This window comes from Toxoplasma gondii, chromosome IX, assembly GCF_000006565.2.
Source record: "Toxoplasma gondii ME49 chromosome IX, whole genome shotgun sequence".
NCBI classification, from domain to species: domain Eukaryota; phylum Apicomplexa; class Conoidasida; order Eucoccidiorida; family Sarcocystidae; genus Toxoplasma; species Toxoplasma gondii.
The window spans coordinates 5,703,336-5,838,025 of NC_031477.1; the positions used below are offsets into that span (position 1 = coordinate 5,703,336).

The 134,690-nt window shown below is 54.6% G+C and overlaps 17 protein-coding genes across 17 annotated transcripts in view; 13 read left to right on the forward strand and 4 right to left on the reverse strand.

Annotated features, from left to right (window-relative positions):
* The first annotated feature begins 1,710 nt into the window (after positions 1–1,710).
* Positions 1,711–7,599, forward strand: PDHE3I (pyruvate dehydrogenase complex subunit PDH-E3I). The gene is made up of 5 exons (XM_018782465.1): positions 1,711–3,118; positions 3,406–3,595; positions 4,121–4,533; positions 4,916–5,198; positions 5,738–7,599. Exons 1-5 carry the CDS (start codon positions 2,417–2,419, stop codon positions 6,064–6,066), a joined length of 1,917 nt encoding a protein of 638 aa, XP_018636155.1. The 5' UTR covers positions 1,711–2,416; the 3' UTR covers positions 6,067–7,599.
* A 47-nt stretch (positions 7,600–7,646) lies between these two features.
* On the forward strand, positions 7,647–10,712 carry TGME49_305990 (hypothetical protein; the record flags this gene model as incomplete). The annotated part of the gene is made up of 3 exons (XM_018782466.1): positions 7,647–8,136; positions 9,145–10,382; positions 10,646–10,712. 2 exons carry the CDS (start codon positions 7,647–7,649, stop codon positions 9,156–9,158), a joined length of 504 nt encoding a protein of 167 aa, XP_018636156.1. The 3' UTR covers positions 9,159–10,382; positions 10,646–10,712.
* Positions 10,713–10,740: 28 nt separating this feature from the next.
* Positions 10,741–16,833, forward strand: AP2IX8 (AP2 domain transcription factor AP2IX-8; the record flags this gene model as incomplete). Its single annotated transcript, XM_002370331.1, has 2 exons — positions 10,741–14,016; positions 14,297–16,833. The coding sequence occupies 2 exons, from the start codon at positions 10,741–10,743 to the stop codon at positions 16,280–16,282; spliced, it is 5,262 nt and encodes a 1,753-aa protein (XP_002370372.1). The 3' UTR covers positions 16,283–16,833.
* Positions 16,834–19,939: 3,106 nt separating this feature from the next.
* On the forward strand, positions 19,940–20,629 carry TGME49_306010 (hypothetical protein; the record flags this gene model as incomplete). Its single annotated transcript, XM_002370332.1, has 1 exon — positions 19,940–20,629. The coding sequence occupies one exon, from the start codon at positions 19,940–19,942 to the stop codon at positions 20,627–20,629; it is 690 nt and encodes a 229-aa protein (XP_002370373.1).
* Positions 20,630–21,760: 1,131 nt separating this feature from the next.
* TGME49_306020 (hypothetical protein) lies at positions 21,761–51,933 on the forward strand (the record flags this gene model as incomplete). The annotated part of the gene is made up of 8 exons (XM_002370333.1): positions 21,761–26,196; positions 27,043–27,967; positions 28,194–28,453; positions 28,955–29,600; positions 30,144–39,606; positions 40,269–43,252; positions 43,577–49,957; positions 50,485–51,933. The coding sequence occupies 8 exons, from the start codon at positions 21,761–21,763 to the stop codon at positions 51,931–51,933; spliced, it is 26,544 nt and encodes an 8,847-aa protein (XP_002370374.1).
* A 1,113-nt stretch (positions 51,934–53,046) lies between these two features.
* Positions 53,047–60,568, reverse strand: TGME49_306030 (glutathione s-transferase, n-terminal domain containing protein). Its single transcript, XM_002370334.2, has 10 exons — positions 60,199–60,568; positions 59,086–59,268; positions 58,431–58,467; positions 57,873–57,958; positions 57,366–57,424; positions 56,911–57,060; positions 55,785–55,837; positions 55,335–55,402; positions 54,578–54,785; positions 53,047–54,252 (listed from the first exon to the last, which is right to left on the reverse strand). Exons 1-10 carry the CDS (start codon positions 60,282–60,284, stop codon positions 54,181–54,183), a joined length of 1,002 nt encoding a protein of 333 aa, XP_002370375.1. The 5' UTR covers positions 60,285–60,568; the 3' UTR covers positions 53,047–54,180.
* Positions 60,569–61,213: 645 nt separating this feature from the next.
* Positions 61,214–62,863, forward strand: TGME49_306035 (hypothetical protein; the record flags this gene model as incomplete). Its single annotated transcript, XM_018782467.1, has 3 exons — positions 61,214–61,300; positions 61,502–61,617; positions 62,680–62,863. The coding sequence occupies 3 exons, from the start codon at positions 61,214–61,216 to the stop codon at positions 62,861–62,863; spliced, it is 387 nt and encodes a 128-aa protein (XP_018636157.1).
* TGME49_306040 (CHY zinc finger protein) lies at positions 62,591–72,738 on the reverse strand. Its single transcript, XM_002370335.2, has 8 exons — positions 69,024–72,738; positions 68,071–68,218; positions 67,310–67,661; positions 66,817–67,011; positions 66,150–66,246; positions 65,478–65,643; positions 64,478–64,639; positions 62,591–63,938 (listed from the first exon to the last, which is right to left on the reverse strand). The coding sequence occupies exons 1-8, from the start codon at positions 70,862–70,864 to the stop codon at positions 63,825–63,827; spliced, it is 3,075 nt and encodes a 1,024-aa protein (XP_002370376.1). The 5' UTR covers positions 70,865–72,738; the 3' UTR covers positions 62,591–63,824.
* Positions 72,739–73,463: 725 nt separating this feature from the next.
* TGME49_306050 (hypothetical protein) lies at positions 73,464–74,908 on the forward strand. The gene is made up of 3 exons (XM_002370336.2): positions 73,464–73,830; positions 74,040–74,165; positions 74,528–74,908. The coding sequence occupies exons 1-3, from the start codon at positions 73,534–73,536 to the stop codon at positions 74,693–74,695; spliced, it is 591 nt and encodes a 196-aa protein (XP_002370377.1). The 5' UTR covers positions 73,464–73,533; the 3' UTR covers positions 74,696–74,908.
* A 935-nt stretch (positions 74,909–75,843) lies between these two features.
* Positions 75,844–92,212, reverse strand: RON8 (rhoptry neck protein RON8). The gene is made up of 15 exons (XM_018782468.1): positions 85,071–92,212; positions 84,609–84,863; positions 84,299–84,319; positions 83,484–83,738; positions 83,119–83,151; positions 82,492–82,821; positions 82,249–82,275; positions 81,626–81,889; positions 81,040–81,090; positions 79,971–80,681; positions 79,439–79,771; positions 78,708–78,737; positions 78,050–78,217; positions 77,276–77,590; positions 75,844–76,933 (listed from the first exon to the last, which is right to left on the reverse strand). Exons 1-15 carry the CDS (start codon positions 90,828–90,830, stop codon positions 76,544–76,546), a joined length of 8,943 nt encoding a protein of 2,980 aa, XP_018636158.1. The 5' UTR covers positions 90,831–92,212; the 3' UTR covers positions 75,844–76,543.
* A 4,032-nt stretch (positions 92,213–96,244) lies between these two features.
* Positions 96,245–100,230, forward strand: TGME49_306070 (hypothetical protein). The gene is made up of 4 exons (XM_018782469.1): positions 96,245–97,050; positions 97,804–97,975; positions 99,021–99,162; positions 99,734–100,230. The coding sequence occupies exons 1-4, from the start codon at positions 96,849–96,851 to the stop codon at positions 99,779–99,781; spliced, it is 564 nt and encodes a 187-aa protein (XP_018636159.1). The 5' UTR covers positions 96,245–96,848; the 3' UTR covers positions 99,782–100,230.
* A 1,011-nt stretch (positions 100,231–101,241) lies between these two features.
* On the forward strand, positions 101,242–112,326 carry TGME49_306080 (ATP-dependent DNA helicase, RecQ family protein). Its single transcript, XM_002370339.2, has 12 exons — positions 101,242–103,922; positions 104,678–104,768; positions 105,185–105,345; positions 105,683–105,835; positions 106,057–106,176; positions 106,543–106,821; positions 107,570–107,694; positions 108,145–108,580; positions 109,445–109,596; positions 109,901–109,969; positions 110,220–110,297; positions 110,907–112,326. The coding sequence occupies exons 1-12, from the start codon at positions 102,009–102,011 to the stop codon at positions 112,207–112,209; spliced, it is 4,881 nt and encodes a 1,626-aa protein (XP_002370380.1). The 5' UTR covers positions 101,242–102,008; the 3' UTR covers positions 112,210–112,326.
* Positions 112,327–114,255: 1,929 nt separating this feature from the next.
* Positions 114,256–121,154, forward strand: TGME49_306190 (hypothetical protein). The gene is made up of 4 exons (XM_002370340.2): positions 114,256–114,957; positions 115,830–116,320; positions 117,074–117,201; positions 118,135–121,154. Exons 2-4 carry the CDS (start codon positions 115,867–115,869, stop codon positions 118,960–118,962), a joined length of 1,410 nt encoding a protein of 469 aa, XP_002370381.1. The 5' UTR covers positions 114,256–114,957; positions 115,830–115,866; the 3' UTR covers positions 118,963–121,154.
* A 653-nt stretch (positions 121,155–121,807) lies between these two features.
* On the reverse strand, positions 121,808–123,938 carry TGME49_306195 (hypothetical protein). Its single transcript, XM_018782470.1, has 2 exons — positions 122,717–123,938; positions 121,808–122,192 (listed from the first exon to the last, which is right to left on the reverse strand). Exons 1-2 carry the CDS (start codon positions 123,372–123,374, stop codon positions 122,140–122,142), a joined length of 711 nt encoding a protein of 236 aa, XP_018636160.1. The 5' UTR covers positions 123,375–123,938; the 3' UTR covers positions 121,808–122,139.
* A 271-nt stretch (positions 123,939–124,209) lies between these two features.
* On the forward strand, positions 124,210–124,760 carry TGME49_306200 (hypothetical protein). The gene has a single exon (XM_002370341.1). The coding sequence runs from the start codon at positions 124,318–124,320 to the stop codon at positions 124,687–124,689; it is 372 nt and encodes a 123-aa protein (XP_002370382.1). The 5' UTR covers positions 124,210–124,317; the 3' UTR covers positions 124,690–124,760.
* Positions 124,761–124,981: 221 nt separating this feature from the next.
* CDC73 (RNA polymerase II accessory factor CDC73) lies at positions 124,982–129,326 on the forward strand (the record flags this gene model as incomplete). Its single annotated transcript, XM_002370342.1, has 5 exons — positions 124,982–126,263; positions 126,797–126,982; positions 127,518–127,743; positions 128,386–128,449; positions 128,922–129,326. 5 exons carry the CDS (start codon positions 124,982–124,984, stop codon positions 129,324–129,326), a joined length of 2,163 nt encoding a protein of 720 aa, XP_002370383.1.
* A 1,724-nt stretch (positions 129,327–131,050) lies between these two features.
* Positions 131,051–134,690, forward strand: part of TGME49_306220 (hypothetical protein) — a 9,808-nt gene continuing 6,168 nt past the window's right edge. Inside the window, exons 1-2 of the mRNA XM_018782471.1 lie at positions 131,051–133,260; positions 134,313–134,489. Of these exons, the coding sequence (XP_018636161.1) occupies positions 132,937–133,260; positions 134,313–134,489 (501 nt within the window). The 5' untranslated portion in view covers positions 131,051–132,936. The remainder of the gene's footprint in view (positions 133,261–134,312; positions 134,490–134,690) is intronic.

The following is a 134,690-nucleotide window of genomic DNA, read 5'->3' on the forward strand; positions in this document are numbered from 1 at the left end:
TGTGCCAAGACTTCAGACGCTCGCCGTTTTTGCTTGCCGGATTGACCGCGACAAAAACACTTTCCACTAACAGGATGAACACAGGTGTGAGAGCCACTGCACCAAACTGCGCGGCAGACGTACCCTAGTCGTGTAACCACCAGGAAATTCGTTTTAAACACTGTCAGGATGTCTTTGGCACGAGAGAAACCCCGCAGTTGAGGCAACGTATGCATCTGCAGCAGCTCGGCCGCCGTTAGCTGACAGCGTCCCCCCTTACTGCAGATGGACCTTGTGTCATCAACGGGAGGTTGAACCCTCGAAAGCAATTTTCGAATAAGGCAGGGATAAGGGGTGGCCAAAAAGCTTAACACCTCCATACGAAACGAAGAAAACATTTTCCTTCGAGAAACCCTTGTTACCAGTACCTGCCTGGCACTGGCATTCTTCCACCGTGTTTTTTCGGCGGGCGGACTGACAGCGACAGAGTGGCCATAACTATTGGAATTCGATTCCGATGGTCATTCTTCAGATGGCTTGTCTTTTCAGGTACAGTTTCCACAAAATGCTAAGCGTTTCGACAAGCTTGTTGCTGTACGAGGACTCCGCGATCCATACCTGCAAAAGTCGACTAACCAGTGCTTTTCAGAGGAAAACGCTCGCTCTCCCGGCACAAGCCGCTTCCTGCTCCATGTTACACGGCAAACGATTTAACGGTAGCATTCTAGAAACATTGGACGCGAAGATCAGCGAATGGACGAAGTCCGCCACACGCATCCGCACTCAGTCTCACATGTTTCCTTTATAAGTCCTGCCTGGCTAAATAGCTTTTCAAAGACGTCTGGTATAAACAGAGGCTGACCACACGCGTCATCCACCGACAACGATAGAAGACGCTTTCCGTGGGGGGCAGTGCCAAGCAGGATCTCAGATTACCTTCTTTGTTGTCTTGACAGGTGACGCTCATGTGGCTCATCAAAAATCGTTATCTCGAAGAAACACGCATTTTGAACATCCGGTGTTGCTCCGCTTTCAACCATTGCTTTTCTCGTGAAAAGAACACGAGGCTCGAAGTACAATACGACTTGTGTCAGGCAAACGATGCTTGTCACGATCTAGCTCTGGAGTCCAACTCGTAACACAGGTACATTCCAGAAAATCTTGTAGACAATCTTGTCTCAGAGACATCTCGAGCCTACCAGTGCCTAAGAGAGAGTGCGACTATTCTCGGATTTTTTTAGTCGCTGCACAGAGTCGGTTTTTGACAGAAGTTCCGTCAGCTGGGTTTGCCCAGACGACTGCCTTTTCATGGTGCATCTTCCCTCTTTATAGTTTTCAAACGAATGAGGTTCGCTTCGCTACAAAGTGGGCAAGAAGGCGTTCGCGCCTATTTTCTGTCTTCAACTCCTTTCACAAACACTTCAAGACCAGTTCTCGCACGGCGCTGTTCCAGGAGCATTACTACCGGTTTAAAAGTTGCCTGGATGCCCGAGGAACTCCCAAGACCATCGAAAAGATGAGCGAAATTCGGAATCAGCGCAGCAATTTCAGATTCTTCGTTACTTCAAATGCATCAGAACCGGTCCGACTCACTGATGCTCTTTACCTTTGTTGAGAAGCAGGTGTACGTGGAAGGACCGTCTCTCGTTTTAGGCGTGTTTAGACCGGCAAACGTGCATGAGACTGTGTTTTTCGCGGCGCCTTAAGAACTAATTCTTTTTTCTCTTCTCAGACAGATCCGCTTCTGCCCACTTTCGCTCTTTACCCGTGGTTCACACACACGGTCTGCTGCCCTAATGACGTTTCTACCGTCTCCGTCTCCCTGAAACGCGTCATCTTTTTGTCTCGCGAAGCAGCCCTTTTATGCAGTGTGTTTCTCGCGATTTTTGTCTGAGTATCTGCGTCTTAGTTTATCCGCAAAGAAGGGATCTTTCAACACATTTTGTACACATCTTCCGCCTTTTTGCTACTCGAGAAAACCGAGAGAAGTCGTCGTGTGTGGCCGTGTGCGCGCGCTCTGTTGAACCGCGGACAGTAGTGTCCCGGGGACAGCAGACCCGGGGTTCGGGTGCATCGGCGTTTTCCCAATGTTTGCGTGCTCGTTGTCCTACACACAAGTGCTCTTTCGTGAAGTTTTCTTCCGCTTTTTTGTGTCCGAACGTGCGGCGAAGGGGGGTCGCACGCGCACGCGCCGTTTTAGACAATCCTAGAGCCGGAGACACGAGCGGAAGACACTCACTGCAAATACATGTCCGTCTCGTGGCTGCGATCTAGCCCGTCTGTCTGTCTCATTCCAAAAGTACACAAGCGGTGCTTTTGCACATCGCCTGGTGGCTGGCTCTGTCTCAGACGCGCCGCAAAGTGGAGCCGGATACGGCGGACCTGGTAACTGAGTGGTTTTGACTCACACGTGTTCTGTCCTGAAGGTGACCCCGAGATGTTTTTCGCCTTGTGTCTCGGCCGCGCTGTCGGCAGAGGCTTCCTTGGCGTTTCGCCGCCTGCATGGCGAGGCCTTTTCGCAGGGGAAACTTTCGGTCCTTGTCTCCGGCTGACGGCCCTTCTGTGCATTCTGACGACGGGGGTCATAACTCTCAGCGCTGCGTTCTCAGTGCAGCGGTCCGCCGTTGTCTCGCAGACTTTTCCAGTTCCGCTGTCTGTCTCGACTGCCTCAACTCAGCCACATGTCGCTTTTGTGCCCTCTCCAGCTTCACCCTTCTCCCTCCGGGCCTCCCTGCAAGAGTCCCCCGGTGTACTTACACCCCCGCCGCACTACGCGTCCCTGTCGAGTCCCCAGCCGCGGTCCGAGGGAGTTTCCCGACTTTTCGCCACTTCCTCATCTACAAATTTCTCAGATGAACCGTTCGACGTCACAATCATTGGCCTGGGAGTGGGCGGCCACGCCGCCGCTCTGCATGCCGCTGCACTCGGACTGAAGACCGCCGTCGTAAGCGGAGGTGACCCTGGCGGCACATGCGTGAATCGCGGATGTGTGCCGAGCAAGGCTCTGCTTGCTGCCGCGCGAAGAGTGAAGATGCTGCGAAATAAACACCACCTCTCGGCCATGGGCCTTCAGGTCGAGGGCGAAATCAAGGTGGACCCCACCGGCGTAGGCAACCACGCCAGAGGCGTTGTGGACAAGGTGTGTGTAAATATTCGCGTACGCGTTGAGGTGTACGTACACGGAAACGCATCTACATGCAGAGGAATCTGTCGCGGGTCGCGGCTGTGGCAGTGGTGGAGGGCCGCAGGTGTCTGACTCTCTCCATCTCCTGTGAGTGTCCTAGGGAGGCCGCAGGTACGATGCACAGGGGAGGCGAGAGCGAAGACCTGTTTTTTTCAGCCAGAAAACCCTGCAGACGCAGACTAGCGTTGGGGCGCGATTTCGAGACTCCTCACAGGCACTCTCATGTCTTTCAACGTTTTCAGGTCCGTTCCGGCTTGGTCAGCTCTCTGGCGTCTCACGGCATTGCCCTCTTCGACGCGCGAGGCGTGATGGATGGAGAACCGGGTCGCGTTGTTCTAGAGCGAACTGCGGGGTCTCCTGCCTCTCTGCCGCCCTTTCTCCGGACCAAAAACGTTATCCTTGCCCCCGGATCCCTTCCGTTTATCCCAGCAGGTACGAAGGAGGAGCAGTTCAGTGTCAGACGTCTGTCACCTACACTGTTGTGATCTCTCCGCCATCGAGTGGTAGGCCTAACGCAGGGAGCACAATTTGCGCTTCACTTGCTGGCCACGGAAAGCTGCTGGTTTCCCGAATAGACGTTGGATCGGAATACGAATGAAAGAAAAGGCGTGTGAATACACGTTTCACAAGAGAGTCAAGGCACGAGCTAGGTCAGATTTCCCTCTCTGTTGCTTCGCGATACCCGCCAAGCAGAGCCGGTCTCTCCGCTGTCCTTTTCTCTTGGTTGTGTGGATATACGGAGCAGTGAGGAATGTTTCCGTGCAACAGATGAGTAAGGAAGGCGCCACTGAATGACTCTTCGCATGCACTTCTGCTGCTTCAAAAGGTCTTCAGACTTCCTCGTGCGCTTTGCTTCTTCCAGCGCCCTGACTGGACTTTGTACGCGCATGGAACACTGGTCTCATATGAGCTTTTTCTCTCAACTCTTTGCTTCTCTGCTGCGTGGTTTTTCTACAGGAGTCACGTTCGATGATGCGCAACACCAGGTGATGACGAGCGACACATGCGTCTCTCTCCCCTGGTTGCCGTCTGAGATCTGCATTGTCGGAAGTGGGTACATCGGCCTCGAGTTCATGGATGTCTTCACCTCACTCGGTTCAGAGGTTGTGATGGTGGAGGCGGGGCCCCGGCTTCTCCCTGGAGTGGATAAAGAAGTGGCGAAACTTGCAGAGCGTCTCCTTCTCCAGCAGTTCAAAGAGCGACCCGTCAAGTTGTACACAAACACTCTGGCAAGCCAGGTGCGCCCTCTGGGGCCGAAGGGCGAGGCGCCAGTTGAGGTCCAATTGACAGACGCACAGACGAAGGAAAGCAAGGGAAAGATCTACCCAGACGCGTGCCTCATCGCCACCGGCAGACGACCCAACACGGAGGTACAGATGCACTCGCAGTGTTCCCATGTGTGTTGCGATAACATGCAGTCGCGGCATGCTTCTGGCGGTCATCATCTGAGACAAGATGATTTATGTGCTTTTTCTGAGGAGGGCATACTACGCGTTGGACTTCTGGGGGAGGGTGAGGAGGGTGTTGTTTTTGTAACTGTGCCGCCTAGAGTTGATTATACGTAGTGGATGGCATGCATGTGGGCCTAAGTTGTAAATTCCGTGGAAGGTTTGGTTCTGCTTGATTACCGGTTTTGCGCAGACATCACTTTTGCAACAGAAGCCGTTTCCAAAGGCTCGTACACGTCGCGGTAGGTGAACAGAAGCAGCCTTATGAGTGCGTGTTTGTGTGCTTTTCTCGCTGTGCATGCAGGGTCTAGGGTTAGATTCTTTGGGCGTCACTCTCAAGCGCGGTGGCTTCATCCCTGTAGATGCATGCATGCGCGTCCTGAAGCACGCTCCTGAAGGCGACGAAAAGCCAGAGGTCATCCGGGGAGTGTACTGCGTCGGAGATGCCAATGGCCAGATGATGTTGGCTCACGCCGCTTCGGCGCAGGCGGTTGCGGCAGTTGAGACGATCGCGGGTCGGCCGCGAACTGTGAACGTGAAGCACATTCCCGCGGCGTGTTTCACGTCGCCTGAAATAGCTTTCATAGGTAAAGTCAATAATGTGACGGTAAATTCGAAGGACTCACCGCTTGTTTCCACGCCAGGTCCGGTGTGGCCGCTCTCTTGTCTTTTTATGGCGTTCGTTTTTCATGCTTCGACGGTTTACACCCGTCGACGAGGGTGTACTTGGGTGTATGTACACCGGAGGTAAAGCTCCAGGACACAGAGCGTGGTTCAACCCAAAATGGCAGATGCACTGAGGATTGCAGATATGCGGGGCAGGCAGTGTCAGGGAAGTATTGCCAACTCGATGCATGTCGAGAAGATTGGGTCCATTTTGAAGGAAAGTGCCATGCTTTCCACCACGGGCGTAGATTACCGCGAAAGTGCAACTCACGGGGATGCGTGACTGTGGCAGACTTGTGGCTGGTTATCCCCGGCGTGCCGTATGATTGTTATGTTCTGTATTGAAACTAGGTGGAATTAGAATACATACTTTCTGGGTCCGCAAGTTCCTGAGAAAGCGCGATCTTGTATTTTCTAGTGCCCCCCCTCTGGAGTGGGTGTTTTTTGTGCTGTGTCACAGGCGACACTGAAGAAGCGGCGATGGAGCTAGGTGCCAAGGATGGCTTTGAGGTCGGCAAGAGTGTGAGCCATTTCCGCGCAAACACGAAGGCGATCGCGGAAGGAGAAGGCGAAGGTATATTGAAGGTTTTGTACCGTAAAGACACGGGAAAGATTCTCGGTTGTCACATGATCGGAATCCACGCAAGTGACTTGATCCAGGAATGTGCAACGGCCATAACGAACGACATTTCAGTGAAAGACCTCGCCTTTACGGTCCACACACACCCAACTCTAAGCGAAGTAGTGGACGCAGCGTGGAAGAAAGCTGTGGGCATGAATGCACACTAAAGAACAGGGGTAACAGGGACTCTTATGAATTATTAGGCTTTCTTGAAACCGTTTCGCTCAATTGAACGGTCACCGAAGGTAGGAGCAGAAAATTGACCACATTCAAACGACCAGATCGGCCGGAAAAGTTCACATGACGGCAAACTTGGCTGGTCTGTGCACACAAAATATCTTTCCGATGAATACCGAGCAACGTGTGTGTCTGATTTATAAATATATATTTGTGGCCAACATATATATATATATATATATATATATATATATTCGGGCCTAGAGAATAGAGGGGGCGCCAGCGTTCTGCGTCTTGGCAATTGTATGAATTCTCAGGGCCTGGTGTTTCGAGCACCCGTTTGTTGATGTTTTGTTGTATCTACAACCGGAAGTCCGGTGAATCGAAGGGAAACTGTGTCCCTTCACTTGAAATCTAACTCTTTGTCCTGACATTCTCCTGGAAATCCAGGTCCCTTCAACCGTTCACCTCCTTTCCGCTGGTGCTGATTTAGACTGAACGCATGAAAACGAGAACGTAACGCAAAGTACGAGAAAAGACAATAATGTTGCTACCGTTTTAGATCGTGCGGACGTTGACTGTGTGCGATCGCGTGCACTTGATTCTCAGGGAGAGTTGCATTGTGGTGGATATTCATGGGAATAGCGGTTGAGTACGGGGAAGAATAACACATTCGGCAGGTTCCAGGGAAACCTGGACGAACTCGCGAAACTCCGGAGTCTCAATTCTACTTCAGCGATATCGATGCAAAATCCGTTTGCTGTTACGCCCTAGAAAACGTCATCTGGCAATCATGTTTCCAGCCGTTTCAATGAATCCACTATCACCTGCGACGCAACAACTGACGGGCGATTTCTTTTGAAGTTGGTTCATTGCTCTCAACTGAAATCTTGTCTGTCCCGTGCTGGCACCCCAGTCCCGAGAAAACATTCGCTGGAGCGCAGAATCTCTGGGTGCCACTCATGCTTCAGCAGTGGTGAACACCCTTCTCTGCCGTGTCTGTTAGAAACGACGGACTCAACATCTCAAGAAATCCTGCGCCTACTTTCTAGACACGTACCAACACTCTGATCTCGTACTTCACATGATTACCTTCGTCTGGTATCTTGCACTGCACAATTCCCAACGCCGTGTTCGTTTCTACTTGTCCCTCTGTGCCGCCTTTCTTCCCGGCAGTTGTGGCGCGGCCTGCATATCCCCCTTCTGTACATTCATTCCGCCTTCAGTCCGTGGGGTGTGCACGTGGAGTTATCCGCCTTTACAAAAACGCCACGTAACCATTTTCGTGGTCTATGTCCTTACGAGTGTTTCCGCAGGCACGCCGAAACCACACTCCCGCTCAACCATCTTACGGCTGGACTGCCACTACTTGTCCGCTCGGAATTTTCAATCGCTAACTTTCTAGCTTTCTGCGTCCCTCGCTTGTCCGCATTTTTCCCGCCAACTTTATGCAAACACCTGAGCCTTGCACGCTGGTTCTTTTCGCTGGCTGACAAGAGCGCTGCGTGTGTCGTAAACTCCGCTTTTCACGCTGTGTGCAGGAGCGCAAATCAGTTGGCATATTTTGAAAATGCGAGACGCTCGCTGGCATCTGCTCTCCCGCAAGAGAGCCACCACGCGTGCGATCGCTCCTAGGTACTCCGGGGCGGGGGTGTTTGCACCGCGCAGACTCTGGTTTTTGGCCGAGAGAGTAAAAGTGTGTGGAAAAAACCGCGGATGGTCTGATTTTCTTTCACGGAAAGGAAGTTCAGCTGCGGCGTGCTGTCGTAAGTGGGTTGTCTCGAAGAAGTATCGCAAAAAAAGCTGCAAAAGCTCGAGGAGGAACGGAGACGCGCGACTTCATCCGGGGGTGCTTTCTCGGTCGCATGTTCTGGTCGGTGGCGACCAGACGAGTGGATTTCTGCGAGGAGGGGTGGTAGTGTTTTTGTGTCAAGCAGAAGAAGTTTCACGATATTCGGAAAAAACCGCTTTCTTCTCCCAGGTCTTTCGCGGAAGACTCGGTTCGCTGTTGCGCAACCGACGCTCGCGGTTTTCCTCGACGCTCTTGTCCCCCAAAAAAGGTACGTGAAAAGCTTCTGTTCGCGGGGCCTCGCTAGATTCTATTTCTGGTTTGCAAACGATTTGTTTGTGGTCCCGCGGCTGACTCGACGCTTATCTTCGATTCTGCTGCGTTCGGTCGCGGCCGGGAAAACCTCGTTTCGTGTGCGCGTTTCTGCGAATCGGTTTTCTACGGCATCTTGCGCTCCTCCGCCCCGCATTCTAGAACCTTTCCGGCCCTTTCTGCCATAACTGCGACGGTTTCTCAATGCGATTGTGTGCCGCTTTTTGCGTGTCTGTTCCCTTGACTGAATGTCTCGCGGCATCCCGCGAGATGAGGTCACGTGTTTCTTGAGTTTTTTGCCCTTCAAAGGTTCAGGCTGAATCTGAATCGCACAACCCGTGTGCTCGTAATGTTTGAGAATGTCGAAGATTCCAAATGTCTGTTCCCCAAGAGTGACTGTAGAAACCCAAGGAACCAAGCAGCGCATGTTCACCAGAGATTCGCGGGAACGACCCTCCGACTCCAGCTTAGCAGCGCTTCCGCTTTAGGTCGACAGGGTGTAGAGAGGCGCCGTCTCAAGACAGGCACTCTGATCTTGTGTCGGAGGTCCGTACCTTCGCCGCTTGTGTCTCGATTGTTTTTGCTCTGGTACGCCCAGGAATCGATCGTGGACGCAAGTTCAGAATGGCAGGGGCGGAACTTAGAAAGGCTTCTTGTGTCGACGCGTTTAACGTGTAATACGAACTCTTCGTTGACTTTTTAGACGGGTTCAGGCATGGGTGTCTCCATTCCTATTTCACATCTTCTTCCGTGCACCTTTCCAGCATCTTACATGTCGAAATCTTTCGTTGCCCACCGTTCCTTCTTCAAATGCTTCAAGCATGTTCGATGCCGCTTTCCCTGCACGGCAGGTAAATTTTGCGTTTTTCTCTGCAGGCTCCGCGGCTTGTGCCCTTTAGTTGTAATCTCGTTTGGACTTATTCCGTAAGTACCTTCTGGTATTCCTTTCCTTTATTTGTGTCTGCAGGTTTTTGTTGGTGACAGGCGTCGTTTGAATCCCCTGTCTCGCGCCCGTGCCTCGGCTCTCGAATCCTCGGTTTTTCATCCACGGTTTCATTTCTCGGGAGACTGTGAAGCAGATGTGAGGTCGTCGATTCAGTTGTTTTTTGACTCCGAAAAGGCGGACATGTCGCAACAGTTTCGTCTTTTACACACGACGTTCCGTAATTCGTAAAGAAGACATTCAAGGTCTGAATCAGTCGTCCAACTCGCAGTCTCAAATCCGCGGCGGAGAAAGCGTCTACACACTCTGGGAGAGTTAATCCTGAGACGCCGCCGGCGCTTCCATGTCGGCGCACCTCTCTTTTATCACTGAACAAGACGGTCGCCTCTCCGGACAAACTGACGTCACTGTCACAGTTTCCACTCGTCGCTCCGTCTTTCTCTGACTTCGTCTCTTTGGTCTTTCCGGGTTGGAAGATGATTATGCAAATCGCCTTTTCGCCAATCTCTTCCTTTCCGGCTGTCCATTTCTGGATTTGCAACAAGTATTGTATGCAGATGCGTCCCGAGAGAAACTCTCCGTCGACGTCCGCGCCTCGGCAACCCCTTCTCTGACGGAGCTGTGGTCTCTCTGCTGTCCTGTTCTCCGAGCGGCGGGTGTCTTCGCTTCCGCGTTTTGCGTCAGGAAATCCTCTCGTTTTCGTTTCTTCACCTTGTCTTCTTCTGTCTGATGTTCCCAGAGTTCCCCTGTACTGTCTTTTCTTGGCAGGTCGTACGCCTTTGCAGACCCTGAATACCCGCTTGCGTCCTTCTGTCTCTCAAATCCTCGATTCTGGTGTATGCCTGCTTTCTAGAACTCCGAGGCCTTCATTACTTTTCTTCGTTTACAAGCCGTTTGTTTCTCTTTTCTGTGTGGAGCTCTGGGGGTCGCGTAAATGCGGGCGTGTGCACATTTCCCGCGATGCCTCTGCTCTTGGGCGTCTCCCGAGCGACCGTCGGTTGCGCCTCGCAGTGGCGTGGCAGTCCTTGGTCTTCGTCGTTGATTTCGGTGTTTCTCGATTCTCACGCTTTTCTTTTACGGTCTGAGGGAATAAGTGAACCCAAATAAACACTCGTGTCGGACAGAAGTCTAAAACAAGCCCCAGCGCGCAAGCAACGGAGACAAAGCTTTCGACGTTCCGAGGTGCTCTCTACGCCGTCGACCTCGACTTCGATCCAGGTCTTCACGTGCGGTTCTTCCGGGCGCTCGGCACAGCGCTTCGGGTAAGGCAAGAGAGAAAAAAACATTCCGAGGAAACGGTTCTCAGCGAATAAAGTTCGGTGTTTCCGTCTCGCTGGTCGTCGATCTGCACGCGGGGCATGCGTAGCGGTGTTAGGGAACATGAACTGCCTGGATGCTGGTATGTGTATGCGTCTGTCTTCTCTCGTGGGTACGCGTCTTCCCCCGTTTTTCAGTCGTCTTTCTCCTGCATCGCCGTTTCTTCAGCGCATACCTGTTACATGGGTTTTTGCTCTCCCTTTCTCAGGCGTTTCCGAGCTTCTTTTCTCTGCGGACTCTGGGTCTTTGCGAGGTCCCGTTCGCGGGGCGCCTGCTTGCCTCGCTTCGGGCGCGACCGCCAGGATGGCAGCCGCTGCGTGTGCCGGCTCTGTGCCGTCTCAGTCGTCTCCTGTGGTGACCCCGGCGAAGGCGTCGGGCCCGTTCTTTTCTCTGTCTCTCTCCTCCACGGCCTCGCAGGACAGCTCACCTTCTGCAGCCTCCGGGGTCGGCAACTTCTTCCCGTCTCACTCGACCGGCATGCCCTCGCCTGCAAATCTGTTTACCGCGGCGGACTCTCCGTCGTCTCTGCTCGAGCTGGGCGTCAGTGCCCAGAGCCTTCTGGGTGCGCAGGGGCGCGCCGCCTCGCCTTCTGGGCTCCAAATGGGCCAGGGCGCCCCCCAGCAGGGCCCCCAGGGGCTGGGCCCAGACGGCAGCCTGGACGCGTCTGTGGGGTCACTGGATGCTCTGGGCGGGACGGGGCCTGCGCACTCAGCCTCGAACGTTTCCGTGTGTCAGTCTTCGTGTTTTCCGGGCCTGCTGCCTCCCTTCAACTCTGGAGGCGCCGGCATGCAGTTTCGCGGGCAACTCCACATGCCCTCCTTCTCCTCAGATCTCTCACTCGGGTCACAGCCCGGCGCCGCGTCTCGCGCGCCGCACGAGGGGAGCTTTCTCCCGCAGCTGTCGGGTATCGGGGGACTCGGTGGCCCCCAGGGGTTTCCGGCATTCTCTTCGTTTGGGGGAGTGGACGCCGCACGCGCGGCTCTTTTCTTCGCTCAGAATTCGTGTCCACCACAGTCGTTGGCCTGCCAGAACGGCGCAGTGCCGCAGCCCGGGGTGTCTCCGGGCGCGGCAGGCCCGCCTAACGTTGCGTTGAGTCCTGCGGGCCCCAACCCGCGCGCTTCGGCAGCCGCGGGCGCGGTCGGGGCGAGCGGGCCCGAAAGCCCCGGGAATTTCATAACAGCACCGCAGCCCGCGATGTCTCTGTTCGGGAGCGGCCCCGCAGGCCTGCCTCCCGCTGAACAGTCACACAGCTTTTTGGATGCCTCGTCGAATGTGGGGACTGTCACGAATTTCTCGATGCAGTCCCCGACCAACTACGGTGTGTACCCGTTCGGAGCGGGCGTGGCGCCGCAGGCGTCAGGATGTCCGGGCCCGTGGCCTTCGTCTTCCCTATCTCTGAATCCCTCTCCTCGGTTGCCCTCGAGTGTGCAAAGCCCCGAGGTTTTCGCACCCGAGGGGGCGCAGGCCCTACCGAGCCTGGGGGTCGTGCCGGGGAGCCCAGGCTGCCCCGCGGCGCCACCGGCCCTGGTGCCGCACAGTTCTATCCAGGGACAGCGGCGGGAGGGATCCGTGCATGCGCAGCCGTCCCTTCAATCTCCCCTCCCGACCGCGGGGACGGTGAATCGGGGCAGCTCGCCGGCCGCGGCGGGGCTTCCCGTCGCGAGTCCTTCGGGCGCAGACGTCGGCGCGGGGGCCGAGACCCCCGGCGCAGACACCGCAGAGTCGATTCCGAGCAACGCACTGCCGAAGAAGTACAGTGGCATTTGGTTCGATCCGCAGCAGAACTGCTGGCGGGCGTCTTGGGTCTGTGCCACAAGTGGAAAACGCAAGTTTCGATACTTTTCCGCGGCCAAGTTCGGGCACCGCCACGCTTTGCAACTTGCGAAAGTCACAAAGGAACGGGCCGTTGAGAGAAAGAAGATTCGTCTACCCTCGGCCGCGAGCGGCCGCGGCCCGGCGCATCCGCCTGGTGGCACTCTCGTGGCGACGCCGAAGCTAGATCCCGCGGAGTTGGGCTCCAAAGCCTTCTCGAGTGAAAAGCCAGGCGACAGTCCAGTCCCGAGCCAACAGGCTCCCGTGACGGCCCCGGTCAAAGCCGAAGATGCGAAGGAGGGGCCCGCGCCTGCCGCGCCGGCAGGGCTGGAGGTGCCAGGCACCCCGGAAATTCAAGCGACACCATGTGAGATGCTCGTGAAGGATGAAGGCTCCCTCACGGCGGGGCCAGGAGGCCCTCAGCCCGTCAGCGACCCGCCCACGGCCGAGGGCGCCTCGCCAGCACGCGACGAGGACGGCAAACGGCCGGGGGGCGCTCTGGATCCTGTTGCCCTCGCCGAGAAGGCTCGCGAAATGCTTAAGGTCCCCGGAGTCTACTACGACAGCGCGCGAATGATCTGGAGGGCTTTCTGGCATGAAGGCGGCCGCCGAGTGATCCGGTACTTTACGGTGAACAAGCATGGGTTCCAGCGCGCCCACGAACTTGCCCTCCTCACGCGGCGTCAAGCAGCGATGGCCATGCAGCAGCGCCGGAGACAGTTGACGGCGGGCCTTGTTCTCGCTGTGAACTGTGGGACGGGGCCAGCGAGTCCGGGGACCCCCGCGCCTCCGGGCAGTGTGGAGTCCAAGGACGGTGCGGAGAAGGGCGAGGGCCTGAGCAACGTCCGTGCGTCGCCGGGACTGGCGGCTGTGGGACTGGACGCTTTCGCCGGCGGGATGAACACGGGCCTGCAGACGAGTGGAGGCGCGCCGCATGCGGCTGAGTGTGTGGCCCGTCCCGTGTGCAATTGTGGGCAGATGGACGGGATGCATGCGCATGGGTGCCAGTTGCTCTTGTCGCAGGACCGAGGCCTGGGTTGCGCGGTCCCTGCTGCGCCCCCCTTTCTCGCGCCCAGCCAGGGCGTGATGGCACCGGGCGTCCCCGGCGCGTACCCGAGCGGCCAGCCGAACTACTACCCGGCGACGGGGCCCAGGGGCGTGGGGTTTCCGGCGGGGGCCCCGAGGCCCGGAAACTTTGACCCGGCCCTCGGGGGCGCGCCTGCGTCTGCGACCTTCCCTCCCCCGTCTCCGAACGGCACGACGGCGACAAGCTCCAGTGGAGGGGGCGGCGGGTGCCGCGTGGACTACCTGGAGAGAGTTGCGCAGCTCCCGAAGGAAGAGCAGGTAGAGTGGAGCGAGGAACTGAAAGCCTGGGTAGTCACGCCCTTCCCGCAGGGCAGCGGCCTGTTGCTCAAGGGGGGTGCCCGGGGGGCGGGGAGCGACAAGGGCGAGGGCGCCACGGCCCACGGGACGCGCCTCTCGCGCATGGCCGACGGCCGAGAGATCCTCAAGATGTTCACCATTCGCAAGTACGGCTTCCGCGTTGCGCGCGAGATGGCCATCGAGTGGCGCAACCGCCGCAGAGAAAAACTCCGGGTGGAAAGCGAACAGCAGCAAATGCTCCATCTCCGACACAAAGCCCCTGGCGCGAAAGGCACCAGAGACAACGCCGGTGGCGTCGCCCCAGGTCCAGCCGTCCCCGCCTTGGACCCCGTCCATGCCATCAACACGGCACCCACCCCGACGGGAGCGAATCCGGCTCTGCAGGTGAGGGATGAACTCGAGAAAGGCTCCATTTCGATGCTTCTGTTTTGGGACTTCGGAAAACAGAGCGGGGGTTACTTCACTTGGAGAAAGGCAAGCGAGGAAAAGCCTGCTGTAGGTGGCTCCATTGTAGAGTCGCCAGGCTCGTAGCTGGTGTGGCTTTGTGTGGTGTGAGTGTAGTATGGTGTTTGAAGGAAGGCGGGGCATCGCTATACTCCAGAGTCCGTTTGCGTGCTTAAGGAGGTGCAGGTGCGTTGGCTTTTTTCATTTTGCGTGCATGCAGGCGGAAACTCGTCGTGCAGCGAGCCCAAGTTTCTCGGCGTCGACGTGTTCGTCGAATCCCAGTTCGCCGCCGAATTCCTCAGGCCCGCATCAACAGAATTTGAGACATCTGATGGTCTCAGCAACGGGCACGGGGTTCGGCGCGTGCGACCCATCTGGTCTCTCGTCACCTTTCATGCAGGTGAACATCCCCTGTGTGGGGGGGCAGAAGATGCCTCCCGAGACACCGAGCGCAAGTGCCTCTTCTCTTTCTGGCTACAGTAACCCGCTCTCGTCCCCTCATCTGGCGTCTCAGAGTCCTCTCTTCTTGCAGGCGCCAAGCGGAGGCCCTGCAGGCGTGGTGTCTCCGCTGTCACAGTTCCCCACGGGTCTGGGGCCGACCCCGCAGGCGGCACCGGGTGGGTCTCTGGGGACGCCTCAGGGGGCGGCTTCGGCAGGCCTCTCGGGGGCAGGTAACTCGGCATCGTCGATGGTCGGCGGTTCCGTAGGTCTGTCTGCGACTGCGTCGGGGTCGGGGGCGTTCTTGGAACCCCCTGATGCCCGCAGCAGTCTGCCTGCCGGATGTGGGGACCTAGTCCGCACGGGCATGGGTGAACCGGTGCCCGAATCAGGCGTTTTGTCGCAGACTCCCGCAGCGTCGGCGGCGAGTCTGCCATCGACTCTGGGATTTGTGAAGCCTCCGGAGCCCTCGTCTGTCCCGGGCAGCAGCGAGGTTCCCTCCACTCGGGACTGCCCTGCCAACTGGCTGCTTCTCCCGGATGGAAGCCCGCGGTGTCCTCGAACCGGCGAGGAGACAGGAGACACGTCGACGCCTTTCGTGTCCCAGCTGTTCGATCCGAAAGTGGGGACCTGGCCGTCGCCCCAGGCAGCTGCGCCCGACACTGTGTCACGCCCCGTGGGGAACCCCGGCGCGGCTGGAGCCTCTGGGTCTTCTCTCGCCTTCTTCCCGTCTCCGCCGACTTCCCTCTCCTCTTCCACGTCGTACCCTTGTCCCCCGACGTCCCCCGCGGTGCCGTCGCTTCCTCACTCGATGCCTCCGTGCACACCGTCGCCAGGTGACGCCTCAAAAAAACTGTCGGGACCAGAAAAGTCGCTTCTTCCAGTTTCGCAAGTCAGTGTGCCTCCAGAGGGGTTCGGACTTTGCGCGCCTTCTGAGGGCTTCCTGCCTTCGTCCTCCGACGGCTTCTTCCTTCCACCTGGCGGCGTGCCCCAGGCGGCGACAGCTGCGGCGGCCGCGGCCCTCGCGGGCCCGCCGCCCTCGCAACTTCTTCTGCAGCAGCAACGGGAGCAGCAGTCGAGGCGAAGGCGAGAAGGAGTTCGGGACGATGGCGCGAAGAAGGAAGAGGAGAGCGAGGAAAACGGCGGGAGCGTCGGGGAGGAAGGCAGCAGCGTGGAGGCTGTCGGCGTGATGCGGAACGCCGTCTCTCACGTGTTGAGGAACTTGCAGGAGGTGTGTATCCCGGGGCTCCTCTGCAGCTGCTCGCTGGAGTCGGAGATTTTCAACTACCTCGCTGCGCGCCTAGACGAGTGGACCAAGGCGGTCCACGCCCACCGCCAGCTGTGCGCCTCTGTGCTGTCGAATCCGAAGGTCGAGAAAGCCGGGCCAAAGGAGTCAGTGAAGACGGAGGGCGACGAGAAGGGACCAGGCGGGAAGCCCGGCGACGCCGGGGCGAACGACGCGAAGGAGCTGAGCACCGACCCCGCCACAGACCCCCAGGCCGCAACTATGGTTCTGGCTCCGTACCTGAAACTGTTTGCCCAGTGCATCCGGAAAAACCGGTTGCCAAACGAAATGGAGCCGGAGGTCCAGGTGCTTCTCCTCGACGCTCTCGTCCACTTGGGGGCCCTGTCGGGCTTCGGCGGCCAGACGCCGCCTGCAGACGCAGCCGCAGACGGTGCGACTGGGACAACAGAGCCGGACCAGGTCGCAAAGGGCGGAGCTGTGGGGATCCAGCAGTATCCGAAGGCAGTGGAGCAGGCTCAGTGAACGGCGAGAGGGGCAGAAGTGGGTTGGACCCCGCGGCTGTCTGTCGCTGTGTCAATAGTCGCAGAGAGATTTGGGTCGTCGATATGGCTGTGGAAATTAGGGGGTGATAAGTGTGCGGAGACGAGACACTTTTAGACGTGGACAAGAGGACTCTGCGCGTGCATGAGACAGGTAAGAACCAGAGGGCGCAGTCGTCTCGGGTGAGCGAGGAAAGGCTTCACCGAAGACGAGTGGACGGCAAAGACAGGTCCGGAAGGCAGATTGCCACCTCCGCGTTGCTCCATTTCTCGGCTCCTTCAGAGCTCGAAGCCTGGAGGCTCGAGCGAACTGGCGAGGGAAGACAGACGGAACAAGACAGCTTTCTCGGTGACTCAGACGGCCACGTGGACGGGAATGCTCGAAACATAAGCAGAAACCCTCTGACGGGGAAGTTTGAATGTAGCGACAGTTGAAGGCAGACCCGATGCGCTCGCAGAGTGCGGACGACCCTGTCAGCAAAGGTTGTAAAATCGCGAGAGCCGTTTTTGGTGGCAGAGGGCTGGGGGGGTCCGCAGGGTGCTGGGCTGTGCATGCAGGAACACGAGCTCATGACATGGTCCTCCCAGGGCTAAAAGGAATGGGAATTCTGTTATTTGCATTTGAGGTTCCACTGAGCGCGCATAGGGATCGTTGCGAAAGGGAAATGTGGTGGAAAATGTGGATATCAAGTCCACATTGCTGGCTAGCTGCGGCGGGACAGAGAGACTAGGCACAGCTGCAGATTCAGCGCTGCTGTTCGCGACGGGGACGGTTGTCACAGATTGTTTCGGGTTCAAAGGGGCGCTTGCTTGCACGTGCACGGAGCTCACCTACATAGGACGCCTGTTAGGAGACTTGACACTGGGTGGCGAAGTATCAACGAGTGGCGTGGAGATGCCTCTTGCAGACGTGGTATAGCGTGTATGTGGTTGTTTTAAGGCCTCCTGGATACTTTCTAGTGCCGAAGCGTGTGCAGAGAGGCAGTTTGGGGCTGTAGGTAGGACTGTCAACATAGGAGACAAAACGGTGATGCATGCACCGTCAGCACGCGCTCACAGGCTCTTGCGCGAAAGTGGTTAGATCGGTGTTTCTGGCGGAACGGCGGATGCGTCTGTTCAGTGATGTGATTCAGAGGGAGCGTCACACGGGGTAGTGGTTGTCGGTAAAAGCATGGCCGATGAAGCGTGATGGCTGCTTCGTGTTTTTTGCTGTCCAACGAAGAAAATGGGGCTGAGCGGGTCACCGCGGAATCCTGGTACGGAAAGAACTCAGGTGCTCAGAAAGCCTTGCCTTTGTTTGGAGGCGCATGCATGCATTCCGCAGGAGTGGAGCGTCCAGGTGCATGTAACAGAGAGTGTCAGTTGGTGGGATCTTCGATGCCAGTTGACTGTCTTGGAGATCACGCGATTGGGGAAGGGAACAAACATTGCGGTCTCCGGCATGTAAATTTTTTTGTATTTCGACTGCTTTTGACTCTATGCCGTGCGTTTTGGTGGCCGCAAAAGCAAGATATCGCGCTGGCAGCAGTGCCCCTCTGGCATGCTAGACAGTTGGTTGTAGGCTTCTTTTTGTGCATCGGCGTGTCTGATTTGTGCGCATGCTTGCATGAGCTGGTCACGTGCTTCTCGTATTCAAAGTCGCTATTCCATTCCATGTCATCGGAGGAAGAGCAGGCGAAGCGAGCTTCCCTCGGCCTCGTGAGTGGCCCGCAAACAAGTTTGCTTCCAGTGAGGGGCGTTCCCGCGTGATGCATGAGGTTTTTTTCCGCTTCGTTGACGCGCTCGTCTTCACAAGTCTGAAAGGAAGTTTGATCTTTTGTCCGCGGTATGTTGAGGGATCCAGAACCGGGCCCCTGACGCTCAGTCACGGTGATTTGCAGAAGCAAAGCGGAATCTCCGAGAAACCGACTTCGACTGCGCGGAAACTGAAACGTTTTGAAGATTCGAGAGAAATTCGTTTACAGCAAAAACAGTGTTCCGGGGCGAACGAGGTAGTCACAACAAGTTTGGCAGCTTCGTCCCTCGGTCTCTCCAAGAGTACGGCCCTTGCGGTTCTGTCGTGCTACATAATACATCGCTTGGTTGCTAGCGAACACACCAGTTTTCTGCTGGGTATCACTTTAGCATCCGCCTCTGCAGCAGGTAGTCCGTTTCTGTTCAACAGGAGCCACCGTGTGGTTCGGCACATAGCTACTTGGAGCGAGAAACCAAGCGCAGAATGTGCGTTTTCATCAAGACAGTAGAAGAACGCACAGCAAGTGTAACTCTCCGATAAACCCTCGAATTTTAGGAAGAGATGACGACTCCCCCCTCTTCCGTTTTTCTCTTATACCCCGCAAAAATGCCGAGGCAGTCTGGATTTTACCCTTTTAGTCGTTAATGGACCTCTGCAAGGCTGTCAGGACACTGAAACAGGTTATTTGTGACTGTCTGCTATTGGTCGAGGGAAGGCGCAAACTGATCGTGGCACCTTCGGATTCCGCAGATCGCAATGGAGACTCAACTGGAGACTCTCAGATGTGAACACACACACTGTGGGGGACCTGCCATCACATAAGCGCACAGAGGGGAAGTGCACATTCCGCGTGCACGCACTTCGAGGGATATCCATTGTTTTGACGGGAAGCTGACGAGAAATAAATGAAGCGGAGGTTTTCTTTAGGGGAGGACTACAGTCACTTATCGTCGGCGTGTGAGTTCGAGGCATGCTTCCCCGTTCTGAGATTTTTTGGTTGACGATGCCGTTTCTCTCTCCGCTAGTTTTCGGGGGCAACAGCTGGTGTGTGAAAGCACCGAAACTTACATATAGAACCCTTTTCTAGTCGTATCATTGCAGCGGCTGTTCACATATGCATCTGTTGTGGTAGCCGACCATCTTCACGTTCAATTTCTTGCCCAACTTGCGTGCGCGAGATTCCATATGCATAGAATAGGTGTTACGTTTGAGAAATTCTTTCACGTGTTGTCACACGCTTCTTTCGTTTTCAGACTCTATCAAGAAGTAAGTCGACACACTTTGGCTATCTGGGCTGGCTTGGTCTTTCTAGTAGGCAATGTCAACACACAAAAGATTTTGACCAGCTCTCACGCTCATCACGCATTCATCCACACATGGAATCACTTTGGAGTCCACCTCCATTTCAGTGTGCGCTGATCTTGTTGTCGTCCGCAAATACGAGGTGAACCCTCGACCCGTGTAATGGCTTAGAGACAGTTGAGGAAGGCGGTCCTATCCGAGATCGAACTAGCCACCTTTTAGATGCTCGTTCCTGTCATTCCCGAGTTAGCACAGCCCTGTTAGCGCCTCCGGTAAGATAACCTTTCCACCTGATGGACCGCTATACAAGTCCTCTCGTTTTCTTTCCCTCAGAGCACATGTCTCAGCCAAAAGTTGCTCCGTGTGCAGATACGGGCTACATTCCCGAAGGGAAGACTGATCTACGACGCCTAACCTGTTTGTATTGTATCGAACTAGCACATCTCGCGATCATCGAGCGTATCAACAAGATTTAGTCAATCCCGAAGATATCTGAGACGATCACGCTATTCCAAATCACAGCCAGAGCCTGTGTGTGCCACCTCTCCAAGGCTTTGTCATCGGAACTCATTAGCATCAAGCTTGACGGCAATTTCGCAAGAAATGTGCAGTAAGGTCCTACTCTGTTGCCAGGCTTCCACAAAGGCTGCCCCAAGCCCTCAACATCGGTCTGCGGCTTTTCCAACGAACACAATACGCACCCTGAAAAAACCTAGTGGTCATCATGTGAATCGGACATCTGTCCAACAAAGTCACAATCGAGTGAACAATGCAACCAGAATCGTGAGCTTAGGCTGGAGACTCGCCATTTCAGAACTCCCTGAACATGTTATTCAAGCCGAGCCTGATGTGTGGACACTCGCCAGCAAACAAGCCAGTGTGTACAATTTGCCGTGTCGTTCCGGAGTGTATCGAAGTAGCAAATGTGTCAAGTTGTCACAGGCATCGATGCTCTGGTATGCTGAAGAAGGGTCAAGTGTTTGCTGTGAGTCTGTGAGGGACTCTCGCTGGCCGCTAGCTCTCGGCGCTGTTCGCTGCTTTACCCTCCTCCCGTCTGTCCCACCAGCGTCGTCCGAACTGGTAAAAAGGCGGGGCGGCAGGCAGGGTATACAGCCGTTACCTTTCCGTGTCTTTCTTTTCGGCTTTTTCTCATGTTACGAACGGCTTCCCCGTTCGCTGTTCAGTTCCTTCAAAAACCTCCCCGTTGTTTTCCGTGAAAAGTTGCCTCCGACCGCCGCGTGTATATGCCACTCAGACCTACGTAACGTTGTTGCTGTCTTCTTTGCCAACTGATTTTTTTTCTGTTGAAGAGCCTGTTAGTTTGCGGATGTGCGTATTCCTCCGTATGGATGGTTTCACTCGTTTACAGTCGCTGTTGGTTTCCCTCGCTTCTTGGCTGTTTCTGAGTGTCACCGCAAGCGTGCAGCACAGCAGCACGGCTGCTTCGGATCGCTGAACAAGCTCTTGTCTGTTTCAGACCACGTTTCGCGTTTGCTCTCACAAGAACAAATTTTCAATAAGACATCTGGGATGAACGGCAAAAATGCCTTCCTGGGAGGCATTTTCTGACCTCACATTTTCCACGAAGGAATGGGCTTTCTCGATCCCTGCTTTAGCCGTCCGCCTCTTCGCCGTCCCCAGGGGCTTGTCTTGATGTCGTCCTGTGAAAATCAACTCCCCGTCGTATCCATGACGCCTCGCGATCTAAACCCATCAAGCGGACTGGAAAGTAAAGGTATCTAGCGTCTCAAGTGGTGTTTCTGTGTTCAGTCGGCCACCGAAACGGCGCCCCTGGATGATAGCTCTGCTGTTCTTAGGGAAGACCTCTCCGTTATTTATCGTCTCTCAGTCACTTGTCTCTCCGTATTTTAGCCCCTTCCCAGCCTTGTTAAATTTCTTCTCTCTATTTTCCCCCGGTGGAAGGGAGCGGGCCCCAATGCCCCCGTGTCTCCTCCCTACCTCTATGTGTTGGGAAGCCTTTCCTGTGGGCACTCTCTGTGGCGTGGCACGTGTATTCTCTGGTTTTCTTGTTTTCTTTTCTGTCCGCCGACAAACGGGTCGCCAAGTCGGCAGGTTTTAAAAGTAAATGAGGCTCGTGATTCCCTCATTGGTCTATGTCTCGCCTCTGCAGCTCCTCCCGGTTCCCGGGTCTCTCGCTGGTGGCCCTGTTCGTTGCCTGCATCCGCGCTGACTTTCCCGGTCTTTGTCTCCGAGTTCGAGTGACGACCACTCGCCTTCTTAACCGTTTGCTTCTTTCCTCTTCATCTGCTCACCCTCTGGTTTCTAGATGTGTCTCGGCCTCGTCTGGGCCGCTCGTCTTTGCCTTGGCGGCGGCCGGCGTCTCAGACTGTGAACCGTGAATCCTTTCGGCTGCGAGTTCTCTCATCGCCTCTCTCGACCTGTCTCTCTGCCCCTGTCAGCACGATGCTGGCATCGGCCGTCGTGGACCTCATCAACAATGCAGCGAGCGAGTTCGTGGTGGGCCTGGACAGCAGCCAGCTGGACTTCTCGGACCTTCTGTCCGGGAAGGTGGATCTGCGGCACCTCCAGCTGAAACAGGCGGCCTTTGACTCGCTGTCTATGCCCGTAAAGCTTCTCTTCAGCTACATCGGTCGGATCCGCGTCGAGGTCCCGCTCTTCTCTCTCATGACGAGCCCGCTGGATGTGGAGGTCGACGATATCTTGGTTGTTCTCGGGACGCATCCCGCGGACGAGTGGGATGCAGAGTCCTTCAAGAGCGTGTACTTGAACCAGAAAGAAGCGTCTCTCCAGCACAGCGAGTTCCAGTCGATGTTCTCGGCCATCGAGAGCGGCCTCACCTGGTCCATGCTCCTCACGCTTGCGTCCAACATCCGCGCTTCCGTCAGAAATGTGCACGTTCGAATTGAAGACTTCCACAGTCGGAAGAGCCGACCCTTCTCGATCGGCTTCTGCGTGAAGCACGCGCTTCTCCACTCCGCGCCGAAGGGCGCAGACACTTCCGAGCCTGGCTTCTGCACCCCCTCCGGTTCTCTCCAGGAAAACATGCTCTTCAAGATGATCTCCGTGGACGGTTTCGGCTTTTACATCGACGCCATCGCTGACCCTGAATGGCCCTTCTCTCGACCCCACACACCCGCGAGAGCGACGGACACCGCGAAACGGAGACGTGGAACCTCTGTGGACGCGGGCACGAACCGGGCGTCCTTCGCCTCCTCTGGCAGCGACCCGGACGACAAGAGAGGAGCTCGGCGTCCCCGGAAGGCCTCGAGGCTCTCGTCCGCATCCCGTATTCGCCTTCAGTCTCTTCGCTCTTCGGCGGAAGGAGACAGTAACCTCTTCGATGTCGGCCAGTACGGGATTCCGCGCTTCCCGGGAGAAAGCGACAACAACTACAACCGGCGCATGTACGAGTCGCTGATGAGTCGCGTCCTCGAAGACCCATCTCGCGGCGACGGTTTCGCCCGTGGGGCCTACGGTGGGCAGCGGCTTCGCGAGCACCCAGGACGGCCTAGGAAGTTCATGCCGTGGGACGACAGGGACGAGGAAAACAGTGCGTCTTCGCCTGTGTGCAGCCGCTGTTCTGGTCCATCGTTGTGCTGCGCGCCAACTCTCCATGGTTCCAAGGGCTCACTCTCCTCCGACACTTTGGGCGAGCGAGAGGCGCTGCCGGCTTCTCCAAGACAGGACGTGCCACCGCGAGGTCCTGCGCTCCCCAGGTTCTCTGTCGCCTACGCCCCACCCCAGGCCGTCGTCCCTGGGCGGAACGGCCCGGCGGCAGGGCCCGAGCAAAGTGGGGGCGGCGGGCCCCTCGCGGGCGCGCCCCTCGCGGAAGAAGGTGCTCAGCGCGTGCCCGCGGGATCAGCAGGCCCGCCGGCGTCGTCGCTCCCCCCCTCGTCGACGCCTGCGTCCCGGACGGGTCCCGAAGGGAGACGCGGCGGGATCTACGGACTCGGCGCATGCATGAACTGCCGGTCGCACACGACCCGCGAAGAGGAAGTCGTCATGCCGGATCGCGGTCCCGAGCTGACGCAGCCGCGCATTAGCCCCACAGAGAGTTGGATGCCGTACATTGCGGAGTTTTGCAACCCCGTCGACGGACAACACACCGGCACCAAGCGACAGAAGGCAGACGACGGGGACGCTGAGCGAGGATGCTCCCGGCCGAACTTCCTCCCGAAGAATACTCAGGAGGCCGAGGCCTCGAACGCAGGGCCTGGACTCTCACAGGGCGGAGACGCGACTTCGCGGGCCCCCCGCGGGTCGAGAGCTGCGTCTAGCCAGAGAGACGAAAGCGGATGGTTCTCGAACGGGGAGACGCCTCCAGCTTGGCCAATCTCTCTCACCGGAAACGACGAGTACGAGCAAACATCGTTTCTCGGGGGGCCTGGCGGGTCGCTGCGAAAGCCCCGCGTGAGCGAAAAATCGCCGGAGAATCCGGTGGAAGCGGACAGACGCGCCGCTTCTTCTTCCTCGATTATCAGCTCTGTGTTTCAGGACGCGAGCGACGCGAGAAACGCCCGACAGGCGACCTCGGGCGTGCCGCGGCAGAGGGGAAAGAAGGCCGTCACGGCGCGAGTCTCTTTCGGCGCTCTAGAGGAGAGAGACAGTTCGAGTTCGGACGTTCCCGAGGAAAGGGATAAAGACGCCGAAAACGGCTCTGCGCCTCGCATCTTCGCGTCTTCTTCCCTGACGCGGCATTCGCCTCCTTCTCTCTCTCCGCTCTCAAGTTCGGGGCCATCTTCACCGTCTTCTTCCGTTTCGCGGTTTACCGAGTCCCTGCCGCAGTCGACGGCTTCGTCTCCTCTCTCCTCTTCTGATTCGCTTGAGTCGCGTCGGCCTCTGGAGCTAGGGACTGCGAGTCAACGCGCAAAGTTCACTTCTTCGTTTCTTTTACACTCGTCTCCGCCCTTTCTGACCCTGTCTTCTACCCCACAGACTTTGGGGACTAGCCAGTCCCCGGGCCCGGAGATCCACGGACCTTCTGTCCCCGACGATCTGTGGGCGTTCCCGAGCGAAACAGACGAGCCGGGTGGCCCGAAGGCTGGGGCTGGAACGGGTGCGCCTTCTGGCGACGCTTCTGCGTCGGGTGCTGTCTCCCGTGTCTCCCCTCGAAGAGACAGAGAAGAAGACGATAACAGTGTCGTGTACTACGACGCGGTCTCGTCCCTTCCGTCTGGCTCTGGAGACGCGCATGGGGTCGACGCCGCTGTAGCGCAAGAGTTCACCTTTCCAGGAAAGAAAGAGCAGAAGATCTGTGGACTCCCAAGCAAGCCGGCTGTCTCCTTTGCAGCAGACCGAAGTGTCTCGGTCAGCAACGCGTTGTTTTCCACATCCCCGCGTCTCGTGCAACCTCGTCTGCCGTCGGGAGCCTGTCAGGTGAGGACAGTCGACAGGCAGAGGCCCGGCGCCCAGCGCGAGGCCCGGGACCGGAGAGCACACAGTGTCTCCGTTCCTGGGGCGGGTGCAGGCGAGACCGAGGAGCCTGGTCCTCAGCAGAGCAGAAGGTCGATTGTGCGGGGTCTCCGGAGATTCGCGACGCGGAAAATCATGAAAGTAGGGACCCTCGTCACGGCTTTCGGCGGATTGAGTCCGGGCGCGGCTTCCGATGGTGGCTGTGGGGACGCGAAGACTTCGAAGGTTGGCGGAAACGCGGTTACAAGTCCGTCTGCCGACTCTGCGTTTTCTAAGAAGGTCCCGTATGCAGTCGGAGACGCCGAGGACGAACCGGACCCGACGAAGCGGCTTGGCGAGCGAGGGGGAGCCGGGAGCGACGCGGAGGACGAGGCTGAGTTCGCCGATGCACTCTCGGGAGAAGAGGAAACAAGAGATAGCGGGGAGAGCGAGGTTGGGCGTGGATGCAAACGGGTGTCGGAGGCGGCCGAGAAGGAGAGCGAAGCCAGCACCGAAGCGGAGGAAGATGACGAGGGTCAGAGCAGGGAGGAGAAGAAGCCAGAGACGAAGGCGTTGACCCTGAATGCAGACAAGACCGACGGTTTCCGAGCCTTCATCCTGAGTCTGTGGGACATTCGCCACGAGTACATCGTCGACCCAGCAGTCTTGGAGGGCCAGGCAAAGCTGTATCTGTCCCTCGTGCCGACGGTGCCCAAGGGCGGGCCTGTAGTTCGGTGCTGGAGCGCCTGGGGCGAACGACGACGCTTGCCGGAAGAACGGACGGAGGCGCTGCCTTCCTGTGCGTTGTTCGTCACCTTCGTGGACTTGAAGATCACTGTTTCGGAGGTCCAGGCGCTAAATTTGTGGAAGTGGCTAGAGTACTACTTCACTCTCTACAGCCTCTGGCAGGGCGGCATTTTGGGCTCCTTCGAGAAGCCGCGGGCCTCGCTCCACGACCAGGAACTGTACCTGAAGGCCTGGCCCCTCAAGCTGCTGCATGCAACGGTAGACTCCCTCGAAGACCCCGACCTCGACGCCGGCGACGAGGGCCCAGCTAGCGCGACGCAAGGCCCCAAGCAGCGCGACAGTGTGTCGGAGGCCACTCAGACTCCCGACGACCTGGGCAAGGCCACCGGACCTGAAGAGACACAAGGGCAGACCGACGGAGAGGAGACTACCTACGACCCGGCCCGCGTCCTCAGATCCTCAGAGGAGATCGCGGCGTTCTGCAAACACTTCGAGGCTACGCACTCGCTCCAAACGATCTTCATTCTCCGCGCGAAGGCCTTCCATCGCCTGAAAACTCTCAGAGAGAAAATGGGCATCCGCAGCAGACCCCGGGGCCCGCTCATGCGCCTCTGGAACTTCATCACCTTCGGCCGCTACGCCGCGACTGGCTCCGGCGCCAAAGACGCTCGGGAGAGCCTCGTAGGCGATCCGGAAGAAGTTGCTCAAGCCAGTCGACAGTTCTTTGAGGGACTGCTCAGGTAAAAGTGTTCCTCGCGTTATATTCGGAACAAAGACGCCTGTCTAGATCTACGTTCTTAGGACTATGCATCACGAGTGAGACGCCTTGTTTAGATCTCGGATGCCTTTTTTCCAGACAAACTACTGTTTTGCTGAAACTGAGGACTCCACTAGGGACAGTCGGCCTCTGCTCCGCCGAAACGTCTGTCCGTCGCCTCGACCTTCTGGCTCGGCGTGGGCCCCCGGAAGGAAAGGAACGCGGACGATGCCTGCTTTCAGAGTGGGCTCGCACCCCGATTGGTTGATGTCATCTCGTAACTGGAGTGGTACTCACACTACGTGGTCTGTGATCGTTTGTGGAAACTCGGGGACCCTTGAGCCGGCGCATGCAGCCTTCAGAAAACACGAGCTCGCCAAGATCAAGGCACGCCATCCCGCCTTTTCCATTGTCTCTTTAAATTTGATGTGTTTGCGTTTCTCGGTCCACTTTGATTCATGGTAGTCATTTCACTTTGCACACCGTCCTGTCTACCCTGTGCACTTGCTTTTTCGCCTGGCCCCGATCTCTCTTTTCGACCACAAAACGTGTAAAATGGATATCGGTGCTTTTCTTCTCGTCTTTTAGTCGACTCAACGCAGTATCAGGAATACAAAGTGTGTAGTTGTTTCGACAACATCGTGAACGAAATTTCAGTCTGAAACGAAAGCTCGACTTTGAGTGTCTAGTCGTGTATGTGTCACCTGGAATTGACGTTTCTCAGTGGGCATCTCGAGGAGAGAAGCGTAGCGCGAATGCCTGTAGATCACTGGATTGCATCGCGCTCTTTATGGGTGCCCAGATCTGTTTTTTCTGGCTTTGCCTTCAGGCAGAACGGTGTGAGCGTGGCGCGGATCCAAGACGTTCGGGACCAGTCTGTGAGCAAAGACTTTCTCCTGGACGTCGTCGTATTCGATACACAGCTTCTGCTGACTTTTGAGGGCCAGGGAGTCGCGGTGCCTGCTCCGCGAACCGGGCAGCGCGTGCTGGCGCTCGAGACGAGTTGCATCCACTACCATTTGCAAGCGTCGAAGACGGGCGACCAGTCGATCTCGATGGATGTTGAACTCTATCCGACGTCGATCTTAACGACAGGACGCGATCTCGAGAGCCCCTACATTCCTCCGGAGATCTCGCCGGTGATGCTGCTGCAGCCCGCGGCCTCACGAGTTCAAGTGAAGAAGAAAGACAACGTCCTCGTGAACTTTGTCAACGCGGTCTTCCGAGGCGGGGCGGGGCGGGAGGCCAAGGTCCCCGACTTCCGCGGCGACCCTGACCGAGAGCAGGAGGCTCTCGAGGTCGACAGCGCGTCTTCTGAAAAAGACCCAGAAGCTCGGGGGTCTCCGTCGTTCTTCTCCTCTCTGTTTTTTGGAGGGGAGACACGCGAGGAAGATGTGGGATCGCAAGGACGCGGCCCTGTGGAGGTTGGGAGGGCCGTCGCTGACAAGTCGAAACATCTGTCGCTCGCCTCGACCTTTCAGCTCGGCCTGGGCGTCCGGAAGGCGAAAAACGCTTTCGATTTGCGCAAGAGAAGAGACGACATCGTTAAAGGCTGGAGCCCTGGGGCGTACATGCGAATCGACACGCAGCTCTTCCGGACGCTTGAAAAACCAGATGTCCGCATGCTCGTCCACTCTTCAGCCGAACTCGTCGTTCTTCTCAGCGTCCAAAAACTCGCCAGCTTCTTCGGAGAATGCCTCAACCTCCTCGACGAGGCGACCACCAAGGAACTACAAATGTCTTCAAATCTACAGGTCAGCCATAACCCCTGCACATCACTCACTCCCAAAGCTGTACATACTCTACAATGTATGTGAACATGTAGAGATAGATGCTTGTGTGCGCCTACTTATACGACGCCAGCTATCTGACGGGGTGGATGCATTTTCATCAATGTGTGCATATGTATAAAGGTCGATGCCTGCGTCGCACATGTGTACGTCTGCGTCTGTGTTGGCGGATTGCTTTGTTTCTTGTCAGACAGTGACAGTTCTTCGTCAGGGAGAAGACTTTTGCCGCGCGGTGGCCGAAGGCGGCATTTCGCATCCGAATTTCCATTTGGAGTGCGACCTCCAGAAGACAGTCTCGGCAATTCTCCCGCGCATCTCCTCGAGTTTGAACTGCGAGGGCATAAAGCTCAACTTCGGCCACCTGCGGGCCTTCTCGACGCTCGTTCCGCGGCGGGTCTCGTATCCGAGAGACTTGCCCGCTGCAGAAATGACGGATCGATATACCTGCGAGTAAGCAGCATGCGAAAAGCGTTTCTTGTTCCAGAGGCAGTTCTTTTAACGTCTGACCATGACGCCGGCGGAACAGTGAAGACGCTCTCTCTGTCGAAGAGGCGAAGTCGACGACAGGCGCGCCGCAAACGTGCCGGTCGAGAAAATGAAAAACATGCCAGACGTTGGCTCTTTTTTTTTTCAAGTTGGGGTGTAGGAGTGAAGACCCCAAATCTCCAGAGTACTCAGAGGGGGGACAGCTCTTTCTGCGCGACGTGGCTTTAAGCAGCGCGTGCAGTGTGAGAATCGCCGGAGTTGTCGTCTCGGTTTTGCTTGTTTTCCTTCCTTTTTTGGTTGGCTGACATGGGGGCGTCTCCTGCTGCCTTCGAGGGCGGTCTGTCGCTTTTCTCTTCTGGAGCTTTACGGAGCCGCGCTCCCGAGGGTTTCTCCCCCCAACAAGGCGAAGCCACCAATGTGTGCCCGTTTGTCTCTTTAATTTCTGTCTGTCTTTTCGCTCTGCAGAGTGGGCGGCGTCCAGCTGGTGCGTTTGGGGTCCTGCACGGACGACTTGTCGCATCTGCATATGTATGTGGGGGGTGAGCTCATCGCGTTCCCTGTATGCATCAGCAACCTGATGATTCCTGGGTCGGGGGCCTCTTCTGAGGAGCCTCGGACTTCGCAGCCAGGTGCGGAGCCTGCCCTCTCGCGGGCGAGCAGGAGACAGAGGCCCAGAGGCGACGGAGAGACCCCCCCGGGGGGACGGCGACCGAGCGGCGGCGGGGCCTTTCTGAACTTGGAGGAGTTTTTGGCCGGCCCAGACGAAGCGAGTGGCGACGCTGTGGCACGGGATGTGGAACAGAGCCGGGGAGGAGGACTGAGCAGAGAGAGCGAAAGAAAAGGAGGCAAGGCCTTGATTGGCGGCAGGAAGTTCGTAGGCGTTTTGTCGAGCGCCGGGGAAGGCAGCGATCGAGAGGATGGCAAATGGCGAGGCCGAGAAGCGATGAAGGACGACGGGACCCGAGGCGGTGGACGCGGCAGCCCCCGGGAAGGCCAGAGAGGACGGAAGAAGTCAGAGCAGGCTGTCTCCTTCATCGTCAAGCCTTCGAAAAACCACACGACCCTCGCTGTTTGCCATGAAAAATTCCACGCAGACGTCCCGTTTTTCCACGTAAGTCGAGAATGGCCTTTGCACTCAAACGCCCACATTTTGCCTGATTCTTGGCGTTGCGGAAGCCTTTTTTACCTCCAACACGGTGTCACGGTTTGACTCTGTTGTCTGCCTTGTCTTGACGTCTTTCCCTCGCCACAAAATCTGCATGCAACGGCATTGTCTTCATCTCTCTCCTGACTAGAGGGTCGTGCAGACTTTGTCTCTCGTCGAGGGAGGTGCTGCGCGTCTCCTTGTCTCGGCACATCTCGGAAACTCCAAGTATCTGACTGGCAGTGTCCTTTTCTATGTGGTATAGCGGGACGTTTTCGTCAGGCTGTCTCCACTCTCGTATTCAGAGATAATTCGATGCGTTGAACGTTTGGATCAAGAGGACATGTGAAGAGTCGGACGCACTTTCGTACACCACGCTAGCTATCCGACAAGTCTTTCCGTACCTTTGTCCATCGCATGCGCGTCCGGCTACCACGAGTTTGCTTGTTGAGAATTTGACTAGGATCGAACACTAATAGTCAAAGCGCTTCTGCGGCCTTGCGTTGGCAGGTGGACGTCGTCCAAGAGCGGTTGGATGTGATCGTCTGCGAACTGGATGTCGAGTTTATCGTCAACGTGATCGCAGAGACCATGGACATCTACTACAGCTACAGCAACCGTCTCCAGATGATTTTGAGCTCGCTGGAGAGCCAGGACGAGGCGGTGTGGCGGCGCATGCAGTCGCTGCGAAAAATGCAAGCCCTGGCTGATGGGGCCGCAAGGGCGGAGAGGGGGGAACGAGATTCGGCGATCAAAGAAGAGTCGCGTGGGGAGGGGACCGTGCCTTGGAGCGACCCTGGAGAGCCGGAAAGCCCGAGGTTGCCCAGCGACGAAAGAGAAGAGTGCGAGGAAGATGCCGCGCATCCCAGGGAGGGAGACTCCCGCAGCGAAGGAGAGACGGCCGGCGAGGTCTTTGGGCCTCAACATTCGAGGGTCGACAACATGGTCGACGACAGCGTGAATCGCCTGGTCCAGGCACAGTGGGAAAAGATGCAAGAGGCTGCAGATGAGGCCTCGCGGAAGTTCCAACTGGGCGACCAACAGGCGGCAGCAGAGGGCCATGTTACGCGCGTCGTCGTCCACTCATGCTTCGGCGGCATCCAGCTGCAGGTGTGGCGACGGGGGCCCACGTGGCGAGGCACGCAGAGCCTCTCGGGCGCGCAGGCGTCCTTTGGCGTCTCGCCTCTCGACGTCTTTCTCCAGTCTACAGGCTCCGCGGATGCGTTTTGGCGCCAAGTCTTGGCGCGAGCTGAGGAGCCCAATGGAGAGAGAGTCTCCGGCACCGGCGACAACCGCTCCGTGGCTGGAGACAACAGGGGCAACTTCCCCCGCTTCCAGGGAACGCTCACGACTGCATCCCCGCTCTACTACCCCACCGGCTCGACAGCGGGGCCGAGGGACTCCACGCCGTCCTGCTACAGTGCAACGGCAAGGCAGGCGCGCCGGGGGGCTGTGGGGAAAGGGACTGCGTACGGAGCTGGCGGAGTGGGGATATACGGCGACGATTCGAGGAAAGCCGTGGGGGGCTACTCGTCCGGTGGTAGCGCGTACTGCGGTGAGCCGCATGCAAGCCATATTCGGGCCGTGCTCATGAACTGCGTCTGTCTCAGTCACTTTTCAGAGGGATTCGGCTTCGCTGAGAACCAGAGAATCGGCCCCCTCATCTCGGTTATCTCCCTGCCGCTAACCCTCACTGTCGCCGCGGCTTCAGACGGGAACGTGTCTCTCGCATGCAAGCTCGAGGGCGTTGCCATTCGCGACGAAACCAACATCGCGCCCCTCACCATGTGCTATTTGTTTAGGGGCACGGGCGAGGGCTCGGAGGCGCCCGAGTCGGGCCTCAAACCGAAGGACGCCGGGGTCGTTGCCGCGGGTCCCTTGTCTGAGAGGGCGGCTGAGATGTCCTCGGCGAGCGCGACGACGAAGGAGAGAGAAGACGGCGAGGGGCAGCAGCGAACGAAGCTAAGCAGCACGCCGGTGCTTCTGCATCCGAAGCCTGCCGACGCGGTCCCCACCAAGAGCGAGGACCTCGCCCTAGCTGTCTCCCCAGTGGGCGCGAAAAAAACGCATGGGCTTGTCTCCGCGCGATCTGCGCGGTGGAGGACAGCCGACTCGGAAATGTGGCGAGGGGGCTCCAGCTTCAAAGAGGACTCGCTGCCGGGCCTGCACGCGGAGACCCGGCGCGAGATGTGGGCCACAGAAGATCAAGGACGGGATCCCGGGGCGAGAAGACTGCCGCGGAGACACAAGACTTTGGCTCGGCTCTCTACGGGCTCCGACGCCACCTCTGTGGCCTGTCACCAGCTCGTTGGGCGCGTGTCTCCTCTGCAAGGCGGCTCGAAGCGGCGTCATCCACGAGCTGGGTCGAGCGTCTGTCCCACGGAGGCCGCGGCTCCGGCGTCGCCTCACTTATCTGTGGACTTTTCCGGTAACTTCTTTTCAGGAGCGAGCACATGCAACATCCAGCTGCGAACTTGCCGAGTTGTCCTTCTGTGGGAGGTCCTAGACGAAATAGCACACTGGGCTTCCGATGTCTCAGAGCGTCTTCCGACCTTCCCTCAGCCACCACCGCCTCTCCCGCGCCTGCCGCGGGCCTTGGGCCCGTCCGTATCGCTCAAAAGGCTCGGCAGAAGTGACGGAAGTCTGTTGTACCTGCCTGACAGCAGACGCGCGGTGCCCTGGCACCTTTCTGACTTCGATCGCCGGTCGCAGGGGTCGACCGTGTTCGTGCCTCGGAGCTGCTTAAACTCCGACTTTTCCGGCCGCGGGCGCGCGTCAGAGGCCTACAGCCTCCCTCCAAGGACTCGTCGCCCAGAAGGGGGCGAGAGGGCCGGAACGCTTCCGAGAAACAGACTGACGCGTGCATATGACAGGAGCATCAAGGCGGACTTGTGCCCCGGGGACCGCCAACGGTTCCCGGCCTTCGACTCGTCTCCTAGGCCGGGCGTGGGGTGCCTCGTCGGGCCTCAACGGAGGCGGCGACATTCTTGTCCAGAGACGTCGATACCCCTGTTCATGCAAATCATGAAGAACCGCCACGAAGGCGAAACCCGGGAACGAAACTTGCTATTGCCAGGGTATCTTCATGGCCAGCTGTCGAGCGCCGCCTTGGGCTCCTCAGCGCCCATAGACACCGCGGAAGAAGGCCCGAGAGCGCAGGGCCGGCACCAAGCCACTCTGCTGGCGCAGAAGGGCGGCAAGGACGGGACTCAACAGCCAGCGCGCGGGAGGACGAGGCTTTTCCCGGGGTTGACACGCTATTCAGGACATGGTGAAAAGCGACGCGAGACCGAGGCAGGTGTTTCCGAGGAGCCCAGGACCTTCTTGGCGCTCCCGACTTTCCACGTGCCGCAGTTGGCTGGCGCTATGGAGACTCTGAAGCAGAAGAACCTCGGCTTTTCAAGGCCGGCGTCTCCATTCGGCCTCTCGCATTTCACTGAGTCCTTCTCGCCCTGGGCCTCGCAGCGTCCATCCAGGCGCGACTTGGACCTGTCGATGTCTGCGAGCGCGTCGCAGCCCTGTTCCTTCTCTGATGGGGAGGCGGAGAAAATCCGAAGGCAAAGAACCGCGGAGAGTGCAGGAACAACGCATGCAAAGAGTGGATGCAGCTGGCGCGTTGCTGAGCAGTTTGAAACGGCGGCCTCTCCAGATTCACTCCAAAATCGAACTCGTAAGGCGAGCCGCACCCACGCGGATTCCCGGAGAAGCGGTGTGCATTTCTCCGTCACCGGTGGGGCCATCTTCCCGTCTCGGGCCTCGAACTCACATGCAAATTCGTTCGCGTTCCAGGACAACGGAAAGTCTCGGCGCAGCGGGTACATGGCAGAGCTGCCGGGCCCTGTGGCCCAGCAGAAGAGCGGGACTGGCATGTCTGCCTTGTCTCGTGTCAGCACACACTCTGCTGTGAGCTTCTACGCGTCCCCAGAAAACGCGCCTTTGTCTCAGTGGGCCACGATGATAGATTACTCGCGCCTCATGCAGGCAGTCGAGGAGTACTTGCCGTGGGAGGAGGGGGAAGTGGAAGACTTCAGCACCATAGGCCCCGACAACCGGCTGGGCTCGACCTTCGAAGCCCAGCCGGGGGACAGCGGGTCGATGTTCGCACCCCCGGAGTGGCTGCTGCCGGACCACGGCTGGCTTGCGGGACAGTGTCGCAGAGCTACAGGGCAGAACAGCGGGTCGGAGTTGTTCTCGCGTGCGAAGAACTTTCTCTCTGTCCACGTCGACTTCCGCATCTCCGTATTCGAGGTCTGGATGCCTGTCGAGCCCCTGCGAATGCCTCGTCCCGTGAAGGCCAAGAAGCCAGACGAAAAAACCGTGCTCGCAAGGGGCGCCAGAACCGCACCGAGCTCGAACGTGCAGGGCCCGTTCTTTGTGGGGGGCGCAAACTCGTCATTCCCCAGCCTCCCGGAGGCAGATGGCGGCTTCGAACGCGGCGCGCTCCGCGGCCCCCCCGGCAGGGTCGTACCTAGGGGCCAGAATGAGAAGCCAATGTGCGGACCCGGGGCACAGATCACGAATCAACGTGTCCAGGTCACCTGGGAGGACCGCGAGACGGGTGTCCGGCGCGACGTTTCCACGCCGAAAGACACAAGAGTCGTCGAAGCGGTCAGCAAACCTCAGGGGATCCTTCGACCGAGTCGCCGCGGGGCAGATCGCGCCGCGCCCGTGTCTGCGAATCCCACCGACGAGGAAAGTTCGGCGGCCTTGGGGCCTCGTGGCCGGTCGCGCCGGCATCCGGGCCTGACGGTGGGCAAGAACTTCTTGAAAGAGGAGCTTTTCCGTAGCAACAAGAAACGCGCAGGTGCGGAGGGCGACCCCGACGGCTACGTCAGCGACAGCGCGTGGCTTTGTCGGGAACAAGGTGCCGACCAACCCGGGAACTCCAGGAACGGGGTTCGAGGCCCCGGGGGAGCCCACGAGGGCCTCAGGGAGATCATGGACGGCGCGGTTACGGACATCGAGAAAGAAGCGCTCAGGGCCCGCTACGCCACTTCACGCTGGACACACAAGAAGGGTGGGGGGCCGCTAGGGGGCTTGGATGAGAAAAACCGCGGATTCTTCGGACGCGGACGGCGAGAAGATGATCAAGGCCTCACCGCTCTGCTCCCAGGCAGCAGCTGGAGGGGCGACGGGGACGGTTCCAGCGTCACGAATGGCCGGTCGAGCGAGGGGAGTCGAAACCCTCGCGATAAGTTTTTTGGGCTTTTTTCCTCCCGCAGTGTGGACAAGGCTGGGTTCAAGACGGGGGCGAGGCAATCGGCCCGCGTAGCCTCTGCACGGGCCCGCGCCCATTGGCGCCGCCTCAGGTTTCTTACCCGGCCGCCTGACCGCTGCTGGATGACGGCCGTGCGCGAGAGCAAAGAAGACTACTGTACGTTTTTTCAGACGAAACACGACCGACCGACCGACAACGCCGAAGGCGTGATCCCTGCGCCAGGATGCGAAATCGGGCCCATTCCTACCGTCCTCGCAGTCAAAGGCGCTGCATGCGCGACGCTGATGATTTGTCGCCTAACGACCTCGGCGATACAGGACGCGATGGACAGGGAAGAAGACTTGTTCGCGGGGCGGTGCAGGGATAGAGAGGAAGAAGCCAGCGTTTTGGGGCAATACGCCCCCGTAGACGTGCAGGAATTCGCCGACCGCGCCCCGGATCTCGCGCCCCACGCGGACGTCGGAGGCCCTGACGACTCGTGGCATAAAGAGGGACCAGGGCGGGCCTATTCGCTGTTCGCCGCGCCGGCGAGAGGAGAGGAGACAGTTCGACAAGGCAACGCAGAGAGTCGCGGGAAATCTGGAGCCGGCCGGCGCCGCCATCCCTCGACGCGCGGAGACAGGATCTGGGACGGAAGGGGCGTCGAGGATGCCTCGACAGGATTCAAAGGAAACGACGAGACTGTGCTTTCTTTCTGGGGCCCACCCTGGTCGTGGTACGTTCCTGAGCTGCGAAAAGCCTTTGCGTTCTCGGATCCAGGCGCCCTGTCGCCTGTAGCCCCTTTCCGCTTCTTCTTCCCCTCCATGTGGCGCCTCCAGGCCACCTTGACAGACGTGGTGGCGAGCTCGATCACGCCGTCTGCGATTTCCCCGATATACCCTGCAGCGATTCCCTGGGCGGAGGTTGTGGCCAGCAGCCCGCTGATTTCACCCGTCCGCCTGTCTCTTGGCGCCACTTTGTCTCTCCCCCACCTTTACCAGATGCACGAAAGGCTCGCGGGCATCGACAGCACTGCGTCCATGACCATCTACCGCGCCTACGGCTTGACGCGCCCGAAAGCCCCCGAAGGCCTCAGCGTCGCGCTCCAGGTCGAGCCTGTCCTCGTGACGATGGACTGCTACTCCCTGTTGTACATCTACCAGCTTCTATCGATTCTTCAAGGGTTTGGAGTGTACCTCAGCGAGCTGTTTCCCTCCTACGCCTCAGGCGACGCGACCAGCGACGAGGTCGGAGACGGCGCCGACAGAGACACCGGCGGAGACGCGCCTGACGGTGTACTCTGCATGCACGGGCGAGGAAGGCATGAAGACGACGACAGTATCGCAACTGATAACTCATCGGGGTCGGCATCAGGCGGCGCGCGCCGGGACCGCCGTGGAGGGTGTGAAGGGCCAGGAAAGAGGTACAGGGACGCCCCATACGCCCGGGAATATGTGCCCGACAGGTCTCTGGAGGGCCCCGCGAGTGGCCCAGAGGCCCCCGGGGCGATCCGGCGGCCCCCGAGCGCCGCTCGAACCAAGGGTGCCTCAGATGCGAGTAACGGGGCCACAACACTGCGCCACGGATGCACGGAGAGCTCTGTCACCCAAGCGGAGGAGAAAGCGACAAACTTCGTCGGGCCTCGAAGTGTAATCCGGACTACTGGCCTTCTCGTGGGCGGGGAGCGAGGCGGCCTAAGCACCTCGTTCCGGTCCATCGGGTTCCCGCCTCCAGCGCAGTGCTCCGGCTCCGACGACGAGAACGGGTCGCTTCTCCACCGGGTCACGTTGGAGAGCGACAGGGGCACATCCTGCGAGTCTCGATCGCTCGGTGCTCTGCAAGCAGAGCGGGCGGGTGTAGTGTTTGGACGGCGGGGCTCGAGCGCGGTCGGAGACGCGCCGGGTGTGGTCATCGGTCGCCGGTCCGCCGATGCGGTGGGCCCCAAACCCTTGCCTAAGGCAGAGGTGCTGCTCTACAATTTTCTTCACACTTTCCCTGTGGGATTGACTCTCGAGTCGGAGCTGCTGCGGATTGGGTTCTGGGACTTCTACTCGGTGAACCGGCGGTGCTTTCTCACCTTCACATTCGAGGACCTGTCGCTCGGGGCGACCACCAAGAGCCGGACGAAGGAGGTGCCGCTCTCGCTCACGTCGCTGACCGTCCAGGCGGCCGCCAGTTCGCCAGAAGTCCTTGCATGCAGAGCGGCGCTGCGTCGGATGGAGCAGGACCGAGTCCAGCGCGAGCGCCGCTTGCACTTTGCTCGTTCTGTGAAGACCCCAAACGCACTCCTGTGTTCGAGGCGAGGAAGGCAGGCCACATCTGGCGCCTCCGACGACTCTGACGACGACAGGAGCGGCCGGGAAGGGTGCCAGCTCTCCACGCTCGAGAGCTCCTCGGTCGTTTCCTCGGGCCAGTGGGCCGACGACGTGCGGACGGCGAGTGGCTTCGATAGTCAGCACATCCTCGCCTCTCCAGTTTCTTCGAGGAACTCGCGGATGTCGCACCGCGCCGCCGACCCGCAGATCCAGAAAGGTGGACAAGGCGAAAAACGTCAGGCCAAGCCCCCTCTCAGGACGTGCAGTGGCGGTAGTGTCGGCGTGGTGCCAAGGGCGTCGGGCCGAAGGAGACAGTCCGTCCCGGCGCGGGTTACCCTGTCGAACAACTGGAGCCCGGAGGGCCACGAAGGGGGCTCGGAGCCGAGCTCAAGGACCTGGGAGGGCCTCAACACTGCGTCACTTGGTTCAGGGTTCCGTGACCCGAGCTGGGGCGCGGGGGTACGGCGCGGCGCCCCGAAGCGGGCGCGATCGGCGGGGGGCTTGGGCTCCTTTCGCCCCGGTGAGGCGAGTGGTCCAAAGGAAGGCTCCTTCGCGGGTCGCGAGAGTCAGCGCACCTTCGGCGACCTCCCCGTCGGGAGGCGAGAGATCTCCCGGTCGTTTGTCTACGGCGACAACGCAGTCGACTTGGCTGAGTGTCGTGACGAAGTGTCTCTACCGGACTCGGACGACTCGTTCGCGCTTCCCGGAGCCGCAGATTCCCATCTGTCGATCGTGAAGATCCCTGGGACCCACCGGCGTCGCGGCTCCGCAGCGAACGAGGCGGGATTCGTCCGGACCGGGGTCTCCCTGGCGTCGGGTGCGCCCGTGTCGCCCCTGCGAGCCGGGAAGGCGGAAGCCGCGCGAAGCATGTTTCTGGCGAACCACGAGATCGCTGCCCGCACCATCGCGGTGAGGAAAGCACAGGGCGACAATGCCTGTGTCTCTTCTGGGGGCCGTGGGCCTTCGGGTCTGGGGCGCCAGCTGCGGCTGCCGTTGCGCCCGAAGGAACTGAAGAAGCTGGTGATGGGTGGGCATGTCGACGGAGCCTCGTCGTCCGGCCGTGGGTGCGGCGCCGAGGGCCCTGGCTCGCGAGGGTACCAGCGCCTCGGTTCGGGCCTGGTGTCCGAGGACGAAAGCGACGCAGGCTCTGGGGGCGGACAGCTCGCAGCTGCGGGGAGTGGCCGCCCCGACAAGGAGGCCAATTTGCTCCAGGAGTTCCTTGGGTGGGAAAACCCGTGGTTGACTCTCGAAGCGTCGATGATGCTCGAACTCGAACACTACAACCGGATTGAAGGGACGAACGATTTGACCATGGAACCGTGGCAAGTGACTGTCCTCGGCAGCAAGGCATCGCTCAGAGACAGTCTCGACTGCGACCTCGAGGCGACTTGGCTGAACCTGAACTTGAACGTGGCTCTTGCCGACGCCGTCCTCGTGTACGGCTACGCCCTCATCGGGTGCGTCATCCAGGAAAGATATGCTCTGCAGCTCGACTGCCACAAACGCTGGATTCAGCAGCGGAAGCGCGAACAGGAGAAGGGGAGACAGAGTGGGAAGAAGGAGAGGGACAAGACGGGAGTCACCGTCGCTGGATCCGACGTAAGGAGCGCGGTGTTGGGTGACGACGGCACTCGCAGCTCCACGGGGTACACCTCGTTCCAGGGGGATCGCAGCGGCGTGGCCTTCAGCGGCAGCGTGTACTCGGGCGATAAGGGCCTTTCGGAGCAGTACGCGTTGACGGGCGCCACGTTCCTGAAGCCAGACGGCACGCTGCTTCACCCCGACCGCTTCAACATCTTGAAGTGCCTGTTCAATGCCCTCTCTCTCGACTTCCTCGGCGACAATCTCGTCAGCAAATCGTCGGAGTACATGCATCCCTCAGCTGAGTTCGCCGGCGACGTTCTGAAGAAGACTGCCGACTCCGTCGCTGTCGCGAAGCCCCGGAAACACACCAGCGCCGTGAGTGTCTTGGCCGCCTTGGGCGTCCTTCCCTCGGGCGGCCCCGGCGCGAGCGGCCCTGCCGCGCATGCGAACGCGGGCTCCGCTGGAGCTTTAGCCGGCGAGACTGGCCTCGGGACCAGAAACGGCCCGCGTGATGTCTCCGCTGCGGAGCAGTCTAGACTTCCGCGCGGGAGTCGACCGACGGCGCTGACGCCTAGCGCCCAGAGAGGCGCCGCCGGCCATCAAGCCGCGGCTGGAGCGTCAGGGGACACGCCCAGAGACGCCGACCTTGGAGGCGCGACCCTTGCCGAGGGAGCCACAGGAAGCCCCGCAGACGCGACAACCAAGGCCGGTCTACTCGTGAATCGCCAGAGCGGCTGCTTCTCCACGGCTCTCGGGGATGGAGGCAAGGCGGCTGGGGCAGGAGAGGGGAAAAACGGAGGTTCGAGAGAGCCCCGCGAGGAGGAACAACTTCCTCAGCTGTTCAACCTTCTCGGCCAAACGATTGCGGTTCTCACAGGTACGGGAACTCGTACGATAGGAGTGTTCATCTTTGAAATGATGTACGAGTGGGGCGCATATGCGTCGGTGGGGACTTGTGATCAGTGGTAACTCTGCAGCTTGTTTTCGTCATCTTGCATGCGTTGCGAGCTTTCTCCTTAAACACAAGACTCAGCAACGGGATTTTTCAGTGGTAACTTCTCAGCAGACACAGAGGCCGTCGCGATGAGATTCTTGCCGACTGTAGTCAGAGGACAAGAACAAAGGGAAAAATAGTATCAAGCAGCCTGCATCGTTTTGTTTAAGCTTTGAGCCGAGGTTGGGCGCAAGTGCATAATTTTTGCCTCATTTGACTGTCGTTCCACGAATCAAAACCATGGAGTACCGGTGCTGTCGTGCTTTGCTCGGCTGTCTCCACCTGTGTCTCTGGGTGTGTCCGTCTCGTGCCTCTCCCGTTCATGGTTTCGAATTCTTCCCTGTTCCGCCTTTCTTCTCCTTTCTTCACTCGACTCCCCGTTTTCTTCAGTCCCTTGGCTTTCCTTTCTCGCTTGGGGTGCCCCCCTGCCCTCCGTCTTGTCTCTTTGTGGCCTCGGTTCAAGTCGCGCTCCTCCCGTACTCACCCACCCGGCGTTTCAGCCTGTCCCCTCCCGCGCGCGTTCTTCTTCTTGCTCTCCGTTTCAGAAATCGTTGCAGACGAGGACTCGGATCAGTTGCAGGGGAAGTGGACGTTTGTGGAAGACGGGCAGAGAATGGGTTTGCCGACGGATGAGAACGGAGTCGTGGAGACGTTCGTGGTGCGGCTCCGCCTGCTGAACTACGTCTACGACTTGCCTTCGCAGCTCTTCCAGTTCACGTCCGAAACGCGCGACGTCATTCGTCTCTCCGTCCCCGAGGTGCCTCTCCCGCCTCGGATTCACCTCTTGGACGCGGACCTGGGCGATGGCGGTGCGGCCGGCGACGACGAGGGTCTGGGCTTCCGCGCCGCGTCCCCCTTTGCGCCGCAGTTCGCCATCGGGCGCCTCCGGCACTCGACTGCAGACAATGCGTTCAGCCCCATGGCGGGAGCGCGGAGTCTCCAGAGGCGGGCGCTGAGTCGACTGTCGATGGGGGGGGCGAATCGGTTCTCATCTCAGAAGATCTCGTTTCCGCATCAGCGTTCGTGGTGGGATCCGGACAACCTCCCTCATCCTCGGAACTTTGTGTACATGCTCTGGAGGACGGCGACGCACGCGTCGAGCGGCAGCGTGGGGACAGCGCGTTACGACCTGTTTCTCTCCTCCTGCCTGGTTGTGCGGAACACAACGCAGTTCCACCTTTCTATCTTCCCCTCGGTGCCGGGGCCGACGAACTCGAAGAAGTCGGTGTTTGCTGCGTACCACCGGAAGTTCATGCAATGTCCAGCGCGGCCGCCCTCCGCCTCGCTCCCGGTCTTCACCAGCGTTCTGCGGAGGTACCAGGGCCCGAGCCCCGAGGCCGGAGCTTATGAGAAGCGCGTGCAGAGGCGCGCGACCCGGGCGCCGTCTGGGCGTCTCGACAAGGCCGGGATGTCGCTGGAGAATCCCCGGGGAGCTTCCCAGAAGGCAGGCATTTCCGCGAGTGGCGCGCCTCTCAAGGTCGCGAGACAGACTGTCCGAACTGTTCCCCCGACCCTGAAGCTCCCGGCGATGGAACACTACATCATCGAAGACCCGTCCGCCGGGGACATCGGCCGAAAGTTCTCCATGGTGGCAGCGAATCCGTCGAGTGACGAGGAAGAAGGCTTCCTCTCCGCGCTTCCAGGGGTGAAACAGCGCGCCCTTGGCGCCGAGGTGACCACGCAGGCCGGATCCCGAAAGCCTCGGTCGCAGTCCGCGGCGCGCTCGACCTCCAGACACCGACGCGAAAGAAGCTGGCGGGCGACAGGCGCGTTCGGTGAGCGAGGTCTCCAGCCGATAAAGGAGACAGCAGGAAGCAAGGAGTTCACCCTGGGCAACCCGGCGGTGCAGCCGGCCCGGAATCGGCTGAAGAGCGAACACTCACATGAGAGCGACGGCATGTTCTCGCCTTTTGTGTACCGAGTGGCCACGAGCGAAGTGGGGTCTCAACCGAGAGGGAATGAAGAGACACGGAGGTCCAGTCGCGGACGCGGGTCGCCGCGGAAGCGAGATTCGCCCGGAGGCCGGAAACGCGTCCAACTTGTCGCCCCCGAAGCAGAGGACTCAGACAAGACCGATGCCGAGAACCCCGCTGCCGCATCACGGAACGGCTTCCTCGCCGTGAGCGGGCGGCGATTCACCCGGGGACTGAGGAAGAAAAAGCGTGGAGAGAAGCGCGGGGCGTCGAAGAAGTACGACGCATATGCAGGCGAGTTCATTCCTGTCGTCCTCAACGTGGACTGCATCGAGCTGCAGCCCTTCGACTCCATGGTCAAGGCCGTCCCGCTGTTCTGGACGCTGACGGACAATGCGCCGCTGTGGGTGTGTCTGAAGAAGCACGCGCCGCGTTCCAAGGCGGAGGTCCGCAGAATCGTCAAATACCCGGCGCGGTGTGACTTCCTTGCGGAAGAGGCGACGCTGCGAGCGATCTGCGGCAATGCGCTCGTCAACTACCGGCCGCGAAAGTCGCAACTCCCGCCTTACCAGGTGCATCTCGAGGGCCCTGACCGGGAGGCTGTGGCGCTGTCTTCCTCCGTGCGCGGGGTCTCGCTTCGCTGCAGCCGAAACGCGGCGAGAGACGCGCGAATCCCGGGTCTCTTCTTTGAAATCGTCCTCGAGCACTGCCTCGTCATCTGTAACCGCCTGCCGCGGACCATGTATGTCCGGCCGCTCTCGTCAGCGGCGGTGCAACAGCGCGACAGCGAACGCGAGCCTTCGGTTTCCCAGATCCGAGAGACGGACTACGTCATTGAGGCGGGAGAGTCCCTGTCGTTCGCGGCGGACCCCGCCGCCTTGATCGTGCTCTTCGACGATCTCGTCTCACGCCCCCTTGAGGTTGCCTACAAGGCCCAGGGCACAATCGTCCAGAAACTGTTTATGGATGTCGCGGCGCCTGACCACCACACACCCTCGGCGTTCTTCGACGCCGAAGAGGGCGACGCGTCGGCCGCAGGCGTCTCATCACCCGACACCCCCCCGCCAGGGTCGCCGCCCGACACTGCTGAAGGCGTCGCCACGGCCTTCGTCGCCGACGCAGACGCTGTCTCGCTCTCGTCGGAGTCCGTCCCCGGCGGACTCACCGGCCCCGAGGGATCAGGAGACTCCCGGGGCTTCACGGGCCTCCAGCCGGGGCCTCAGAAGCTCGGGGACATGCACGCAGAGGACATGGAGAAAAACGCGCGAGGCAGAGCCGCGAGGCGCGCCGACGAGGCCCATGGCGCCGACCGAGGCGACGCAGGCGAAGATCCGACACCGGCCAACTCCGATTTCTCGCTGTCGCAGACAAACGAGGAGGTGGAGAGTGGAAGCGAGGGTGAGAGGAGGCGGCGACAGGGAAGCGTAGGCACTTCCACCCGTCAGGTCTCCGTCGCGCAAGACGGCGACGACCTTCTTGCCTGTCTCCCGAAAAAAGTCATTCTCTGGGTTCAGCTCAGCGACCAGGCGGGAAGCAAGAAGAAGGCCGCCGCCACCGCATTCAAATTTTACAACGGCACTTACGTCAGGAGTGTCACTGTCTTCTCGGACGTCTGGGTGAGAGTTGGAGGCCGATGCCAGACGCGAAAGAAAAGACGTGACTTCAGTCTTCATTAACAGCTTAGTCGTGTCCCACGAATATTACTGAAACCCGCATATGTGTACAAAAAACAAATACTAAGACGTCCGTGTTCATAGACTTCGCGTTTTCTGTCCGCGGATGGCGTCGCAACCTCCCCTTAGGCTCTGGAGTCCACATGTTCTCTTCTCGCTGGCATGCACGCATCTTCTTGTCACTTTCTCCCTCTTCCATCGTTCTTTGTACATGTCCCTTTTGTATCGTTCTTTCTGTCGCTTTCTGTCTCTTTATCTCTTTTGCAGATGATCAATCGCTGCGCGTATCCGATTTTGTTGAAGCGTGTGGACAGCGGGGCGCTTCAGCTGCTGGAGTCGTTTCAGCGAGTGGTTTTATCTCAAGACTTCGCGGCGTCGCACTTGCGCCTTGGAGTGCCCTGCAGTCAGTACCACCGGATCCAGGACTTTGCGTTCTACCCGCGGAAGCAGCCCGACCGGCTGAAGGCCTGCCTCAACGCAGCCTTTATGATGCAGCGACACGAGGCGGCGGCGTGGTCGAACGACTTCGTGCTCTCCGACATGGGGACTGTGGGACTGTACATGACGCAGACGGAGCAGCACCCGCAGCTGCACTACACGGTGGCGATGAGTATCGGCCCGGCGCCCTTCTTTCGGACGACGATCGTGGAGATCCTCCCGGCCTTTGTGTTAGTCAACGAGCGACAGGAGACCCCCCTGTGGATCCGCGAGAGCTCGGCGGGCGTCGGGAACTCGAAGCAGAGGAGCTACCACCGCATCGACCCGGGACAGTTCCTCGAGTTCCACCCCCAGGGCAGACACCCGATCATGATCGAAGTCACCAGTCTGGTCCAGGCGGACTTGCGCGCGACGCTCGCGGACGACGGAGAGACAGGGTCCGTCTCCGCGGGGTCGGGAAGACGCGAGGATGGCGAGCTGCAGAAACTCGAAGAAGTCTCAGAAGACGGGGCGCAAGCAAGCGACCCGGACGCCGCCTCGGATCTCGAACAGTTGCGAGAAGACAAGTCTGGGTCGAAGGCCAGCAGCGAAACAGACCCTCGCCCAGACGTGGGACGGAACCGAGACAGAGACATCAAGGGAGTCTTCGACGCGAAAAGATGCAAGGGCGCGACACTCGCGCAAAGCGAAACTCCGCCCGCGCCACTCTCGCCAACAAACGAGGAACCCAGAAGAAGGAAAAACGTCCTGGGCCTTTTAAGGGGAAACAAAGGCAAAGAGGGAAAGAAAGACAAGGAGCAAGATAAAGGCAAGGAAGAAGAGAACTGGGACGCTGTTGCACGTTCGGAGGATGCCAGAAGTCCACACCCCGGCGGGGCTGAACTCGGGGCAGGGGATACGTCCTTGTGGCCCCAGTCGGGGCCTAGTGCCCCGGTGCCGGCGTCACTTTCTGGCCCTAAAGCTGAGCCGGTGCTGTGCCAGAAGACTGCGAAACAATCGCTCGAGTCTCCGTCTGGGGCGAAGGCAAAGGGTTCCGAAGAACCCCCACAGGTTGGACTCGACGCGCAGGCACACGGGGTTTCGAAATCACGCTCAGAAAGTGACTGGTTGACTCTGGAGAGAGACAGCGTGGAGACGCCTGGGTCTCCTCGTGGCGACTCGCGGCCGCTCTTTCAAGCAGTTGCAGCGCATGCACGCGAGGAGCCGGGCCCGTCGAGCGACGGAGACTCGTCACGTCCTTTGTTGGCGGACGTGGAGGACAGTTGGGTGAAGATTCCTGAGGCGACAGGAAAAGAGACGCAGGCCCCCAAAAGCCGAAGTGTAGAAATCCAGCACGAGCAGAGATCTCTCGCAGACGGGGGACGCAGCGTTCTGGATACGCGTGTCCGGCTGGGTCACACCGAGGTGGAGCAGGGGACAGGGGCAAGGGGGGGTGGGTCGAGCCACACAGTTTTCCACTCCTTTGTTGCACCTCACGTTTCTTCGTCTCGAGCTGAAGTCACGACGTCCCTTCGCCGGCTGTCTCGCGGAGACACCGGGGGCAGTCTAGCGAGCTCGGCACATGCCGCTTCGTCCCAAACCTCGGAGCTTGTTTCGGTGCCAGACTCCGCGAGCAGAGCCCAGAATGGCGACCCCGACAGGTACACCTTGCCGCTGCGAGAGAGTGCGACCGGGGCGCGTCGAGAGGGCCACGCTGGAGACAGTCGCCAAGGCCAAAAGGCCCGAGGAGGCCCGGGCCGGCCGGCCTCGGAGGGACCCAGCGGCTCGGAAGCCGACTCGGCTACCCCCAGGCACTTGCGCGCGAGGTCCGACTGGTCCTTCCCCCTGGAGATCACCTACGCGCGTCTCCTGCAAATTCGCCATCCCGCAGACGCACCGTCGAATCGGGCAACCCATGCACAGGTTGTGCCTGGGAGACCGGCAGGCCTTCTGACAACGCCGTCTCACCAGGCCCGTGAGAGCTCGTTCGCGGGCTCTGGGCCTGAGGGCCTAGACCAGGACCGCGACGCCGATCGCGAGATGTCAGGTTCTGACAAGGAGCGCAAGATCGTGACTTCATTTGGGAGCTGGAAGAGGCAGGGCCTCACGGGCGTGAGCGACGCGGTTGGGCCGGAAGCGACTCCGGGCCACCTGCCGCCCGGGGGTGCGATAAGCCTGCGCACTGCCGGGGTGCCGCACGGACCTGGAGGCGCAGCTGCAGCGCTGCCGCCTCCAGCGTTCGGCGTGACGGAGATGGAGGTTTCGGTATACAGCGGGTCTCGGTTTGTTCTCTTTCTGGATCCGGCGATTCCGGACTACATTCTGTTGAACAAGACGTCGTTCGGCCTCTGCATTGGCCAGGCGGGGGTCCCGGCCTTCGGCGAGTTACTCTTCCCTATCCCGCGGCACGCCCTCGGCAGGAAGAACGAGGTCGTCGGGCAGAAGTATGGGCTCAAGTTTGCCCTCTACGACCCCGCGAAGGAGGCGAAGCTGGACGTCTGGCTCTGCAGGGATTTCACGACCCGCAGCGGCCGCATGCAGAGTCGGCGCAACCACAGTCTGTTGCGGAACGCGCGTCTCGCGTCGCGCCTGAAAAACATTCCAGGGTCCTCTTCGCAGATCATCACGCACCTCACGAGCGAGGCCCACCGGCTCACGCGCCGGTCGACGGATTTCCTGCGCGCCGGCAGTGGCGGGTCGATCAGGAAAACAGCTTCGAGTGAGGAGAAGAGACATCCGGCGCGAACGCGAACTTCGCTCAGCCATTCGCTAGCCGGGACAGGGTTCGGGGCATCGAGGCCCGGAGTGGCGCCGACAGGCAGGTGGGACCTCGCCCGCAAGCGCGGCTCGTCGTTGCCAGACCTCGAGGCTCGCAAAGTCTCCCATTCGCTCTCTTCGGCCCCCCTGGCCTGTTTTGAGGAGCGAGCCGACGCGGGCGCGCAACGCAGCTTCCGCGGTAATGCCCTCGATCGACTCCGGTCCAAGATGAGCGCGGGTCGTGGCCCGCCACAGAGCCGGGAGTACTTGACATCTTTGCCTGAGGAGTCGCTGCAGTTTAAGCCTGAGAGCATCCCGTTCTCGGCGGGCCACAGTGTTCCGCTGGACATGACGCAGGAGCAAGAGAACCGGCGGGACTTCTCGGAGTCGTTCGACCTGCCCTGCAGCCGCGGCAGCAACCTGTTCTTCCTCGTGCTCACGCACCCGGTGTCTGGCGCGCGCGTCGTCGTCTGTGTCAGGAAGAAGGTAATTGCCGGTAGCACGTACGTCATCTTTTTCGAGGCCACTCGCGGTGTGCGCGCGGACCGCGCCAGCAGCTTTCACATGGCGTACCAGATGCTCCCGGACCTGCGCCTGCCGCTCGGGTACCCGAGCGACTTGAGTGCCCTGGCTGCCGGCCCTCACTGGGCGATGGCCGAGCTGCGACGTGGAAACAATCTGTTGAAGCCGGCGGTCCAGAAGGTCGGGAGCGCGGTGCCGCCTGAGAGCTTCCACCTCTTTCACCGCGGCGGTGGTCACTTGATGGGGCGCATGGGGCACCGGATCGAGGGCGTGGCTGGCCGGATGGGGGGCCTCGTGGGCGATGCGGTCGACAATGTCAGAGGCGCGGGGGAAACCTCTCTCGCGTTTCTGACGGCGCTCGGAAGCGAAGCGCAATATCTCGCCCTGACGAACCCGCTGTTTGCTCGTTCCTTCCTCTCAGCTGATCGGGAGCATGCCCTCTGCGAAGGTGACGAGTACCTCGACACCGACAGCGAGGACGAGACTGCGAAGGCAATGATCAGCAGCGACGTCAGCATCAATCTGTCGCTCCTTGGGGCGGGAGTGAGTTTGATCGACTCGGAGCCGAACGAAATTCTTTACGCGAGCGTCGAGATGCTTGGCATCAACTACGACGCTACCGCCGACAGCCAGCGCGTCCGCCTGACCGTCGGCTGGGTGCAAGTCGACAATCACGCCAAGGGCGCGTATTACCCCACGATGCTGCGACCCATCACCGACTGGCTCACGTCCGCAGACTCGCTCCAAGACCCTCGCGAAGAGAAGGAACTGGGGACTAGCGTCGAGACAACACTCCCCACCGACTTGCGAGGTGCCGATGCCAATGCCGACCGGCTCTCGATGTTGGGTGGAAAGCCACACGGCCGAAGAGAGAGGGACGGAGTCTGCAAGTCAGCGAGAGCGGAGTTCCGCGATCCCCAGCACGAGGCTCCCACAAGCGGAGAGATGCGGGATGACCCAGAAAGCGGCCGCGACTCCCGCAAAGGGACCTCCGGCGCAGGGATGAGCGCAAGACCATGTGAGGCGCGGGTGGTCAACGGGTCTCGGCTGAGTCGCGGCGACACAGTGTTTGTGGGCTCGCGTCGTCGGCTCCGGTCGCGGTTTGGAACGATGAGTTCGAACGATTACCCGGGCAGAGACTCTGGGAAGCCGCAGTGGTCGAGACTGCATGCAGGCGACATGCTCCCGTCGCGAGTGGCGAGGCTCGCTCGCCTGCATCACTCGGAGCAGAGCGGGCGGTTGATGGACGAGCGTGACGCGGTCGCTCAGGTCCTGATTGAGCACCGGACATCTTACCAGGCGGGGCGCGGCCTCGTGGACATGCCCCAGTGTCTCCTGCGTCTCGAGCCGCTGAGTGTGAACATCGACTCGCAGCTGGTCTTTGCTGTCTTGCTCTTCCTCGACGACCTGTTGCGGACGCTGAACGTGGACCTGCTTCAGCAGAGCGTGAAGGACATCCGGACGAGCGAGGTCGACCCGAGTAGCCCCGTCTGGCGCGCGCTCCTCGGCCCCGTTAGCGGGATTCTCTCGGAAGTCATTCGCGGCGAACAGGGGGGGGCGGCGGGCCAGGCGTCCGTCGTCCAGAAGGTGTACATCAGCAACCTAGACATCGGCCGCATCGTGTTGGTGATCAACATCCGAAACAAGCGGCAAGGCCGAGAGGAAGAGGAGCAGCCCGAGTCAGAGCTGATCCGCGGCGTCCTCGCCATCGTGAAGAACAGTCTGTACATCAGCGACGCGAACCTCGTGTTTGCGCCTGAGACGCAGCAGAACTTGTGCGGACCGCCCGTCGCCCTCATCAGCGACATCTTGCAGCGGTACATTGGCCAGGCAATCAAGCAAATCTTCCAGCTCCTTGGAGCCGTGGACTTGTTTGGAAACCCCATGGTGTTGCTGAAGCACTGGAAGTCCGGCGGGAAGAGATGCGCCAAGGAGTTCCAGCGCGGCATGCACCTCTACTACGCGCCGCCAGCCGCGTGCGTCGCGCTCTGTCGAGCCTTCGGGATTTGCGGGCTTGCATGCATCGCCGGAGTCGTCGACAGTCTCGGCCGCTTCTTCGGAAGCTGGTACCAGTGTCTCGAGTTCGTGGCTCGGAATACAGACGTCTACTCGGTATTTCCACAACTCGTCGCCCAAGGCGGCCTCATGGACCAGCCATCGAACATCGCCGAGGGCCTTATGAACGGCGGGCGCGGCCTCGCCTTCACGCTGGGCCTGAGCCTGATGAACTTCTGCGTGAAGCCCTGGAAGGCGACCCAGATGCACATGAGCGTGGCGACCGGTGACTCTTCCGACCGACTCCTCGCGGGTCTCAAAGGCTGTCTCCTAGGCAGTCTCTCCGGCCTAGGTTCCCTGTGCTGTGGCCTGCCGTCGAGTCTCCTCCTCTTCACTTCCGCGACCTGCGTCGGCGCGCTAAACCAAATCCAGGCCGTCCCGATGCTCGAGGCCGTGCGCCCGCGCCGCATCTTCAACGTCGGCAGCCTCCGCTTCGAGGAGTACAGCTACCTCCTGTCTCGTGCACGAGAGTTCCTTCCCAAACAGGTCCGGAACAACCCAAACAACCAGCTCCTTGCAGTCATTCCCCTCGCCCTTCGGACCTCCTACGACCCATCGTCCAAAGCGCTCACCTCGGAGCGAATTCAGCGGCTTGCGAAGCGCATGGCTCGCGTCTCCACCGTCACGCCGTACTGCCGGCGGACGCCTGCGCGCCGCTTCCTCGCTGTCGGGTGCAAGAAAGTCGGCTACGTCGAGAGCGGCCGCGTGGTGTGGAGCTGCATGCGCAACCAAATAGTCCAAGTCGAGCTCATTGAGAGCCTCTCCGGAGACGGAAGCGCCTCCTACTTTTTGAGAATCAAACATTTCACGGATCTCGCGAGAGCCAAAGTCGAAGGCGCTGCCGAAGACTCTCTCGCTCGCCGAGTCAAAGACGGATTCACAGAGTCCAGAAGAAGGGTACGCCAAGAGACGGAGAAACCAAGTCAGGAGAGCGAAAAAAAGGGACAGAGAAGAAACGGAAAGAGGTGAATTCGACAGACGGCACGTGCTGGAAATGAGTTGGCAGCTTCTGGATTGAAACAATTGAGAAACGCATGCAAAGAGACGGCACAAAACAGCGGGGGAAGACGGGTGATAGACCAGAAGTGTGAAAGAGGGGACAGTTCCAGAGGAAGGGAGGCCTGTGGGACCAATTCATCAGAGGGTGATAAAAATTTTGTACTACTGGTAAAAGCGTAAGTCCAAATGAGGTGCGCCTGAAATGGCAGAAGCGAGACAGCCGAGAGACTCCCCTCGAGAAATGTCCGATTTTGAGTTCAATGCTTCTTTTCTCTCTCCCACTCACCCTGCCGAAAGTCTGTTGTATGGTCATCGAAGTTGAAACTCGGTTATGTATGTTGGACACGATGTTGTCGGCAAAACACCATCTTTTTCTCGGAGCCACACTTCCCTTCTCGCCCAAGTGCTTTGTTTCTCTTCTACAGAACCGGGGCGCCCCTCCACAGAGGCGGGACGATGAGTCGAGTTCGACTTCTTCCTCGGAGTACCGCGACAGCAATGGAAGCTTGTCGGATCGAACTTTCTACGAAGAGGACGGCTCGACTCTGGGCAGCGACCAGTTCGGCATGTTCGGGTCGTCCGGCGTGTCTAGTAGCCCACAGCGCGGCAGCGATGTCTTCGAGGCCTGCAGCGGCACCCCAGAGTCCGTCAACGGCTTCGTGGGTCGGCAGGGATCCACGAGCGGTCATCGCATGGCTCAGCGCAGTTCCCTCGGACGCACCGCATCCTCGTTCGGGTCTGCGGGGCAGAGGCTGAGGCCTGTGGGGAGTCTCCGACATGCCTGGGAAGACTTCAGCACGTTCTCGCAGCAGGGAGCCGCAAGGCGGGACGCTCCGGGAGCGCGCCTCGACTCGCAGGGAACAGGAAATTCCTACAATGTCGTGCGCCTCTGGAGCGGAACGTTCGCGTCGCTGCCTTCGGCGCAGACACCCAGGCGCGACTCGGCGCGCCTGCCGAGAACCAGAGGCGACGTGGAGAGAGTCTCGGCTGGGGCGTCCATTGCGTCGCCGGGTTCCAGAGGCCCTGGAGCCTCTGAGAAGAACGATAGGCGGAAAGGTCGGAGATTGACGCCCGCGCAACGGTTTGGAAGCCGCAGAAGTGACTCTTCGCGGGGCGTGTGTTCAGGTGACGGCAGAGACGCCGCGCGCGCCAGGAGGTGGACGCAGGGCCTCTTCGGGGGCCGAGACCGGGGAGAGGTCTCTGGCGATGACCTGCTGGGGACTGGAGAGAACCGGGAAATGCCAGGCGAGCCGACCGAGACGAAGGGACGCCGAGGCCCACGACGCGCGCGGAGCCGCCGGGGCAGGCACGGTAGCCGAAGAAACGAATACCGAGGAAACGACGAAGAAGCTGAAGTGGCCGACGCGGAAGGCTCTGACAGGTCCCGTTTTTCACCGTCACTCGACAGCGACTCCGATCGCAGTTCCTCTCTCCCTCGGTCTTCGGATGACAACTCGGATAGACGAGAGTCGGCGAGGCGAGCGCGGAGTCCAAGTCTCAGCGACAGCTCGCCGCTCCAGAGCAGCGAGACCAGCAGCGACGCGTCTGACGGGTACCGGTCATACTCGCAGAAGTCTCCGGAGGCGAGTTCGAGGAGTCTTCTCGCTGACGAAGAGCGAGAGCGAGAAGCCCTGCAAATGCCCGAGCTCGTGGACCGCGCAGCCAGGGCCGAGCGACTACCCTTCCTACCACGGCTCCCGTTCACTGTCGGGAGACGGTCGGATGCAGATGCTGCACGGACATTCTTCAGACAAAGGGTTGTCCAAGTCGCAAACTACGAAATGGCCCACCTCGGTTTCTCCGTCTTGACCTACTTCCTCGACAGCTGCGTCGCTCCAGGAACGGCGGACGCAACGATGTCTCTCCTTGTCTGAAGATGGGGGGGGGGGGGGGGGAAAGACAGAGGTGAAGGGGACAAGGCCGCATCCTGAAGAAGTAGCAGGGTGGTTAGGTTTTACGGTGTGGCACGCTCAAGCAGCCTCTCGGTTTTCTCTTTCTGTTTATCCTCGTGACAGCTGGAATCCATACATTAGGCGTAGAAAATCTGATCTGGAGTAACTTCAATGTCGTTGTGCATCCAAATCCAGCGCTTCTAGCTGTCTTAAAGAACATTCCAGTGGAGTGATTGTCAGTCGCGTTCATCTTCGAGTAAAACGTTTTTGATATCCCCCTTCATAGACGATTCCGATGCTCAGCAGGACCAAAAGAGAAGAGCGGTCGGCGAAGAGAGGGAAGAAGAAAACAGCAACGCGCGAGAAAAATGAGTAGTCTCGCCCGTCGCAAGTTCCGTGACGGGGAGAAGTCTAAGGCTCTACGATGCATCTCAAACTTCTGCTGTGGCTTAGTCACCGAAAATGTTGCGCAAGGTGTTCTTTTTTTGTATGTCTTTTCAGCGTGTCTTATACACTTGTGACTAATGCGACAGCTGCAGAGTTTGCAAAAGCCTCCTCGGGCATCCTGACCTCGCGGAGAGCTTTCTGAGACTGTCTTATTTACAATCGGTTCACCCCACAACGGTCTCTTCTGTGCCTGCGTTTTAGCGAGAGCCAGGAGACGGGGGCTGAGGGACCCGCAGTGCGTTGCCTGCTTCACGACAGGGGAGAAAGGTAGGAAGAAAGAGAAACTGTGGAATAGCTGAGGGCGAGACTCGGCGTTTCTGCTCGTCCTTCCGTTCGGCCTCTTCTTAGAGACACTGTCGTGAGGCACTCTGCGTCTCGGCACGTGCTTTCGTCGGAGGCCTCGCTCGTGTCTATAAACCACTCTGTCTTGTCAAGTCTGTGTCTCTGAAGGGGTGAACATACGAAAAATGGGACCTACTTGCAGACCTAAAAACAGCTGGAGTCTCTTCGCCGTGTCCCAGTCGATGTCTGACTTCCTTGGCACACGCTGCATCGCATGCAGTCGTGTCTCCGGCTTTCTGAGGCTGTTTGAACAGCCAGTGTTCGGCAGAGGCAAAGCCAGTCGAATGAAAGTTTTTCTTCTTTGGTCCTGAACGGGAAACCATCCCATCTCGGTCCAAGGCGAGAGCGCTCTTTTCGACACCTCTGAAAACGCATCTTTGTTGCCTTTGATTGTTCCGCCTTTTCTGTAAGGCGTCTCACTCAAAGTTTTGAACAGCGTGGAGCACGAATGCCCCCACCGCCACCCCCCACCCCCCGCCGGCGACGAAGCACGTGGCTAGCGCATGCAGACGGCGAAAAATGTCGAGATATCCAGAGAGACGCGCCAGCAGAGGCCCCTGTCTTAAGGATCGAAACGCCATGTGTCTACACATAGAACGGCAGCTGCAAGAACTCTGTCGCCAGCGTTTCCACACTTCAAGGCACATGGGAACAGTCACGAGGCAGCCAGCGGTTATTAGATACATGGCACGATGGGGGCTTGTGGCCACCGCAAAGTGAACAGAAACAAGACAGGCAAGAGCACAACTGACAAAACGTTGGAGGCGAAGAAAAAAAGAATCTCGCTCACGGATGCGTTGTCCTTTGTGCAGAAAAGAGCAAACAGAAATGGGGCGGCTGCCTCTGAAGCCGAGTTGCATGCACCACACGGAGCACCGTATACCCAGAAGAAAGTGAAAAAAGAGGGAAGTTATGATATGGCCTGTTGAGCTGTTTCTACGGAATTTGAGCATGCAACCGAATACTTATTTATATGCAGAGAGAGCATCTAGTTAAGAAGATAGAACAGCGTGTTTCCGATTAAAATGCGATCCCACAAATCGTTCACCAAGCATACACCCCGTCCTGGACGGAATATATTGATGGTGCAGTTCACACGCATCGTTCTCCAACGGGGCAAGGTATAGACTGTGTCGCGCGTATACGAATACGTTAATTAACTATATTAATATACATGTCTAGAAAATATACGCATAAAAGAATAGAAGCAGAGGCAGACACTGCCTCAGCACTGCTGTTTTGCACACTCCCGAGTAGACAGCAAAGGGAAAAGTGCCTCTTCTGATTTTCCTCCAAAGTGCATTCGCTTCCGTTCCTTTCCCCATACTGGGGCAAAAAAAGGCATTTTGCCTGGGGCTGTTCGCACATTGATAAGTTTTGATTTGATCTTGAAGCGAAACACAAAATGAAACTCGACGGGCCGGGCGTCCAAATGCTCCTTCAATCAGAGGGATTTTTCTTGCCGTACATCATCCAGGTCTCCTGGGGTGGTGCGCCTCGTTGGTAAGTCTCCTAGAGAGGCAAAAGACAGGAAACAAAGTTCATAAGAAACCAAGACCGCGACATGCACACGAATTACAGGCCGCAAGTTAACACAGCAAAAACGGAAAACGCATACAGTAACGAACAGCAGCAGGCTTCTTTGCGTCACCATATGTATCATCTCCAAGCCTTAGATAGATAGATAGATACATGCGCATACATAGATACATAGACAGACATGTACAGTTGTGTAGAAACACTTTCATTTATATATACTTGTATAGAAGTGTATAGTTTTCCACGAGGACTACGAGGAAGAAATGCATGGGTCGATGCAGATGAAGGGGGTTCTCACGAGCAGATACTGGACAATGGCTGCAGAGCTTCCTATCTCGGTGTCTGTGTTTGGATCCCTCAGATAGGTGGGAACAGCTGAGGCGTAGCAGGCGATGCCGAAGCAGTTAGCTGGGAAGGCCGATGGCCACGATCGTGTCTTTCCAACAGGAGAGGGGCGCATTCTCCCGCTTCCTATCGCCGTCGTGTGCAGTCTGTAGGGGAGTTCTCTGCATGCGTGAAAGTCACAGGTGCCCGAAAAAAAATTCAGTGCGAAGAAAACGAAGTGGAAAGAGGGTACCACGAAAATCATGACAGCCCGGGAGATGCAAGAGTGCAAAAAAAAGCACGCAAGAGACACAACTGAAAACTCCATTTCGAGAACAGAGGAACGACGCGTGCAGCGCACCCACGCATGGTTTGAGGCAGGTACACAGGAGGTGACGGCGCCTGCCAGATCCGGAAATTCCGACGGGAAACGAATGGAAAGCGTGGCAAAGGCGACAAAAGAATACCCACAGCGAAAGATAGAAAAACTGACTGAGGGAGAGAAAGAAACACAAAGGGTGAGAAAAGAACGCCACGAAGAGAGAGGTACACACAGAGAGAGGAGTACGTGAAGAAGTATTCAGGGGACTACACACACACAAATAGAAATGGAGCTGTCTACAGGAACGGCCAGACGGTGTGATGAATGTGAATCGCTTGTCCCTGGAAAAGGAGAAAAAAAAAGGAAACCTGGAGAGACAGGTGGAGACAAGAAAATTTGGAGAGCCTACAGGGAAGTAAGGACTTCGCGAACGCGTCTTGAGGGGGCGGAGGCCTCGCAACCCCACAGCTCCAGAGGCTGAACGCATGTAGAGAAAAGAATCCAGCCGACACACAGTGGAAAAAAAGAAGACCTCCAAAAAAACTCCCGATCCGACCAGCTCCCCATGAACAACGCGACTGCATGCGTTTCTGCCTTCGCTCTCGGATCACACACGTCCGTGTCTTCTGAATTCAGATGGAATCCGAGGGGCACAAGCCTCGCCGCCAATCTGCGTGGAAAGAAACTCAGGTTTCCTCGAGCGTGTAAAACTCCACAGACTTAAGCTGCTCAGTGCATACTCTGTTCCACGATGTGGTGAGGAGGATTGATCTGTGCCTGTGCAAGTTTCTTTCAGGTCTTTTGCACAGTTCACGACTGTCAGACGTTTCGGTGAAACGAGAAGGGAAGACGAACGAACCTTCTTAGGGAGTTCAGACGGAATGCGGAGAATTCCAGCTGTCATCATCGGGCCTGAGGAAGAAAGGGAACAGAGGTGGAGACACAACGACCCCATGCGACAGCCATCCAGCGAGAGGACCGCATGCAGGCCAGCAAGAGTGCCAGGAAGTTCCCAGATGTTTTGAACGCAAACGAAAAAAAGCATGAAGGCCGTGAGGGAGACACGGTGTCGGCGGACGACATCTGCAAGAGCTTAGGATCGGCTGCCTCTGTTTCGGCCTGAGAGAGAACACTGCTTCCCTGGGGAAAAGTAGGAAAGATCCTAACAAGGTGCAGACGGGGCGCAAGCGTTCGTTCATGGCAACCACCCGATTTCAACCCTCTAGGAAACGCAGTCTCAATTGCCACGGTTGGTGAATATATCCACGTATCTACTGCTAGACCGGCAGTCATCATGTGATGTGTCAAAGCAGGGAACCTAGACGCATGCAGCCGGCATAAAGCCAGCGGAAGGGGAAGGATGTGAGAATCGAGATCGGGGAAGCACAAAAAGGAGAACGACGAAGCGCTTCTGTGAACAGGATGAGACTGCTTGTTCTGCGCGGTCAACGTCGACTTCGAGTCGGACTAGCAGTTTACATCTTGGAGGTCCTTGTTTACGCAAGAGCCAGGCGCTCTATTGTGGTTTCATGAGTACCACGTTAAGTGCATTGGGTTCAGCGATATATCCGTTGTGTGTTTGAAGAATCAGAAAACTTGTGAACAAGCTGTACGGGGATCTCCGGATTCAGCGTGACAACCTTCTACGGTTCACGCACCGAGAGGACTACAGAACGAAGGCTGCACACCCGCAAAAACTGTCAGGCTTCCAGCTGTCTGCAGTCCGTCAGCGCGCCGGCGAGAAGAACTCCCTTGGCAGGGAAGACTCCTGCGGCAGCCTTTAATCTACCATTGAAAGGAAGACGCAGCTGTGACTGGTCTCTCTGCTCCAGAAGGTCGGCGTCGCGTCTGATAAAAAAGACTTATCGTCGAACGTCGGAATCGAGGTAGCCCGACGGTACGTGGCGCCTAACAACGACTCCGTCTTCCAGTTGAAAAAACGGACCTCGCGTGTGTTGCCATTCTGCTGAACTGGCCGAACTTACGACAGAATGTAGTCAGAGGAAGCGAGAGCATTTCAATGACTCCAATCTTTGCAAGCCGGTAGTTCAGAGGCGCCCGAGCACTGGCGCCATACTCCCGCCACAGATACTTGATGATCTCGTCTGACTGATACATGCGGATGTCCGTGTTCGCTGGAAAAGCAAAGCGAAAAAACTAAGAGGCAACAACAGACGCATTTCTGGCTTTTCTTTACTGTCGGAACGGGTTTCTATTTCCTCAATGTATTCACGGACTCGCGTCAACACCCCCTCCGACTCTCGCTCTGTCTTTGGAAGAGAAAATAATAGTTAAAACCTAACATTTGGAAAGCAAGAAGACACATTTTATTACGTGAAAAAACAGGTGAGTTTATAAATTGTTAATGGTAATCTATCTTCTTTCATTATCTCATACCCACTGATGCATGACAGCATCCCCCCCCTCTCGCGAGACTTACGGTCTTCCAAGTAGGGGAACATGAGTGCCCCGCCTGCGGCCTTGACGGCTGGACGATACCTGAGGCAGAGGGTTGTCTCAGAGAATAAACAGTTCGTATACATAAAGTGGGCAAGAAGAGATAGGCATTTATAATATCAATGTGGGACAAGCATGAGGCATGAAAAAGCCAATGAATAAAAACAATATTTACGTTTTCCAAAACCTGAGGGAACCCGGCAACAGGAGGTGCGCCTTCCTGCACTTGCTTCAAGTTGTTTTCTCCATAGCTCCGCCAGTCGATTGGCTCAGGCCATCGGCCGCAAGAACGCGAGAAAAATCCTCATGAAAACGGTTCGTCTTCATGTTGTGGTTGTGCATGCGTCTGGGTTCCCCCCAACCTCGTTTTCTATCCCGCTGCCGACTTCTGAACGTTTTGGTGGCGAGATGGTTGCCCGCACAAACTGTTCCAGTAGAGCGCATGCTACGCGCGAGTTGTCCTCCACGCAATGTAGATGTAGAGCCTCACCTGGAATTCCTGCAGTACCCCGCAATCTGCAATGTCTCTCTTGGACAAGGGAAGATGTCGCACTCGAGTGCCAAGACGCTCAGGGTCTGGAAAGTCGAAAAAACGAAAAACAACCCTCCACATTTTTAAATTGGAAACAGAGGTCCGACAGTTAGACCCTGAGCACCTGGATCATGAACAGGACTAGATATTCCCAGTGCCTGTACGAACAGCGATCATAATTGTTCCTCTACGCGTTCACTCGTCTCGCTGTACGCTTCTGCGTTTCTTCTCCAGTTTTTTGCTTGCATCTTCTCCCCTCTGAAACACCCAAACCCGGCAAGCCACGAAATGGACCGCTGGATCGCTTCTTGAAAACCTTTGTTGAGCGAGTCCACGCTGTATCTGCTAGCATAGTTTCGAGGCCACTCAGGATCTCTGCGAGTCTGTTATTGGCGGCTTGAAGGCGAGACGCTCTAGAGAAAGAAGGCTCTTCACAAGCACTCCCGCTGGCCGACAAAGTTTATCCTCTCTCTGTTAGCCGTTGCTTTTTCTTCGAGCGTGCACAGAGGCGCCTACCTCGCGAACCTTCCGGCAAAACGGACAGCCTTCGAATCTGGGGCAGCGCATGCAGGCCAAAACCAACCACAGAAAGGCGATGCAGGCGATAGCGAAGAAACAGGCACGTCAAGGAGCAAAAGGAGAATCCTAATATCTATCCCACCGGGAAATCCAATCGAGTTGCACACAGTCTATTTCTTATTCTTCGGTTGCCCACTTCGACATGCGTCGTTGCGTTTCTTCGCGTTTTAAATTTAACAGAACATGACTGGAGTTGTGCGGAACAGAAGACGACGTTCTCGAGGAGTTCCGACCCTACAGTCCACAGGACATTCTGAAGACGACGCGCGTTACTAGAAAAGGAATCGCAGTTCTTTACGGCTACTGTGCGCCGCCGCACACACTCTCTCAAACAACTCACGTTCACTCAAAAGCAGGTCGAGTGTGAAGGGAGGCTCATACACACGCTCCAGAGGGGCAGGGGAAGGAAGCCACCGATAGAAGCGCCCGAAAGCGAAAACGCGGAAAGACATGGAAAGGAAACAAAAGCAGAGAAAGAGGACGAGAAAGAGCAGACAGGAAGCAACAACAGAGGAAGCACTTTGAGAGAGAAATCGAGCTGTGCAGCCGGCGCTTTGCTTCTCTTTAACACAGAGACGGCTCTCTCTCCTACTCGTAGAGTCGCAGAGGTATCTGCGGTCGTTTGCATCTCTCTAACCCCGAAGCTGCAAAGTAGCCGGAGAAGAGTCTGAGGACGTCGACCAGCCACAAAGAAATCCAGTTTACGAACGGCCAGACGAAGGGGATGCGAGTCTGCAAAAACTGGAAGAAGGAGGCGATGAGGTGCCGCAGGAATCTGAGGAACACGGGAAGGAAACAGGGAAGGAAAACGTACAGTCGGCAGAGCCTCGAAGGATCATCGAGAGACCAGGAAGAGAGAAAAGCAAAAACAAGGACGAGATGTCACAGAAGTCGTGCAACCGCAACAAAAGCGTCAGGAAATCAGGAAACAGGTAGCGACCCCTAGCGAGACATGGAGACAGACAGAGAGACAGCGGACACTACACGAGAGACACAGAACACTCAGGGCAAGAGACAGAGGAGTCCGAGACAGAAGACACAAAGAAAATGACAAAGGAGACAGGCAGAGAGAGAGAGGGAGACCGAGGAGACATCGAGAGGAGACTGCAGCTATGTTGGTAGTGACGAATGTGTGGTGAATCAAGTGTAAAACTCGAAGCGAACCAATAGACTGAATGAGCAGTGGTGGTCGAAGACAACGTTGTGGCGGAGAGGAGGGCGGAGGAGGCGGGGAAATAAGGTAGAAGACAAGACGAGGTCCGGAACAGAGACAGAAGACAGAGACGGAGGACTGGAGGAGAGCGGAAGAGTGCGAAGGAGAATGAGGAGTAGAGAAGAAAAGAGAGAGAGAGCAGAAGATAGACAGTAAGAGATAGGCATTGTAAGAGATAGACAGGAAGAAAAAGACAGGAAGAGATTAAGAAAAAGAGATAGGGAGGAAAGAGAGGCAGGATGAGGTAGAGAGGAAGAAGTACAGAGGAAGAGATAGTGATGAAAGAGAACCTTGTGCACCTTGGAAGTGCAGAAGAGAGAAGAAAGAGACAGATAGAAAGAAAAAGGATGAGAGGAAGGAAGGGGAGATAGTGAAGAAGCGGTGGTGAGGCCTGTTGTTGTGATGGGGAAGAGAGCAGAGAGAAAAGCTCGGACTGGCTAATCACAGGAATCAAAGAACGAATGGGAGATGACATTCGGTGTGGAAACTCACCTGGGAGCCAGCAGTGATGCAGTCCCGAGGACAGCGAGAGCTCCGCGACTGCGGATGTCTCGATAGATGTGGTGTGCCAGTTTCATGGTAAGACTTGACTTCGAAAGCAGGCTTAGGAGAAGAGAAAAAGAAAAATGAAATCTGACTCAGATCCCAACAACGGGGGGAAAACCGCTAATAGAGAAGGTCGCGTTTGTTAGCTCTGTTCAGCGTGCAGGAAAGGCCAAGCACACACGTGTCTCTTTTTCTTGTCTCGCAATGCGAGAAACCGGAGTGGCGAAAGAAAGGGCGTTCTTACTCGGAAAAGCGAATGGAAGTCCACGGACGACTTTGTGCAACCGGGTGAGTCGGGAAACTGAGAGAAAGTGTGTTGGTGAAGAAGAAAACAGAAATAGTGGATCTTTGCGATCTCTTGGAGGACAAACCATCGCTGTTGTGTGCCCGCGGCCGATCGCAGGGCCTCGCGCTCGTCGTGGCGAGGCTAAGAAAGTGCATGTGTGGTACTCTGCCGAAAGAGAACTCTAGGGTAGGTTTTTCTTCGAAAAAACAGGAAGCTGCTTATCTTCAAAAGACAAAACGACTATCTTTCGCTGTGCTTAGAGAATGCCACGCAGCCTTTTGCCCGAGGGAAAGTGACGTGTCTGTCCCAGTGCGAAGGAGAAAGGGCACCCTCTTTGACACGACAGCGAGATAAAGGTTTCTGTCGCTGTTAATAAGCGTGACTACAGTAGTTCATATGTTGCACCGAGAACGCACCGGATGTGGAATAACCTCTCCGTAGTAGGATACTGAAATCCAACGCATTTAGCTGTGACCAAGAAAAGGCACGTTGAGAGGGAAAAAAACAAAGAATTGCTGTAATGCTCGATAGCGATTCCTGGGGAGTATACATTGGGACCTAATCGTCAAAGAAGTCGCTGTTGCCTTCGTCAAATGACCCGTTGTGTCCCTCTCTGCATCCGGCGCAAAAATCTGCTTCTAAATCTCTTCATCGTTTCGGAGTGCCGTTCGGGTCATGTGGCTCACGACCAACTGGAGTGGCGACCGACACAACATCAGCAAGGAAAAACGCGGAGAAAAAACGGGACATGATGCCGAACTTGTAATGGATAAATACATATCAGAATGCATATTAGCGGCTAAATGTCAACCATGCGCATTTCAGGTTTCCGTGAAATTTACTTGGAAAATGAAGCTAGACTGTACTACCTCGACCCTCTGCCTCAAACTGGATTTCCGTGAGCTCTGAAAAGCCAACAACAGCAAGTAGAGTCCTTGTTTTTTCCGTGGCCTGTCTGTGCAGATCTTCTCCCCAAACAGCGAGTGTCTGTTTGGAAGTCATTTTCCCAGCAACGGACGCGATCTCCTATATTTCCAAGGACAACTTGTGAACTCTCTTCGCTCGATCCTACGCACACAGTGAGCTAAAAGGAGACAAGTAACTTCCCCTTCCAGATATTGTTCTTCAGCCGTGTAAAAACGGCGCATCTCATCAAGTGTGATAGTGGTTTACCACAAACGTTCACAGGAAACGAAGTCGACTGAAAGGGCGTTTAAGATACCTTGAGAGTTCCTGATGCTACCATACCCTCTTATCTGCATCTAGGTGACAGCAGCTTGAAATGGTCTCGCTTGGATCGTTTATATTGTTAGAGATCACAGAAAACAGTAGTATAATCGAATCGCAGACATCTGCAGGAAAGCCCACGCTCGGAGTCCTAAAAACACTTGTGTAGGGCATTGCAGCGATCCTCACCTCCTAGAGCTTCCATGCGACCCAAAACGCAATGACAAACAAAGGCTTTCCGGTTTTCTTTTAAGTTTTGTATCAATGGGGACTACGCTGTCATGGTGTTTAGCTCGTGACGCCTCTTAATAGCTAGTTAGTATCAACAGCTCTGCATCTAAAATTCACAACAGCAGACGACCGAGAGCGATTCTTCACGCGCTTACTGTCATTTGTGACGACGCTTAATCTTTCCGCGAGAACGATTTCTGTCAAACAGAATGCATTGAGTTTTCCAGGGTCGTCATCTGGTGAGCATAGACCAGATGCGTTCTGGTCATTTTGTGAAACGGAGTGCTCACCTGAGATCAGTAAACTGAAAATGGACAGCCAGACTCGCCTTCTGCCATCCATGTGTGTACGCTAGACAGAGACAAAAGAAGTGCTTCTGCTTTCACTCCATCTAAGTGTCACACAAGCTGCAGACCGAACAGCAGTGAGTGGTAAGCTGTCCTGAGGGCTGCCTCCTTGCGAATCGTGCATCTAACAACAAGGACAGAGGTACTCTACAAGCGTCACGCTCTTTTGTGAGGAAGCAGCATGAGCTGGAGGCCAGAAAGGTCGGGAGAGGCTGCGGTGAATGCTCGAATTTTTGAGTGTGGCAATCGGGGTAAAACAAACAAGGACAAGATGCGTTGACGGTCCTTCGGCGACGAACAAGGCAGGCAAATCTATGTGTACTTTCCCACGCACAGACACTCCAAACGTTTCCGACAGCGAGGACAAAACTGCGGAGAAACTCGAGAGAACTCCACAAAGCAGCGTTCCCGTCCCCTTCCATTCTGTCCCGCTGTCGCAACCCCTCAATGCATATACAGTACACACAGCGGAGGAAATGTGCAGATGTCATTGTGTTTTGGTTCTGTCGCAGATTACTGAGACAAAAACGTAACCTTTTTGAGCTCGTGTCCTGGCAATTAGCTGACTGCTTTACAATAATGGTAGCAGTGTTCTTGAACATCTGTGCATCTACAGAGAATCAGGAAGGCTCGCCTCCCTTGTTCAGACGGCGTTGCATAACTTCTCCATGACAGTGCATGCAAACGGAGAAAATATAAATCCTCCTGACATGTGCATCTTGCCTTGTCTCGCTCTGCAATTTCACATGCCTTAGTTTCCCGGTCTCTCTCGCCTTTCTGTGCCAGTGACTCCTGCGTTCAAATCTCTCCACGTCCTCTAGCGGTCGATTTTCTGTGTACCGTTGAAGAGAACCACGTGCACTTCTTGCCAAATTCTGAAAAGACGCTAGCAATTGCTGCTTCTGAAGTGTAGCTAAACGCTAGTCTGATGCGTCTAGCTATTTGGAGGACAAAAGGGAGCTGCAACTAAAAAGCCAACATGATACGAAGAATTCAGATGCAGAGCACGCCGTTAAAAGATAAGGTCTGCCACGACTGGATCCGGTTCGCAGAACTGCCCATTTTTTGCCCTTTACGGTCCAGGGTTCAGGAGGGCGACCGCGGCATTTCGTCGCCGCAGCTTTCCCTCTTAAACTGAAAAACAGTTCGAGCGCGTTCTCGCTTCTAGAACGTCCTACGGCACAGCGAGCAGTGTTCAGATGAGGTATTAGAAGACCTGTCGACTTTCGTATTTCGTCCTTTCACCATTTTCCCCTTCTTTCGTATGCTCTGTGTTGCTTAGTGTCAATCCTCCAGTTTGCGGTGAGTCTTCGTTCTTCTGTTCACCGTTCTGGGTCATGTCCCCCTCGTTCCTCTTCTGCCGCTTGCGCCTCTGTCTTCTGTCTAAAACGTTCGGAGAAAATGACAAACTCTATGACGATTTCTTCTTCAGAAAAGTGTGAACTGAAGAAAAGGCATTTCTTGTTTCGAGAAAACTTCTCCTATTTCCGGCCGCCCTTGTTTCCTCCTGCTTCCGCCTGCTGACGACTGAGGAGTTTGTACTTCCTCGAGTCTTTTCGGTTCATCCTCACGGCGTCGCGGCATCCCTTTCCTCCCTAAGAAAAAAAAAGTAAATTAGCAAAGTGATCAAGACTGCAAGCGATCGCGGTTTCCGCCCCCGCTGTTTCGCCCCTCCCCCCCCCCCAAAAAAGCAAGCAAGTCCCTGGCGCAGACACGCACTTCAGATCGACGGACGCGAACACACAAAAAACACAGAAAACAACTGTACACGCATTAGTCCATATAGATATATGCAGATAGACACGTACGTATCTGCACACGTACCTATACATATACGTTATACACGTATTTTCATATATATATATATATATATATATATACCTAGCAACATATATATATATATATATGAAGACATGGGCACATACGTGGAAACATCTATCGATATGGAGAGAAACGTACTCATTCGTATATGCATATACATCTACATATGCATATAGATATGTAGATGTGCTTATGTAAGTACACCCATATATAAACATTTATGTATGTGAACATATATTTATGAATACAATGTGTTCAACGGCATTTCTGGAAAAGGCCAACGAAGAGGAAGTTTTCTGCTTTGCGAATTTACCTCCCAGTGCGCAGTGTTTCCATCTTTGGTGAGAGCGCGTCCACATTCACACGGGCGATTGCTGAAGGCCTGCTCCTTGGAACAGAAGCCACAGATCATTCGCGACGCCCACGCATGCTCGTGGTCCGCGTTGTCGTCGTGGCATACGTCGCAGGGAAACGCCTGAGGGCCGCAGAGAAGAAGAAAGCCGCAACAAAAACGAAAAGCTGAAGAGCGGCAGTGAAACAAAAGGGCAAAAATCAACCTCAACCTCAAACTGGCACCTTCACGAAGTGAAGCCAGAACACGAAAAACAAACCAAGTTAAAAAAAGCTCCTCAGCACACCGTTTTCACTTGATACGTTCTCACCGATGCCGCTACATCTCTGCTGTTGGAACGCCTACTCCACGTCACGCAATATATATATATATATATATATATATATATATACACGCCTAAACATTTGAATCCAAATATGTGTGTATATATGTATAAATATACTGGATGTATATATATACTGTATGTATATATGTACGTATATGTATGTATGTATGTATGTATGTATGTATGTATGTAGAGACACACGATCTGCGAAGGCGGATGGGCAAAGCACATACGGGGAGAGTCGGAAGACAAACGACACGATATACGTCGAGAGACGGAGAGAGAAAAGAGACGAGGCAAAACAGCGATGGAACTCGCGACGGATACCCAGTCGGAACAGACTAACGCCTATAAGGCACACGAGTCCGGACGCGAGGTCGGACCCGCCTCCACTCTGTTTCCATTGAAAATGCCCCCTTTTTTCCTGGATAAGACAAAATGCATCACAGTAGGAATGTGTACAGAGAGAGGATATTGTACCCAGAAGGCCATATGAAACTTTCAAGTTGCGCACTGCATGCATGGGTATTTTCCCGCATTTCCGCACTGAAGAAACGGTGGAGTCTTTCGAAAAGAATTGCTTTTGCATGCGCCTTCGTTCCCCAAACTCAAGACCTTCCAGAACGGACTACTCACTTTGCCGCAGCAAGGGAAGCGAAGCCACCTAAACGATTTCTTGTAGTGTTTGCAAGTTCCATTGTCAGGAAGAGGCGTCCCGAGCTTCAGCGTTAACTCATCTTTCGCCTTCTTCTTCTTTTCACTTGTGGAGATTAGGAGACTCTTCGTGACCCCGGTCAAGGTCCTGCGGCCCAAACAAAAAAAACGCAAGGCATCCTTAGGAAATGCTTCTCTTTCGCGCGATTTCACCTCCCTCACTAGTGCTCTTTCATGACCTCGGAGTCTCGCCCTGCTCGCTTCTCTCGACTTCTGCCTTCTTCTATCCTTTGCTATCTTCGTACTTCTTCTCCCTGCTTCTGCACTCGTTTTCTGTCTTCTCCCTTGCTCCTTGGTTCGCTTTCTTCGTTCCTATCCTTTCCTCTGTTAAACTCCTCCCTTCCCGCTTCTCTCCTCCTTTCTCTACATCCAACGTATCGCTTTTTCCAATACTCTTCTTGTGCCTGTTTCCCCAGCTGTCTGTCCGTCTTCTCCAAATGCATGCACGTATATGTATATACATATATACACTTTATGTATGTATATGTGCATGTTTTTCCTCTCTTTGTCTCTCCCAGCGGCCGCCTGTGCCCTGTTCATTCCCACACGTTCTCTTCTCGTTCTCTGTTTCTTCAGAATTTTGTGTCGTCATACTCTGCTCCTGTCTCGGCACGACCAGAAAAAGACGGAGATTGATAACACAAGAGAACTTTGTTGTGGCAGTGACGACAAATCGCAGTTCTTGGAGCACCTGAGGAACATCAGGAGGAAGGCAACTGAGAGTTTGCATGCGCCGCAATTCACATGTTTGCGTCTTGCCTCCTCTGTCTCTCCCTAAATTGTTCGGAGATAGCCATCGCGCTCAGGGAGAGCAGACAGAACAAAGTGTCTTCTGCAGAACCATCAAAAAGTGACTCAGTTGAGCTGGAAAACTCGAACCTGAGAGGCTTACGTGGATATCTAATAAATGCTGTCTTACTGCATTCAGAGGTATATATGGCCATCCGCCTCTGCGTGCGTGCAGACCCATTTACAAATGAAAATACATACAAACCTATATATATATATATATATATATATATATGCCTGTGTGTATATCTGTTACCAGTAGATAAATGACTGCAAATCCTGCATAGACACGCGCGTACCTTACGATGCAGCCGTTTGTTCAATTGTGTGCGAAAATCCACTTTTTTCTCTCATGCCCTCTACTTGCATCCATGTATATAGATATATATATTTGTATTGAATGAAGGTCAACTGTGTCGTCGAAGAGCGAGAGACGCGTAAAGGCATATTTCCTTTTTGACGCTCTTTGTACCTGAGAAAACTTCTCTGATTTTCATCGTCGCCGTGCACCTATCACAAGTGACAATAAAGTCACTCGGGAGTAGATCGCGCATTCGGCACTGAATCGTCTCGACGATTGCAATTGCGGAGGAAGAAGCAAAGGCAATTTTGGGTTGGAATCGAACGACCATGCGCAGATGACACGTCCCGCAGTCTGCCGCTGTTCCTGTAGAAAAAACAACGTGGAACGCCTCGATTTGTTCGACTTGAGTCACACCCCTGTGGCCGCGTCAGAGCGACGATGACGATCTGCTCCTGAGTGTAGCGGTACACGCTGTACACGAAAAGCTCCGCAACTTCTGCTCAAGCCCAAACCACTCCTCAGGTTTACGGTTGATTTCCTTCGCCTGCTCACGCAACAGACCTACGGACGGACATGCGTCTTGTGACTTCGGAGACACCCGGAGTGTCTGCACAGGCACTCGCTTGACAGATCTTTCTCCCTCCGTTTTCCCACTGCTCACCGGAGATGTCGAGGACGGTGCCATCCTTCGGCGTCGCCAGTTTGATGTCGGCAGGTTTCTTGCATCGGTCGCATGCAACAAGGAGTTTCAGCGCAGCGGGATGGGTAGCCGAAGCCCCTTCTAACTGGAAACCAGCGAGGCTGATCGTCGCGCCTTGGAGGTTGTTTTCACCCGTTTTTCCCCCTGCGCCTTGATCTCCATCTGGAGCGGAGACAGCCGACGATGAGTTGCTTTCTCCCCCTTCATCGCCCGCAAAAGTTGCTTCCTGCAAGGTCCCTTCAGCCGCCGCCGTCGCGGGATCCGAAGGGTTCGCTGGCGACGCAGTCCCCCCTGAGTTTGAGGCGACCGCCGCCTAGAAACGAAAAGCCGGGCACCCCAAAAGCAATCACACAGAAAAGCAAGACGCTGCTGAAGGTGAAGACCTACCACTGGAACAAGTTCGTGAGCAAATTCCACGTCGCACACCGCAACCAGACAATTTCAGAGAACCGCAACACTGCAAGGACTGTACATGCACCGACCCTGGGCAAAGATGCACGCACGAGCGGCAGGCAGATACACGCACAGAATACACGTAGCCACAGATTGAGAAATAGTTATTTATATATATATATATAATATGCAATACAGGCAGGCAGACATATATATTTACATTTGTACACACACAAACGTTAGCTAGCCGTATACACAAATATATACATATATATATATATATATATATATGTGCGTGTGTATTTATCTGATATCAAACGTTTCTTTACCTCTGCTCGACGCAAGATGGCCTCTCGGCAATCTCGGAAACGCTGAGCGCATTCTTTCGCTGTCCGAGTGCGGACGAAGGAACCTATCAGCTTCCACTTCGTCACAGGGTCCGCCACCCGCCGGTACCACACCAGGCCTTCTTCCAACCTAACCAGAGAAACGATCGAAGAAACGACATGCAAGAGAAGATGTAAGATATAAAGGAAAAGATGCAATAGAAGGTATACACGAGGACACAGAAAGGAGAAAAGATGCACGAGAAGATGTAAGACACAGAGAAGAGCTGCAGGAGAGGAGAATGAGAATGAGGTTGAAGGGCGGTGTGGTAACGAGAAGAGGGGAGAGTACGCACGTTCAAACCCTCCAGAAATGTAGCAACTGACGATAGGTGTCCTCGTGTTTTTGAAGAAAACGTGCATCTTCTCCTTTCGGCACCAGGCGTAAGGTAAGGAGACGCCTTCTTCATTCTGGAGGCGAAGGAAAGCGAAAACAACAATCTTTCTGTGTTTGATCTGGTATTCACATGATGTACATTGTAGGACAGGTAACTTGATAGTATAAAATTCGGTTTCCGATGTTGCGCGCGGCCGCAATTAGAACAGCACTAGACGCGTTGTTCATTGTCACAGATTATACGCACACATTATGAACGCCTACGAGAACTATTCAGGCTTGAGCTTCTTCGCAGCGTCCTGTGGTTTGACAGACATTGCACATCCAGTTTTGGAGTGTCCTTAACAGTCGAAAAGTTCGTATTAGGAGGCGCAGAAACCGTTATCGGCGATGGTCGTTTCCGACCCACTGGTCCGCAGGCCAGTCGCGCACTAAAGCAAACCCCAGTGGACTGCTAAGGAGACAGGTGAAAGTGAAGGACTTTTGAGTCTTCCGACATTGAGGATCCGCCACATCAGTTGCGTTCTACTCGCGTTTCTCTTTCCAAAGACTCGCTTACCTCTTCTGTTCCTCCAGAGTCCAGTCTCCCTTTTTTTCAGGCTCGTTTTCTGCTTTCCGTCCGTCGGCGCCCTTTTTGGGCGCGACCCCGGAGTCACCACATCGGTGCGTGTGGCTAAGAGCGAAGACAGTCGCGAGGTGTCTGTCGACGAACTTGAGCGCCCCGTAGACGACAAACGGTTCCTCAGGATTCTTTAGGATGTATTCCTGGAAGACCTTCGGAATCGTTTCTCGCACGAAGTCGCTTAATTCCTCGTTGCAGACTCGCAGCGTGGCGCCTTCGGGAAGTCGAGTTGTTGCCCCGGACGGCGTCTGCTCCAGTGTCGTTGACTCTCTGCCTTCCCCTGCTCCCCGCTCGTCCCCGCCTCCTTCTTTCTCCTTGTGCCGGCGGCACCCACGGTAGTTCGCGCGCACGGTTATTTCCACGGTGAGGCCATTCAGCAGAATATTCCGGTCGAAGTCTGGATCCGTGGGGACATGTGTGACTCGGACAACGTCAACGATTTGACTTTCTGTGTCAGCGAAGCACTTCCTCGCGGCGCCGGTTCCGGCCGAATCTCGCTTCTCTCCGGTCTCCTCCACTGGCCGTTCCGCCGCGCCTCCGTCTTCGCGCTTCTCTCCAGCCGCGTCTCGGCCAGACCCTGGGATCCGACCTAACAAGTCTCGGGTCACTAAAGCAGTTCCCTCCTCTCCTCGGGAAGCCGGGGTAGCTTCTTCCCCTTCGCCTGCTCCGACTCTGTCTGCTGCGCCAGCTTTCGCGCCGCGACCACAGAAAGTGCAACAGAAAGACGACCCGTAAAGCTTCTCGAGCCGACCTCGCTCTTCCTCCCATGTCCAGTCTGCTCGCGCGGGCGGCCCTACAGGGCAGACTCGCCGCGGAACGCACGGGGGTCGGTCCCGAGGCGCGCCTCGCGGGCGCGCCACTCGCTTGGACGCCCCGCCTGCCGGAGACACTCGTTCTTCTGTCTCCTTTGCAGACGGAGACACCTCTGAGTCTTTTCGAGACGGAGACACCTGTTCTTCTCGTCCCTGTGCAGAGTAAACAGAGGGAGTGTGAGACCTCTCCTGACTACCAGAGCCGTGTCTGGAGTCGTTCCCTCGCTGTCTCCGAGATGGAAGCCCGGACTTCCGTCCCCCTCGTAAAGGTCCTGGTCCCTTTGCAGGAAGGGCAACGCGGTTTGGATCTCCAAAGTCGTTTCTGTGGGGTCGTTGTCGCTGATTGCGGCGCCTCTCCTCATGACCTGAAACGGGTCTCTCATCTATCGAATGGATGGGTGCGGAGGAAACACCCGCCAACTCAAAACTGTCTCGTTCTCGGGGCTCCGGCGTTGCAGGAGAACAAGCAGGCGATCTGGGAGCCGCCGCTTCTGTCGCGCGAGAAGAAGCCGGCCTAACGGATCCCGGTTCAAGACGACGCCCGCCTGCTCGACCTCTCTTTCCGGGCAGGCCTCGTCCCCGCCCTTGCCATGAAAGGTTTATTCCATTTTCGGCTTCCTCATGTTGAGTCAGGACGGGAAGGTCCTCCGAAAGAACGCATGTGTCTGGCTCCGAACGCGGGAGCGGCGGCGCAGAAGCCGCGTCCGACGAGTCAGGAGTGCCACGAGCGCGTCGCAGCGAAGGGTCATGGGAAAAAGGGCACGCAGTGTTTTTGAGACAGCGATTCTGGAGGAAAAAACGGCAGGGGATTTCTCTCGCAGGTCTGCGGAAAGAACATGCAGAGACGAGAGAAGAAGAAACTTCGTTCTGCCGATGGCTATCTCGAGGCTCCATGGGCGAATTTGGGTGGGCGGGACCTCCCGCGTTTCTGCCGGATGCCTGACGGTCCGAACTCGGATTCGGCATTCCCCAAGAAACAGGAAAGCAGGCGTTTGTCTCCGTATGAAAACGTGACTTCGATTGCAGAAAAGTCGCGAAAAAGCGACGGATAGGGCACGCTTCGACTCGAAGAGCCGGCAAGCCGCCGTTGCTGGGAGCAGCCGCGAGGAGCACACACGCAGCAACCTAGCAGGGCCGGAGTGACGTCAAGAAAAAAAACAAGCAAATGGAAGACAGTGGCCGCCACTCTGTCGAGGAAGATACATGCTTCAAAACGTGGTCGACCACTTGTTTACGTAAAACTTACCAAGCAGCGAACGAGAAGAGCTGAACCACCAGTCGCCGCTTTTTTAAAAAAATTTTGCGGAAGACGGCTGGCACTCCGCCGCTGGCTCCCCGACAACAACGACGGAAGGGGGGAAAAGCGGGAAAGACATTCAAATGGCTTGCGTTCAGAAAAGAGACGATGCTTTTTGCCGGAGTGCTGTCTTTCGTGGGAGCGGCTGTGTCTCTTTCTCCACTTTTTCAACGACCAAAGCAGCTTCCGGAGTTCTGCTTCCATCCTAAAACTGGTTCAATTTGGGGTGAACTGCATGTGCTTGCTGCATGCGGACAAATAGACAGCTCTAACGCGCCAGAAAAACGGTTCGGTTTCCTCACGCATGACACCTGGACACGTCTTTGACATGTACAGAAAGTTTTTGCATCAATTGCGTCGCGTGTTGTTTCACGTAGAGAGACAGAGACGAAAGGTTACTGTAAAATCAGCAGTACCAGGGACGCAAGCCACGGAGAGGAGAGAGCACGAGCCTATCGCAAAGATATCATGCAGGTTGTTACAGCAACTTCGTCCCTTTGTCGTGTGCTTGCCGTTGTGCATCATCCACAGAATGGCGTTGGTCTAGGGCTTGCGATGCCCGTAGGAGATATGTGTTCACGAAAAAGAACAAACATCCGCCGCCATACGTGTTTGGTTGCCACTTAGAGAGTTCCGCGGCCGTTTCCTCCAGGGTGGTTTCAGCATGAAAACAGTCGGGCCGTGACGGTAATGTGAGTTTCTTGAGGGACACGTTTCCGTGCAATGCGGTCGCTTTCCTCTAACAACGAGACCGAGAGTGTTATTTAGACTGTAAGCCCTTCTGTGCCACCTCGATCTGTATCTGGCTGCTCGTCGAAGGAAACAAAGCAGGAAGGTCAAGGTGAGCGACGGATACCCGGGTTTTCGTCTGAATACTGTCCTCCCCCTGCGCCACCTGCTAACGACAACAGGGATCTGAGGCAAATCTAGGTGCAAGACCTCGTACACGGGGAAGTTGGAGAAGACTGTACCCGACATGCCTTGAATTGTAGCAGGCAGAAAACAGACGTGTCCCGCAAGCGGTCATCGTCGGTCATGGCCGTCATCTTCCTTCTTTTAAAAACAACTGGATAGATTTCTCCGAGTTTGGTTTGTTTGCTCAACGCTGCGTGGCCCTGGTCAGGATTTCGGTCCCTTCACAGTCGTCCGAACGAACATTGTGTGTTGCACCGCCTTCGTATTTGGATGCATCTATGAGAAGGCTGAATCGAGAAGCATCATTTCTGCCACTGGCAAAAAAATTTTATCTGACAATGGTTTCAGATGTTCCTTCAAGTAGAGGACAGCGTCGCTGTCTCCTTGTAGCAGGATGCCCCCACGGCGAAACTGTATAATTGTAGATACTCTTAAGTAGGAGGCGTCGAGGCCGTCGATTTATTTCCACGTCAGGGGGCGCATAAGGGCCTTCGGTGAAGAATTAACATATTCCGCATTCCGTAAGCTCTGACGAAACCAAGGTTAGATGAGGTTTTGTCTGAGACGTTTAACATCCACCAAAAAATGGCATTCATGGACACAGTATTGAGTTCCAGCATGGCAAGTGACTGAAATCACTGATTTTTACCTCGCCCGTATACAACTTCAGAGCAACTGTGTATCAGTCTCAGACAGTGTTTTTGTGACGACCTCTTATCAGCACTCGTTGAGTCGTTGTGTGACTGCATCGTGGAACCCTGAGACACGCAGTTCAAACCGCCCACATCTAATTTTGTGGAATCACTAAACTCCCTCAAGAGGCGAACCCCTCTAGAGTCATCGGTAGATGTTTCGCGTGGGCATGTTTTTCTATGGTGGAGAATTGTGTTGTCCGGACGGTGGAAAATGCAGGGATGGCAAAACGCGCAAACAACCTCGGTGTTGCCATCATAGTTTCCTCCGAAGTCAGGGTGGGGATGTAGAATGCAAGAGAGGATAATTTTGCGTCAGACAATACCCATGTACACTCGGACGGAAAGCACTTCCTGAACTGGTTCGTCGCCGTCATGACTGTTACGCACAAGCGGGGAAGCAAGCTAAATATCGTAGATAGCAGTCGAGGCTACATGTGTCGACGAAAGCGGGTCGTACACATCATACGTGATTAGGTGTTAGAAGTCTCAAAAAGTTGGGGTGTTTGTCAGTGAGTGACTGACACAGATGGGCATGCGTACCTTCGCCGACGATCTTCTGCCCTCTCTAAACTCTGGACGGTGTAGTCGCTGCACGGTCCTAGAGAATCTCATCAGTTCGGAGCGGGATGAATTTCGCCTTCAGAACACATTGCAGTTATACAGTTCATTGACATTTGCTGTCCTAGCTCGTACTCTGCGTTGGGATTTTCCTTGTTTTATCTCAAAAAATGGCGCGTCGATTGGCTGCGGCATTCTGTGCGGTCGTACTTGCCGGTTCTGCGTTCTCTTTTGAATCGGCGGAAGGCCTCCCAAAAAGCATTGTGGATATCATCAAGACTAACCCCAAGCTGTCGGCTGCGCGCGAATGGGCCGAAGAATCTGGAATTCTGCAGAAAGTAGACCTCTCACATTACGGTGACAAAGTGACCATTGTGCTTCCCTCAAACAGAGCCTTCAAAGAGCTACAGGCAAACCATCCCACCTGGAAAGCCCAGCTCGTTAGCAACAGCGAGGACGTCGAGACTGTAAGGATCTGCTTGCGGTGTCGAAATGGCGGTTCTCTCGAACGACTAAACGATTCATCGTAGGACGCACAAGCTTAGAAAAAAATCTGTTATAGCTGATCCATATATACGCTGGCCACGTAACACCGGGCTGGCAGTGGAACACGGCAAAAGGTTGGTTTACTATAGTCGGGCTTGTCCACTTTTTTTCCTGCCTGTGAGTTTCTCAGCTGATTCTCTTCGCTTCCACGGATCACAGCGTGACACCAGAGGAAATCAAGGCGGGAAAATACGAGGATACCGATTCACTTGTCTCCATCCTCTCTGAGTATTCTTCAATCTCTCGTAGTGGTCGGGTAAGTGGTGGTTTTCATGTCGCCTTTTATGCGCTCCGCAAACTGAATTTGAAAGGTGTCTGGTTTTGTCTGCAATGGATTCACTTGGACTGCTTGTCCGTGTGACGGCACTTTTAAGATACCAGCAATCAACGTTGTGCCCCGACCGCAAATCAGTTTTCTGATTATGACGCCCTCTCCAACGTCACCTCTGGTATAGCTACGCGAGAGCGGATTCACAACAAAAACAAGGGTATGCATGAAAGATACACGAAGCTTATTGCCTCTAGTCGCAAAATGGCGATGATTGCATTCATCCATCTGTTACATCCGATCTAGACCGTATTCGGCAGTGTATCCCTGTTGGTTCTTTCTTGTTGCAGCTGTGTGTTTCCGACTACACCCGTGCCCTTCCCTGCGACGACCCCGACAGTCTGCCGTGCTGCGCAAAAGTCGACCTTCGAAATGTATTGGAAGCGGAAGATGGCTATATTTACCTTATTGATCAAGTCCTGCTTCCTCAGGAACTCATTGACAAGCTCGAGGACTAATGAAGCTCTGCCACTTTCTGCGTTACATTAAACACTGACAAGACTGGGCGTGTTATTTCGTGTCGATCTTCCCTTTGTTGTGTAGGTCCAACGAACTGTGCGTAACGCTGCTTCATATGCGTGCAGACGTACTGTTCTCGTTCATGTTGCCGTGGTCTGAGCAGGAAGCTCAGGGTATCAACCCATCATGCGAACCGCATTTTAAAAAGGTTAACAATACGGAAATGCACAGTTCCAGCGACTCTGGGCCTTTTCTTTTTGTCCATCCCAGCAGTCTCTTCTACCTCCTGATTCGGTCCTGTGAAAATAGATGAGCTGTAGGCGGAGAATTGTTCCTAAGACACCTAGCACACAACGGAGCTGTTACTACGCCAGGCACATAAATCTCAGTATATATCCATATGCATATACCTACACGGTCCTTATCCTCCTTTTCCGCATGCAGAAGTTCCTCACGTAATCGCCTTAGTCGGCAACAGTTCCCTGAACCCTATGCCTCAACCCACATCCCTTCTCTGGGCGGTTAGTCCATCTCGGGAACCCGTGATACTACTGACAAAAGACATTGATACAAAACCAAGAGTTTGCGGTTGTTCAGTGGCGACTTTATTCACGCACTATCCTAGCATGCTGCCACTCCTGACGGCCTAGTGCGTCAGAAGTCTCGGCATCGACAGTTCTGAACTTCAGATGCTCGTAGTACTTTGATCCTCGACAAGGTTCCGCACCACGGAGGGCAGTGCCTGTAACGCTGTGACCTGTCTGATGGCCTAAAGAGAGTCGAATCCGGAAGCTTTCTTCAGTGAGCTTAAGTCCGAGCATAATCCATGGAGGTTGGGAGGTCAGAGTTCAATCAGCACCGCAAATACTGCGGCATTTTTTTTGCTTTTGTATTGACATATATTTTATTTGTGGGCTGGTCCGCCAGAACAAAAGATAATGCCTGCAGTTACGGAACAAAGCTGGAAGAACTGGCGGTGCAGACTCAGTGGAGATGTAGCTAACGTAGAAGTAGCAAATTTCCACGTGCTGCCTCTCAATGGCAGCGAGAGTCTCTCTTTTCGGAAGAGTATGGGATGGCCGCCTTTATTCAACGGTGGAATTGCAAAATGGCATTGTCATACTGTTACCTCGTTTCCATAAAATCACATGTGATCTTTCATGTAATACACAAAGTGCCAGTTATCCTCGTTCGACAGTGATTTTTGCCAAGCAAACGCCCAGCAAAACAACAGTGCGCAACCATATAAAGCTTATGATTTCCCTTGGCGGCTGTATGTAAGCATTAGCCGTCAACCTCTGATAGAAGAGGTGTCATTTAAATTAAACAGAAAATCCCTCAACTGTGTCATTTTGTGTTTTCCTTCCTCATTAAGGCAACGGGCTTCTCTATATACACGGACTACGGGACGCAAGCCGCGAAATGTCCATTGGTGCGCTAAATGGGGCAACTCCAGCACGGCCGTCGACCCAACCGGAAATTGTGCTGCACTAGCTCTGTCGGATTTGCCATGATCAGCTTCCTATCTCTGTTTACCGATAAGAATTGCATGTGTCAGCTTCTTCAGTGCCGCACACTGCTCTCCCGTCGCAGCACCAGGGAGGCAACGCACACGGTTTTCTGACAACAGACGATCGAAGGGGAAGTTTATACAAGAAAAAGGATTTACCGACAAAATACCGGGGCGGCAAGAGTAGCAGTCTAGTAAAAAAAATTGGGTACGATGCCGGCAATGCGACGACACCAACGCCGTCATAGTTGCACTCCTCTTATGGTGGGAAAACAGAAGTCCCGGATCGGCTTATCGCATCACAGAGACACAAAATATTCACAGGGCCTCAGATTTACTAGTGCGAAGTTATTCGCTTCTGAATGGAGTTACGCCTCCTCTGTCGCCTCCACAAAACCTGAAGAAAGCTGCCTGGAGCCTGTTTCTGCTTCCCCGTCACAACCAAGAACGCCGACTGTGTTGCCACCGCGTCAGGAATCACGGTTTCGGGATCAACTGTCGTAGAGCTATCAGATGGGCACTCCCCGGGGGCGTCTATGTTCGTGCTACTGCACTGAAGGATTGTATCGAGCTGGGTTTTGGGGATACCCAGCTGTTCAAGGAGGGCAGTCAAAGGCTGACTCGTGACTGCCGGGTCGACCTGTTCCTCAAAAATAGGTATCCGCTGCTTGCCTTGTAGTGCGAAAATGACCAGGGGGCTGTGGAAGATGTACGGTTTGATGAAGAACTGCAGGCATCGTCACAAGGGCACAGCAACATATCGAACGCATGGCACGAGCTGCGGTACCATAGGCCAGGTTAAACAAAGAAAAATAATGTGTGTAAGGGAACAATCAGTCCTCCGCGCCAATTCTGATACACACATACATGACACTGTATACGCGTACATATTTATATCGTCCATATATAGGAAAATGTGTGACGTGTCAAAGTACAAATGCAAGCACAAGTCAGACACACCTGTAGGTCGACAGTGTCTCTTATCAACAAATGTGTCCAGGTCTCTGAAGTTAAAACCACGATCTCCAACACGAAGTGGATGGACAAATAATAGCACGGAAGGACTTACGTTAGGTCGTTGTTTGATATTGAGAGAAACCTCGCGGATCAACAGGCATGAAGAGTGGTTCGGAACGGGAAGTTCTGCCATTTTTGTCTGAAGCCAGTGGGGGTACTGGAACTCCATTGTTGGCTTGCAGCTTGTGCCATCTGGCGATAGGGCTCCCCAGAAAGTCCGATGCCAGGTGCCGGGGTTTGGAAGCAAAGCGTCTAAGACCACACTAACGGTCGACTGACCGATGACAACGTCGTTGACGCGCGATGGAAAAGTGAACCTGATTGTTTTCTGGCCATCCTGTTCCACGAAAATAACCAGTTTCGGATTCTGCAGAGATAAGAGGAGCCAAGTAAAACAAATGAATCAACAAGTAATCACGTCAGCACCATGTTCGACGTCGAGAAACCACACACACACACACATCACATCCCACTCTCTACCTTTGCCGATTGTTCAGCGCATATACGAGTACACGCTTCTTCGTAAACGTTTCTCGGCGTAACTCTCTCTGCCCTCGCCACTTTAATGCATGTACAACTAACAATGATAGAATGGAATGTGTCCATGCAGAACGTGTGTCGCGTTGATGCTGCAGACAACACGGTACTTTGAAACAACTGACACAACTCCTTCTTGCACAGGCTGCGTGCTTTTCGACTAGCTTGACTCCTCAAATGATGATTTTCTGTGCAATGGTTGTATACGTTGTGAATCCAGGACGTGTCATCCACAGCGTGCTGTTCTTGGGGGGAACAATCCGGTAGAAAAAAGCTAACGTCAACTCACCGGTGCGCCATTTATCTCGGACACAGTTCTCTGTCTGGGCTTGAACGCGGCAGGGAGTTCCGGGATCTTATTCTTGAACTTGGTTCTCACTGCCGGCTCAACGTTTTTGGGGCGCGACAGGGGCTCTCCAGCGGAATCGCCTTCGGTACCTTCTGCGGCCGCAGCAGCCTACGCAGAGAAAAGCAAAATGTCAAGCATTGAAATTTTGTGCAGCAGCGCCTTTCGTCAGAGAGGGGGCCCAAAACGCCGAAGGCAAAATATGACACATTCCGGGCTGCCAATCCTAGAGTTTTGATGTAGGGATAGTTCCACAGCGACGTAGAATGCACAAGTAAACAGGCAGAACCAACTTATTAGCACGCCTACTTTTCGGTAGTGCTCCCTGCGCTGAACAGGGTGCTGTCATGATACCAAGTTCTCGCACTCCACTGGTTTTGTACAGAAAGAAAGACTTTTCTATACAGAGGGGAACAGAGGACGGCCAGTCTGCAATGAAATCGATTGCTTCTGGTCATACTAATTCGGGAAGCTGCGCTGTCCCATGTACGTGTTCTAGGTTGCTACAAAAGCGCCAGCGTGAAGTAGATATGAACAGCTGCAGACGGGTGCTCCTGAAGATATTGGCGAAGAAAGCAAATACTTATCGTATTCATCATACCTTCGCAGCTTGTTGGAATGCCTTGGCAGCCTGAAGCGGACAATCGCAACACAGTGAATGGCCTCAAGAACTGATGATTTCATAAACAGGTTTAAATTTACTGTCACAGTCACTCATCCTTCCATTCAGCCAGAGGCTGCTCAAGCCAAGCGGCCGAACTGCAGACACGCTCGTATGACGAATCGTTTCCAGAACACAAAAGGTTCAGTTCAGTTCATCCCAATGCTCATACAACTTCATCTGGAGGCACACATCTACAGTGTATGTATTATATGGATTTACTTTTCGAAGAGAGACGCGTTTAATCCCTTCGCGGGGTCCGCCTGGACGTCTGCGATTCAAGTGAATCTTTTTTCGAGCTGTTGGATATTTTGTCGTTAATTATGAGTCAGGTTTCGTGGGGTGTCTTCTACTTTCACGTATGTAATATCCGTCTACCGCGTGCTCCACACCACCAGGATAGTTCTACCCTGATCCTTCGAGCCTCTCCGTCACTGGTCTACGAGTCAAGCGTCTCCGTATGTGTTAATTGGTTTTGAGGAACTCTCCTACTGTTTCCACTTCAAATGGCCGCTCACATTGGACCGTGCAACTCTATCCGTTTATCAGTGACAATGGAGAATTCATGCACTTTTGCGTGATCGGTCGCTACTGCAGACGGACGACGCCATACCTGCAGAAGACACGGTCCTCTGAGGCAAGTGCGCTTCATCTGTGCGTAGAACACGTACCTGGACTCTGATTGTGATTGTCTTCACAGAATGGACGTCAATCAGCGGAGGCAAGAGGTTCCAGATTGTCAATCCTTCCATGGCAGATCTTGCGTGCGAAGGCGTCCCAACCGGTGTGGTGACCTTCGTGGGACTGACCGCCCCGTGATCAACAACAATTTTCAGAACCAAAGGTTGAGTGCCGTCAGAGGCCCCAACTAGATCAATGATCGAGCGACCTGCCGCTTTGAGCAGCGTTGCTAGAGTGTTTTTGTCCGTCGCGTTTATTTTCTTCATCGAGACGGTGAACGTAGGTCCCTTCAGTGGCACAAAAGTCACTGTCCCGGACTCAATCTGTACAACGGAACAAAGCACAGACGCAAAGGGAACGCTCTGCTGTGGGCACGGTTGTCTCAGCCAAAGTGTCGCAAACTGTCGAGTACACCGGCGGCCGGACTCGGCTCTGGGACTCGCTGTCAATTCCCGCAGGAACCTGTGCGACTCAAGCACTGTCTACAAATAAACAGACCGCGTTGCTCCTAAAAAAGCTCACCAAAATTGCGCCTTGCTCAGGCTTTTCTTGGACATCCAAGGTCTGAACAGCTGCCGGAGCGATGCCGAAGAATTTCAGAACCTGTTCAATAGGCATCGACTTCTGAGAAGGCAAAATCGGAACGACAAACTCTGTCCTCGGCAGGCCTCCAACTCCTCCTATGGAACCTCTGAGCATCGAATTCCGAGGCAGCTCGACGGAAGGCTGCCGAAGCAGTGGAAGTCGCAAGGTCGACGGCATAAACTTCACAGCTGCGGAACCACCTGGTCCCCTTCTCCCGCCAGATTCATTCACCACAACACCGCCGCCTGGAAACCGTCCGCCCCCAGTCGGGCCAGCAATCCAAGGGCCAGGTTGTGGAACTTGGTCTGGCGCGTATAGCTGTTGAGGACTTTGCGACGGAATGAGTTTCGTGTCGATGTTGAGGGTGGCACCCGGCGGGAGTTCCGCCAGCGCATGCAGTTGTCGCAGGAAGTTCAACACCACAGCGACGCCAGGCTGGCCATGTTTGTCGGAAATAGATTGCAGCAAGGGGAGAACATCCCCCGGAAGGACTCCGCGCACCGGTGGCTTTCCGGGAAGAGGACTGAACGAGACCTCGAGGTCCTGATTGAGCGGTCGAGCTCCAGGCCTGCCAGGGAGGTTGAACAGCTGCCCGAAGTCTCGAGGTGCTGTGCCAGGAGCTCCGTAATTATGGCCGTTGATAACAATCTGAGCAAGTAAAAGCGGGGTAGGCGCAGAAACGTAGCCGGCGGCACACTTGTACTTGGGGAAAGATTTAAACAAAGTGCGTCTACCACCCACATCAAGCATGTCACTAAGTCCTCTGGGAACACATGCAGGACAGAGACAAATGAGAGACGTCCCGGCACTGAGGAATCATGGGAGGAAACTGGCACTGCATTCCATCCCGACGATGGGTACAAATTCGACACAGTCTGAGTGGCATCTTGCTCCCGATGTGGGAAAGGAATGAAGGGAATCTTTTGTCAGGTGAGACATCCTTGGACAAGGCCCCTCTTGAAAAGGATTTGTGACGTAACAGAAAACCGATTGTTGCGAAACTCACTTGCGGTCCGTTGCGCTTTGGAGTGGCAGTGTAGCCGGGAACGGGGGTCGGCTGAGATAACAGATCAACGAAAAAAACCGAGCAGACACTGGGCGTGAGGAGCGCCCGAGGGTGAGAGTGCAATCGACCAACGTCTTTTTAGGAACACCTAGCACGTGACAATATATGCCTCCACACAGTTCGCAAACGGCAGGCCGACCTTCTTCAATGCATTTGGGGAGCAGAATCATAAGACTGCACATTGCTTTGACGCTTAGCTCCTCTAAAAGCCGACAACCTGAGCGCCGCTTCGCGAGACGGTTTTGCAAAAAACGAAAACATTTCTGAAATCAAGAGTCTCGTGAAACCAAGGGATTGACGACGAGCCATTGCCTCAGACCGATAAATGAAGTTACAGCCACAAGTATCCCCTGGCACTCATGGGATTCACTGCCCTACAGCCGTTTCAAAAGACGAAAAAAATCCTGTTTGTGGCTGCAGACAAGTGAATTTCTTTTCACTCCGGTACACGCATTCAAGCACTTGTATCCGCCGTTAAGAAGAGAAGATCACTTCGCAGACGAACTTTCCGGGGTCTCTCGCTTACCGTCACGTAGATACTATGACTCATTTCCAAGTCATTGACCTGGCAGTGGTGCAGTAGATGCCCAATCGTGGCCGAAATGAGTTGTGCAGCACTCAGAGGAAACGGGCATCGAATCGTATCTATTACGATTTCAGCTAGGATTCCGTTCGGGTCAGATATGCCCAAAGAGTCCTTCATCCACTCGACGAGGTTGCGAAGACTTGCATCTAGATGTGTGGTCTCCTCACGGAAGGGCTGGCCGCCGTAGGCCGCTAAACCATTCAGCTGAGACACGGCAAGGAAACAACACAGCGATTCACATCGAATGTCCTAAATTTAAATATGCGGGCCATTTGGCTGCATAAGCTTCTCCGCTACCTTGACTGCACACGCAGAACGAACTGAACCCTCTAGCAAAGGTGCACGCAGCACGACTGAGCTTTCGATGTCCGCAAAACGATGGGCACAAAAACCTAAAATGAAACAGACTGTGACCAGAGGAAAAACGGGTCTCAACCCCACTGGTTAACCATTGCCCGAGACTCAGCCTACACCGTGTCCCTCCAATAAGAAGCGTAGGGTTCCTGTGCTCCACCTCAGCCAAAGAAACTCCATTTTGCCTCGATTTCCCACCCCTCACTTACGTCGTATTTGGGGGGGTGGCCGGTCGTCTGAAAACACGACAGAGAGCAGGGGAACGCGACGACTGTACACATTCACGGTCACCGTTACCAGCTCGAAAGTATGTTCGTAGGCTGAGACTAGCTCCTCAACAATTTCGCCTTTCTACGGCATACTGCGCCAAAGGGTCAAGCCTCGCGTGTATACTTTCTCAGACTTGAGCATACGCCCACCGTCAACACACACTTTTTTTCCAGAAAACTTACGAAGACCAGAAATGGGTGGTGCATCTCCCTGTCAATATCGCCAATTGGCATGTTGTCGGGGAACGCTCCCACTGTAGCAGGCCGCCACGTGGCTTCCCACCCTGGTTTTCCGGCAGCTCCTGGTGGCGATTCCGGGCCAGCGAAATCGAAGTCAATAATCTGTTGGGCTGGACGACCGGAGCCACCAACGTGCTGCCGCACTCCCGGAATAGTCAGACCTTCAGGACTGTTGATCTTCTTCTTCACTGTCCGCACAAAGTCGCCATATGTGGTTTGGGGGCTGAGGTTCATGCCTTTCATCATGTCGCCCAGAGTTCCTCCGCGGAACACCTGTATTTTAAAAGCCAGAAAGAAAGTGGTAGGAAATGTATCAAACAAGACAGGGGAGCCGTGGGGCGAATGCAGAGGGAAGAGACGGAAAGAAAGAGAAAAACTCAGCAAAGAGCAGATGGTAGGAGCGAGATTGAATCGAAGGGCTCAGTCAAACTGGAGGAAACAGCAACGCACAAAACGCCGGTGACAGCGGTTTAGGAAAACAGCGAAACTGCGGCTTACGTGACCAGTGCCACTCCCCTTTTGAGACTAGCATCAAGTTCGACTACGGCAGAGTCCAACACTCTCACTTACCCCTGGGAAATCTCCTTCGCCCTCGCTCGCCGGCTAAACGCACACAAAAAATCAGGAAAGGAATGCCTACTCAGTGTCCTGTCCCGAAAACTTGGCGGCCTTGTGAACCGCAAACAGGATCTCCCGTTCCGCTTGTAGTTGAATACACGGCATACCTTGCCTGTCCTACAGTGTCTTCTGTTGCGTGTCTTTGAGTGTCGGCAGTTGCCCTGCAGATGATTAGGAAACTAAGAAAACATATGTGGCTTTACGGAAAGCTAGAAACTTGGGGGAGTCAAAAGACATGTCTATAACTACATGTGCGTGTTTGATGCGAGAGATATGTCTCAATATAAAGATAGTCGGAACTCGAATAGGCTACCTACCACAATATAGATATGCTGGAGACCGGGAATTTGGCTCGGAGGCAGCTGCCGCAGATGTTCTGGGCATTCACTGTACGGTTGGTCAGTCCCATCGATGTACTTCAAACCAACGTGGTAGAGTCCGAGATGGGCATTCGACAGCAGAAGTGCCACGACTTCCTCCAAGGGTTTCTGCCTGAACAACTGGTCAGGCGAGATACCTCTATGCTGCCGAAGAAGTGGCTGCAACAGCTCATTGGGAACTTTGACCGTCACCTGGGGACCATACGACAGGTGACATACGGAATGTTAGACTCTGAATCAAAACACGAGGGAACCTTCTTCAGGAGAGACCTCCCGTCATTTCACGCTACATTCACATATGGTCAGCGAAAATATGAGCAGACGTGCTCCTGTGGCATGTGTGACATGACTAACAGTAGACACACGGAAATAACTAAAAGCAAAACAACTGTGCCACATCACCTGTGTTCACGCGAGGGGTCTAAATAACGGACACTTACATCACTTCGCAACCGTCATAAAAATAAACAGCCGGACAACCTGCACCAGTACGAACGTACTCACGTACAATGGTGTATGCACTGTCGTAGACACGCATGTGGTTCTGTGCCTCATACTATCATAGATTCTTGGAGATCACCTGCTCAGGCACCAACTTAACTGCAGCACACAGAAGAAAAGTAAGCCCCGCTACAATTGTTGACAACAGCAACTCAACCGGATGCAAGCTGCCATAAACGCCAACATTTCATTCTTTTGTGGGTTTCCCTTATACCAAAACAAGTACGCCGGGCCTGGTGTGGACTACTTACGTTTGGGGTGGAGAACATGGGCTGAAAAACACAGAAGAGAAACAAAGAAAAGAAGACAACTTAAGGAATTCTCGCTGTGTCACGCGGGTGCTGGGAGTCTGCGTCTACTTGTTTTCGGCAAAAAAGTCTCACTCTTACCACTGATAGACACCACTTTGTCTCAACTCACATAGTCTCATGGCGACAAATATCTAGAGTGAAACGCCATCCACAGACAATACGGCGCCGCCGTCGCGTCTACGGGTTTTTGCTCTGTTGTCGTAATATCCCTCTATCTGCGTCGGGACTAATGGACCCGTCTCGTTCTTACCACAATGCGTGTCGTGATTGTTGCCGGTCGCTCTTTGCCCGCATCAATATTACATCTCTTCAGGAGTGCCTCCCAAGTATGCAGAGACATGAGTTCTTGCTGGGTCAAATTGCAGGTAACCCCCGGAGCAAATTCGAGCTGAATCAAGGAGTTCGGCGAGGCACCCCGCAGGTGAGGACTGAAGAACTTTGCAGGCGCGTCTGTCCAGTGCCCCAATGACGGATGTTCCTGACCTTCGCCATCTACGAAGAAGAGCTGCAGGACAAAAAGAGAGAAGAAACACACTCGGTTGTGCCGCTTTTCAAGACCCTCGTCGTTGGTTTATCCGCTGGGGCCATTTCCCACTACGATTATCGCTCATTTCTCACTCGCTTCTGCATTCGTGGACATTGCCCTCGACTCGGGTCGAATCTGCTTTCCTTAAAAAGATTTGACACACACCTAAATGCTCTGGGTCCTTACCGGAAAGCTCGGCTGCGCCCGGGCGTATGTGGGTGTCTCTTTCAGCAGATACACACCGAAGGGCGCCTCCAGCAGAGATGGATGTATGCCACAGGCTCGGGCAATCTGTTCCTTGGTCAGCTGCATGAACAGATTGATATCCACGCCGCTGCAGGGGTAGTAGTTGCCATCTCCTTTCGGGATTTGAATGTACACTTTGTACAAGTCTCGCTCCTGAGGGGCGATGCCTGAGACCATATTGTTGAACTGAGGTTTCACAGCATCTCGGTCATTCCAGTTCCTGAACCCAAAACCAAACCTTATTGGGGGCGCATAGGCGTCGCCAGTTTCCATGGCTTCGGGGTTGGTGACAATATCAATGCCAGCTCGGGTGTTCTGCGGAAAAGTGCCTGAAGACGGCCCGAAGAGCGTCGGGTCCCACGCCCCAGGGTTCGGATCGAAGTAGCTGTAATCTTTCCGCAAGCCTCCGTCGGCCTTCGGAATTGATTGGTGCCAGACAGGACCCAGTTCGTTGGAACCAGGTCGCTCGACCAAATTCCAGAAAACCGACTTTGGCATTCCAGAGGCAGAACGTGGATCTCCTGGCATCCGGATGTCGTACACCACCGGATGGCCGTCTACGTTGGTCGTCACCGGCTGGCCTCCTCGCACGGTTTGAGTCTTCTCGTTAGAGATAATTCGAATGTACAACGTCGGATGACCGAGACCAGGGAGGTCGGCGAGTTTCAGATTGCACCACCGGCACAGCTGTCCCCAAGTCGCTTTGGCGACTTCTGCGCCGGACTTTGAGCCACACGGCGTATTGAGGTGTTGAGCGTTTTTCGAAAACAGAGACATATGCACCTGGTAATTCTGGGCAGAAGCGCCGAGGCGAAGCGGCTCCTCCTCCGGGATCGAAATACGGACAGTCGCCTTTCTTCTGCCCCCCTGGAAGTCCTCGACCACAGCGGTAATCGAACCCTCGCGCAGCATCTGTTGTTCTGACGAAGTCGGCGCCTGCTTGATGCCGAACCGCAACCTGCCCGACTTGGCGATATCCTGGTCCGAAATCCCCAGCAACCTCAGAATCTTGGTCAACACATCATCCGTGTTTTCGTTAGGTTGGAGCCCCTCGATGAGAGCCTTGAGCTGCTGAAGCTCTTGCGGAGTCAGAGTCCTCTTGATCTTTCTGTATTCGAAGATCACTTGTCCATCATCAGGGAGGTTACGTATGTGATCTTTCAGCTTCAAGAGGACGGCTGCAGTACGCCTCTGGTCTTCGGGTGATCGAGATCGATTGTAGAGCTTGTAATACTGCTCCGCCGGAGTTCTGATCGATAACTCGAACGTGAACGGCTTTTTCAAGTCGGCCATTCCGGGACACTTCGAGCGAATAATTTCGGGCTTGTTGAGCGCCTGATACAGCTCGCCCAGTGTCTTCACCGAGCATCGAATCACCTGGCCTTTCTGCGCCCCTTCCGGGCGCACTTGCAAGAGTATTGGACCGTCGTCAAAAAGATCCATTTCATGCAAGTCAGAGAGCCAGGCACCAAACACCTCTGGCCACAAAGACGGCTGCATGACTGTGACTTCGAGTTTCCGCATAATACCTGAGCCTTCGGCGACTTTCGATTCCACTGCCTTTTTCTTTTCCTCTTGGGCTTGGCCAGCGGTCTTCTTCCACGGAAAATAGATCTCCGCGAGACTGCCAAGGTCCTGGTCAGGAAGCTGACTGAGGGGCACGTCGAGTACGGAGCCGTTATCGAAAACGAGTTTCACAGTATCTGTGGGGCTGAAGCCTCCTGCCGACTGGAGATGTGTCACGAATGCATGTGGATCTTTTAACAAACTGGCCAGGCCCTTTTTGCCGGCGCCTCCGACAAGACCCAGCATGGCTGTGATGACCCATTTGGTTCCATTAACTGCGGCCGACGGAAACCCTCCCCGTCGAATGAAGTATTGCCTTGGGATGTCGTAACGCTTGGCCAGCTGGTTGATCAGACCTCTCTTGTCTCCCTTCGAAAGTCGCCCCAGGGCTTCATCCGAAAGCTGCCGCAGCTCCACACCGATGTCTCGAAAAAGAGCGGAGCCGTCAGGCCCAACGAATATCACATCAACCACTGTTTTCTGCGACCGCATTTGCTTCTTTGCCTCTTTCGTGACTGTGGTCTGCTCCTTCTTCCACTGCTCTCGTGCTTCCTTGTTCATAACTTCGAAAGAGAAGTTGAAAACGTTTTCAAATTTGAGACCAGGGACCTGAGCCGCAAGTTCCTTGAAGACTTTCCAGAGTTTGTCGTTTAAGAAAAACTTCTTGGGATCGAGACGGATGTGTCTCTCAGCGGGCTTGCCCTTTTCTGTGGTCGTGATAGTCGCGCCTACCAGTTTGGCCCACTGCAGCTCTCCTTGACGCTGAAGAGTTCTAATCTCGAACTTGAGGTGTCTCAGGCGATCCAAGTCTTCCAGCGTCTTGCCACTCTTCATCGCCAACTCCGTCCTCTCCCTCATTTTCCTGTTCAGCTCTTCGGATTCGGTGACATCCGCAACAGGGATGTTCAGATGCTTTGCCTTCTCTGGGTTCCTCTGCTTCAGCGCATTCTTTGCCGACGTCAGAAGGTCTCGAATTGATCGGGCCCGAACGTCATCCGGACCCATGAGATATCTGTCTTCGACTTCCCCGAGATCCGCACGCGCAATCCAAGCAGCTGTGCACTCCTCATTCCAGGCACGCGACACCATTTTCGCAGGGTTGACACGCCCGCAGAAAATGCGTTTCATGTCAACGGCGAGGCATTGCCCTGGACGTGCCGGGTCAGCTTGATAACACGAGACAATTGGCGCAGGAGTTTCCAGGGTTATTTGAAGGCCCTTCATGTGTTGTTGGTCCACAGCCTCGGTGTAGGGCGAAGCATACATATCCAAATTTATGTCGAATTGCCGCAGGGCGGTATCTTTGTCGTCGTACAAAACAAGCTTGACGTTGGCGGGTTTTAAGTTCGGGTGTGCCTTGAAGAAGTCATCAAGTGTTTTCGCCCATGTGTCTCCTGGCTCGATCTGGATGTCGAAAGGGATCTGCTGTCCGTCGACGTCAGTCACGACGATGCGGAAATTCTTCGCAAGATACACCTTTTTGGGCCTCGTAAGAACATCCATTAGTTTTTGGTAGGCGTCGGGATTCATCGTCGCCCAGTTTGGACTGAACACTTCTGGACCGAAAATCGATCGCAACGTTGCTTCGGTTCCATCGGGAAACCGGAACACAAGATGATCTGCGATACCCAAGAGATCCTCGTCGCTCATTCGATCGAGTTTAAAGGGCAACTGAGACCCAGGGTACTCCTTACGAAGCCACTGCCGCAGCGCTTTGAGGGGCGCCAGATGTTGCTGCGGACCCGCTGTTAAAGGAATGACGAAGTGAGGGACATTCGGGTGAGGCCCAGATCCATCCACGAACGTATCATGAGTGTTGAGAATGGGAATCTCGGGGCGCATCGTGATTTTTGTTTTGCGCGGCCGATGGTAATATTCCTCTCCAAGAACGCCACCGTTGAGTGCATCCCGCGAACCCTGTCCCTGACCCTGAAGAAAGGGGTACACGACGGTGGGGACTTTTTTCTTTTGGAAGGGTTTGTGAAAATCATACAAAAGTCCGGGCAAATCATCACCAAACTGCACAGTAGCCGTCACTGGCTTCTGAGGTTTCGACTTCAGGAGTTCGCCATCAGGGCCAAATGTCTCGATAACCGGAATGACCGTGGCTTTATGTTCCGCATGGAAACTGACCGCAATTTGACGTCCAGCTAGATGAGCATCCTTCAGAACATTTCCAAGCAATGCGCATTCCTGCTTGGATCCGGTGTAGTCCAATACGCCGTGCCACTGAATACTCAAAGGATTCCGAGACTCGACGAAGCCCCATCTGTGAACAGTGGTGAAGTGAAATCCCTTCTCCCGGAAATTGCACCCTTTGGGAGACTCTGCCGCGGATTTCCCTTTCGCTAAAAGGGATTTGATGTTAACCGTTCCGCGCGGTGAAAGCGGAATCACAAATTCAAAGGCGCACCATGGAATCTGACGATCGTGTGCGTCATCGAGGACAAAAAGTGTAGGAAGCTTGGGAGGGAGCTTGTCATCAAAATGGAGGGTTACGTCCTCAAGAGAAAATCCTGGAGTACTTTGGGCCAAGCTTCCAAGAAGATGAAGAAGAGTGGGATACGTTTGTATAAATTCACTCGTCAAACCGTACCAGTTCCCGTTGACCGACACCCCGACAAGGCCTGGTTCTCGGTAGTTGAACTTCATTTTATGTTTCGCCATTAGAGCTTTCCAGCCTTTGCTGATATCATTCCAAGGCCGAGCAGGGTTAATGAACTCTGTGAATGATCGCTTATCCGGGAATAAGAATCGAGCAGACACACTGGGGAGAACCATCCCACTGACATGGTCCGGTAGTTTCGTCAGGTCGTTCTCGCCTGGCCCGACAATGAACTTAGGCACGCCGCCCTCCGAATAAACAGGATTTCCGTACATATCCAGGATCAAGAGAGGATTGTTCGAGGTATCGTATGACCGCCCAAAAAGAGGACTGTAGTAATGCTCGATGTCTCCAGGATTGAGACCCGTCTCGCCACCCTGTCGCCAGAACTGTTTCAGACGGTCAGGCTGATGATCACCCAGATGTGCCGCGCCACGGAAACCATCAGGAGACAAAAATATACTTCCTGGACGGTAACCGGGTTCACGCTGAGCAAAATCGGGAGCGTTCTGGCCCCGGTTTGCCGCGTCTCCCATGCCTGTGTAAAGTAAGAGAAGGTCATTCCAATTCGCGGGCCCTTGTGGAAGCACTGTGGAAAACTCTCGATTCCGCGTCAGATCACCGACGATTGTGACAGGCGACGCCAGGTCAAGAAGACGCAGCAGCCACGGAACAAGAGTTGCCTCCTGTGTGTTGGCATTCTTCGGGTCAGATTCCTTGAACATCCGTTTGATGGAGAATGACCCGGGCCCAGTGAGAATGTTTTCTGGCTCCGCGTGATCCACAATGAGCTGCTTGAGCGTCCCTATGTCTACACCCGGAGCGTTCAGGTCATCAATAGGCACACTGGAAAGCAATTTAATAGTCTCCCGCGCTCCCCTCGCACCGGTTTGGTGGAGGTTTAGCTTGAAGTGAACCGACGGTTTGTAGGCGGTCGCGAGCAGATGGACGGCCGTCCGAATGTAGAGGCCGCCGGTGCCGTCGCCCCGGCCCCTCCACTCAACCCTGAAATGGATATTTGGGTCATTTGTTAAATCGGCCAGACGGTGCAAGAGTGCAGCCTGTTCTTTCGTCTGAAGCGATGCTCGAAAGCCTGATACCATCTGGCCCTCCTGTAGCACGACGATCTCAGCAAGCAGTCCCCTCTCCATTTGTTGCGTCGTCACGCGTAGCTGCACCTCACTCCGCACGTCGCTCGATGACATGGGATCGAACGTTCCAGGTAGCCGCCGATTCGGAGTTTCGACGAAACTCTGTTGCGCGCCATCTTCATTTTTAGATGATTCCGTAGGAGGGAAATATTCAGCAGTAAAAGCAAACTCTTCTGACTTCCCAGCATACTCTGGATCCAGCGTCAGAACGAGTGTCGGCGGGCCATCACCCGATTCCGCATTCTGGGGGCGGTCAGGAGCCTCAGGTAAGCCATCGGGACTTTCGTGAAGCGCAAGAGCTCCACAAACAAACAGAAATGACATCAAAAGAGTGTACAGGTAGCGGGACGGCAACGAATGGAGGGTGGTGGCCACCATGATTGCGATGCAAGACGATTCAGGCAATAGCAAGTGACTTCGTACGATACATAGTAGCGACAGATGGATGAAATTCTACGGACACACCCCTCAAACAGTCCACGGTGTCTCTTGTACTGAAAAGCCGCTGGTTGACCGAGGCTGCCCTCCCTTGCTAACTGCCGCGCTAGCAGATGCGGCCTTTCTTAAATTGCCGGGGAGTAGTGCACCACCAACAGAAAGGTCCGGGCCCTTTTCAGCCTTCGCGTGGCTTTGTTCCTTAACAACTGCCAAGGAACGCTGAACTATTTTATTCTTTTGAGCACACCTTCACCAGTGACCTGTAATCAGAGTTGTCCCCTCGGTAGGTACAAGACAAGGCGGGCGGCGTGGCCGCAACCTTGGCGGACAGAAAGCGTGCTTCGGCGGTCCAAATTTTGTGCTAAAAAGATCCAGAAGAACCTCGTGAAAATGGTAGAATCTGTCGAAGAAGCACAACCACTGAGGTCGAGACTGCTGCTATTTTTCTGTGAAGTTATTACCCTGTGTCCACGGCGCAGCGAGCCGCAAGGACCCCTCTGCCCAGTCGGGCGACGTTCTCTCTGGTCCCCACGTGTCGTTGGCAAGAGAGACAACGAAAATAGGGGGGAAATCGGCCAGCGCAGCGAATGGAGCTTCGAAGAGGGCCAATCAAGGAGTCTTTTTCGATGCAGCGGTGACGACCAAACGTGCTGAGTATCGTCGCCACAACCTAGCAAGGACTGAGTCGGCTGGTAATGCTCGTGAGCGAAGAGGGCCGAGCTGATTGCTTTCGACGGAGGACAGGAACGAAGAACTGGGAAGACAGCGATTGGCACGGACTGTAAATGACAATTCGTTGAGGTCGAAAACGAAAGCGACACGTTTAGAGGAAGGTGTCTAGCAGCGGACATTTTGCTAGAAGCAGCGAATAGACTCCAGATTCACGGCGCCCGACTTGTATGGCACTCATCATTCAGGGTGAGACGATAAACGCGCAGCTGTCGACTGACAAGACGTGAGACTCCTCCTGGAGCGACAAATGACAAAAACTCGCCTGCATCAAGGCCTGGGGAAAGAGATCAGTGCGACAAAATATGAGCAGACAAGAAAACAAACACTCTCAAGCACAAGTCGCCTCAGGCCAGAAAGGATTTTCTTCTGCATCCATGAACCAGCCAACCGCGGCCACGTGAGAGGTCGGATCGCGCATTCGCGGCGGCTTGTTCACTTCGTATAGGAGCGTGTCTGGAATCAACGATTGTTTTTCAAGTGGCATGAACTGAAAGCCTCCAGTTTTTCCTACTGCTGCCTGGCCTCCCCCCAAAAGACACTTCTTAGGCTCCGCAAATTGCCACGATACATTACACCATAGAAAAGAACGCCTTGTACCATATTCGCGACACGCGAGCGCGGGCTTGGTCCTCGCCACAGGACAACCAGCTTGCCAGTCGCCGGCCCTGACAGGGTGGCTTGAAACAGACAGCCCAGCGTTCAAGTGCTGCCTTGCGACATGGTCCGCTAGCCAGCAACTAGGCATTTCGTCGCAATAACATGAGCACGAGATACTAAATGTTATTGTACATCGAGACATCTTGCTGTCTCCCCTGCTTTTGGCAGCAAATGGGCGACAGGTCGAGTTGTGTAACTCTAATCACGGAACTCTTTCGGATGTTTCCTTGACTGTCTTTTCGGGTCTCCGCTTGCGTACACGGGAAAAATTTAAGCTCCGGGAGTGGAATATGAAAATCTCAGGATGGTGTGTGTGCCAGTAGCCCCCGGCAGGTTCTTTTCCTGTGGACTGGCTTCTGTGTGGAGACTGTTTTCGGCCAGGATTTCGATGCGGAATAACACTCCAGCCACTGAACTGTGTGTAGACCTCACATGGCGGGAACTCCGCATGATCTCGCTCGACGATGGTCGTGTCTTGCACCACTCACAAGCATAGTCCAACTTTTCCCAGTTGGGTGCATGTATTTTTCCCCAGGTCTTTCGGGCTGCTGCCTGGACAGTCGGACGAACCGAATGATATTCCTGTGTAAAGACGACTAACAGCCAGATACCAGGTGGTGGCGCGAGCATTCAGAGCTACTGTTTCGTATGTGCAAATTGCACAGTAAGCGGAAGAAAAGCAGCCCGAACTATCTGTACGAAGTGAAAAAGTGTTAGATCCTCAACCGACCGCCACCAGGCTTCCTCGCGCATTCGCAAGAGTGGAAGATCCGCCGCGATGGAATGTGATTTGCCAAACTGAATGATTACCAATCAGGGAACTAGCGGTCATAGTCTGGATTTGTGGGAGGGCGCCAGTACACTGGCAGCATTGGAGGTAGTACCTGCCACGGAGCCTCACAGACTTTCTTCTGTGTTTCATTCACGAAATTCCATCCTATGCCAAATGTCCACAGCTTGTTGGTTCCGTCGCGTGATCGGCAGGGCACTGTAACACGAGCAGGCCGTACTGCGGCGGGGATTTGTCACTCCCTGTGCAGCCACAGGATATCCGCAGCGTGTGCTCGTACTCTTTGCATCCGCCCTAGTAGACCTAGGAGCCCAGATCTTACTAGTTTGCGGTAGTCGAACAAGGTGCTGACGCCGTCCAGGAGCTACTAGGGAGGCAAGTCTCGGTCCCTCTGTAGAACCTAGGTTGAGCGTGTGATCTGACTATTCAGTCAGACTGACCAACAACGAGGCAGGCAACTAGGAAGTTCATTTTCCTTTATATTGGTTTGGGTATTACATTGGAGTCTCCGGTACTGCGTCTGACACACTACAGGAAGTAGTACTGCACTTTTCTGTGAACAAGGACGGCTGGCAGCGACCGCAGTGACGATGGTTGGTAGGTGGCCGGTGTTACTGTATCTGAGGGCTTATCGAAAGAGCAAATGAGTATTGGGGTTGTAGAGTTGGCTACTTTAAGGCATGCTGGTGAGAGCATGGCACTGTCGGCACTAATCCTTGCGACGTGTCGATGGTTTACGGCTGCGTCTGTCCCCTGGGGAACACTGCAGATCTCTGGGGTGTCGTCTGCACTTCTCAGAAGGACACATTGTCGTTTCACGAATAGTCACACATACAAACAGACGTGTTTTCTTGTAACTGCCACACTTACTCAAGAACCTGGGGCTGCACCCAGTGCAGATGAGGCGGTCGCGATGTTTGACCATTCTAGTATACACTCTCTCTGAAATTTGTCGTAGCGGCGCAGTAAGTCTTTTTTGTAGCTTTCTTCGAACACTAGGTGTTGTAGAAACAGGCGTTTTTGTTGTTCGAAAGCAACTCGGTCAACTGCGAACACTGCTTCCAGAGGATCGTTCCACCAGCTTTACGGCAAACTGTTGGCCCCACGCACATGTTCAGGTAGAGCATGCACCTTAAAAGTGGTGGAGCCGCAACAAACTTCCACTCTTCTGTGTTTCCTGCCTAAACAAAAAGCTAAGGGCTGCGTCAGGCATCTGGCCAGTCCGATGACGCCCTTTGAGCAGGTTCGACCTCAAAGAGCACGGAAGACAGCCGTTCGTGGTCAGAATGGGTAGATTCAGGAGGCAGATGAAGAGACGCTCGAGAAGGTTTGTTCATTTGTTCTTGCGCAGGACACTTTTTCTTCTTTCTGCGGTGGTGTTCAAAAGCAAAAGTAGTAGTAGTTTCAATGGTGAGACTCAACCAACGCTGCTGGGGAAGTAGATACATTAGAGAGGGCTTATCGTGCCATTACAACGCAACGTCAAGGGATCGACATATTGCGCCGCCTGTGTCAGCGCTGCTTCAGTTTCTTCCCTCCTCTCTTTCATTTAAGAGTGTTTCTGGCAACTGCCATGGGGCTTCGTTTTCGTGCTCGTCTGGCGACGACACCCTCTCCTGGCTATTCAACGCAGTCGGTGGGGTGCCCGAAGGGTCAGCCACTACGCACAGTGGCGAGGCTCTACTATGAGCGAGCAACCCATATGGACCATCTGGAAGGCATCTCTTAGTCAAGGATACCGATGATACGTGCAAAACGAAAGCTGATCTCTTCGCCAACGCCGCTGGCATTTGGATGCTTTCAAGCCGTTTCTCAGAGATGCAACAGAATAGCAGGCTAATATCTAGAAAAACAGTCATGCAGAGTCCTCTTCGAGTGTCGCATCTTTCAAAACATTCCTATGAAACTTCGTGCCCACACGGTGGCAGTTCGTTCGCGCGGAATTGATTGCGGGTTCTTATGTGTTTGTCCGTGCCATACGAAGAAATTGATCCCCGCCACTTTTTTCTTGAGCTCGCTCAACCGACAACAGCTTGTTCCGAAACCTGAGTGACGTCTGAGCCGCACCATGGCTGAACAGAATACACATCTGCCGGCTGCAGTGACTTCAGCTGCCTCTGCATCGGAGGAGAGAATACGGTCAAGGAGAGAAAGGAATGAACGGACACGGGAAAAACTAAATGAATTCAAGGTACGGTTGAGTTGTGAACCGACCTTTTCATCACTCACGCGCCCATTAGAAAGTTTTCTTCCGCGAGATAGAAAGAGCCCTTTGTGGTGACATGGGAAAGAGGACACGAACTACAGCGTTTCACGGTAGAACTTGCAGGAAGCCTGTCGACATGCGGGCTGAGTTGACGGGTCACACGCGCCAGTGTATCGAAGTTTATGGTCCATATTTCTATTATTCTTCATACTTACGCTGCCTTTCGAATCGTCTTCGAATCGACTGCCTCATTCGGGTGATTTACAGTTAGAAACACAAAGGGGCTGTGCCTGCGGATTGAGTTCGTTAGTTCATGCGGATGCACTTTTGTTTGCGTTGTTCCTTTCTGCTCAAGGACCGTCTGTGGCTCATCCAACTAGAAACACGGCTGATGCAATCCTGGTATAACAGAATCGCTCTGTCAGATGACTCGTCTGCCCAACATCAGTCGGAAGCAACCCTCTCGAAACGAAACTCTGCGCGTGGGAAGGATTCGTTACCGGGGATGCCCACCAAGCAGAAGGAGAGACACCTCCTTGAGAGGACTGAGTCAGCCACAGATCCAGCTCCAGGGAATGTTCTGTCACTAACTCTCGAACAAAAGTATGCCATTGCGCTGAACCAGATGCAGAAAGTCAGTGCTGAAATCCATGCTCTGAAAAAAACTTCGGACACAGAACTGAAGCTGCTCAAGGTAAGCGTTGCGCCCCGTGCCTCCGCCACCACAACTGTTTCGGGAGTTTTCGTCAAGGGATAACAAATTATACTCGTGACAACCTCAAGCAAGGATACACGCTCACTTGATTTTTTTCAACAGTTCACTGTCCGGGATCCAGGCTTGCGACGTCCCACCTGGAAGGTAAAGCGAACAATTGTTGTCAGAAAGCGTCTCTTTCGAGTGTTGCAAGCTAACAGGCGGAAAGTGCGACAACTTCTGAAGAATAATGTGGTAATGTGGTGACTCCCTCAGTGGAGTTCACGCAGAAAGGTGTTTTGTTCATGTGTTTCTAGCTTTTGACCTCAATGATCAAGCGGAATATGTCAACACACAGGGCAAACTGACTTTCCTAACACCACACTTGATTTTTCTTCAATGCGGCCAACCTCCCGAACAACTGCGAAAAAAGACGAAACAAAAAGAATAAAGAAAAGATGGGGGGAAACAACGGAGAGACGACAACGGCTTCTCGGAACCTTTTTTTGCGTGTTGCTCCCTGTATCAAAATTGCGACGACACAATGACTCTACCTGTGGACGATCATCCTGTCCCCTGTCACAACTGCAGGCCCTAATTGAAGAGAGAGAACTGGAGATTGCAGAGGTAAATCCACCTTGAGATCAGCAGTTCGAACATGGCAAAAGTCTCACAGGTTCAAGACCGCGTTTCATTACCGTCTTGTCCTTTGCCCCGAAAGATCGAAAACACAAGTGCTATTCGTCTGTCCTCCAGATTCGAAGAGATGCTCTGGAATTTCGTCGGGACGTAGTAGTCAACGGGGAAAATCGGTGGTCGGGGGCTACAGTGGCAGAGAAGCTGCTCAAATGGCTGGAGGACAAGTTGGTCCGAAAAGACATGCAGATAACTAAGCTAAAGCTTCGCACGCACCAGTTACGGCAGCAGGCAAAAGCCCCAGCGAGGCGTCTGCGGAACCGGTTCAACTCGGGAGATGACTTGCACTATATCGACTTTCACCAGCTGCAGATTGAGAACGAGCAATTTGCTGCTAAAATTGAAGAAGCAAACCGAGAAGTTCTCCGACAGAAAAGCATCTGCGGTGAGTATGGCAAAAATGGAAAGTCTCTCATCCCAGCAACCAAACTGTACAAACACACAGTAGACGAACAAAGAGTTATGCGTATGCCCGTAACGCCGAAGTAAACGGATAACGGACGGAGTCTACGCAAATTCGAACAGATGCGTCGTTGAGGAATGAAAGCAACACGGCTTGTTGCGGTTAAGCTCCACACTATCTTCAGGCTACGCGAATGACTGTTTTTGTAGTGTGCGGCAACGCACTATTATATTTTCCAGCGAAACGGTTGTATCAGCTGTCACCGCTCTACGGAAAAGTCATACAAAACGAAAGTGCTATGAGGACATGTCCGTCACGTTTCATCAAAATTTCTGCACCTCAAAACACTTTTCCGACACATGTGACTAAAATCAACCCTTCGAGAATCATACGCCAGCTCACTCACACTGTATTTTCTCGCCGTTGTCCGGCTCCTGCTCCCGGCTTCTGTATCCATGTCTGTTACACTTGTCGAACGTTGCGTCCAAAAACACATTGTCCTGCCTCTAGCATTGAAAGGACAAAGTGAATTGATGTGGACAAGCTCATCAACATGTTTTCAGACATACCGACCAAGTGCATGTTGTCTCGAAGACCAAAGACAGAAACGCCGAAGGCGGAACTCCGACACTGTATCAGGTGCTTTTGTCCCTTCTTTGCCGGTTCATGAAGTTCCTGTAGCTGAGAAGCGCGTTAAAATGTTCCACTTTTCGGTTGTCCGTGTGTTGTTGCCAGCAAAAACACTCCAGAGCCAAGTGCAAATGAAACAAGCTCTGCTAGCATGTGGAGAAGAGGCGAAACGACTCACAACGCAAATCGAGGAGAGGAAAGCTCTGCTACGAAAAGCCAAGTGGGACGTACAGAAGGCAGTGAAGGAAAAGGATGCTTCGAGAAACAATAACAAAAGGTGATACACGAGACTACAGCGGTCACATTGTCTCGAGGCTTTCTCACTAGACGCCTCCCTAATTCCCGCGACTACCGCCCCCGAAACGCCACTCAAACCCATGGTTCTGTATAATGGCAGCCTCGTGCCAGACTGTTTCTACCGAATCATTCGCTTGTTATTAAGGATATGCATGCTTCATTCTAACTCTTCGTTTACTACCGAGTTGTCAAAGCTGCTCCATTACCTTGCCCTTTGTATCCCTAAATCATCTCCCTTGGTACATGTGTCTGTTTGGGATATTGTGCAGGAGCTGAGTACAAAGTGCAAATGCGCAACAATATTATATCTCTGATGTAGTGCCAAATCTATACCTGCATTCCCCATAACTACACCTGATGTACCTCCTAGAGTAGAAAGAGGAACAAAACCAAGCTGTCCATTGATCTACCGTCCGTGAAGTGTGATGACTAGCCATATAGGTACCTATCCAATGAAAGATCTTAGCACATGCAGGAATAGTAACCACAACTGTCATGACTGAGAAGGACGCTCGTGTATGTACTTCTAGATCGACAGTAATCATGTGATGTGCCCATACTAGAGAAGCCAGAATATAATTACAACCGATTGCCAGCGAAGTCAGCTCGACCCGAATACGTAGAGTTTGAGATACTACACCGAAAGCAGGGAAGATTAGAGTATACACTGATGAATGTCCAAAGAACCAGAATAGACGTTGATATAGTGCACCGTTACGTGAGAACATGCACCCGTGGAATTATGTATTTACATATAAAACTAATAGGATCGCAACTAATTCACCTGTTAAGACTGGTAGAGTGAACACTAGATTAAGAGCTGTAAAGATAATAGACCAAATACATAAGACAGAATTTTAGCACCTGCACAAGATTCCATACGGTCACATCTCCCGAAGAAGTCAATGGAACTGGGGTTACTACTGATCCCAAGAATGAAGAGAACGGGACAAGTCTATCAGACCACCGTGTTACACGTGGAATTTGGCACAGCGCTGTGCGTTTTGTGGAACTGTTCTTCGAAGGCTGCACATCCAATCGCGTGCCACAATGAAGGTACCGCTAGTACTTGATTACGTTGCCAATAAAGCAGCCGAGTACGATCTGCAACAGCAAGTAAAAACATGGAGACGGAAGGTCCAAGTCGCTGAGGTAGAGGCAAGAAGAGTAAGGCAGAAAATCCAAGGCGGACAGCTCTAGCACGCCACAAATTTCGAATAGCACCGATTATGTAGACGCCCCCACTGCATCCTCTTCTCTCCCGGAATTAGCGAGAATCAGGCCTAATATGTTGACTACTTACCTGCTGCACATTCCGCATGCAGTTGCTGCTGTCTGATCCTGTAGAACATTCAAGCTGCATCTCCTGTGTATGCTGCTCATTCTGGTGCTTCACCCGCCCAACCTCCATGTACCATGGGCGTTCAGAAGTACCAGAATCGTGGGACTTGAGGACTGTGGTAATTTTGATTTCATTCCTGCTATTCGCCTCGTAGATCCATTTGTCGCATTCTGGCGGCCTTGGAGGAGCTTCTAAGGAGTGGTCACTGGGATGTATTAGCGTTCTGTGCAACACATTCAAGCACTCGTTTGCCTCACGGTCGTAACACACTCAGGGAAAGGTGCGTCTAGCTCCCCAGAAAACACTGAACTACCCAAAACGATACACCGCACATTGGGTTATCACCGACCGTTCGAACGGTAGGGAAGTCGCCTACTTGCTCTCTTTTGTTTGCAGGCGAAAACCAGCAGAAAGCGCCCTGCGGATCCCGTTGCCGTTGCTTAGACGGTTACGGAGCGCCCCCCTTCCGCGCCAGTTCAAGGAAGAAGCTTGCGATAGCAGTGTGGTCGTTGTATCCCAGTCATCGCTTGTTGTGCTGCAGATATTTTAGGCGCGTCGATCCGCCTTCCTGAAATGACTATCTCGGCGTGCAAAACACCAAGCGACCATGTCGGCCCTCGTTCAGGTACTCGTTTCTTGTACTTGTGGCATGTGTGCATATGTAGTCCCACAGTCAAAGAGTTTTTTTTGTATATGTGAATCGACGCAGGTTCCTGGGAAACGTTTGCAGCCGAGCGAATCACACGCTGTCGTGGTACTCAAGATACGAATGTAACCCTTCCTGGCTTGGTGATCGACTTGATGCTGCTAGTCTTCCATCTCAGGTGTACTCACATCTTTTACTGCTGGCTGCAGAACTGTACTGGACTCCCAGTCACCATCATGACAATGACCGTTCTGACACGAGCAACAGTGCGTCTGTTCCGAGACTACGAACAGGCCACACGCAAATGCCGTAAATCCCTCGAGACGTTTACGTCTTTTTTCTGTGTCCCACTGAAGGTGACAGCGTACTTTCGTTTCTGTACAAGGGTCTAGGGACGCCCCTGCCGGTGCACGCTGACTACGTCTGCCTTACGCACGTTCTGAGTCTTTGCTTTCTCATTTTATGCCTAACAAGGTGATCGGGGCTGAGTTAATCTCTCAGAAACCCTTAAATTTCGCTTCCTGATGACAATCTCCACTCACTGGGCAGCTGTGTCAGCAAAGATCCCAACTACTGCAGTCACGTTTTCTCGGGGTTACTGTACATCGTTAGTCTACAGCCTCCCACCCATGGGTGATACACATTTTTGAAAGATTGAAGCAATCCGAAAAGAAAAGACGTAGCAGGAACTACTATTGGGTTGACTTTGAACGTTATCACTATACTGAGCGCCACACACAATGCCTTCCTACATTCCTCATGACCGCACGGTGCCTGACAGCCTATCGTCGACCCGTGTTTCTAATACGCCAGTTCGGATATTTTGCCATGATTGGACAACTTCAATTCAACATGTGTACATAAACGGTCGTTGCCGTCGTTACGGGAAAACAAGAATTGAGTGTGCAGCTGTAGCCTTTTCGTCTGAAGGCGCCTTGCCGTTTTTCTTCAGGGAGTGATTCGGCACGGGAATTCAGCCGATTGATCGTGTAGACGCCTGGTGCCTTCTACTTACTGTCACAGTTCTACTAGAGAATTCCCGCAGATTCACGGGAAACGCGTCGGTCTTGCAAACAACAAAGTTTAATTTCAGTATCCATTCGCCGCATGCAGAAAATATTGGAGACTCCCCCCCAAAAGCGTTATCGACCCCCTACCGCTCAGCGCCCTGTCGGCTCTTTGTGGGTTTGTTTGTCGTGTGTCATTGGGAAAAAAATTATTGAGTTTCTTGTCTCCTCGTCTCACTTCCTAGCGGGATGCCGTTGTCTCAATTCACCAGGACAGTCAGCATCTCGTGGCTACCTTTTTCCGGATTGCGAGTGTGCAACCGCGCCATTGCCAACTGCGAGGCTGGCATGTCTTCAGCGCGTGTCCTACAACGAACCCCCTGGTCTGCTACGTCCCCTCGACAATTGCCATGTTTAGAAGCTGTAGTCTACCTCATCCGCGTACCTGTTCTTTTCCTTTCTTTACCAACGTTTCTGTCTGTCCCTGCATCTTCACTACTGCGTTCAAGGCACGCCTGCTTTCCAATTAGCGACTTTCTCACGCCTTCAGCTGCTGGCCAGTCGCCAGATTCTGTTGCATCGCTTTCATCGTAACGTCTCCAATGCCTGAGCTTGCCCTCACCTGTTCGAAGAGTTGCTGAGACTGAAATGTCCACATGGTAGTTTGGGTGTCTTGAGCTGAAGCACAGACACTTCTCTGTGAGGCGGGACGAACGAGGCAAAATGTCATCTCGGGGGGGAAACAGCCTTGCCCGCTCTTCCTTTCTACGCCGTCCACACTGGAACCCACTCGCGTTCTTTCCTTCTTTCGTTGTTTCTGCCCGCTCTCGGATAGCGGCTAAACGGTCGAGAGCAGACGTTCTTTGCACAATGAGGAAAAACGCGTACAGGCGCTGACGTGTAGGTGTCACGGACTCCGTTTCGTTCCCGCCTTCTTATTTCGGGTCGCGGTCTCGTCAGCGTAGCGACCAGTTTGAAAGAAAACAAAGTGTAGTTCCTCCTTTTTGCTGGTGCGGAAATGAGTGACGAAGAGGACGACATTGAAGATGTGAGGGGAGAGGCCAGGGCCTTTCTCTCCCCTCGTCCGTCTTCTTCGTGGCCTTCCCGTCCCCTCTGCAGACCGCTGACAGCGCGCGCGGCGTATCCCCCCCCTTCGCGGTTGTCTTCATCTCCTCGCTCCTCTTTACGTTCGTTTTCTTCGTCTCCTGTGTCTGCTTCCTCCGTTTCGGGTGCAAGTGTTCCCTCTTCTTGTTCCCTCTCGGGGTGGGGGAGGCCCGACGTCCAGGTCCGGAAACCTGCCGGGGAGTCTCTGTCTCCTGCTTCCATGGCGACGTCGCCGTCTCCAGTGGATTCGTCTCCCGGCGTCTCATGTTGCTCTTCTGCTGCCTCTCTACCTTCTTCCCTCCCTTCTTCTCTCTCTTCGTCTTCTGCCCATCCCACGGACGAGGGCCGAGAAGGGACATTTGCCCGCGAAGGAGAGTTTCTCGAGAAAAGCGAGAAGGAGCGGCGCCTCCACGCTCCTGGCCTGTCAGAGGGAGACGAGGGGCACCAAACGGAGTCGACAGCCCAGTCGCTCGGGGGGCTGTCGTCTCTGCCTCTCCTTCCTTTTTCCACAGACGCTGACTCGCAGGTCTACCCTAAAAACTCCCCGAAAGAAGACCCACCGTCCTCGGAAAAAGACCAAGCACTGGCGACTGCGGGAGCCCATGCAGTCGAGGAGCTGCTTGCTGCATGCAATGGCCTTCTCTCTCAGGTGATCGGGAGCCAGGAGGAGCGGGGGGGCGGACCTGGGTATCTAAGTGCGTCTCTCGCGTTTCCCCACAACCACCACCAGTCGCTGGTGAATGCCATGAACGCCGTTTTTGATTTCTGGCCCCTCACAGGTCAGGCGCAGCCAGAGTGTCTGACGGAATTCTGCAGTCTGATCTCTCGCAGCCAGGACTTGTGGACCTCGAAGAAGGCCGTCGCTCCGCAGACGCATGCCCCTCCCAAGCCGGACAGCCGAGACGACAGATCGCAGTCGTGCGCCTCTCTGCCGCCTTCTCGGTCGCTGATTCTCGAACCCAGCAACGACGAAATGGAGGACCTTTTTGCGGTGCTGACGTCTCCGAACCGGTCCCTCGAGAGGAAGAAAGCCAGCGGGAGAAACGCAGAGACAAGAGGCCAGGCGACCGCCTCGGCGGCGAACGGGTCTTCTCGGAGAGATGCTCTGAACTCTGCATGCATGGACGTCGAGAGTGGAGGTGCCTCTTCTCTACTCTCGTCTCTGGCGGATGCGCCGCCTGTATCTCTCGGGCTTCCCGGGACCGTGACCGTGAGCAGCGGGGACGAAGCCATCAACGAAGTTATCCCTGACACTGCAGAGCTCGATGACGACCTCGACTGCAGCCTCGTTCCCCCTCCGGCCTTCTGGAGCGAGAAACACGAGACCTGCCAAGAGGCAGTGCCTCTGTTTTCCCAGGAGGACCTTCCTCTCTCCCGTCGACAACCCAATGGGTCCAAATCCAAAGGCCCGACGCCTCGTTCCTCGAAGAAGCCGCCCCTTCGCCGAAGCCGAGATGATGAGTCACAAGCTCTCCTTTCTGAGGTCGACGTCGACGAAGACGAAAGCATTGCGAGCTGGGCAACCGCAAGGCGAAGAAAAGCTCCCTCAGCTTCTCCCACTCCGGCGTCTCCGCGCGCAGAGACTGGCGGCGGCGGCGAGGGAGAAGCGGACCCGTTTCATGTCGCTTTTCAGCGCATGCAGAAGATCTTTGGTCGGGGCGCTGCCCGGGAAGAACAACAGGGGAGGGACCTCGAGGACAGAAGAAGGACTACGCTCGTTTGTGGGGCGAGTGCGGAAGAACTCGTGCGAGACCTCCCAGCTCACCTTCGGAGGTGGTTTGCGAAAGACTTCCCCTTCTCTGCTCGTGTCGACCGCATCAACAAGGAGGTAACCTTTTCAAGAGCTTCGCGCAATAGAACTTGCGTGTGCTCTTCGTGACCGTCATGCGAGGTGCACTAAGGGCAGTGGTATCCAGCACCACCGACCACCTGCAGTCAGACGATAACTTGTGTGCCGGACGTCGCGAATAAGTAAACAGCGAGACGAGATGACAGCAACATGAGACAGAGAAGACGCAAAACTAGGACTGAGGGCAACGTCACAGAGCGGGGAAGAAACAAGGCAGGCGAGAGATGTCCCAGTGTTCCCGTGTGCCTGCCTGCCAAGGAAGGCGTTTCTTGGCTGCTTCGCCAGTGTCACTTTCTTCCACCGTTTGACCGATGTTGAATTCGCCTTTTTCTCTCTGATTCTCCTTGTAGCTCCTGCGTGTCGGCGTCGTTTCCGTGAAATGTTCTCACTGGAGCTGCTTGTCTTTTGCCTTTGCATTCTCGAGTGCTTTTCTCTTTCTCTTCCAGCGGCCTATCCTCCGGCTCCATCTCTACTCTTCTTACTTCCACTCTTCGCCGCGTACATTCGCTGTCCGTACCGCCGCGTCTGGCTGACTTAAGCAGTTCAGTGGGGTGGTGGTCAACAGCACAGTAGAGAACTTGCTTGTCTGCATCTCATAACTGGACTCATTTTCCTAGGCGCTGTGCTGTTTCTTCTATTCGATTTGAGTTATACAGGTCTACGTCGCTTTGCGTTCCATGCCTGCTTCCTAGTCTCGCTTGCCGGCCGGTTTCTTGCTCTTCGTTTTCCTCCAGGTGTTTGGATACACGGACTTCAGGGGCTTGCAGCTGGGGGCAATCAACGCTGTCATGAGCGGCCGGGATTGCTTCCTGGTCATGCCGACAGGTCGGTTTTAGATTTGAAAAAGATACCACGGAAGCAGAGAGGCGAATCCTCAATTTCACTAGATCCTAACTCTCACGCGTGCAGAGAAGCGAGATGGGTCCTCTAGATCCTGGTGTTTGTTGTTCTACCTTTTCGACGCGGTTGTCTCTTTCTTTCTCGCCTTAGTCTTCTTTCCTCTCCGCCTTGCGCCCTCCCACAAGCAGGCAACGAAGCAGACAAAGAGCCCCTCTTCACAAAACAGCATATTGGGCTCTAGGAGACAGCGCATGGGTATCCACAAGAAATTGAAATGGTCTGCAGAAGACGTGAGAGTGGTCTCTACGACCATGTAGTGTCCTCTTTCGGGTGCCGCTGCGTGCGTCGCGTTTTTCTCCGACCAAAGGTTCTCTCTTCTCTGTTGTCTCATCACGCTGCAGGGGGCGGGAAAAGCCTGTGTTACCAGCTTCCCGCCTATGCTCTGGGAGGCCTGACGCTCGTCATTTCTCCGCTCCTCGCTTTGATGGGCGACCAACTCCGTTCGCTGAAGAACCTTGGAGTCGAGGCAGCGAAGATCGACGGCGAAATTTCCAAAGGCGACGTGAGAGTCTCTATGTCTTCCTGTCTTGTTTGCTGCATGCAGTCTTGTCTTTCGCCTCCTCCCGATACTTATTTCCGGGGATCACGATCTCCTATTTCGTAGTACCATTCGTGAACTCTTTTGGTCTGATCCTACATGCGCAGCGATCTAAATAGATAAAGGGAACTTGAAAGACGCTTTGAATATGCACTGCGAGTTAGGTGACTCGTTCAAATCTTCAAAGTCTGGGTTCGTCTGCTCCAAGTCCTGTCGTGTCTTGCTGGTCGGCCGCATGCCTCAAAAGACTCCTTCCTACCTTTCGGTCGCTTTTGTTCGTCTGTTCTGATTCTTCTCGCAGCTCCTCGCCCTCTACGACGAACTCAGTCAGCCGTCGTTTTCGCTTCGCGTCCTCATGGCGACGCCGGAGTTCCTCGCCCGCTCGGAGGCCTTAACGACTGTCCTGCGAAGCGTCCACGCTCGAGGCTTGCTGAGTCTCTTGGTGGTCGACGAGGTAATCGAGTAAACCGGGGGAAGGGCGGACACAAACTCAGGAGGAGAAGGAAGCGAAGAAGCCCGTTGGTTCCTTCTGCGCGTCTGGAAACCTGGAAAGGTGCCTGGTAACGCGTGGAGTTCACACAAGCGAGAACAAAGCATTTCTTCGTTTTCGTCAAGAACTCGACGCGAGACCAGAGCGTGCATCCGTGCGCCTGTGGACGTTGCTGCCGATTTCAGGCCCACTGCGTCTGCCAGTGGGGGGAAGACTTCCGCGCCGACTACCTTTCTCTGGGGAGATTGAAGAAGACGTTTCCAGACGTCCCGCTGCTGGCTCTGACTGCCTCCGCCTCTCCCGATGTGCGTTTGAGAACAGCCGCCTGAGAGAGACAGAGAGGGGGAACGGGCGAACACAAGGAAGCAAATGGAGCGAAGAGAAAAGAGTAGGAGGGGAGGGGGAAGGTGTAGAGTGTGGGAGAAAGTGGAGGTGAGGGCGACACACAGAGTCAGCTATGATGCAGCTACGACGAGGGTGGTCGACTCTCCGTTCTCGACAGCAATGAGCTTGTACCTACATCTTCACGACAAGGTGATTCGAGCGCTGTCTCGTTCTTCCTCGTGTGTACTCTGTCGGTTCTGCTGGCTTCGTTTTTCTGGTCCGGTTGCTAAACTGCTTTTTCTATCGGACTGTGCTGTCTGCGCGACTCGGCTGTGGAACTCTCCCAGGTATTTTCGGAGGTCAAGCGCATTCTGCGAATCCCGAAGTCGGTCGACTTCCGCATGTCGATTAACCGGCCAAACTTGTTCCTGGAAGTCCGCGAGAAGTCTCGTCAGACCATCTACGACATCCACCGTCTGCTCTCTTCGCCGGCTCTGAGAAACGAGGCAGGAATCATCTACTGTCTCTCCATCAAAGACTGCGAAGTGGTGGCATCGCACCTCATCTCTCTGGATATTCGTGCGGCTCCGTATCATGCCAAGATGGCTTCTCGGAGACGGCAAGAAGTGGGTCGAAAGCGACTTTTCCCGTCTGCTGTCTCTCTGGCCCAGTCCGCCAAGATGTATTTATGTACCTGTAGATCGCTCGGCTTCGAGATGTTTGAGAGCATTCGAACGGAGAGAAGGAAGCTACGTTTAAAAGAAAATGCGTCGCTAGTGGGGAGCGGGAACGTCTTATCAAACGTGAATGGCCGCGCAGCAACTTAGATGCACAGATGGACACAGTTAGCCCCTGCACGGTTTGTGCCGACTTGACTCCTCGCACCCGTGTGGACTCCTCTCGTTCTCCTGGTTCGCTTTCCTTCAGACCGCATGCATTTTTAGCGGTCAACATCTGCAGTTGGAGAAAGAGGGTCTGAGGAAGAAGACCTATTTGCGTGCACCATGTGCCTGAATTTGTAAAAAGTGAAAATATGCTAAAACCATTCTTCAAAATGTTTGACCTTTTCAACTGTAAAAAGTTATAAAGATCGTTTTCCCTTCTTGGATAAACGACATGGCTCAACCGTCTTTCTACACAGCAAAAGAGTCTTCGGATTGAACGCACAAAGTTTCTCCGAGGCTGCGATGCAGATAATCGTCGCCTTCATCTCGATACACTTCTCTGCGCCCGCCAGCCTGGCCCCTATAGCCTACCAAATCCCGCTGCCCCACCCCCCCCGGCGGGTGTTCAGGAAGCTCTTCTTGCTTTTCCTATGGTTTGCACTTTTCTTGCGAAATTGAGTCTCTCTCTCTGATGTCTCGGCTTCTGCAGACTCAAGCTGCGTGGATGGCAGGAGACATCGCAGTGATTGTCTCCACTGTCGCCTTCGGCCTTGGCGTCGACCGCCCCGACGTGCGTTTCGTCTTTCACCACTCCATGCCTCCATCCTTGGAAAGGTGAGACTCGTGGATGCACGCGACGAGTCGGTTTGGGGACTACCCTTGCTTGCGTTTCTCGATTTACTTTAGAAGAATGACTGGGACGAAGGAGGTACGCGAAGGAACAAGACGGAGACGAGCCAGCGACGACGCGTGCATGATCCGATTCATGTGTGGGTCACTCTCGTCTGTGGGTGTCTCTGGCATTGTCCACAGCGCTCGTTCGTGCGGCGGATCTTCCGTGGCGTCGTGAAACCGCATGCCTGGGAACTCCCGGCTCCTACGAAGGAAGTTGTCCTCTTTTCTCCAGTTTAGCTTTCCCCTTCTACAAACGCATGCCTTGAGTTTCACCAGGGATACTTCCACCCCGTTTATTCGCGTCAAGCTCCTTAGTCTGTACCACGTGATCTGAAGGCGCGCTTCCTTTCTCATGGTCTGGAACTCTGTGGCATGAGATTTGCTTCTCAGATATTACCAAGAAATCGGTCGCGCTGGCCGCGACGGGTATGCCTCGCGATGCATTTTGTTTTACTCGCCGGGAGACGTGCAGCGAGTCTCGAAGCTGCTGGTGCGACCCAAGCGGGGCTCGGGGGGTGAACGTGGAGAGAAGGGCAGGCTGGGCCGTCTGGAGAAGATGGTTCACTTTTGCGAGGCGTCGGTCGAGTGCAGGCGGCAGCTGCTGTTGCATGCGTTTGACGAAGAACTCTGCGAGACTGCGCCGACTGGCTGTGGAGGCGAACAGAGCGGGAGTGGACCAGGAGACAGGTCAGGAGCCGGAGAAGACGACGAAGAAGCAGACGGGTTGCAGACGAGAGCGAAGGCGGAAAACAGCTGGATGAGAAAAGGGAAAATCTGCGCACGCAGCTGCGACAACTGCTGGAAGAAAACGCACTTGACTGTCCAGGTACGCGACGCAAGACAATGCAGTTTTGTGCTCTCGGGGATGGTGCCAGAAGACAGCCAGCCCGCTGTTGCGTGCTACCGGAAGATGAATGTTTAGAGCAATGCCTCAGTCCCACAACGTGAGGGTAAGAACATTTACATGGAGCCGCGAAGACCGCTCCAAGAGACACGACAAAGGGGACTTGTGCAACAATAGAGGACGCACCGTGGAGGGCAGTCTCCACACATGCATCACCCGTAACTACACGGGACCGGAAGCACCACGAGAAAAGCCAGTCCAGGATTCCTCGGCCATGCATGCAAAACACAACTCAAGAGAGGGACGCTATGAAAACCATCGTGGAAAAAGAGGCTTGTCAGCACTATCGTCAGGCCGTAGTCTACAGGGGAGTATACAGCCCGCGCGTCTTTGGGCGCCACGAGGCTTCAGAGAGCTTGTCCCCCACAGTGCTAAAGAAGATTTCCGCGTGGTCTCTTCAAGATCGCGGGACTCCTTCCACCCTTTAGTTGCGGTGGACTCGTCCGGCCTCGCCACTGGTTTTCGCAGTTCGTTTGCTTTTGGGTCTGCCGCCTTTTGGGGAACAGCTTTCTCCCCAGAAACATGCTCCTGGCCGTGCAGAGAAGACAGAGGAAAGATCCGTCGCGCGAAAGGGCATTGAAACCTACCCACAGTTCTCAACTTTGCATCATTTTACGCAGCGAATCAGAATTAGGTTTGATATTCTGTAAATCTAATTTACACTTGTGACGTCTTTTTGTCGCTCGTGTAAAAGTGAGTAATGCTTCTCAAGTTCCTTGTATTTATGTCGCTCCGTGCGTAGGCCTTTGCCTTTGTTTCTGTTTCGTCTGTTGCGTTTTTCCCCAGTACCACGATGTGACCGTCTACGCCCAGAAACTCGTCCTGCTTCTGCTCGCTCAAGAGAGGACCTGCGGCACGGGATACGGCTCCGGGTTGACGCGCAAGCAGCTCTGCGACGCGGCGAGAGGCGCAGTGCGCCAGCAGCCGCTTCAGGACAAGTGAGGAGGCAGACAACGGACCGAATCAGAGACATAGGAAGGACAGGGCCGAGGTCGAGGCAAGACCGATCAATGGACACCGCGACGGCCTGGCACATCGTCCGGAGAGGCGCGGCCAGGGAAAACGACAGAGAGAAGAAGGACAAGAAGAGATGGGGACATGGGAGAAAAAACGGACAGGAGAGGGGCGGCGCAGGTGAAAAGCTTTGAAGACGCGAAAACGGAAGAGAAGCACGGGTGATGGTGCTGAGCTGCCGAGAAAGCAATAAAGTTTGTGGACTCTGATTGTCTGCTGTCTTTGCAGAATGAGACACAACGAGCACCTCGGCTGCATGAAAGGCATTGCCACAGGCGATATCGAGACGCTGATTAGGTAAAGCAGAGGAAGAAGTGGAGTCCTGGACTTCCGGTCGCGGGGATAGGCGTGTTGCTCTATCTCTGTCCCTCTTTTCTCTCTCTGTTTGGTCGTCATTTTTTTTCTCTCCATGTCGATCTGCGTTTTCTCTTTTTTATCTCCGTTTGGGGTTCCCACGCAGCGCTGCGGGGCTGTGCGACTTACGAAGCTGCCACAGCTTCTCTTCTTGTCGATGCTCATCTCTGTTCTCTCTCTCCTTCCGTGTTAGGCACATGGTGAAGGATCGCTGGCTTGTCGAGACCGTCGTCAGCAAGAAGGGACGGTTCGCATCCTACGTCGTTCTTAGGTGAGGAAAGAAGGACCGAAAAGGAATCACCCGGAATTGACTCTTTCGCGTGAGGAGGTGTGCCAGATCGTCTCTCTTCTTTTGTCGGGACTTTCGCACCCTCGGTTCAGCCTTGAGCGGGACGCGGAGACAAGGGGGCATGCGCTGTTCTTCCACACTTGTGGTTCGCTGCTCCCTTCTGCATGCGATTCGAAGCGTCTGTCTACTCTTCGTGGTGTTTCCAGTTCTACAGAGAAAGCCCCGCTGTGTGTCTTTCTGTTCTCGCCTTCCGTGGTAACCGTGCCAGACTGCATGTGAAGGCCTCCCGGAGGTCCCGCCGCATGCTGCGGGTGAAAGGTCCTCCTGAGACGAATGCCACATACTTCGGGTGTGTGTGTATGTGAGCGCGCGGTTTCCCTCTCGATTCAAAGAAAGGTTTTGTTGAATTCTGGAATGCCGTGGATTCGTGAGACACAGGCATCGGTCTTCGAGCCTATCCCCGCGTGTTTTCTCTTTCAGTTCATCTTTTTGACCAGCTCCGGAGTTTCCGGAAGAAGACGGCAGCGTTCGACGCTCGGTCTCTCCTTCGCTGACGCAGATTCTGTTTCCTTTTTCGCTTTCTCTGGACAGACCCGGCGAAGCAGCACATACACCTCTCAGGGGACCTAAGCCTCTGATAGTGCCCAATTTCTTGCGGCCTTCCTCCGCGCCCCGTCAGCAGTCCCCGAAGATCTCGTCGTTGAACGTTTCTTTGAGCCGGTCGCCGGACGAAGAGACTTCGGTGAAGAACTCGGAAGAGCTAGACAGTTCTTTGTCGTGCTTGTGCACGGGGAGTTCCGAAGGCGTCGGCCCTCACCTTTCCGGCGCCTCGAAGTACAGACGAGAGCCGTCGCTGCCTCTGAGGAAGAAACAGAGGTTTGTTGTCGTTCCTGAGGTCTCTGAGAAGGACTCCACAAACATCGGCGCGGGCCATGCGCCTTCCGATGCGCATTCTGCGGCGTCGAGGGGGGAGGACCCGGACTTAGGCGGAGACCTAGACAATCTTCTTGGTCTTCCTCTGGACTCCAGCGAAAGGAGTCCGTCCTCCCTTGCGACAGGGGAATGCGGCAGGTTCGAAGAGATGGGAAATGCTCTCCGATCGGGCTCGGCTTCTGCGAAGCGGCCAGTGTCTTTGCAGCAGCTTCTTCGAGAGGGGCGAAGAGCCGACGGGGCAGGGGGAGATCAGGAAGGGAAGGGAGACAGCCAGAGAGAGAACGAGGGGAATCACATAAATTCAACATCTTCTTCTCTCCACTCTTCTTCGCCTTCCTGTCGCCCTCCCTCCACGGCGGCGATGATTTGGAAGGCCTTGTCAGCGGACGCGCCGCTGACGGAGGCTGACACCTCAGAGCAAGACGAAGCAGTTGAAGTCGAAGGAAGTTTCAGTAGAAACGCGCCTCCAGTGGCCTCCTTTGGTTCACTTGATCTTGAGAAAGGAGGAAAGGTCATTCCAGACGAGTGGCCAGGCTTCGAATCGAAGCCGGGGTCGCCCCCTTCTCCTTCTTGTAAGAGTCCACCACTCTCTGGGCCAGGGGGGCAGAACGGAGCATTCGGCCTGCAGCTGCACCAGAAGAAACGAAGGCAAACGACTTTGTCGTCTTTCGTGAGGCCGAAGAAGCTGGCTGTCGGAAGCGAAGAAGCGACGCATGTGCAGGAACATGCCAGACCGGAAGGAGATGAAGATAGAGAAAGAATAGGTGTGGGAGAGGAGCGAATCGTGCTCTCACCTCTAGCCGAACAGCCGGGAGCTGTTTGGACGCATAGAGCAAAAGAGAAGGAACCCGAAGACAGCAAGGCGGAAGTGGCTGAAGCCATTCGCCAGGCACAAATTGATGCCATGAAACGAAATGGGGTCACACGCAAACTTCCCACAAGCTGGCTCCGAAGAGCTTGAAAACATGCATGTAGGGAACTGTCGGTAGAGCGCGCTGGTTTTCCTCAGTCGTGTCAGAAGAATACCGGATCCGCTGGCACCCCTTTGTCTGGCGGTGAGTCTATGGAACAAACCCACGAATAAAACTCTTGTTCACCATCTGATTCGATAGAGACAGACAGAAAAAGAACGTGCCTTGACAGGCAGAACCAACCGTGCTGGGCTCGGACGAAAAATCCGCATCCACACATTCACGGAATGAAGAAAACAAAGAGGCGACTCCTCTGATAGCAGAGAGAGGAACTCACCAAGGCGGTCGTGTCTCTCTCACTGGAAGGAAGGAAAAGCTGAAAACTACCCGCAACAGTGTCTTATTACTGGAGCTTGACCTTGTGTCCCGTATTGTTAGAGCATGTCACATATGCTTGCAACTCCATTCGTTTTATTTCAACTGTTTTACGTGCCGTCTAGACGTCAAGGTGAAGTTTTGTCTTGAGTTATCAACTCGCCACTGTGAGTCTACTCTTCCACTCGTTTTCCATTAGCCCTGTGCTCCGCAGCTACTGTGTGCACGAGTGATGAAAATAATTCCTTGCAAAGCGGTTTTTTACATGGCCTGAACAGTGGGATCTCGCGCAGAACATTCTCACTCTTATTGATGCCTCAGAAAAAATGAAGGTAGGAAAGACGAGGGAGAAGTTGCGCAGCCAGATGCAAGGAAAAGAGAATGAAGATCGGAGCATCGGGCTGCGGAGACACTCATGTATGATTCGACACTTGCAGCAAACTGAGAACAACGAGACACTGTAGGATTCGCAGGACAGTGAATTCACGTTTTCGACCAAGAGGAAGGTGCGATGATAAAAAATGATGGCACAAACAGCTGTCGCAAGAGAAACGGGGATTTTTTTTCGTTCCCTGGTCGCACCGGCAGTATCTATTCAAATTCGTCGGCTCAGGTAGACCAGCTGATATAAGCGACAGAGAAGCACACAGGCAGGCACAAACGAAGTGAACAGTTTGCTTTGAATACATGCTTAAATAACTGGATTGCTGTTGTACTCCACAGTGTTGTAGAAGGAAACCTGTTCCTGACACTTCGCTCGTTTGTCAACTCCATTTCGACTTCTCTATTGTATCTGTGCGGCTGTCGTCTATGCGGAGTTTCAAGAGGAAAAAGATGTAGAAGTCAGGTTTAGGGCTTAATGTGCCGCATTGTCAGCGCTATTTCGATCCTTTTGTCTGTGGGTAAACGTAAATTTTCCAGTTTGTACTTGTTGGAGCTTTTCGGTTGCTTTTCGCTGTTACTCTTAGCCTCTACAACTTTTGTGTGTTACTTTTTCCCAGTGTAATCGAAGGGAACTGCGCCGACGAGCAGACCTCCCTCAACACTATTCCCGCGTTTTCGCACATGTGGCATAGGATGACATCTGGAAGTTGTGTGGTACCAGTCGCGAAAAAAGATCAGTACCTGCTCAGACAGGAGTATTTTCTTGATCAGAGATGAACAACTGAGAGTGATTTGTGACATGTAAAGGCTTTGTGACATCGGTGTCTGCGCGTAGGTAGACCGTGTCTCTAGGCGAGATATAGTCCTACAATAGTTGGCAGATTTGTTTCAGGTTTTGAGTACGCGGATCCTCAGCAGAGGAAGAAAGGTGGAGGTTGTGTTCAGCCTCGTCCTACAAGAAGCGGGTCCTTTTAGAACACGGGCACCGGAAAGCAGCAGAGGTAAGGAAACTTTACCATGTTCCTTAGGCCGGATTGTCGGTGGAGAGGCATTGCTTGCTTGTGGAGTACTCTGGAGATTCTCCTTGTAGCACACGGAAGAAAAGTTACGCGGTAAAGAATACAAAACTGCTCCAGTCAACAGCAGCCTTACTTTCTTTCTGTGACCATCGTTGTGGAGAGGGCCCCGCCCCCAGGTGGCCGTGCGGCAACTTTTACTTTGGTTTTTTTCCCCTGAACTCTAACTATTTGATGCATTGAACTATTCGGTGAAGCACTCCCGAGAAACGCAGTCGAGTTTCAGCCCACTGCAAGAATTTCCCACTTTCTCTGTTCCTCAATTTGCGTCTTCTGCTTCCGGGACTCGCATTACCCCGGCAAACGACCCTTGCTCTCCCTTTCCGTTGCACACGCCTTTTCCGGTTTTTCTTGCCTCTACCATTGTGCTGCCCCTGTGGCCATATTCTTGCCAAAAAAGGCATCAGCGCATCGGCAATGGACCGAGGAAGCACTGTTTCGCCTCCACTTCAGCCGTTAAAAAATACAGGCATAAAAACAATGTGCACAAGTGACTCCGGAGCAGGAAGCAACAGCTTCTAGGTTGCGAGAGCTCCGTTCAGCGTCATTCGTCCCCGTCAGGCTCGTCCGGACCGCGCGTCCCGTTGCACACGAGGAATTCTGCTTCTGAGTCTCACTGTCGACCCTCGAAAAACGTGACTGCGACCGGCCGCTTCCCCGATTTCAGACAAGTAACTTCATCGTATGCACTTTTGCTGTGGTTCGCCTGTAGAATTACATCGCTTTTCGCAGAGACTTCCTCCGTAGCGGACGCACAGTGAACGGCCTGCCCGCAGCTTTCCCCTGCTGTCTTCCGAGACGAAGCAATCTGTCTTCGGATATATAGGCACTGTTTCGACTGTCTTCAAGTCTCTGAAGCTCGCTTCCACAACGACTTGCGTTCTTCCGAGGCGTCTGAAGGAGACGACCAACGCACGCCGTCAAACGGTTGTCAGTGCAACTTTGAGATACCACAGGCACAACGTGAGTATTTCAGTGCCGCTTCCTGCGTTTCCCCGCGGTTTTCGTAGCCTTCCATGTGACACAATCTTCCAATTTTTGAGGCGATTTCCATCTGCGGCCCGTTCTCAGGTTCCCCACGTAGCAACGCAGAGCCCACAAGGGTATCCGGAGCATGTTGTTCGATGTGACAACACCGCTTCCAGGCCGGGGCGGACCCTATCAATTGCAACAAGTTTACCCCCAACTCTGTTCAGATTTTCTCCTGTCTGCGGCGTTCACATTTGCCCGGATAGGCAGTTATGCTCGTCATGGTGGGACGCAGGCTGTGAAGGCAATCCTGCGCTTTTTCCAGAGTCGCCGTGCACTACCGTCCAGGTTTCATGTTAAGAGCTGTGTAGACAAGGCACTCATGCCTGGGGTTGACTCGGGATGCGTAGCGCAGAGATGCCTCTCGTTCAAAGTGTTGTTCGGTGCCACTCCTTGTCTTTGGGTAAAGGTAGACAACAAGGATGCGTTTGCCTCCGCCGGGTGACGGACTCACGAGGGGCCATCGAAACCCGCTGGTCACTCTGCAGTCTAAACAAATCCGAGGTGTGTATAACTGCCTTTTGTGTAGCGTGCAAAATTTGCCCCCTGCCTCCACTGTGGAGATAATGCGCGTGCGTGGAATGGTTTGTGCCTCGCGGGTGAGCTGCGTCGACAGAGACGCAGCGTGGGGTGCTTTTGAATTGCTGAAACGCTGGTGGCCAAACCTCGAGACAGGAGAGATCGAGGAGCGGGTAGACAGGGTTCTCGAGTTTTTGCGGCGGCACGCAGAACGTGTAGGTTGCTTGTGTTTTACATCACATCGGGAGCATGTTTTTGTGTGAACGGTTGCATGTTTTGTTTTCCAGGACCATTCCATTCCGACTTCTCGCACGTTGCTCCACCATGGCAAGCCCCGATTCAACCGCCATGAACGCCTGCAGCCAAGTGGAGGGTCACGGAACCGCTCCGGATCCTCTGGAGAACTCGGAGCTGGGTGTGACCGTCAGTGAAGCTGAGCCTTCAGAAACGACGTCGCCCGCGCCCCTCCCCTCCGCAACCAGCAGCAGTGGACCTACGCTCGTGCTGCCCGCGATTCCGGGATTACCGATCAATATGCCGGAGTTGAAGATCCCGGAGGACTTGAAGAAGATCCTTGCGAACCAGGAAACCCTGCAGAAACTTTCCAGCGCATGCATCGAGAAAACCCAGCAGCTGTTCAACGAGCCGACCGTTCGACAGCTACGTCAGGAACTGTATATGGCGCTGCCCGAGAACGTGAAGAAAACGCATGCAGACGTGCTCGAGGCGTACGAAAAGGGAGGCATTCTGAAGCTCGTGGAACTCGGTTGTCAACTCGGTAAGTCAGTGAAGGCGCCAGTGGAAGCGCCGAAAGGAGAACCAGTAGAACTCTAAGTAGGAATGGAGCACACCCCCCGCCGGGCTTGTCTAGGATGCTTCGTGGCGTTGTAGTCGACTTGCGACGGATGTCACCTGCGACTACCAGATATCCGAGATGCACCACTGGGAGTATACCGGGGAGCTTAAGACTACTGAGACTAGCTTGTGTATGCGCAAATAAACAGTTTTAACTTTCGATGCTTACACTCGCAGGAGTTCATGACTTTACCAGTGCTGCGCCCTTGTTTAGGAGCCGTGCGTGCGCCCTGATACTTCCCCGTACATGCTCAGGAATGTAGCGTTGAGGGCATACCCTGTGCCAACGACTCAAGGGCGAGCTGTCAAAAGAGCAGACAGAGGACTGAAGAATGGATGAGAACACCGTTAGAAACAGCCCCGGTTTAAGCAGGGCCGATGCCGTTTGTTATGTTGAGAACTGTGGGGACCCTGTTCGGCCGTCTCTAAAAGGAGAGACGGGTGTCCGACAGCGTCGGATTTCCAGGAGTCAGAGTTTGACCGTGGAATATGGCTATCTCTCGCGCTGTACCCTGCTGCACTCTGATGTTCCAGGTTGGGTGTTCAAACTCCAACCAGAGGCAGTCTTCCCAGGCACTCTTTGCGCTTCTTCGATCTGCTGCGCAAGCCAGTCTTTCGTACTTGCCTTTCTGCAAAGCGCGTGCCTGTCGTCTTCGTGTTTTTTCCGTTCCTGCAGCCCTTCCAGTGATCCAGCAACTGGCACAGAAGATCCTCGAATTGTGCATCTGGCTCGCAGAGCACCGAGAGGAAATTGCGGGAGCTCTCGCAGGCGTGTACCAGACTGTCCGCAGCATCGTTCTCCAGGTGATTACAGAGGCGCGGCGTCACTCAACGGTCTTCGTTTCAGGCAGTTCATAAACACACTAGTCAGGTTGTTTGTATCTGAAGTGAATGGAGCATTCAATTTAAATCCCGCAAATCAGTTTCCAGAAATTTTGTTTGCACTTTCTTTTCAATGTCGGTAGTACCCTAGAAGAAGGAAAATTATTAGAATTGCATTCATGACGAACAAGTAGGACGGGTCTTACAAAAAAGACGATTTCCAGGCAAGTGTCGCATACGCATTTCACCTTTTACCGGTCACGTGCAACTCGGGAACAGGCGGCCACTGGTACGGATGCACCTGCCGAGAGTGACTCTGCAAAACAGCGCATGTGTGTAAACGTTTCTTGCGAGCTGTTTGGGCTACTGTTCCGTCTCCTGATTTAGAACAGTTGGTCAGAGTACAGAGATTTTTTGCACAATATTTCTCCTTGCTTTTCTAGGCTGAATTCATGTAATTCACATATCGTGCACTTACAAGTCTCCGTGTAGCCGCTGTGCAGGCGCGAGAAAGCGAGAGACGGTTCTCTCACACGCGCTTGCTGTTTTCCGTTCTGCTTGTGACTGTGCCAACGTCACAATCGGTGTCGACTCGGTACTGTGAAGTGCATACAAGTTCTTCATCTCGCGCGCTCACTGTTTCCACGTGCGTTGTATCGCCATCCTTTGTCGCTGGACGTATTGTTCCTCTCCCATGTTTGTCCGCAAAATGTCTGTGCTTGCTGCGGGTGGAACTTGAAACCGATGCATGGATTTCCGAATGCATTCATGTTAACGTAAATACAGACACCGTGTGTATCAAACGTGACCAAGGAGAGATCGACGCTTTTCTCGGTCTTCTGCCTCCGTCGCTGTTGCCGCGCGTCGGCTGCGGTCCACGACTTCGCTGCTGCTGTCTGTGTTGGTTGCTTGCAGCTTCAGTACCGCCTGATGACGGAAGTGATGAAGAATGTGCCTGCCTTGAGTGCACTTCGCAACGAGAGGTCTTCCCAGGCGATGTTGCCCTTCTTGCCGGCCTTCGCTGCAGCTGACTCTGCGTCTACGCGGAGCAGTGGCTCGCTTTCCACCTCGGTCTTCAGGCCGTCGTCTGCGTCCACCGCGCCTGCGACACCGGCGAAGGACTTGCTGGCGAAGCCCACACAACCTGCGGCGATGTACAGCGGCCGCACCGTGCCGCAGTACCAGTACTCGTACGTCCCCGTCGTTCCACGCCAAGGGACTTCTGCCCCAGCGTTGTCTCGGACTGGGACTTACCGGCTGGCGCCAACCGCAGGAGTGCGAGAGGCAGCCAAAAAGACTGTTGTCGACGCGACGCTGAAGCCAGCGAAGCGGGCGACGTCCGCATCGTCGTCGGTATCTGCCTTCTTCTCGTCCCTGTTTGGACAAAAGGAAGAGACGCCTGTGGTCGTCGCCCCGTCGTTCGACGTCACGTCGTTCCCCGTCGCCTACACTGCCCCCGTCGCCGGTGCGTCTGTCTCCGGCCAGAGACCGCAGATGCAGACGATCGCGCTCTCGAACACCAAGGCTGTGTCGGGGTACGCTGTGAGGAGCTATGGCTTCAACTACGCGAAAAAGGACGCTCAGTGCGTGACTTGTGGCCAGCCTGTGCCCGTGTCTGGACTCCCCTCGTACGGACCTGTGAGCCAGACGCAGACTGCAGCTGCTCCCAAACTCAAGGCGGAGGCCAACGCGGCAGCACTGCCAGCTGATGGTGCCCAGGCCGTGGAGACACCCGCGAACTAAACAGAAGTCGGTCAAGACCGCGCACGATGAAAAGAGTGTGGACGGAGAGAGTGACCAGCAGTGACAAGAAGTCACAAGAAATGACATGAATTGAGAACGCGAACGAAGAAGTGAGAGGCGCTGAGAGAAATAAGGAACAAGAGCTGAGACAAAAGGAGAAAATATGCATGAAGTGACAAGAAGCGCCGCTACGGCAGAGGCGGAGACAACGAGGTGCACAAGACGAGGTTACAAAGCAACAGGAAATGGCATGAAACGGGGGTGACGAGGAGGGGGGAACGAGCGATCGACTGGATCGTTTCATCACAGCCGACTCTCTTCAAAGGTTGAATAGGCGGTGCGCTTATTAGTGGGGGGAACTGGATAAAGGAGGCAGGCAAGGTGAAGCAGTTAGTTCTTCTCTGTTGGTGGAAAGCGAGAAAAAGAGCGAATGAATGGAGGGAGGAGGTGGAGACTTGGGAAACGCGGAATGTTTACACGTGGGAAGTTTCTGCTGTTGGATTCGAACATTGTATGAAAAGCACTTGTCGCGTCGTCCCCTAACTGCAAAAGGAAAGTTTTTCCGTGTGCCTCCCTCCAGTGCGGTCGCTTGTAGTTGCGCTAGTGTGTATGAGGAATGGTTAAGAGGATACGAGACACTGCGGACGGAGGGAAGGTGCTTTTATGTCTGAGGGCTCGACTGTGCAACATTGTGTGGATCTGCCGTCTGGCTGGTCAGCCCGTCCAAATGGACATATCTGCGCATGTTTGATTCAGTGTTACTTGGTCTGTCGGTTGTACCATAGGACGGCGGCAGTGAAGTTCTCTACGTTTTGCGTACCTTTCCTGCGTGTAGCCTACCTCAAGCGGTAGCTCACTGTGCGCCTCCTCTCGGGAGCAGGCAAACGGGAAAAACGCAAAAACACGCCCGGGAACAGTGGGTGTGAGAAAAGGAGAGATGAGGGCCGAATACGCCAGGACGGGGGGGGGGGGGGCGGCATGCGTAACGGTGAATGTGAACATCCTGAGAAGTCCAGAAATGAGAAAACGAAATTCTTGTGTCGTGTATCAGCTTATGCATCGAGAGAGGAAGAGCCAGACAAACGAGAACGCGTGCTCCGCAACTTCCGTCGGACGTTTCCTATTTCCGGTGTGAAAGTACTCCGACTGACAAAGGATCATTGCGAAATGTTAACCAGGGGTGCGGGCGGCCGAGGGATAAGGATCAGGAGAGGAACAGGAATGCGTGTCTCCGTATGCAGTAGTTGTTGCCCGTTTCGTATCCCCTGCATAAGTATTTCGCTGTCTCCCTGTGCGCTTGAATTTCAAACATGCACGGATTTTGACCGTGACGGGCCTCCGCCAGATGACGAACCGGGAGTGCACCATGATGTGGTGGCCTGTGTAGATGAGCAGCGGTTGGGTGACCGTTTTTTATCCCGTAGAAAGGCGCAGGGATTGGGGCTATTCCTTTCTCAAGCAGGAACCCGTGTGCCCGTGTCTTAGAACGAAGAAACACTGACGCTTCTCTGCTGTTCCAAAAGAGACATGCCGAGAAAGTCGATCATCATGTGGTCACGCGTGCGGCGCACGCATGTGTGTGTACATGTGTATATATGCGTGTGCGTGTACATCGCCCGCTTACCGATATGGAGAGAACTGTTTTCTCTCTGCAGAGGACAGTACAGTGGCGGCAGACAACTCTTGTTTGCGTACCTTCATGCATGATGTAACATACAATATCTGTAGCGAAATGGTACCCAGGGGTGTCTGTATAAACAGGCACGTTGTGGCGTACAGAGATATGCGTAGGTCTTCGTACTGTTTCAGGTGCTGCGGGACGGGAATTCGGTGGCTATTGAACGGTAGAGGACAGGTAACACACCGACAGCTGGGACAGAAACCGTCGAGGAAGCTGGCGTAGCCATACTGTGACCGTGCTACTCTGTGCATGAGGGTCTTAGCAGGGAAGGTCAATAGCTAGTCTTCAGCAGCAAATATATTACGTATGAGCACAAATACGCATGCACAAAGCGTAAATGCACACGACCAGATGTTTCCCCGTGTGAACATACATTCTGTACACAAATGTTTAGATCTTCGTACGAGACAGATGTATATTCAACGCCAACCGTACCAGCCTAAAATCGTACGTGCCCATGAGGGCCGGCTCATGAACTCGTGGAGTGCGTGTAAAGCGATCCAACCATTTTTAATGTAGCTCTTTCGTTGCTGGCGGCAGACAAAAGCATAAGCCTTTCCGCAAAGCCTCACTGCTTTGTGTAGAGGCAGCCTTTCGTTGAGCAGGGGGACATCAGGACGAACACAGCGACAAAGGATATACGAGTTCCTCTCTTGGGGTTGGAAGACAGCACATCCCCCACAAGCGTACTTCGCTTTCAGAAGGGAAAGGACGAAGCAGGTACCCCAAAGGCACGATGCAGTTGATATTTTGGTGGAGATGCGAGACCGCAAAAGAAGACGGTAGCTCGAAACAGGAAGAGAGAATCGCACGTCGAGGACAGGGAGCAGACAGAAAAAGTGGCTCATCCAACGAGAGAAATGAGAACTAAACCGGACGGGAGAGAGCACGCTAACTTCAACCGGTTGGACGGCACCTTTTCTTTATTCTTATGTTGATCTTTCTGTTCTTATTGTGCGCTACCACTTCCTTTCACAACTGAGCTTCTTTCCTGGATGCGGTTGCCGCAAGAACTGTCGAACTCGGACTCGCACTCTCTCAGCCTGTGTTTAGTTACGGACTCCCAGATGGATTCGATCCTTACACTCAACTAGCGTTTTATATGCCTGCAGCTTCCAACGCAACGTGAATATCGTTTCGGTGCTGAAATCAAAAGGTCAGTAGCGCGTGAATGAGACAAAGTGGAGACTCTCCAGGAAGACAAGAGTTAAAGGCGCTGCGACGTGTGGTCTTCTTTGACAAACAGTTGAGAGGTCGTCCCGATTTCCTTTTTCTGGCGAAAGTGAAAGGAACTTTGATCCTTATCAGAGATCGAAAAGGTCGACTACGATGTAGAAAAGACACAGCAACAACCATAGAGAAGGAACTGACAGAAACTCTCCCGCGGCAGAAACTCTACAGAGCTCATTGCAAAAGCGCCTATTTCGCTGATACTCCCTGCCTCGCGCTCTCCTATTTGTTTGGCTCGTGAAACGAAGGTGCATCGACAAGTTCGATTAGAAACAGCACGAGCAGTCAAATGGACACTCAGGAGTTCCTCCACCTTTGCCTGCAGAAAAAAAACAGGAACCGGGTAAGGATGTCCACGTGTCTTCTGGGTGCGATCGCCGAAGAGGCGATTCCTCACTCCCCACTTTACAAAAAGCTGCCTTCACCTCTCTGTTTGGTGAGACCCTCTTACTGAGTTGTTTTCGAAACAAAAGCCAGCATCATCAAACGAGTTGTTCAGCTAGTGGTTCACCATCAACGACCTTGTCTTGCGCATATGCCTTTCTCTACAGGAACCCCCATCAACACATGCCCACAGGCATACACATGTAACCGCTACTTCTTCCACCTTCAACGCTCACATGGTTAAACCATTTTTTACCGTACTCAACTGGTATGTGTACCGGCTCAGCTACACCTGCGCATAATTTATGAAATTATATATGTATACATATATATACATACCATCGTGCAGTATATCACTAGGATCTAAAGAGGTGCATCTTCCTTTAGACGTCTCCTTGGACATGAAAAAACATGTTTCCGTGGGCTGCCTTCCGTTCTGTCGGTCGCACTGAGGCTTACCTATGCCAAGTTCTTCCTCTGTGTAGATCCGTAAGCCATCGGCCGTTCGGTTGATCGCGCGCTGGTTGAGGCCCATGTCCTCATCAAAGGTCAATGGTCGTCGCTTCTTCTTCTGCCCAGCCTTGCTGTGCGCTGTCTCTTTTCTCTTTTCCCTTTTCTGTCCATCTTGTTTCTTCCCCGCTTGCATCACATCTGCAAAGAGGTCGTCGATTTCTTTTCTAGAGTCCTTAGATTTCTTCCCTTCTTCAGAAACGTCTGCCGTCTTGTGGTCTGCAGGCCCTTCAGCAGCCTGTGTGTGAGGAGCGGCCAACTTGTTTTTCCGAGATTTCTTTGTCACGGAGGAAGCAGCCAGAGAACGTGGCTGATCCGAAGGGGAGCTGGAAGAGGTAGGAGACTGAGGGGGCTGTCTCGCGTTTGTGACTCCAGGGAGACCTCCCCGGGTGTCGGACCCCAATTTCCGCTTCTTCTTTGAGGCAGAAGGAAGAAAAACAGATGCGCTACGAGATACAGTAGACACAGCAGACGACGAATCCTGTGCAGAAGCTGTCCCCTGCTCCCGATACTTCCTTTTGACTTTCTGTACGAGACTGGTTTTCTCTGTGCGTTCCGCTCTAGGACAGAGAATTGCAGCTTTCTTATGTTTCTCCTTCTGCGTCATCTTCGTCTATTCTTTCAAACGGTTCCCCACTTTTCTGTCGACGCCCAAACCTTCTCTGGTGTGAAGCAACGTAAAGGACGGCAAAACAGTCAGAAACGCGCTTCTGGGGGAAAGAAATGTAACGCGTTTTTCGGAGGGAACAGGACGGCGAGTCAGGTGAGGCGAAACGCGACTGACCAACCAAAGAAGGAGACAGAGAGGAACGAGAGACGCATGGGTAAACCCCCAACTGGAGACAAGTCGTCGATCAGAAGAAGCTCCTACGCGCGAACAGGAAGAAAAAACGGCGATAGAAACAGGAGAAAAGGCGAGCAGGTGGCGAAGCGAGAATCATGGGCACTTCGGAGGGAAGGGAGAGAGAGGAAAGGAAGAGGAGAAAGACGAGAAAGACAACAGTTGAGCGTACGGGTCGCGGGCTCAAGAGCGAGATGCTCGGCTGGCTGGGGACGGGGCCTGCAGCGGTTCGCTGGAGCAAAGGAATGACACGGATTTTTGCGGATCGGCAGAGAATATGCGGAAACATAATACTGCCTCGCTTTTTCAGTGACGGGGACTTGCTTTCCTTTCTCTTCCGTCAATGAAGCTACAAACAACGAGCCCGCTTCTTCCGCCTTTTCGCGTACTTCTGGAGACCCGAGCGCACGCATGCGATGGGGATCGACATCTCGTCGCTCTCTTCTTCCCCCCCACCTCAAGTCCTTTCTTTCTTTGTTTCTCTTTTGCCTCGAGTTTGCAAGACAAAGATAGCCAAGACGAACGAGGACGCATCAGTCAGCTCTGCTCTTCCCTCCGGAGTCTGTATTCAGTCCTTTTCGTCTGCCACCTCTTAGGCCGTCCAACTCTCACAGTGGCGCGACAGCGGCAGTCTCCAGTTCCGTCTGAACAGAGAAAAGAGACCTGAAACTCACTTTTCAATTGTTTTTCCTCGCCTTGTCCTCCCCTGATGTCCACCGTCTCTCCCATATCGTTCTTTCCAGTCCGCGTCCCCACGTTCAAACCCCCGACTCCATCCTACCGTCCTCCCGTGCAGGCCGCCGGACCTCAGGGCCTCGTTCGAGAGTTGTCTGAGGACGCGGCGCTCGACTTTCTTTCACTGCAGTTGCCTTCTCTTCCTGCTCTCGAGGCTACTCGCTTCCACCCTCTTCGCGTTCCACGCTCTTCCAGCTGTCCCCGTAAACGTCTTACTAGTTCTTCCTGCTCCTCTCATTCGCGAGAGAAGACGCAGTGCAGGGGACAAACGAGGACACAGAGAGAGAACAGCGCGAAAGAGTCCAGCCTGGCCGCCATTTTTCCTGGGGCGTCGCTGATCTGGTGAGTGACGGCGACGGGAGAGGAGAGAAGGGAGGAGGCAGGTGCAGTGCGAGGGTGAAAGCTTCTTCCCTCTTGGTTTCTTCAGTGTTTCCGTCCTCACGGCTTTCCATTTGCATCTGTCTTCTTCCGCCTCGGTGTTTCGGGACCCGCGTTTTCCGGTGACCATCGTTCTGCTCGCCGTCGTTTCTGTGTTCCTCTGCTCTCGACTTGTGCGGAACTGACTCTCAGTTCAATCCTGCGTGCTTCAACTCAGTTCGGGTCTCGTCGTCTGCCGTCGTTTGCCTGGCCTCGTCACCATGGAGGAGGCAGGAAGCGAGAGCAGGGCGGCAGGGCGCGACGAGAGCGATGGCCCCGTCGCTGCCTCGCCAGAGGTCTCCTCTGCGTCGTTTTTTTCCTCTACTTCGCTTCCTGACTCTACCGGGAAAGCGAGCGGCTTCAGCGTGGATCCCCTGGCGCTGCTCCACGCAAGTTTGAAGAAGTCTGCGTCTTCAGCCTCCTGTCGCTTGGAGGTCGTCCGCGGCGAAGAGGCCCTTGTCTTCCCCGAGTTGAACTGCTACTTGCCTGCGACTCTGCCTTCGGGATTGGAAAGCCGTCGAAAGGAGTCGTTCTCTCTCGCCGACATTTTTCTTCTGCTCTCGACGCCGAAGGAGCTCTACACATATAGCTACATTGCGCAGAAAGGCCATCGGTACATCAACGTGCTGGAACGGTCCAAGATCGTCTCTTTCTTCGAGTCTCTCTCCCCCGCCGCCAACAAGCTCGCGGGCTCCGCCGGCGCGCCCCTGCCCGCCCCCGTTGGCCACTCGGGCCTCGGGGACAAAAGCCAGCTCCCCAGCAGCGTCTTCGCGCCTGCGCTCGGCGACGCGGCTGCCTCTCGCACGCAGACGCTTTTGGTCCTCGACCCCACCCTGCCGATAAAGCTCCCTGGCGCCCTCGAGGGGGCCCAGGGACAGCACCTCGACGGAGATAGCCGCGGCGAAGAAGGCCTGCCTTTCTGGGAAGCCGGGGAGCGGAGCCTCGTGGCCGACGACCGCCTCGAGAAAGTGATGCCGCAGGCCTGGCCAGACGCCGATGTGCGGCAGGTCGCTTTATACGCGAAGACCGCGGTGCACGCGCTGGACGAGATGCGGCGGAAGAAGCGGGAGGCGGGCGCGCAAAGCGGAGAGAACGACGGTGGAGCCGACGGCCAGAAACGACTGAAAACCGGCTCAGAGGAGGCCGCTGAGGACGAAGAACAAGAAGAAAAGGCTGAGCAACGCATGCGCGATGCGCTCGCCTCCCTCGTCTTCGCGCGCGTCCAACGCCCTCTCGTCCAGCGATGCAGCGCAGTCCAGCTGACGGGCTTCTCCTTCGACGCCATCTTCCAGAAATTCGTGGAAGTCGAGAAGGAGAGAAACGCAGGAAGGTCTCTCGCCGCCTTCTCCCACTCCAAAGGCGATGGCTCAGACGGCCTCGGAAGATTCAAAGCGGATTCGTCCATTGCGCGACTTCCTCGCCACGGAGGTGGTGGCCGAGCAGACAACCAGGTGCCGAGCGCAGCTGCAGCGGCGGGCCGAAGAGAAGGACAAGGAAAGCCAAGTGAGGGACGAGAGAAAAGCATTCGCGAAGCTACCATCCGCTGTTCTTCTCAGTGTCTCTTCTGGGCCATCTTATCTTCTGTTTGTCTTCTCTTCCATGTTGATTTTGCCGCTGTCGCGCGTTCACCGCATCTACCGCATCTCCACCCGACTCCCTGGCCTCCTCTGTCTGTGTCTCTCCTTTCGTCTCGCGTGGACCTTCGTCCTCCCACGAGCTTCTTCTGCCCTCTACACGGCTTCCGTCCTCTGCTGCCTCTCCCTGTGTCCCGCCCCTGCGTCTCCTGAATCTATTGTTTCTCTTGTGTCTCTTGAGTCTCCTGAAGCTCCGGAATCTGCGGCTTCTGTACACACCGTGCCAGCTGCCTCTCAGCTCACTTGCCTTCGCTCTGCGGCCTCGACTGTTAACCTCGGTCTCGCGTGGCCTTTCTCGGGTACATGCTGCTCTGAGACCAAAACCATTTCTGGAGTGCGCTAGTCGTTGCAGACCTGCCTTTCCCATTACCCTATTTGGCGCCGTGGCTGTCGTTTTTCCAGGGATCTGCGTCTTGGAGGAAGTGTATGCGTACCGGAAGCGGAAGGCAATCATTCTCATTCCGCCTGTAACTTCTGTTGGTGGGAGCAACTTGGTGTCGGCGCTGCTGAATCGGTACAACGTTGTCGATCTGTTAGAGAACAGCCAGTTCGTCTCTCCGCAGGACGCGAGGGAGCGGGCCGCCCGAGGTAGGCCAGACGTTTCTCCAGTTTCGTCCATACCCCACGTTGTCTGCAAGTTGTCCAAACTGCACTTCTGTCTGTCGCGTTCTCCTTGCTGAGAATAAGGTGTTGTTGCTTTTTCCAAGACACCCGCAGCTCTCTGCTCGAAAGGACGCATCAGTTTCGCGAAACAGGCAGCGAGCGTGCAGCACGTTCCGGACGTACTTGGCAAGTCACTTGTCGAGTCGATAGGATATAATTTCGTATTTTAAAGGTGTGAATACGGTTTAAATGTGTGTTTATTCGTTCTTTGTGAAGCGGGAGCTTTTTGCAGGAAATTTCCAAAACTAGAGCGGAAGCAAATTGAAATCAAAAACGGCACTTGATAGGTTTACAAGGATCGATACAAGCTTGTGAATGGCTCTGTGGAACGTGGCGAGTGACGGGTGTCTCGCAGGTGCCAAAGAACAGTAAATCTGCTCCTTGTCCCTCGCCTTCTCCTCAGAGACCTTTCTCACGTGTTTCGTTGCTAGGTACTGCTTTTCTGCTGCTCGGTTTGTAGACGGAACGCTGGGGGCGGACCAGGGGCGACTGGAAGTCCGGCACGAGATCCGCAACAAACAGTTCAAGTTCATGTTGGTAGAGACGAGCTACGCGGCGAAATTCACTCCCGAGCAGTGGAAGTGTGTCGTGGCAATCATCATCAACGTTGCGTCAGCGTCTTCGCTCAAGCTCCACTTTGGCGGGTGGCCGTTCAGAGACTGGATCGACCTCTTTCTCAGTTACAAGTAGGCAGAAAGGGTGGCATTTTCCTCAGGACGCGAACTTCAGGAGAAAGACAGAAGTTTTCGCTTTCCTCCACTTTCATCTCGTTCTCACTCTTGTCTATTTGGCGTTTCGGTGCTCGTTTTTCTTCCTTTTTTTCATGATTTGGCTTCTTCGGAATTGTGTCCCCTGCTGTTCGCATTTGCTTCTTCTACGTTCTGTTGTTTCTCTCCTCTTGTCCGCTTGTTGCTCCCGTATTTCTTCGGCGGTGACAGCTGCTGGCTTCTCTGCATCTAATCATTGGCAGGTCGTTTCGGTCCAGGGGCTGCGGACGTACCATGAAACGCTAATGTGTTATCTGTATTTCCTTGGAGTGCAAATGCCACTGCAACAAAGCAACCAAAACTGTAAGAGGAAACTAGATTTAGAGCGCGCCGACAAAAGAGGACAGGGTGTGCCAGGACTAGACGCATAGATATAATGAGTGTTCTTGAGGCCATGCTAGCGCAGTAGAACTTGGATCCTTTCCTGATTAGCTTTGCTATACTTATACGTGGTGTACAGTTGGTCCACTTCGTACAATGTCACCATGGGGACTTCCTCTGAATGATACGACTTCCCAGGGGTCAAACAGACTTTCACGTGTTTGTCGCGTGTGCTCTCAGGGGTGTAATGTTTGCGTACGAAGAGGATGCCATTCCTCCTGAGGTGGCGAGCCTCAGCGTCAAGGTAAGCATCGGCGTTATATCACCGGATTTTTTCGACGCCTGCAAGCGTTGTGGGGCGCAGTTTGCCTTGCCTTCCTTGTCGCGTTCCCGTCGCTGTCTCACCACGCAACGAGCGACCGCTTTGGGCGATTTTGGAAATGAATTCTCTTTCGTTCCTTTTAGTTAGCGAGTCGAGCGGGTAGAAACATGGGCCTGAGGAGGTGCAGCAACGTTTGAGTGCTTGAACTGGCTCAAGAAAGATGTTCTATTTGTTTCGCTGTGCATCCCGAGGCCCTCACCTTCACAGTCGTTTTGCCGGTTTGGTCGAGTGTACCCGAATGCGTGCTCCGCATGGAAGCGGCTGGCACTGGCATTGTTGGCGGTTTTCCGCGGCGTTGACGTTTTTCTGTGTTTTGTGGACACACGGAGCCAGGCCTGTTTCACTGCGAATATGTGCGGAGTTTTTGTCCGGCTCTCTTTTCGCGTCGTCTCAGGTCATTCGCCTGTCTCGCTCTCACCGATACAATGACGCAGCTGCTGCGACCGAGTTCTGGGCCTGCTTAGAAGAATTTCTTCTGCAACCACGTCGGCTCTGTTTGGCGTTCGATCGTCGCTTAGATGCCGCAAGATCTGATGGGGCAGCCCCCGGTGGTTCTGCGAAACTCCCAGTGAATTCCTCAGTTGCGGGTTCGCAGAGCTTCCGGACGCACCAGAGATCGACTGCTGCTGGCGCGTCGAGCGATTCCGGATCTGGAGTGTCTGTACACCCGGCGCATCAACACCACTTCCATCACCCGGCACACATGGGTGTGGGTATGCCCTCGCACGCAAAACACGGAGCGGTAGGAGTGGGAGGATACAACCGTCGCCCACAAGACTTGCGCTATGCACAGCGCTAGTTTCGAGTCACGCTAGGGGTGCGTCAGGAAAGTGGTAGCGCTAGCTAGCCGATCGACTAGGAGAACTAACGTCCTACTGGTGTCTACCCATTTCGACGCGGGAAGAATAACAGGCTCAGTCGAGGTATCGGTCGCGCCCCTCTCGTGTTCGTTCTGCCGTCGCGTCAAATTTGCGTCCGCCACACTGAAGCAGACGCATGTGCTGCCCACAGCAGCTGTAATGTCCGTGAAGGAGGGATGTTGTCTTCTGAACCCCGTTAGTTGGTGGACTAAGAAAACAGAACTTGTATAGGGTCCTCTACCGGAACTCCCGGCAATTGTTGCACGAGCAGTGCGTCAACATGAGCGCGAAAGAGTGTCCCCACGACACGACAACGAAGAGTTTTTGTCTTATTCTGAGGCATGGCGTTGCGCAGCTGTTGATTTCCGACTTCTCATGGCAAACCAGATGAGCGACGCTGGCTTTGCTTTCGCTCGAAAACCAGTCCTGCGCACCCTATCATGTTCAGCGGCGGCCCCATAGCGATTCTCGGCGATAAATTTTTAGAAAAAAACGAACTGTACATACTTATGTCAATCACGTTTCAAATAAAATTCTGGGAGCGATCACAGAATCCCCCAGGCCCCCACGGACGACATGTGTGCGCTAGCCCTCAAACAACACCTCATAGTTTCCCTCTTTGGCTTCCCAACAATCCACAGCGTTACAAGATACTCAAAGGATGAATGGGGCTTTGATTTTTGTCGAGGGGCTCGCGGCTCGTCCAAAGGTGAACCGCTTCAACTGCGATGGCAGCAAATTCCATGGTGTGTTTGCACGTTGGTAACGCGGACTGGCATGGACGCCTTTCACGGTTGCCGCTCCCCAAAAGATCGTAGAAAGCTAGCTGTTGCCCGCCGCCAATTTCCGGTAGAAGCTGGCAGTCTGGCATTAGACAAAAAGAGTGTTGCTCTGTACGAGTTACATGCTACTCAACCAGAGAGTCAATGGAGAATCACGTGGGCGCCAGGTTTCCAGGGATGGATGCAGGGCTCTCACTTCAGTGCCTCTCTGCAGTTCGATAATTGTCTTTTTGAAGTTGCAAGCAGTTGTGCTCGTATTGAGCATACGGATTACCAGGTGGGCTTCAAGCACCTGTGGTACTACTGTCTGAAGAAGAGCGACGCAGGCAGCAACATGTGCTTCTCATTATCACAGAAGGCAAGCTATTTCGCACAACGCAGTTTATCACAGGGGTGTCAATGAATTGTCAGACTTTCGGTGCGAGAACAGGTAAAGTCAGTTTGTGCCTTCATAGAAGGAAGACCTGTGACCTTGTCGAAGCAAGGCTGCGTAGCACATGTAGGCCAGATCGTAGCAGGGAATCACTTCGGTGTGCCCTCTCTTCGCGGGGCACATATACAGCCGCCTAAGAGCAGTCAGTATACCCGTTACCCAGAGCAGTCCCGCGTTGGCAGTACAGTAAGGCAAGAACATCGTTAGTTGCATGAGAGAAGTGTATGGGTGCCGCATGGATGACACGCAAACTCCCACGCCCTTTCTTCCGCGACTGCGTAGCGAAGGTCAGATTTTGACGCGTCTCTGGAGATGACTGCACACCTAGATATAACGTGACAACAAGAAGGCTCGACAAGTAGTGCGATGCACCCCGTGGTACATTTCGAGCAATAGAATCTGGACCACCGTCGTGTTCCCCCTGAGGGTTCTGACGGTTGGTGTGGACTGGACACTATGGGGCAGCGTTTGTCGCGAAATACATCCCAATTTTCTTGTTTCCTTCTCGGTTCGAACGTTTGTCGGGAAACGAGACATGGTGTGGCATGTTTCTGATCCCTGTAAATACGCTTTCCCTGGAGCGACCCGCATACTTCCACACAGTTTGACCAGGAATGGGAATTGCCAGTGACTGTATCTTGCGAAAGCGACCACCCGTTCTCTTACTTCCACCGCTACCAACAGCAGTTTTCGTCGGTTTTACTGCCGATGTGTGTCAATACTGCGTCTGGAACTACTTGTGCATTGCATACTGTACGGAACCATTCACCAAGAAGGTAGATTTGACGATTCACGTTCCCAGCCGGGTTTCCTTTTCTTTAACTTCCTCCGTAAAGGCATCTCTGCTTCTTGTGGCATCTGCCGGTCTACTTTCCTTGGGAACGGTCGGAGAGGGCGGGGAGCAACGACGCGCAAACAACGTCTTCGAATAAGAGGGGTCACTTGAATGCAGTGTTTCCGTATTGCTGTCTCCCCATCTTTTCAACTTGCTAGCTTCTATGTTTTTCTTTTCACAACTCTTCACTCTCCTTTGCTCTTCCTTTGCACTCTTTTCCCCGTCGATTCTCTATCTCGCGACCGCCGCGTTACCGTCGAGTCCAATCGTGATTTGCCCGTCGAGTCCTTTTTCTTGTGCGCTTTTCACCCACTTTGCTCCCCGGGGATTCGGCACCTCGTTGCGACGGTGGTTCTTTTCTCGTTGCCCTCGTAAAATAGAATGGATGAGGCGCTGGCTGTATACTGTAATGTTGAATTTTTTCCTACTGGCGCGCCCTCTTAGTTTTTTTCACCCGCATCTACAGATGTGGACGCAGCTCCGAAACTGTCCTCCAAAATTCACGCTCTCTCGGGGTGGATTGGACAGAAGAGAATCGTGGAAATCGGCTGGTTTTTTGTGTTTCTCGTCAGTCTCTTTTTTTACTCGATCTGTAATGGGATGCTTTGCTTCTCTCTCCGCGTGGCCTCGACCTCCCCGTTTTGCCCTGATCGTGGTGAACACCCCTGTCGCATAGACGAGCAAGGAACACGTTCGCCGCGCTCACTTTTGGGACAGAGCCTTCGTTTCGCTTGTTTGCTTATCTCCTTTCCCGGCCTTCTCTCTTCTGGACTGGTCCACGTTTGCTCAATAGACTTCTTTTGCCTACGATCTCTCAAGCGAAGCGTGAACCAGTACGCATGCCGTTGTGACTCTCTCGCCCCGTTGCTTTGCCAGTTGCTTTCCGCATCCTTTCTGAGAGTTCACAAACCTACGAGACAACTGTCACATCTGGACCCGTATTTCGGTACTTTAGGTTTTCAGAGGAACGTATGCAAGTACACCTCTGGGTCAGGCAAAACCGTCTGTGTTTTCATGAGTGCACTTGCCTGCGGTCACTTGGGGGCGGGAAATGATGGAAGGCTCAGCGTTGCGGTGAAACAGGGTCTTTCGCACCTTCTCGTTTCTATTTTTTTGTCCACCTTCGATGTAATTAGTGCGCCAAGTCTTCGGATTACGGAGTGCCAGTGAGCTAGCAGCCTGGCCTTTGGACGCTGTCTCCTTTCCCGCTTTATCTTTCGTGAGTTTCCGAACTCTGTTGCCTAATCATCATCATCAGCTGAGTTAAGCAACACAGGGTTGAAAGACTGCGGGTTGGTTTTAGTGCCCAGACGGAACACTGGATTGGATTGTCGGCTCTTTCTTCCCCGGTCCCTACCTGCCTTTCTTTCGCTCTCCCTACAGCTTTTCTTTCTCTTCCTGCCCCTCTCTTTTCGACCGCTCTGAATTTGAAAACGTACTAGAAATCAACAAGCTACAGGCAACACTGGACATTTTCCTTGCGGTCCTGGTCGCCAACGATGATGGGCGGCGGCGACGGGGCGCCGCCTGCAGGCGGTTTATCCTTCCCTTCAGCGTCTGCGTTTCCTCCTCACCTTCCGTCTGTGCTGCCTTCTGGGGCTCCAGGCGTGTCAGACTTGGCGCCCCCGGTGCTGATGAACCCAGGCCTTATGGGCCTTGCCCTCGGATTGGGCGGCGCGCCGACCGCGGTCGGAGGAGCCTTTGGAGCCCAACCAGGCCCTCGGCCCTCAGGGCCTGAGGGGAAAGCTGCTGAAGCAGCTGGAGCCAATGGGTGGACCGAGCACGTGGGGAAGGACGGGAGAAGATACTACTACAATGCTGCGGTAAGATCGAGGGGAAAGATTTACTCTGAATGATATCCGCTACAGTCGTGTTAGCAGGATCTAGTGCTGAAGTACAGCAGACGCTAAAAGAACTTCCGGCTGCTTTCTATGAGGAAGACAGGGGTAGGAGGCTCGGCTCGGTGGTGGCCGACGCCGTCAAGGGATCAAGAAAAAGTAACAACGCGTATCGCCTATCAGGGTCGGTGTTTCTTGGCACACTGGCATGAGGCGTAAGGTTCCAGTCTGTACAAAATCCACGGATCGGTTTCCTGTTGGCCTGGCACCTGTTGAGTAACCAGATGAACGCTTTTTACGCCTGATGTGTGTGTATAACACTCGAATCTTTTGGCCCGACACCGAAGCACCGGAGAAGCCTGCCTTCCTGTCGAGAGGGAAAGAGAAAGCAGTGGCTTTTCACGCTTGTCTCGTCCGTGTAAACGACACTCATTGGGGAAGTTTATTCTCAATATCCTACGCTAGTGAGCGGATTTCACATTGGTTATAGTCGAGCCGTAATGCAGATGGATTACTACTACCATTCGTATCTGCAGCGAGAGAACCCTCGACTCAAATGCTAAGCACCCCCGTACTCGCTGGTTCGCGATTGCGAAACACCAGTGTGATGGGGAGGAGGTCGCGGCAAGCGGACCCGTGTGTTTGCTGCAGGAACAGCGAAGAAGAGAAATCGATGAATCTCGCCTAGCCAGTGTTGCTGTCGGCGGCCCAGAAGCCAGTGCCGGGAAGAGCTCAGTCAATTCTTGTAGAAACGAAAGAGGATGTCAGAGGGATGGATGCGTGTTCCCCTTCATCGTCTGCAGATGCAGAAACAGAGATGAGGCGCCGTTCCTCGGTTACACTCTACAAGAGTCAAACATCGTTTAAACACACCAGGCGTCGACTGCTTCTAGCCTCCTCGCTAAGCAACAACATGCACCGAAACTCACTTTTCTTCTCGCACTCCGCCTTTGGCATTGAATCTATTACACAGCTCAACGCAGTGTAGATCGCAACAGATGGAGCTGGGGCTGCTTTCTTTGGCTGCATGTTGACAGACCCAGCAGAGCCAGTGGGAGAAGCCGGAGGCCATGATGACTGAGGAGGAGAAGAAGGTATACAACAAGCTGGGATGGATAAAGTACTCGACAGCCGAGGGGAAGGAATACTGGTTCAGTTCGTATACGAAGAAGTCTACCTGGACGACGCCCAAGGAAGTCGACGAGTATCTCAAGGTGCGAGGAAATTTCGGACCTTTTTCTCAGGCGTCTCATGTGCCGTCAGTTTCTTTTGCTAGCGTTCCTCCCGCCTCTCGTCTGCTCCGTGGCCGGTCTGCTGTCTCTCCGTCTGCGTTTCTAAGCGCCCTTTTCCCTGTGGAGTCTCTATTCCTATTTGTTCTTCTCTCTTGCTTCCCCTCAGTCGTCTCTGTCTTCGTT

Coding starts and splice junctions, on each gene's coding strand:
- TGME49_306200 (XM_002370341.1), top strand. CDS start 124,318: ATGTCCACCGTCTCTCCCATATCGTTCTTTCCAGTCCGCGTCCCCACG.
- TGME49_306195 (XM_018782470.1), bottom strand. CDS start 123,374: ATGACGCAGAAGGAGAAACATAAGAAAGCTGCAATTCTCTGTCCTAGA. Junction 122,193..122,716: donor AGAGGAAGAACTTGGCATAG/GTAAGCCTCAGT, acceptor TTTTTTCTGCAG/GCAAAGGTGGAGGAACTCCT.
- RON8 (XM_018782468.1), bottom strand. CDS start 90,830: ATGGTGGCCACCACCCTCCATTCGTTGCCGTCCCGCTACCTGTACACT. Junction 81,890..82,248: donor GCCACCCCCCCAAATACGAC/GTAAGTGAGGGG, acceptor GCCGTGTCTCAG/CTGAATGGTTTAGCGGCCTA. Junction 76,934..77,275: donor ATATCAAACAACGACCTAAC/GTAAGTCCTTCC, acceptor CGATGCCTGCAG/TTCTTCATCAAACCGTACAT.
- TGME49_306050 (XM_002370336.2), top strand. CDS start 73,534: ATGGCGCGTCGATTGGCTGCGGCATTCTGTGCGGTCGTACTTGCCGGT. Junction 73,831..74,039: donor ACAGCGAGGACGTCGAGACT/GTAAGGATCTGC, acceptor TGAGTTTCTCAG/CTGATTCTCTTCGCTTCCAC. Junction 74,166..74,527: donor CAATCTCTCGTAGTGGTCGG/GTAAGTGGTGGT, acceptor TTCTTGTTGCAG/CTGTGTGTTTCCGACTACAC.
- TGME49_306030 (XM_002370334.2), bottom strand. CDS start 60,284: ATGAAACTGGCACACCACATCTATCGAGACATCCGCAGTCGCGGAGCT. Junction 59,269..60,198: donor GCATCACTGCTGGCTCCCAG/GTGAGTTTCCAC, acceptor CGTGTTCCTCAG/ATTCCTGCGGCACCTCATCG. Junction 57,959..58,430: donor TTTGCCGGAAGGTTCGCGAG/GTAGGCGCCTCT, acceptor TCGACTTTCCAG/ACCCTGAGCGTCTTGGCACT.
- TGME49_306070 (XM_018782469.1), top strand. CDS start 96,849: ATGCAGATAACTAAGCTAAAGCTTCGCACGCACCAGTTACGGCAGCAG. Junction 97,051..97,803: donor CCGACAGAAAAGCATCTGCG/GTGAGTATGGCA, acceptor TGTTGTTGCCAG/CAAAAACACTCCAGAGCCAA. Junction 99,163..99,733: donor CTGAGGTAGAGGCAAGAAGA/GTAAGGCAGAAA, acceptor TTTTGTTTGCAG/GCGAAAACCAGCAGAAAGCG.
- TGME49_306040 (XM_002370335.2), bottom strand. CDS start 70,864: ATGCCGAATCCGAGTTCGGACCGTCAGGCATCCGGCAGAAACGCGGGA. Junction 67,012..67,309: donor CACCGTCCTCGACATCTCCG/GTGAGCAGTGGG, acceptor TTTTTTCTACAG/GAACAGCGGCAGACTGCGGG. Junction 66,247..66,816: donor AATCAGAGAAGTTTTCTCAG/GTACAAAGAGCG, acceptor GATGTTCCTCAG/GTGCTCCAAGAACTGCGATT.
- TGME49_306190 (XM_002370340.2), top strand. CDS start 115,867: ATGGCAAGCCCCGATTCAACCGCCATGAACGCCTGCAGCCAAGTGGAG. Junction 116,321..117,073: donor GGAACTCGGTTGTCAACTCG/GTAAGTCAGTGA, acceptor CCGTTCCTGCAG/CCCTTCCAGTGATCCAGCAA. Junction 117,202..118,134: donor TCCGCAGCATCGTTCTCCAG/GTGATTACAGAG, acceptor GGTTGCTTGCAG/CTTCAGTACCGCCTGATGAC.
- PDHE3I (XM_018782465.1), top strand. CDS start 2,417: ATGTTTTTCGCCTTGTGTCTCGGCCGCGCTGTCGGCAGAGGCTTCCTT. Junction 3,596..4,120: donor CCTTCCGTTTATCCCAGCAG/GTACGAAGGAGG, acceptor GTTTTTCTACAG/GAGTCACGTTCGATGATGCG. Junction 5,199..5,737: donor GCCTGAAATAGCTTTCATAG/GTAAAGTCAATA, acceptor GCTGTGTCACAG/GCGACACTGAAGAAGCGGCG.
- TGME49_306080 (XM_002370339.2), top strand. CDS start 102,009: ATGAGTGACGAAGAGGACGACATTGAAGATGTGAGGGGAGAGGCCAGG. Junction 104,769..105,184: donor CTTCCTGGTCATGCCGACAG/GTCGGTTTTAGA, acceptor ATCACGCTGCAG/GGGGCGGGAAAAGCCTGTGT. Junction 106,822..107,569: donor CTTCTCGGAGACGGCAAGAA/GTGGGTCGAAAG, acceptor CGGCTTCTGCAG/ACTCAAGCTGCGTGGATGGC.